The following is a 128,407-nucleotide window of genomic DNA, read 5'->3' as shown; positions in this document are numbered from 1 at the left end:
GGACCCAGAATGCCCCACACTCCCCCCCCCTTCCCACAAGCCACAGCGTCAGAATGGGAAGAGGTGCTCTGTGGGATAGCTGCCCATAATGCACTGCTCCCAGTGCCACTGCAAGTACCGCAAATGTGGCCAACCCAGTGCGCTTGTTCCTGTCAGTGTGCACAGACTGCAAGGCTTTCCCTACTGCGCTCTCCGAAGGCGGGTTTAACTCAAAGCGCTCTACATCTGCACGTGTAGCCAGGCCCCAAGTATAGTGACAGAAGAGGTTCTTCCATCACTGTAGTAAATCTGTCTCTCTGAGAGGCGGTAGCTAGGTCAACAGAAGAATCTACACTCGGGGTTATGTTGGGATAGCTATGTTACTCGGGGGGTATGGATTTTTCCACACCCCTGACTGACATTCCTATGTCAACCTAAATGTTCAAGTGTATAAGGACTTAACCTAATGGGCTAAGCTAAACAGGAACAAGGCACTCTTGTTCCAGAATAAGAGTGTCCATTCCTGGAATTGTTCAGGAAGAGCTATTGCATTTTAAATTCACACCCCATTAACATTAACAAGTGTAGACAAGCCCTCGGTGATTAAAGGAGTTTTGTGACTTCTCTGTGTCACAAAAAGCCCCTCAGAAGCATAGGCAGTGGGTGAAGCTTCCCCCGGGGAGGCTAGCTCCCTGTCCCGCTTCTTCCACCCGAGGCTCCACCCATGTTCCACCTCCACTCCGACCCAGGCCCTGCCCTCTCCCCACTTCAACCTCCCGCTGCCAATCACCGTGTTCCTCCTCACCCCTTCACTTGCCACGAGCCCCCCCCACCTGTTGCTCACTGCGTCCCTCCTCACTTCCCTGCCTGCTGCAAGACGCCACACCCACCGTGTCCCTCCTCATCCCCCGTTTGCCATGTCCCTCCTCACTTCCCTGCCAGACCCACCCCACCTGCTGCAAAACCCCCCTGCCCACCGTGTCCCTCCTCACCCCTCTGCCCACCACGACACCCTGACACCCACCACGTCCCTCCTCGCTCCCCTGCCAGACACCCCTCCCACCGCTCACGTCCTCTTCCCCCGCCTGCCGCGAGACACCCAGTCCCTCCCCACACCCGGTCCCTCCTCACACACACCCTAGTAGTGGAGAGAGGTTGAGGAGAGGAGGGATGTGGCAAGTGGCGGGGACCTCCCGCAAACGGGGGGGTGGAGTGGAGGAGAAGAGAAAGACTCACCAGGCAGCAGCAGGTGGTGGAGGCCTATGGGAAGGGGTGGAGCAGGGAGGGGAAAAGGCGAGGCCACCACGGCTCAGGTGTCCAGCAGTGGGTCAGCAGTGGCTGCACTAGAGGAGGCTTAGCCTCCCCTGGCCTATTATACCCACTGCCCATGCTTAGAAGTGCAAAGGAATTTCAATCTCTTAAATTCTCCAAGGAAAAATGCTAAAAAGCAAAAGAAAATATTGCAGGGGGAAATAATCATATCTTGTCACATAAATAATCACTCCTAGAGAAAACTATTGCATTTAGCTAGCATAAAGCTGATCATAGTGAGACAAAATAATGCCCCCGCATATATATTTAATCCTTTGCATTCAGGCTGCCAACCTAATAATTTTTTATAGTGATAAACAGATGACAAGAAAGCAAACTTCAGAAGGTTAAAATCTCCAGCCAATGGACCACAGACAGTCTGGGCCTTAGGTTTCTAAGTCCATTGCATGTGTCCATATGAGTGAGTACGCATGTGAAGAGATACCAAATGCTGAGCCCACACAAAATGGATGGCTATCCCACTTTCTCATTCTGGTTTACCGACCTTGAAATGCCAGAGGAAATCACACTTTCTATGATAAACGTGGGGACCCTTTACAGCAGATATGACCTAATAATAAACTTTCCTCACCAGCAGCCTCACCTCTCACTCCCTTCTGCACTCATTTAATTCAATCCTTTCCCCCTTTTCTCAACAAACAGTGATTTGCAATAGTCACGGTTTGCCAGTATGGAAATACGATCCCCCTGAGTGTTAACTGACAGCGTCTGTGAATTTGGGTATGTTTTTATTCATCCATTATATCTACATCCTGAATGAGGCTATCAAGCACATTTACCCTTTACAACTTAACTCAGTGCCAAATTAGTCTGAGTTTATGGTCTGTGTTTATGTTAGTATGCAGCATTTGCTGCGGGTTTTTAAATGTCTTTTCCTATGGTAACTGTTGATTTTAAATTGGGGAAATAAAAAGGTAATGAATAAGAGGGAGATAATCACTGTGGTACAAACACACTAAAGAGAATGTGATAGCTTCTGGGGGCCCAGTGACGGGTATTACTTTCAAGTGATATGGCCCTTTGTGAGTATTGTGGCTATGCCAAATTCCTCTTCATGAAACCTTTATACATCAGATATATCTCTATGTGCATATATATTGCACATGTATATAGATAGATCTATATCTAGTTAGCATACAGAGTGTGGATGTCTATCTATATATATGTTATACAAATATATATTCGCAGTACTGTATCCACTTGGGAAACCACCTTAAATCCAGAAAGCTCAAAGTAAACATAGCCTTGGCTGTTTACATTCAATATTTGCATTGTGGATGCAAAAATATGCCACACCTCAAAATGCTTCCAGGGATCGAAATAAGTTGCCAAAACAGATATTCCTGAAATCTGTACAAAGTCCAAGAGATTAACAACTAACAGCTTTGTTTTATCTTTGCTCTGTGGAGGTAGAGTCAGTGTTGTCAACACCATGAAAACAACCAGAGAAGCATTTCTCAAGAGAGATTAGGGGAGATAAATTAGAGAAAAATGCACCTGTTACACAGATTACCATGTCCAGATCCATGTTCGTTCTCTTGGTGTTTACTGCAAGCATTTGTAATTTGAAAATAATCCTTTTAAATAACTATTTTAATGGCTATCTTTGCAAAGATATTTAAAAGGACTATTATCAAATCACAAATGCTTGCCGCAAACTCCAAATCAATGAATGTGGATTTTACAGGGTAATATAGGTTAGAAAATACACGCCTCAAACATGTGTATAAGCCACAGCCATACGGAAAATTTAATGATCTACAATATTAAAGTGTTAGATCTTTTTGTTCTGATTAGAAATGGGCCTGAACTGGAGCCTTGGATCCAAACCCCTCACCCCAAGCTTCAGAGAAGCAGTTTCATATTTCAGAGGTCAACCCCAACTCTGATTCAAAGACATTCGGACCCAATCTTGATTCACCTAGGCAAATCTATTGCTCTTGGTGGAGACTCAATATACGTGAAGTATTCACAACAAAAAGTGAAACTCCCATTGACATTCATGGGACCAGGGTTGGGCTCTTAAATAGCCACAGTAAAAACAGTTAATAACTTTGATTAATTATGGCTTTCTTTTAATACAGCTGGCAGACAAGTTCTCAAGGAGATTTAAAAATATAGAAATTTGAAAGAGCACTAATATGCCATCTTTGATTAGCGAGAGAGAGAGAAAAATCATAAGACAAAAGTCAAAATGCAGGTCCAGGTAATTCAGTAATGACCTATAATTCAAATACCATTTGATAGCTTTTCTTCAGACTTTGCAGACACATTTCTTCTCTGATTCCAGAGTAAAAATGTCATTTTTCTGGCCAAACCAATTTTCCAAGCCAAAGTTATAGAAGGGGCTAAAGTAGGGCTTTATAATGACACCTGGTTCCAATCTTTACAGGGAGAGACTACTGCCTGTCCATATGTAACACTCCAAAGAGAGGTAAAATACAGGTGGGGACAATTCCAATTTCCTGATCTGAATTTACTCATATTCCAGCCTTAATCCAGAAGGATTAAGGAGAACAGTCTAGGTTCCATTTTTTTGTACAGAGGTTGTTTTTTTATAGAGCACAAACAAATAAATCACATGCCTTGAATTTTATTGACCTGGACAACCCAAAGGTACAGTCAAGCAAGGCTGGCGGGCACATTTTAAGTGCGACTGATTGTTTTTATCTCCCACTTCAGGAACTGGAAAACATTCTGACATTGGCACACACACGCACGGAAAGTCAATCACAATGATGGTAAAATTAAAATGCGGGGGAGTATCTAAGCCTCCAGTCTCCATGCAATAATAAAAATTCTGTAGCCTCCTGGTTATTTGCTGAGCAATAAGACATAAGAGGCAGTGCATGTCACCAGAATTATAGCAAACCAGAGCTGCATTGTGGGACAGAAGCCTGAGGACATGTGTCTTTAACAGACTCAGAAGTCCAATACTGCCCTCTACATAGGCACTGCATAGAATGCCTTACTATTAGCTTGGTTCATATGTATTTCCAGTCATTTTAATATGTGTTTCATTAAATCTATCATCCTGTTATGAAAAACAGATTGCAGCAAAGATGTAAGCGGAAAAGGAAAAGCAACCACATGAGATATTCTGCTGAAATTTATGGTTGCTTCTGGGCTGGAGGGAAGAAACTGTTGCCAAGCCACTATGGTGACAGGGGTACATTAGAAAAAAAATCTGTTTCCAGTTTGCTGATTGCTTCTGCCAAAATCATCTCCATCTCCCATTGATCTGATCATGTCATTCCATTAGTCAGATCCCTTCACCAGCTTCTCCTTTGCCTTTCACATTGAATTCAAGCTTCTAATCCTCACTTTCATGGCTCTTTAAAATCCTTCTGGCTGAACCTCAACCTCCTTTCCACTGCTTCCTTCTGCAGCTGCCGCCAAGCACACCAGTGTCTCTCTGACCCCACTTCGATCATTGTCCTGCCTTCTAGGCCACTCCTTAGACGGAGGGAGCTCCAAGCCAATGCACGTGCACCTTTTCATTGTTCAAATTCCTCCCGAAAGTGCAAAACTTCTCTTTGGAAGCCTATCCATAATTCTCCACCCACCTAAAACACTTCCAAGTATTTCAAAGAATGCCCTCTGCCCCCACCTCGATATTTAACTCTCATCTGACAGTGATGAAACAACACATAATATCAGTAATAAAATGAGCCTCAAAGTGGGGCTCTATGAAGAGAAATGACTATAAAAATGGCACAGCACATTTCTCTCTATGATTTTTCATATAAAATATGCTCAGTTTATAAGCAAAATTATATTTTTGTTCTAAGTGCCAGCTCTCTAAAGTCAGCCTTGACCCAGAGTGAAACTGGGCTCTTTCTATCTCTCACACCATCACCAACAGCAAAGGGTCTGCTGCCAACTTTGGTCCCCAGTTACCACTTTGCAACCATCTTTCAATAATGCTGTTACCATCTCTGGAAGCCCATTGCCTTCAATAGCACTGCACAGATATAAAAGACTGGAACTTAGTAAACAATCCTGCTGGAGATACCCAAGAAGGAAAAGAATCCAGCTCACTCCCTGAGTTTTGTAGGCTCTGAGCTGTGTAGGAGAAAAGGGCAGGAAAGGAACAGGAACAAATCTGTTGAGTAAGGAGGTGCCATTTTAACGAGGCTTAGTCTTCACATAGAAATTGCATGGACTTTATTATTATTATTTATTTGTATTAAAGTCATGAACCAGGACCCTATTCTCCTAGGTGCAGTACGAACAGAACAAAATCCGTTTTTAAATCAATCTAGTTAAAATAGGCGTAAGCCACTTGCATAGATGCTCTCAAATGGCCTTAATTTGGTTTGTTACAGTTTATCTACACAAGGAAGTTGTACTGATTTAACTTTAGGTGCATGGGTGGTGCCTCGCATAGGCTGTGTTTCCCCAGACAGCCCGGCATGGCCCCGCCCATGCTCCTCCCCGCCCTTCCCCTTTGACCCCAGCCCAAGCAGGCTGCTTCTCTCAGGGAAGCGTGCTGGGGCTGGGGCAGCTGGGACTTGGGGTGGCTGGGGCCGCCCAGCAAATTGGGAGCCCTGAGTGTAGGGGCCAGGGAGGAGGCCACGTGGCCAGCACTCTGGGGCAGGTGGCCACAGGGAGCTGGGGTTCCGGTGGGGGAAGGGGAGCAGGTCCTCAGGCAGGGAGGGTGGGGCCAGCTGGGGCCTAGCCTCCCCCAGACGGTGGTTCACCCACCGCCCATGTTTAGGTGTGATTTTAAACAGATGCAGAGCAGAAGGCTGTGTGGTGACACTGATTTTGGTTTAAGAGTGACTTATTGCAGCTTAGCAAGAGCTTTCTCCTAAACAGAAATAAGCCTGGCTTAAACCAGAATAGATCACCCTTAGGTAAAAATGGCATTTATTTATTTACTTATTTAAACAAAATCTCTAAGTGGGTCTCAAAAGAAAAAGGGCAAGAGAAAAGAGCGGGAGCCAGAGAGAAAAAATTGGATGGGAAAATGCGCCAGGCAGCCTTGTCATCTATTGCTATTTACCACATCACTGCTAAATGCTAAAATGAACTGTGAGTTGTGGTTAGCAACAAAGCTATTGTCCTGGAATTCAGAACGATTAGGCCAGCTAAAAAAGGCAAAAGCTGCAGTCAGGTCACAGCTCAAATGGAAGCCACACAACTTGCGGCAAAGGATTCTTAAAAAAAGGTAGGTCACCAACTCCCTAAAACGGGGCAAAATCCCAAAGAAACAGCTCCACCTGGAGGTCCTTATTGAGCGATGCCAGAGCTAACAGGCTCCGTGAGAGGTAGAGGCAGGGTTCTGCGCCTGACCTCACCTGTGTTGTTTTTGGTAACAACGTTTTAAACCATCACTTCCTTCTCTTTGCTTTATTTATCCCCCATCTTTATTTTCTATACTGTTTATGCTGAAACATGTCAGTGTGTAACTTTCCAGGCCATCCCATCCCGTTGGGTAAACTCACTATATGTGGGATGCCACGGAAGATTAAATCAACCATCGTTGATATTATTATGCTCAGGCTGCTGCCATCTCTGCAGTTTCTTGCTAAACTGGCTCTTTTAAAATTTACTATCTTTAGGCTTGGCGGGGTTAGGTTTTTATTGGCAAATATCTGTAAAAATCTGCAAATCTCAATTTCACCATTCACATAAACCAACGAAAAAATATTTCCATCAATAATAATTCAAATTTACAGATAAGCAAAATAAGAAAATTGGACTAATTAGCGTTTGATTTATATATTTGTATATTTGGATATGATATCGACAATTTCTATTTTAATGTTATAAAGGTTTAACTTTTTGAATCTCAACATCTACTGTCAATAAATAATAATTGCCTGACCTGCTCATTGTGTGATCCCTCAAATAATTTCCTGCAAGTATGAAAATATAAAATCAAAAGAAACAAACAAAAATGGTTAAAAATAAACATTAGTATTATCCATCAAAATTATAAAAAACTACAAATAGAATTCTGCCAAGCCTAATTATCTTTGATCTGTGCAAGAATGCAGAGATGAACAAAATGCTCTTATCACACCTAGTTATTGATGTTGATACAAGCATTAAACTCACTTTATGTGTCGTTGATTCACTAAAGGTCACAAACCTTACAGGTGAACTTGTGTCCAGCTTTGCTGGAACATGGGGCAAATCTTCAGCTTTGCATTGATATTATTTTATTAGACAGTCTTCAAGACATGGCTTTTACAAACTCAGTTTAATCCAGAGTGATTCTTTTGACTTCAGCAGAGTTACTCCAGATTTACCTGAGATCAGAATGTGGCCCTTAATCTTCATTATTGTCAAGAAAGTGCTTAGCCTGCTTTTGGTGCCATATAAATATATAATTCAATACAATAATACTACATCATGGAATTACTGTAGTGTCATGTAGTTTGTTAGTGAAACAAGGCTAAATGCGGAAATTACTTTTTCCTTTCAGCTGCATTAATTAAAACAAGGGTGTTATATTTTGCAACACAATGAGAAATAATACAAGTAATTACATTTAAAATACAAATACAAGTAATTACATTTATTTTATTATTTTATGGATTTTTAAAGCACCCATCACTGTAGCTTGTGGACTCTCACATACATGATTCTCATAGAAGGATTGCTCACACGCCTCTTTTTAGCCCTTCATTCACCTTCTTGTTCTCCTTTGTACTGCAGCAGCAAAGCTACTGTGTATGTGGACCACTAAAGCACCCACTACTGGACTGATCAGAACTACCCAGTTTTGTGTCATAAACCTTGTATTGTTAATAGATAATGGAGAGTCTCCTTTTGTTCAAGTGGTGTTTTGAAGCAGGAGGGTCTGGATTTTATCCCTGCTGCTGCTCTGATGTTCTGAGTAGCCCTGACATGCACCATAGCAACAAACAGGAAGCCCTAGGTGGCCACAGGTTTCTTGCAACATTAAATACAACAACCTTATCTAAGATGCGCTTTCATTATTTAGAGTGAACAGTGAAAAGAAAATCAAGCTTTGTAACAATGTATTCTGAGCTGGTGCCTCAAAGTGGGGAGCCTCTCCCTTCCTTTTGTGCCCTTTCATTTTTGAATATAGTTTCTATACCTAGGCAGCTAATTTAGCTATTTTGACTGACTTCCAAATCCTAATCTCAAAGCAAAATTCGAGGGAAGGTCTGAACCTGCACAGATCAAAACCACTCACATCAACTCGTGCAGCACGAAACTGCCAAGCCACTCACAGCTCTAGAGAGGTGGCCCCTTTTCATTATATGGCAGGAGAAGACAGGTGCCTGTCATAGCACAGGTTGACTCTCTGATGTTTAAACTCTCAGAGTCGACGCCTGGCCTCTTCACTCAGTTTTGGCTCAGTCTTTATTTGGGCGCAGAGATTAAATGGTTGGTTCAAAGTGACATGCACCAGCCACTGAACCCAAGCACCACCCAGGAACTGCGAGTTTGAGTCGTGCCCTTGCTAGCTTTCTAGAATGCCTCCAGTGGCCTGTTGGCCAGAGACACTAACTGCATCACCTCCACATGCTTCTGCTTCCCCAGGACCCTTCTAGGACTCTGTTTGCACACATGAGCTGCCCCAAATTTCAATACCAGGGCTGTGGGCCTACAGAGGCACTTCCCATATGCTGAAGCGATGCTCGTTGCTACCACCTCCCTGCCCAAAAACCAAGAATGAGGGAGAATAAAATCCAAAACCTTTAAAATCAATTTTAACTCAAACAAAATTGATCTCACGAGCTCCAGAAACCACAAACATAAATTTGGGTTTGGCTGGGGTCTGTGTTTTCCTTGGGCTCCTCCGCATCACGTATGAAGCCCATTTTAAAACGATTTCCTAGAGCGGTTCAGCATATTACAAGGGCTAACATGCACCAAACAGCTACCTAGGAGCAGTGGCTCTGCTCCTGCCGTCACCAGATGCCTTCATGAGAGATGGGAGGCAGTGATGGCCTCAAGCACAAGCAACTGCTTTGGCCCCCACACACATGCAAACTCCGTACGTCAGGGGAGGGGAGGCAGAGGGTAGAGAGAGGAAGGAAACAACACACGCTTCCTAGAAAAGGGAGTAGAAGAGGAGGTGATTCACAGCCTAGCTTCCCCGCTTTCACCAACATGGCCTCCTGCAAATGGCAAGACCGTCACTGAATGGATTTATGCAATCTCGGATCTCCTCAGGAAAGGGGCTGCTTCTGTAAATCTTAAGTCAACTCAGTTCTACATCTGAACAGAGTGAGAGTTACCTCCCCTTTACTTTGGCTGAGGGGGAACCTCCTCTTTCCATTAGCTCAGGGGGAACAGTAGAGATGGTCCCACATGGCAATGTTGGAATCCAAATCGGAGCGTCCCAGGATTTCAGAGGAGTTTGGATGTGGGGTTTTTCTTTGGTTCATGTTAGAGACAGGAGGCAGTTGCACAGTTCCGATGTGGATCCAAACGTCTCTAAAGTTCAGGGAAGGAAGGAATGCGAGGCTGGGTTTTGGTTCAGGCCCATCTGTAATTTAAAAAAAAAAAATTATATTTGAAGTTAAACCACACAATATTCTTGGGTCACAAGCACACAAAAGCATTAAGAAGGAAGAGGACCCCCGGTTTCCAGTATTTGTTTAAAAGTTGGGAGTTGTAGGGGGTATGGGGAACATGAAGGTATGTTCTAAATGGTTTCTTTAGAAAAGACAGAAAAATGACTCACTTTAGAAACATGTTATCTTGACCTCTTTCTCTTATATGCATAGGAGCCCTGTCAACAATACAGCCCAATAACTGGCTTAGGAGAAAAGAAAGGAAAAGGAAAAAGGAAAAGACAGCAATTTATTCTGTGTCCATTTTCCAAATGATCCTTCACTCCCCCCCCCTCCCCCCCCCCGCCCTCAACCTTTCCCTCCCTTAAGTCAATCCCCAGGGTTTTCTATCATTCCCTTGAAGAGGTAGCAGGCTATCACTTTACAGCGAGAGAGGAAGCAGCAGAAGAGGAAAGAAAGCAGACAAATTACTAAACGAGGAGGTGAATTAGACACTGTAAATGAATGCTGCGCTGTCTCCATGGGCTCCAGTTGCCTTGCATGTGTACTTTTGGGCTGAGGCACAACTTGGAATTACAGCGTTTCGGCTTGTGGCCATTTGTACAACACCAGAAAGAGGGTCATTTTTATGCAATGCTTCCCTAACATTTCTCCATTAAACTGCAACCCTCCAGGCCGAATTCCTTCCAAATCACAGGCCTTGGCCCACACATCTGTATTGCAAAATCACAAGAGATGTGCAAAGAACTGTCATCTAGCACAGTGGTTCTCAAACCAAGGCCGCCGCTTGTTCAGGGAAAGCCCCTGGTGGGCCGAGCCGGTTTGTTTACCTGCCGTGTCTGCAGGTTCAGCTGATCGCGGCTCCCACTGGCCGCGGTTCGCCGCTGCAGGCCAATGGGGGCTGCAAGAAGGGCGGCCGGCATATCCCTTGGCCCATGCTGCTTCCCGCAGCCCCCACTGGCCTGGAGCAGCGAACCGCGGCCAGTGGGAGCCGCAATTGGCCAAACCTGCAGACGCGGCAAGTAAACAAACCGGCCCGGCCCGCCAGGGGCTTTCCCTGAACAAGCAACGGCCCTAGTTTGAGAACCACTGATCTAGCAAAGCCTTTCTAGTTTCTGTTTAGAGAAGCTTTGGAGGTTATTTGCAGTCTCAAACTAATGAGCGGACAATGGAGAAGTGGAGGAGGACAGTTAGCAGCTACCGAGTAATGAAACTTTACACTTACAGATGCTTTACATCCATGGATCTCAAGGCACTTTACATGCGTGAGCAGGGTATTATTATCCCCATTTTATCTAATGGGAAACTGAGGCACGGCTTTGGTCTTATTTGTTTAGGTTAAGACATGTAAATACACAGAGGGCACTTAATAGTTAATCATTTATTAAGGGAGCTGCAGAATGAAATAAACATTATTGTTCTCTAGCAGCAAACTCTATTGTGGCAACAACCATGACAAAAGCAACTTGTTTCAAATGTGATTGCTCAAATGATCAAGAGGCTAATCATATTGTACTTTTTATGGACATTCCTATGGAATTTAATAGCAAATTATATCCCTGCAATGGAATTCTATAAGACTTTAAAAAACAACACCACACACACCTATGGAACAGTTATCATTCTCTATTAAATTCTGTAGGTTTTTAGAAGTCTATTCCATTTCTGCTGAAATTTACTGATATGCGACCTGATTGAAAGCCCCTTCTAGTCAGTGAGAGCCTTTCCATTAACGTCAGTGGGCCTTGGATCAGGCCCTTAACATCTATTAAGTCCTATAGGGACATTTAAAGAAATCTCATTTACTATCAGTTCCACTTCTGAAGCAATAGGATGATCCACAGGGAAAAAAAAGTGTTTCAGAGATGGCACTGTGAGCTCCAATATGTCAGAGAACAAGTTAATATACATGCATTTTCCTGAGATAAAACACGCACGCATTGAAGTCATCTTTGTATATAACATAAAATATGATTATATCAGTTTGAGTACAAACCTGATCTCTCCACATCCAAACACCCTTGTCCCTGTCATGCATTTGGTTGCAGATACAATCAGAGTAGAAATAAACATGGAATGAGTTGCCCTTTAATCACCTCAGTATAATATCAGGCTTGCTGCTGAAATGTGCATTAGAATGCACATCACCCGCAGCCAAAATCCCCCGTCCTAGATTATGCATCCAGGAGAGTATTATATTTCGATCTAGCAAGAAGGAGGAAATGTGACATCAGGCCATGGCTTTTCCCATTGTGTGGACTGTAGAATGAGAAAGCAAAATTCGATATCTTCCATTGTTGTATGCAGTGTTGTTGTAGCCATGGTGGTCCCAGGATATTAGAGGGACAATGTGGGTGAGAAACAGGTGCCGACTCCATGGGTGCTCTGGGGCTGGAGCATCTCCACCCTGCCCCACCTCGCCTCCTCCCCTGAGCACGCCGCGTCCCAGCTCCTCCACCTACCTCCCAGTGCTGCCAAACAGCTGTAGCAAGCTCCAGGAGGGATGGGAGAGGAGCTGGAACGTGGCACACTCAGGGGACGAGGCGGGGAAGAGGCTGGGCCAGGGCGGGGATTTGGGGAAGGAGTCGAATAGGGGCAGGGAAGGGGCGGAGTTGGGGCGGGGACCTTGGGGAAGGGGTTGGAATGGGGGCAGGGTAGGGGTGGAGCAATGGCGGGGCCGGGGGCGGAGGGGGGTCGAGCACTCACCAGCGCCATTAGAAGTCGGCACCTATGCCCACCTTGTCTCTGTAGCACCAGTGTCAGTTTGGCCCTGGTGGATCATGACAAACCCTCTATAGTGATGCTCGTTAGCTGCCTTCCTCTATGTTGCTCTCTAATAGGGAAAGGAGGACAGGTCTGGGGCCTTATGACTCTCTAATGCTCCCCAAAGCTCCTTCTTGCCACATAACCCTCCCACTGGACCCTGGTTTCCTCCTTCCCTGTGAGTAAAATTCTAATGCAGCACAGAACTTGCAACCCAGGGGGACAGGGAGGTAGGGCGGATTTTAACCTCCTTTACGATCTCCCAAACCTACACTGGTTTGGGTGCTGGAAGGCATCCCTCCCCCCGTCATAACTTAGATAGCCCTGAGAGCCTGTCTAAGTTTCAGACGCCTCCTGATAGGGTTGCCAACTTTGTAATATTTAAAAACTGGACACTCCAGCACGAGTGCTAGAACTTCCCCTTTCCCGTCCCTTCCCCCTGAGGACTTGCTCATGTACTGCCCCTTCCCCCCCAGGCCTCACCCCCTGCCCCGCCTCTTCCCCCAAAGCCCCACTCCTGTCCTGCCCCTTCCCCTGAGACCCTGCCCCCCCCATTTGCTCCTCTTCCCCCTCCCTCCCAGTTACTCACTGCTTTCCCCCTCTCCTCCCATCCCTGCGTGGGTCGGGAGGGACTCACCTGCAGAGCCAGGGTCGGGAGCTGCAGCCGCCTGATGCAGGTAGGAGTTGACCCTGGCTGAGTAGGGGCTGGCACAGGTGATGACTCGGCGCCTCCCCGCCTCCCCCACCACCAGTAAATCTGACCAGACACAGTCAGGTCCCCTTTTCAACCAGACTTTCCAGCTGAAAACAGGACACCTGGCCACCCTACCTCCTGGGGCTACCGTATGGGCTGCAACACTGCTTGCAATGGCCACATGAATACGTGCTGTTGTTCCACCCCGACAAACTCCTCCTGCCCAGGCCCCACCCCCCCTATGAAAGGGTTTGTGAGGGGATCATCTGAAGGCAGCCCTATGGCTGTCTTCTGCAGTGCATGAACCAGAGGAATCTTTGTCCTGCTGAAACTGAGGTTTTAGGACATCTTTATGTCATTCTGGCACTTTTATCTGGCATAAAGCAACTGAAGCAGGTGTAAGGAGTTTTTAATAAGCCTCCAGCCCAATTCCATTCTCAGAAACTACCGACAGGCCCCTAGGATCCCAGAAGCTCTCCAATATTCCTCTAGATCCCCATTAAAAGCTTACCTCCATCCCCAGTGTTTCCTCAGAATCTACCCATAGGCCTCCCCATCACCCAACTCCTTGTCTCTCCTCAAAAAACACTCTAGTTGCTCTTCTTTTTCCTTCACCATATATTAAACCTCCAACCCCACTTGCCACCTCTCATCCCTCCGGTAATCGTCCTGCTGCCTTTCCCTTCCCTGCAGAGATCCAATAATTTTTCCACTATTGAAAATGTTCTCAACTGTTTGACTGGATTTTATCCATCCCATTCTGTTACTGAGGCAAACAAACCTGGAACAGGATCTTACAGAATTCCACACCAGCCACGAAACATGCCTTGCACAAACACTTCTTCTCAGAATGAAAGACAAAACCAGTGCCTACAGAGCAGCATAGAGGTTTCTGCAGATTCTAACAATGTGGTTTCGGCTATGCTGACTTAACTTAAACAGAAGGGGAAATGAAGCATAAGGGAGCTCTCTCTGACAACTGTTAGAAAATTCCGAAGTCTGGAAGAAAAATAACCTCTTTAATGAAAGGTAGATTATAGTGCAAGTCGTGGCCTTAGTTAGCAAAGTTAGATACTTTTAGGAAATTGTGTATTGTTACTGCATTAAAACCCACTCTTTGTCGATCAAGACTGTGTGTGTCTGTCCAGATGTAATATGGACAGGTATAGTAATAACAATACTATACAAGATGAGTGTCATACACATATAGCTAAGGGTAGCAACTGGGTAGTTGTACTGAATCTTTACCTGTAAGGGGTAAGAAGCTCAAACAACCTAGTTGGCACCTGACCAAAAGGGCCAATGAGAAAAGAAGATACTTTCAAATCGGTGGGGGGGAAGGGGTGGAAGGGGGCGTGGTTTTGTTTATGCTCTCTTTGTTCCCTCTCTGGATGGAGAGAGAGACCAGGCTGGAAAAACATCTCCTGAAAACATACTTGAAATGAGCATCTAAGATTACAAAAATTGTAAGTAATAACAAGGAAATGCATTAGATTATCTTTTGTTTTAGCTTGTGAATTTTCCCTATGCTAAGAGTGAGTTTTATTCCTGTTTTTTTTGTAACTTTGAAGCTGAGCCTAGAGGGGAATCCTCTGTGTTTTAAATCTTTTTATTACCCTGTAAAAAGTACCTTCCATCCTAATTTTTGCAGGTGTGATTCTTTTACTTTTTTTTTTAAATAAAATTCTTCTTTTAAGAACCGGATTGATTTTCAGTGTCCTAAAAACCAAGGGATTTGGTCTGTGCTCACATTGTAACCAATTGATTAGGATATTATTCTCAAGCCTCCCCAGGAAAGTGGGTGAAGGGGCTTGGGGGAATATTCTGAGGAAACAGGGACTCCAAGTGGAACCTTTTCCTGAATTTTTGTCTAAATCACTTGGTGGTGGCAGCAAAACCATCCAAGGACAAAGAAAGGATTTGTGCCTTGGGGAATTTTTTAACCTAAGCTGGTAGAAATAAGTTTAGGGGGTCTTTCATGCGGGTCCCCACATCTGTACCCCAGAATTCAGAGTGGGGAGCGAACCCTGACAATGAGTATTATCAATCTTACTCATGTTACAGATGGAGAAACTAAGCACAGAGAGCATTTGCCCAAAGTGGAAGACTTAGGAACAGACCCAATGAGACAGTGGCAAAGTCAGGAGTAGAACCTAGGGTCTCTTGATCACCAGTCCCCTGCTCTCACCAACAGACTATAATATCCTTCATCTGAGATTCTCAAACAGCTATCCAACCCTCATAAATAAGCCCCAAAACACCCATATAAAGGAGATAAGTATTATTACACCCATTTTACACAAGTGCAAAATATTTAGTAGGAGTAATACCACTGTTATAAGAAAATTCGTGTATTCACCTGTGCTTCCCAGGGAAAAGTAACATTGTGTATGATATAATCGTACACATACAAGCCCGATAAAATGCAGTCACCTCTGGAGTGTAGGGCCAGGGCCAGGCAGACAACGAGCATGCACAGCGTATCATCGAAGGAGAGGAAATTCTGGCCAATGACATAAGGCAAACCCCTAGTCTTATGACAGATGCCCTGGGAGCTTTAACATCCACAAAGACCGAAGAGGACCTCAAATTTCTTGTCAAAAAAACCCAAACACATTGAAAGTCTCGTCCAACTACAATGGATCTACCTTGACAGCTTCAGTTGACCTGCTGGTATTTCCAACTCGTGGATAGAGCTGTGTGAATAACTGATCTTTTGGTATGCTGAAAATCCAAAAAAAAATCCAAAACCAAATTTCAGTTCAGGTTCAACTCAAAAATGGATTTCAAAATGTTCAGCAAATCAAAAGTCAGAAAAAATACCATTTAGGAGCAAATTAAATATTTTGTTCGATCCACAATGACACATTGTTTCGATTTCAAGTGATTTTAACATTTTTAATTTTTTTTAAATACAACTGAAGAATATTTCAAAATGAAAAGTCATTTTAAATGGAAACATTTCATTTAGAAAATTTCAAACCATTCCACCCCCTAAAATGAACAATTTGGGAAAATCAACACAAATTTGCTACGTGTTTGTTGCCATCAAATCTGCATTTTTTCTGAAAAAAAAGTTTTCCTGAAAAAATGTATCCAGCTCTGCTTGTGGATCCAGGGATTCTGGTATTTCAAACCCAACACTTCAGCAATTCTGATAATCCCCCAGTTTCAGAAAAAATATAGAGCTGAACAAAGAAATTACAGCTTCCAGTTACAGCCTTTGCAGCTAAAATGCAATCTTAAAACTCACTGTTACTTAACAGAAAACTAAAATTTGTATAAGTCATTTGTGAACAAAGGAAAGGATAATTAGAGGAATAAGGCTATAAAAAAATTCTTAACTCCAATATGAGAGGAAGGTGACAGGAATTATCTTTTATGTTTAAACCACTCATAATGCTGGTTTTAAGCTTGGGCATTGCCCCCTAAGCATCTATGTAAATAGAAACATATGTACATTTTATGTGCATGTACAAAGGTATTTATGTAGTAGGTCCAAACAATCTCATACTCAGAGGTTCGAAGCCTTGGTTTCATACTTTCCAAAATGTAAGGTGGCGGAGCAGCGGGGGCTAGAGATAGGCTAGAGATTTTGAATTCAGTTCGATCTGGATCTGAGGTTTGGGTTCACTGTTTGATTAGGATCAATTGCTACAGAACAACAATAATGCTACAGAGCCCTTATACTGCATTTTATATCTTGAAAGCACTATTCAAACATTACAAAACTCTTACAACACTACCCCAGTGAGGCAGGTAATTATGCATGTATGCACAGCGCTTATGCATGGTATACAGGCAAGTACTTCTTACTGAAGCTGTGAAGGGGTTCCACAATAAAATGGAAAGATTGAAATTGAAATGGAACCCACTGAACCCAGCCAGGGTTTCATGTAAAATTACATTAATAAAAGCCCAGCCTAAGCAAACTTGAAGGAGAAAATTTAAAATAGTCAGTATATATGCCATTACAAAAATCTCTCTCATTCTTTCTTCTGCATCTGTCACTACATGCTAATTAACCGCCACAGAACATTTTAATTTTCTTCAACCGGTAGGCCTGCTCTGGTACATACAGCACGGTACTGGTACATACACATACAGTAGCTAGGTAAAAGCAGGAAAGATATAATGTTTCTGGACATTACACTTTTTCAGATTAGGATTCTCCCTGCTTTTCTGGCTGAGGAGCCAGGGTTGTGAGTCAGATACTGTGATCTCACTGTCTCTATCGTTAAGACTTATATTTGTTCTTTCTTTGTTCTGTCTGTTGACTTTCCTTAATCTGAAATAAAAATCACTCAGGCCAAAAGCACATTTCACTCAGTGCGTGGGAACCAAAACAACTGTTCTTGGCAACCCAGTACTTTAGACTGTGGCCATGGCTGATGCACTCAGTCCAGCTGTCCAGCAAAGAAACTGGCAAAGCTGCACAATGTTATTTGGCCAAAGACCATGGGAGCTGCTTGGTTATTGAGGCTTCTCCCTTCCCCACCATGGAACATTCATTCTAATTCACCAGAGCCAAAAAATAACACTAATAGCGACACATTCACAGAAGCTAGACTTTTTTTTGCTGAAGTTAAGCCAGCTCTGAGCTGGTGTAGCAATGGCATATCCCCTTTAACAAGGCTTGGCAAACAAGGCAGGTAACCCAATTGTTGCAGAATTTGCACCCTTATGCACTTGAGTTCTGAAGGCTCTGGGGCCACCGCTACAGGATTTACATTAAGCTTGCTGCAGAAAATGCCAGGCCTTGCATACACAGAATACACAACTGTGTGGTGTGGTATAAAGGTATTATTTACACTTGTTTGCAATGACATGCATAATTCATCCTCGGCTTGAACTCTCATGAAGAAATAGGACCATTCCAAACTCGTGCCAACATTACCTTTATACCACATCACATCACATCTTCCACAAGTATATATTACTTTTAGAGAATATTTGATACAGTGGTGTGTAATAAAAGTTTAATTGGCATGAATTTGGGTTGGCCGCACTATATTTACTGGTGGTAAAAACCACGAGTATGTTATTCACAAATGAGGACCAATAAAACCTTAATACCACCCTAAAGCAAGATGTATTCTGTATCTGCCACATGTTATGGAGAAACTATTTTCAAAATGTTTAAGATAATTTTGTATCTTTCCACCTGTAAAGCCAAGCAGCTGTCCTTGGTTACCATGAGTTCAACTGCACAGAACACGTAAAGAGCCATAAATACCTCTAAAAATAAACCAATATAGCTCTTCTGTATACAAAGAGTCTGATATCTCAGGAATTTCCTGGGCTAGGAATGACTAGGTCCCATTAGGAAGTGTGTGTGATGATGAGGTATCTCCCATTTTCCAAAGGGACAAAGCTGCCATTTCTAGCCCTACAGGATCATGGCATATCAGACTTTAAAATCATGACACCCTTGAGAATAGAAAAAACATTTTTAGGTACAGGACTGAAAACTTGTTTCAACCAGGTAAAATGGGGGTTGGGGCGGGGTGTCATATTTTGGGGCCAAAAAAGGAAATATTTCTAATAGCAGCTGTTTGAAGGTCCTCAGGGATTTGGAAAATATTAGAAAGAGTCCCATGGGAGATGGATCAGTGGGAGGAGAGCAGGTGAAGAAGTCAAGGCTGCATGATTAATTCATTTATAATGTGGATATATGTGTGTGTATAAACACACACACACACATATATATAAATAAATATACACACACATATTAGGTGTGTCATCCACCTAGTCTTTTTAGACAGAAGTCTACCTGAGTCCTGTGGCACTTGGGGCTAGAGACTTCAGGCTTTCTCATCTACTGGGTCTCCTAAGTACCCACCCACAATCCTAAGCTCATGCTCTCATACTCTTCTGCATCCTTGGATGGAAAGACACATAGTGTAATGCAAATTCTCCATGTATGAAATATTACCTCTGCTCTCTCCAGAGCAACAACAGATGTACATGTTGGACTGTTATTCTGAGGAAGAGGGTCTGTTGGCCTTTCTGTACTCTTGGGCTCTGCTCTGGCTGCAGCTGTGGAGAAAGGAAGCATTTGACACTAATGTAATCGTGTTCTCATTGCAGCTTTACCTCATCCCTGGCATTGAAGCAGTGTGGGGAAGGTAGTAGTCTGTTAGAATCTGTGTTTTTTTCCCTTTAGGTCTTCATTTCCCTGACCTCTGTCTTCTTCCCTGACCCCAAAGCAAACAAATTTCAACACATTCAGAAAGGTGCTTGTGGTGGTTTGCCTCAGAGCACAGGTTCCTGTGTTACGACAGGGGGGCCCAAACTACTGGCGCAGTTATCAGGAGATAAAAGGGTGGCATCATGGACATAGTAAACTACACATTTTCTGGGACACCATGAACAGAACTTGCTTTAAGACCCCGGCAGAAATTGCACAATATCTCATGGCAAGTGCACAAGTTATGTCAGTCACCACAAAGTTATTGGTGCTAATAATTCTAAGTTATCATAAAGTAGGCGATGGGGACTTGGAGACTTTCTGGAGATCCCTCCGAGCTTGTGATTTTGAGTCTGTATTACAGCTTCCTAGATATGCTGCAGAGAAGTCAGGTTTTCAAACCATGGACTACTGTCTGAGAGAAAGTCACCCAAGCAAAATCCTGACTCCTTCGATGCCATACATTGCAGATCAACTTGGTCTTTGTCCTATTACATGTTCTCTGAGAAGGCCATCAGCCTGAACACCTGATGTATGCTGATCTTTTAAAGCAAGTGAAGAGAGGCACTATCTACTTCTAATGTACCAAGAGCAGGGATCTCTAGCGCAGGTCATAGAGAATACCAACATTCTTTATCACTTGCCACACCAGATTTTCTCAGAGGAGGTGAAGTTACATTTTTTCTTCCCATTGTTAAAAGGCTCATCAACTAAGTTTGGGGTTTGCCCCAAGAGGCTGCAGAAAAGTTGGCAGACATGGGTCATGTCTAGAGCTAACCAGAAACTTCAGAATTTTGGGTTTTATGGATTTTTTTATCAAAATTCAATTTGTCAAATTTTTTTGACCAGCACCAGAGCTACCTGATTTTTTTAATTGAAATTAAAAAAAAAAAAACCTAAATAATTTTGTTCATTAATTTTGAGAGATTTTTTTAAAAAATCTCTCTCTAGTCGTCTACCACAAACATTGTTTGTGAGATCAGAACATTTTATCACAGCCTGTGAAGTGAAGTAGCAGATGAAATGGAACAGAAGAAACAGGGTGCCTGGCAGTCAGAGCTGACCTTTCCTTATGTCATGTGTCTTAAAGACAAAACAGCAACACATATTCATGCCAATGACTGGAAATATCAGGCTTTTTCTACAATGCACAGTAGCAGCAGCTACCTGCTGCAAGTGGAAAATTAACTCTGAACTGATTAATGAAAACAGGATTTAGAAAAGCAAAAAGTAAAAGGTGAATTTGTTTTATTGTGGCTGGAGAACTGAAAAATCCATGAAGCAAAAAACACTCAAATACATAAAAATCATCTGACCCCAAACCGACTTCTAGCAATACCATTTCAACCCTCTATCCAGGGAACGAGAGAACCTAACAATGTAATTAAACTAACATACTGGACAGAAGGTTTATACAGTTTGCAAAATATTCACAATACAACTAAAATGCAAGTATTTTTGGAATTGGTTAAAAATTAAAAAATGGACGATTTCTGTGAAGAATTCCAAACGTATATGCAAATATTTCAAAGACAAAGGGACAAATTCTTGAAAACAGGCCAGTTTTTAAGCCAATATGATTTTTGTGTCAAAGCCATGAGAAAAATATTTTCAGTGTTAAAGTAGCCACTGAGCTAGAAATATTGCACAAAATGAATTTTTAGTACCATTTTTACAACAGTGCAAAATGAAACTATGTTTACTCTACAAAACTAAAATTATGAATTTCACACATCTCTGCTTTATGTAAATCTGCTACGATTCTGCAAATCCAATGCAGTTCCACTGACTTCAAGGGAGTCGCTCTAGATTTTCACAAGTGTAATTAAGATCACAGGCTGGCACCTAGGCTCTTTTCTAGTATTGGCAGAAACAATGCATGCTTTTTGTATGGTTAGGAATACTGCATCAATTTCTAGACTATCAATTATTCCATCAGCTACTAGAGATCCTTCCTGCACTGGCATTGAACCCATCAAAGTCCTACCTGAGCTCTGACACAGTTTCTTTAAAACTGTTTTAAAACCAAATGATCTTGTCTACACTGGCCAGACAAACGTTTGAAACCCCTTTATCAGAAAGGATGTTTTAAACAGATTCAACTCCATTTTCCAAAATGGTTCAAATTCTACTGTAAACGGGGCTTCTGCTCCCCAAGGCCCTGTCCTTGCCTCTGTCCTCAACAGCTGCCCTTGACCCCTACTCCTGCCCATAATCCCACTCCTGCTCCTGTCTCCCCACTCCACAGCTCCTGCCCTACCCCTCATCCCTGGCTCCTGCTGCTAAACCGTCCAAGGTTCCCACCTCCTTCCCCGATCTGCATTTGAGTCAGCTTGTTTCATGCTTTCCCTCCACGCTGCTTAGGTGTCAACAGGGGGAGCACTGGGAGCACAGCAGAGACCATCTCCCTGGTCTCAGCTCTAACGTGTGGCACCACAGCATCCCCATCACCTGAGAGGAGCAACTTTTGGGAAAGTCCTGCTCAGCCCCTGTAGACCTGGCCTGGAGAATGCTCAGCGAGGCTGGAATCTTCGGAGGTATCAGACTCTTAACAAGTCTCTGCTGAGCACAGGTGAACTGAGATTTTTTCAGAGGCTTGGCCAAATAGGGGTGAATTTTAACAGGGCTGGGAAAAGCAAATCCCTGGCGCTGGGGCAAGCCCTCCTGCCCAATTTCAAATCCCTGCTCCAAAGCATGGCGGAGCTACAGCTTCTCCATGAAATGGTTGTAACTCATTTTTTAAAAACATGGCTTCAGATTCCTCACAGCATTTTTGTTAAATTTCGGAAAAACGGCATCGGTTACTAAATTTACCGTGGCTGCTCCCTGATCCTTAACAAAACAAACACCCTTCTCCTTGTCCTGTGCAGGGGACCCTGACAACCCACACTAGCACCCTCCGGTCAGGCACTGCAATCCTAATCCCTCCTGGTGAGGAGGGGTGGCCGGTGGGCAGGTGGCTGTTGGAAAGCCCACCCTGCAGTCACCCCAGACAACCGTGGCTCCTACAGCTCCTGTCCCACAGGGCTGGGCAGGCGCTCTGCTCCAGGCACTGTGTCCTGGTAGGCAAGGTTGCAGTGCTGTCTATGCTTGGCTCACCTGCTCCTTTCTCGTAACAGAGGGGCGGGTAGGCCAAACCTGAGGGGCACTGCACAGGACACTGTGCACTCATTAAAGTTTGGCCCATCCACCCCTTCATCAAGATGGGGGTCAGTGGAGCCAAACCTGAGAGGTATTGTGACCCAGTGCATCAGGTTGCAATGCCTGGAGTGGGGAGCCAGGCCTGGCCACATGCACCACTGAAGGGCAGGTTCATCCTCTAGTCCCTCCTGCCCGTAGGCCTCCCCTCAACATTGAGCCAGGGCCAAGTGTCTAGGAAAATCATGGACAGGGGAAAAAGTCACGGACAAGGAGAAAAATCATGATATATGTGACTTCTTTCCCCCATGCCAAAACGGAAGCCCTAAACATTGGCAAACAATACATTTTTCCCTATTCTCGGTCTTACAAATTACTACCTGAAACTTCCCCCAAAAAAGTCAGCCTTAATGGAAACTTTCAGCCCAAATGATTCAAGTTTGATAAACTTATAAGCAACTGAAAACAAGGTCTTATAATGAAAAGTGTTAGGTGTCACTGCCTGTAGTACCTGTGATTTATTTTCCATGTTGACTTGTTTTGGCTCTTTTACAAGTCATTTTATGGGACCTATGGAAATTGCTTGTTGGTTAACATTCACAATATGCCATGGAACTTTCAGAACATACAGCCCTTAGAGTCAGGTATGTAATGAACAGAACACAGGAACCACCATACTGGGTCAGACCAATGGTCCATCTAGCCCAGTATCCTGTCTTCCGACAGTGGCCAGTGCCAGATGCTTCAAAGGGAAAGAACAGAACAGGGCAATTATTGAGTGATCCGTCCCCTGTCATCCACTCTCAGCTTCTTGGCTAATAGCAGCTGATGGACCTATCCTCCAAAAATTTATCCAATTATTTTTTTTAAGCCACTTATATTTTTGGCCATCAGAACATCCACTGACAACAAGTTCCACAGGTTGACTATGCGTTGGGTGAAGAAGTACTTCCTTATGTTTGTTTTAAATCTGCTGCCTATTAATTTCTTTGGGTGATCCGTGGTTCTTGTGTTATGTGAAGGGGTAAATAACACTTCCCTATTCACTTTCTTCACACCAGTCATGATTTTATAGACCTCTGTCTTATCCCGCCTTAGTGATCTCTTTTCCAAGCTGAAGAGCCCCAGTCTTTTTAATCTCTCCTCATATGGAAGTTGTTCCAAACCCCTAGTCAAGCACATGCTCTATGTCAGTGGTTCTCAAAGCCGGTCTGCCGCTTGTTCAGGGAAAGCCCCTGACGGGACGTCCCTTGGCCCGTGCCGCTTCCCGCAGCCCCCATTGGCCTGGAGCGGCGAACTGCGACCAGTGGGAGCCGCGATCGGCCAAACCTGCGGACGCGGCAGGTAAACAAACCGGTCCGGCGCGCCAGGGGCTTTCCCTGAACAAGCAGCAGACCGGCTTTGAGAATGACTGCTGTCTGTGGAGGGAAGGCGAAAGAGTGCAGGGATGGAAAACAGTAGTCAGCATGAAGTGGCAGGGCAGTGCTAGGGATGGGGGACAAACACCTGGACACAGTGAGAGCAGGTTCCCTCAAGGCAGGAGGGACAGGAGCCCACAGGGAGCCCCTGACTAAGACAGTAGGAGCCATCATAATACAGGGGCCCCTGAAGCAGCCATGTTGTTCAGCAACTGTCAGGAGTGACCTGGAAGAAGAGGCCAAAGAAAGCGCCAGTCAGTGGCAAGAATGGCTCTTGTGCGGGTGGGGGGTTTGGGAAGACAAAGGAAGCCCAAAACAGATGCAGTGGAGCAGCTAGGCAGAGCAAGTCAGAGGAAGCCCCAGGTGGGTGCAGGGGAACAACCTCAGAGGCTTTGGGGCCCTAGAAGCCGCCCCAGAGCAGGTTTTTATAAAGTCAGTGCAGCTCTGTTGGGGAGAGGGAAGAACTAGTAACAGGTCTTGATTAGGGCAGGAGCAGCCTCTAGTAAGAGCTAAAGACCTCAGTCACAGGCAGCCCCAGGAACATGAAGTAAGCCTGGAAATTTCAGTTAGAAAATTTCATCCTGGAATTAAGGCACAATATTTTAGCTGCAATGGCAATTGACCATTGGACCAACTTCCCAAGGAATGGGGTGGATTCTCTATCACCTGGCATCTTTAAATTGGGATTGGATTGGTCTTTCTACAAGATCCACTCCAGTTTCAGTACAAGTTTTTAGGCTAAATGCAGGAATCACTGGGTGAAATCTATGGCCTGTGTTCTGCAGGGGGCCAGACCAGATGATCACAATGGTCCCTTCTGGCTTCAAAATCTATCAGAGGCAACTGGCAGGTAGAACGATGGGAGGAAAAGGACACCGTCCTCTCCCCCTTTTCCCTCTTAGATATCTTCTACCGCTCTGGGCAGGGGGGAAGAGAGGGAATACCACAGTACTGGGGACTTGCAAACTCTCTGGGTCCACAAGTAAAAAGGCAGGCTCTACATGGCTTGCTCATGTTCACTCCTTATGTGCCATGTGGAGGAGTAAGGAACATAAGCAGAACTTGTGCTGTGCTTCCCCAGGAGATCTTTTCTATCCTCGGATTTCCTCTCAGACCAGCCCTGAAAGAGGTATGACTTCTGGACTCTAACCCAGTGTGTGCCTGCACAGACATGCTCTGTTTGGGAGCAGGGAACAGACTCTACTCATTCACATTACACCTATTAAAACAGCACAGGAAATTTCAGGGGCAAAGACAGTGGCCTGAATTTTTCCTGCTACCCTCAAAACAATGCACTTAAAGAGCCTACTAACCAGCCTATGGGAAGCAAATTGATGGTCTCAGTCCAGTTGTCCTGGATAGCCATGCACACCACAATTGGCATTAAATATTAGCAACTTGGTGGTAGCCTCAGAAGAAGCCAATTGTTGAGTAAGCAGGGCGACTAAGCTCCCAGCTCACACCTAGAGTATTCACCAGTCAGGGGAGAGGGCTTAAGGAACACCAGCAGAGCAGAGAAGGGGAAGCTTGCATTGCTTTTGTCCTATCCTGTCACTAAATAGAGGACTTCATTCTTCAGGGCTCTCGTTCTGGCATCTTTCACTGGCACTAGATTCACTTATAATTCAACTAGAAAGAAAAACAAAAAGATTTAGTGACCAGAAACATGAACGCTCGGAAATGAGTATTAACTCAAGGAAATCAAGAGCTGAATGAGTTACATCTAGCGTGGAAATGAGCTGGCTTATGGAGGCACGTTTGCTGCAGCTCAGAGATTGCAGTTCAAATCCTTCAATATCCTGCTGTTCTTTGGTAAGGACTAGAGCGTCTCACCCAAGCCACATCTTTATAAGGTGACAAATCTGAATTCAGAGGAACCTGGTGACAAGAAGAATAAAAAAAGAAAACAAGCAAAAATAGGGGCCTTGAGGGGAAATAGGTTTCCTTCCCACTCTGTCTAGCATGGATGAAAGCTTTTGTCTTGGAGAAACAAAGCAGATATTCCCAGTGCCAGCTACAGTCACTAGACCATATCATTATTTTTATTTATTTTTATTACAGTAGCTTCCAAAAGCCCCAATCAGGCATCGCACAGGGGGAGCTGCACAAGATATAGGGGGAAATTTTCAGAAGTACCTGACTGATGTGGGAGCCTAAGTGTCATTTCCAAAAGTGATATAGCCAGAGAGCTACCTTAGTTCCACTGACTTTTAATGGAAATTAGGAGCTTAAGTGCCAAAGTCACTTTTGAAAAAGGAATTTAGGTGCTTTTGAAAGTTTTGCCCATGGTCTCTGCCCCAGTACAGTATGGATTGTGAGGAAAAGAGGTCAAAGAAAGTGTCCTTGCTACATTTCAACTCACGTCTAGGTCCCATTCATTCAAACAGCCCAATTGTTTTAAATTGGACTACCTGGGAGTAAAAGTTTCTAAGATTAGACCCTTATTTTCCTGGACTGACCTGACAGTCTGAGTTAGTACCAGCACAAACACGTAGCAAAGGATCCAAATTGAGGTCCCAAGCTCAAATAGCTGTCAGACAGTGCTTTGATACTACAGAGATGGAAGCTCTACCTATACCTGTGAGAGCTATATAGTTAAAATATATTAGACAGACAGAACCAATCCCTGGAACTCATGGCAGTACTAAGTACCTTGATGTTGCTCTCTGATAGCCAATGTGAAGAGTGGCAGTGAGAGAGCTGGAAGAAAATATAATGTGGGGCCTTTAAGAGTGAGAGCACAAAAAGAGGGGAAAAAAGGAGGGGGAGAGGAGAGATCTCAGAGGATTATTCTCACATATTAGGAAAAAAAATAATTTTCCTTTATAAATATAATTTACGAAGGAATTTATACAAGATACTACCCCAAGAATCCCCAAGGCACTGTACAGAATTCCACCCCACCCCGATTGCTCTGTGAAGCAATTGATTTTTGTTTGTCCCTTGAGCGGTCACTTCAGACATGATTCACTGTACATTTTTATTGAATTCTGCAACACAAAGTGCTAGCACTAGAGCTCTGCAAAACTGTTGTCATAAAATGCATGAAGTGTGCCTGTTCTCAGATCCCCCGGCCAAGGCAGTCACCCTACAAAAGAAAGTCCTGCCAAATCCTTATGTCGTCTCTGGGTTCTGGAGACAGTAAAATGGAGAGATCTGGGGAAATGTTCCTCTGAAACCAGTTGGTTCTGCCACTTGGATTTTCTGTTAGAAAAGTTGCTGGTTTCTTAGCCAAGCTATCAAAATTCACCATTTTCACAGCAATCACATAAACCTCACTGGTTTTATTTGAGTTTTACAGAGAAACTTCAGTTTCACCCTAGAAATGGGTCAAACCAAACCTCAGGATCCGAATACCCCTAAGCTGCAAGGTGGCCAGGACCCAGATACTTATTCCACAGCCAGCCATGCTTTTTAAAATGATGTCTTTGCACTAGAAGTCTGGAGCCACATGCTCCAGATCCGTGTCTGAATCTACAGCTCCGAGCTATCTCGGATTCGTACGAACCTGACACTCAAGAATGAAACTAGATGCAGAACCATCAAAATGAGCAGAAAGGTTCACTGGAACCAGGAGAGTTATCCCAGCATGAGTAAGAATGGTTAGGACAGTACAAAAGTTTATCAAACTTACAGAAATATCCATTTCTCACATATAAAGGCATCATGGTAAGTAAAGTTTCAGAGTAGCAGCCATGTTAGTCTGTATTCGCAAAAAGAAAAGGAGGACTTGTGGCACCTTAGAGACTAACCAATTTATTTGAGCATAAGCTTTCGTGAGGTACAGCATGCTACAATATGCATCCGATGAAGTAAATGGGAAGTAAAGAGTCTAACCACCATTATTAAGAGCTAGATCTTGCAAAGTACTTAGCAATTCCCAGTCTCTGCTTCTGGCCCCCTGATCCCAAACTGCCTGGTCCTGGCACAAGCTGGAGCTGCAAGATACCAGCTCTAACATGCCACTACCAGGAACCTCACAGCAGTGGAGGATGAGATGTAATGCAACTTTATTCAACTGTGCACCCTCGCTATCCTCATCTGCTCTTGGCCTTACATCATTTTTCTCCTTGCCCCAGGGTGATACAGGAGATGGCAGATCCACCTCTTCCAGTTTTCTCCTACACAGAGAGAATATACACTTAGATCTCTCTCGATTTAAGCAGCAGCCCTCACATGTATCAAGATGGCGCATGTTATGGTGTGCACAGGGATTATTTCACCCATAATCTATATGCAGGCACCACTGGGATGGTTTGCTTTTGTTCCACAAACTTAGCAGACCAGAGAATCTGGCTCTTTAGAGTTTCCATGACCCTTTGTATTATCTTCACCCTGATCGCAGACACCCAGAAAGGAGGTCAAAATATCATGAAAAGTATCTATTCTTTAATGCTTATGGACTATCTTAAATGCCTTCGCTCAAGACAAGTTAAGTCTCTTTGGATATAGTACAATTACCTACATCTCAGGAAGAAAAATAACTTACCAGTTTTGTAGAATGTGAATGAAGAGAAAGAGATTATATTGAAAGTGCCTACTAGGACTAAAAATGATTTATGTCAACACTGTATTTCAGAGCATGAAATATAAATGCAAAATATATTGGTTAAGAAGGGTTATATTACCTTCTGCCCTAGATAAAATTAAATCTTATTCCACGTAAAACAGCAGAGCATTTATAGCATTAAAAAGATCTACAAATTATTATTACAAAAATTATGCAATTTAACTGATGAGATCTTAAACTGGTCACTAATGCAGTACTGAATATCGTCAGTCCTGTAACTCAGACTGTCAGAGAAGCCACTGGAGTGATTGGGTAATGATCCCCTGCCATGTGACAGGGATAGACCTTTTGTAACCCTGATCTATGCCAGCTGACTGGTGCCGGTAAATAAAGATTGGTTTCTTATCAGCACTCCCTTGTGTCATGTTTTCAGTGCATGCACTAGTGTAATTTGGGCTAAAAATTCTAAATATGGGGGAGGGGAAATGCACTCTGCCCCAGATCCATCTCCACTGGGTCTACTTCCAACTCCTGAGAAAACTAAGAGCCACCTTTAAAAAAAAAAAACGGTGCTAGAAAAATATTTGCTTCTTTCCCCATCAAATGTGAAATTTCCCACCAGGATTACACTGGTCGGAGGTGCAGGATGGGCAATTTTCAGTCCCATACCAATGCTAGGTAAAAGCTCCAGTTAATTGTGACCTAACAGGACTAGAAATGGGTGCAATATATCATTGGAAAGGAAAGATTCAGAGCTGGGATATACAGCAATTATTATTATTTCCAAAAATGTCTGAGATACTAGGGGTGAAATACTGGATGGTTCCATTGAAATCAATAGGATTTTTGCTGTTGATTTCAATGGGATCATGTTTTCACCCTAGGTTCTAAAATTGTGACATTGCTTATAAATTAGCTTTTCCATTTATCATTATTTGTGTAAACATGCAAATGCAACAGACATACTATCATTCGAGAAATATAAATTAAGGTTTGACATTTCATAGAAGCACAAGGGATGTAGGAACTCTGATGTCATTGAAACTGAATGTGAGTTCAGCATGTAACTCCCTTAGGATCACCGCACTGAAAATCCCAACATATATTAATATAGTCATACATCTACAAAACATTGCTTGGACAGATAGCTCCAGTAGGATCTAAAATATACTATTTGAGTGTACTTTACATACATACGTGGATACATATATTTGTTAGATTAATAAATACATGGTGAAAACAGAAAGGAATATATATCTGCCTGGATGAGCAAGCTGAATAATATCGCTGCGCCATTCATTTCCACAAGAAAAGAAAAAGCAAAGGCTTTACTCCTTTTGTTATTATTTTTTCATAGGCAAGTAAAGATGGAGAAAATGATCATTCTCATCAACACTATAATGACAGTCTCAGGTCTATAATCCTGCAAAGGAAACCTGCACTGCACAAAAATGAAGTCTATCGGGGGTCGTTGAAGCTTAGGTTCGCTAAAGAATTATTTTCAAGTTCCTCTCCATGAAGGATATTATGAGTAATAAGAGCAGCTGCAATTGTGGCTTTTTAGAGAGTGTTTTTACCAGCCAGTTCTAGAAAGGATAACTCAGGCTGTGTTACTGTGCTTGTGGTACGTGGCCTTGGCTAACTGCTATAGAGTAAGTGCATTTTTGTTGGCCCCTAGTTTAGACTATTCTAAATTTGTAAAAATTGAAAAATTCTTGGCAGAACTCCACAGCCTACGAAAAATGTTCCTCTTGAAAACTAGTTACGAGTTAATGATAATTCCACTTCGGGCAGGAAGGAAGGGTTTAGACTGGATGTCCCCGAGTGAATCGGCAGAATGTTCATCACAGCCCTGCTCGCCGTTACTCAAGTCCTATTAAAGAAAACAACACACTCTGCTTGTATTAGATACATTAATGATATTTTCACAGAAGCAAGTTAAATTTAAAAGCACTGAACAATCCTAAGTACACGAAAACTTTGCGACTAGCGTTTGATTCCAACACGCCCTATGATGCATTGCCTTAAAAGCAACTTAATATTTTAAGTTCAAAGACCTTTTAAAGAAGCTCCATGTAAAGTTGTAGACATTCTAAATGGTTCAGTGGGAACCCTTACACTGAGTTAAGATATAGTGAAACACCAGAGTTTCTGAAGTACAATTCAAGCCCTGATTTATTCCTGTGTATTGCCATGAGTGGACTGCAATTCTGGATACAGTGAACATTCTTTGTATTGACTTCAATGGGCTTTCGGTCAAGCCCATGTTAAAGTTCTTCTATGGAAAAAAGAAACTTCATTATTTGGAAGGGTCAGCTGTAGCTTTCACAAAAGAAATGCAAAGGCTGTTCACATGCACCAAAAATAACCAATATGCAAAGTCATAAAAGTATGTGGTCAGATACATGAGTTCTCCTCTCATGACTAAGAAAACAGCTGCTCTTATATTAATTTAGTTTAAATAAAAATATATATAGTTAGGATGGCTAATATAAATTATTACAGATGTGCGTGAAAATCGCTTTGTAAAAAGAGTAAGCTACAGAACCTGAATGCACCTCTCTATGACTTTTACAGAAAGACAGTCACTCACAACTGCCAACATTTGACCCCTACAAACAGGGGCATTTGGGGAGAAAATTTAGAGATACGTCTCATAACTCCCATTGAAATCCAGTGAAATAGGGCGTTGATCCTGAAAACATTACACATGTGCTTTACTCTAATCTTGCAGAATTGTCCCATTGTAGTCTATGGAACTGTTCCTGTACTCGGTGTTAAACACATGCCTAAGCATTTGCAGGATCGGGGTCTTGGGAGAGCATTTTGGATGAAAAGAATGAAAAAATGGTAAAAGGATGCTGCTAATGCAGTTTTTTAGCTATCAACAAACTCTACATAAAAATGGCACATGGCACACACAAAAGCAGCGGTTTCTCCCTACTCCTCAGCAAAGATTTAAGGGCAGAGATTTGTAGTGAGGTGTCATATTAACAGCTAAGGTTTCATCACTTTTTTGCAAATTACATTACCAATTAGCTATCAGTATTATAAATAGTTAACTGATCTATCCTTGCTGAATACAAGAACAAAGCCCATAAAGGTAGTGCAGAAACCTAGGTCTGTTTGTTTGTTTACTTGCTAATTGGCAACATTCAGCAGCGGGTCTTCCCATCATGTGCATGAATTGGCGAGGATCTGCTGGATTTTATTTTATAATAGATAAATACATACGTAGATGGGACTATTCCTCCTCAGTGGGGAAAGCAGGCCTGTAGGAAGAGACACAGCTATGGTCTAAGCAAAGAAAGCAAGACAACTTAAAAAGCTGAGGCACAACTGATATAAACTGCAAGCTTTAACCTAGCAGCCCAAAAGTACAATGGTCAAATATGCCTTTAAAAAAAAAAAATCCAATAAAATGGGCAGATGATTCTGAAGAAATGGAGAGTCAGTGACAAAGAAACAAGATATTAAAAAATGTAAATGAGAGGGAAATTATAAAAAAGCATAAAGCTCCTCTCCCTAAGGGAACAGCTGTGTATGCTAATCCCTCCTGGGCTGCTCCTTTTGGATCTCCCTTCCTTCCTTCCTCCGTCCTTCTCTAATAGCTCCCTTGTTCCTGCTGGACAAAACTAGCCCTTTGTGGCTGCTTTCAGAACAACATTAAAAACAGGAATAGGGAAATTGTAAACAGGAGGCTTCTGGCCTACAGGCCAAGGCACACACAGGCCTCTGAGGCCTACTTCATGCTAAGCAAAGAAACAGATCTTTGTTGCTAAAGGGATTAAGGCTGCGGGATTTCTGAGGCACTGCTAAGGCATTCAGCTGGCCTGAAGTAGGGGCTTTGTAAGGAGATACCTCCATTAGATATCTGCGAGCGGAAATCATTCATACTCTTTATACAATCTGGGTAATGTGATATTGTTGGACTGTTAAACAGCTCGAGTGAAGCAGGGCACTATCTACTTGAATGGTAAATTCTTCAGCAGCTAAATAGATGGTGGTATAATTACCTTCACTGACTTTAAAAAGAAGTGACTGATCTTTAATTCTTAACTGGTATAATAAAGAGCAATCACAATGAGATACCTGGAAGCTGCATTCAGAGGTTTGCTAAGAGATCGCATGAAAATAGGCTTCCAAACCTGACTCATCACCTGAATCACATTTATCCCCAACTCTCTGCTATCCAAAACAGGTTTATGTCCCACGATATCTATTTACTTGTATTGTCAGTGCCTTCTATTATCTGAAATTTTCATAATCCAAATTTATTCTGTGCCCTCCATGAGATTCAGGTAATCAAGGTTGCACCATATTTTAAAAAGTACCACAGCAATGGTCCACAACACTACAGTTTACAATAGAGCTATTGCATTGTCTGGAGTTACTGTCAACTACTGTATCTTTTTAAAAATAACTCCCTGTTTATCTACAGTACTCAGCATACATTCATTAAAGCTGCTTATTATGAATCATATACATCTCTCTCTCTCTCTATATATATATATAAATATATATAGTTAGAGATAATAACCATTGTTGGAGTGTTTCACAGTTGGCCTCTAATTAAATTATTCTGCTAATCACAGAGCCATGAAGACAATGCTGTGCACATAAACAGTACCCATATTATATTCCCTAAACTCCCTGTATTTCAAATGGAGAAGTTATTTGAAACTTCTCCTTTAAGAAATACTGAATAACACATCCGAGGTGGCTGTATTTTGACTGTAGGTCAAGTGATCTCTACGCACACGCCATGACATGCATTGTCTTGATACTTGCGAGGTATGCTGTATAAATCAAGAAATAGATACCTAAGTGTGTTAGATATGGACCCAATCTATACAGATCAGACTTGGATCCAAGTTTCTCCAGAGTCTGAGGGTGTTTGGGGAAGTTCTTATTTGGATTCCAATACAAATATTACGACTAGCTCCCAATCTCTCTACTGGCCAAACCAAACCCCCAGATCCAAGTCCTGGAGTGGTCAGACATATGATCCAGACCTAGGTCCTTGTCTCCTGTATATATATGTGTGTATATATAGTTATGAGCTGGGTGAAACCTTGTTATGGGTTGAGTTAAAAAAATCATTCAAACTGATGTGTGAATTCACCCTTCACTTAAGATAGTTGTAAAAAACAGTTAAGGGGCCACACCTAAAACAAAGCCTTAATACAGTCTGCCCAGAAACTAGCACCAGGTTTTTGGCTTGCTTTCTAGTCTGATAATAAATACATTTTGCATGTAATTGGATTTTTATTCCAGGCACTGTTTGCATCCCACCCTTCCACCTATTTAGGCATAGCTTCAAAGTCCCTTCCCAGGAAAACGTTTGCAAAAATAATTTTCTATAATTAGAAAACGTTTCATTGAAAATTCATTACTGGAAAGGTTTCCTGCAATTGCCGAGTTATGCAGGCTTCAAGACTTTTTACTCAGTTACATTTTCTGATGGACTAACAGTCAACGGATTCCTACATTTGTACTAGGGCTGAGTGGCAAGAGCCTACCCACCTTCTGAACAAACCAAGTATTAGGCCATGGCTACACTACCACTTATGTTGGCAAAACTTATGTCGCTCAAGGGTGTGGAAATACCCCCTCCCCCCCCCCCGGAGCGATGTAAGTTTCACTGGCATAAGTGGTAGTGTTCACAGTGCTATGTTGGGAGGAGAGCTTCTTCTGCCAACATAGCTACCGCCGCTCGTTGAGGTGGTTTTATTAGGACGACGGGAGAGCTCTCTCCCGTAGACACAGAGCAGTTACACGAGCGATATTCTAGTAGTGCAGTTGCATTTGTACAGCTGTGCTGCGATAAGCTTGCTAGTGTAGACACGGCCTTTCTTACTTAGATGATACTTTCTCTACTGGTTTCAGAGTAACAGCCGTGTTAGTCTGTATTCGCAAAAAGAAAAGGAGTACTTGTGGCACCTTAGAGACTAACCAATTTATTTGAGCATAAGCTTTCGTGAGCTACAGCTCACTTCATCGGATGCATCCGATGAAGTGAGCTGTAGCTCACGAAAGCTTATGCTCAAATAAATTGGTTAGTCTCTAAGGTGCCACAAGTGCTCCTTTTCTTTTTTCTCTACTGGGGAGACTACCTCCTGCATTTGGAAAGGTGTGACCTCACTGATCCTGTGTGTTTTATTATAAGTAAATATCAGAGTCTCTGCCCAGACGAGCTTATCAGCTAAAGATATGAATGGATAAAATTACAGTGTTGCCCCCCTCACAGTTTTCTTGCGAGTCTCACAATATTTGGTGTTTTCTCTTAAATCCTCCCTTCCTGGAGTCAAATGATGGTGTGAGGATCTCAGCTTTCATTTAACATCCTGTCCCCAAGTTTCTAGCATTCATGGTTGCAGAGAAAAGCTACAAATGTGACTCAAGTGTACCCTTAAGACTCAGAAACTAGATGGCAAATAACAGAACCCACCAAATATATTATTTTTGTATCAATATATCATGATTTTAAGCCAGGTTCATGATTTCTGGGGCCCTGGTTCATGGTTTTTAAGCATTCAGGGCTGGCAACCCTTCAAGTAATTATTATAGCCACTTCAAAGTGTCCAATCCTTGATAAAAGCTCTTTGCATTTATGCAATGACCGTCATCTCATCTACCCTGTGTAAGTGTTAGGAAATTAACAAGCTTCACCCTCCTCAGGAGGTAGGGGAGTATTATTACCCATAAAGAAACCAAGGCAGAGGGAATTTAGGTGACTTGCCCAAGTCTAAACAGGGAGTCTGTGAAAGGAAATCTGGGTTCCATTCCCAGCTCTAATTTGCAGACCCACACTTTCCCTCAAGACTCCTCTTCCTCCCTGCTATAATATGAAGTACTGCATGGCCAAACATTATACCCTAAAAGCTAAATGGAATAGACAGGTCTTTCAGAAGTTACTGAACGAGTAAAAAGATGTGGGGGAAGGAGGGCTTGGCATTCTTTTATTGCTCTTCAGGCTTGGAAGACACACACCCTTCTCTAAGTACTTTAATTCAATAAAGTGGTCACATGCATGATTTGGCCTCACCACCAATACAAGTTGGAAAACACTGTTGCTGTCATAGGTATTAGAAAAATTTGCAAACCAAGTTTCTGTGTCCTTGGGAATACAGATAAGCAATCACATGGCATATCACTCAGAGGACAAGGATGCTGGCCTCCAGAAAACAAGTAACTTCTGCTCCTTTATTTACAGCAGCCACTGACCACGGGCACTGCCTATGTGTCTGAGCTTCAGCCACATGGAAGTCAGGTTCCATGGCTTTTCCCTGAGGTGAAATGAAATCCAAAGTCTAATGTTCTCACTTTGTTAGGGAACTCTTAAAATTAAAAAGAGAAGACTATCTATTCTTCTCTCCAGCCACTTTTTGAGCATGTAGTTACATCTCCCTGGAGTCCCTGAAATGGATGTCCCACCTTCATATTCTTGTGGGTCCTGACCATCTGACTGAAGAGCCAGAACAGTATCAGAGCCTTGGGGCAGTCAGCTGTGCAGAACATTACTGTTTAGAGGAAAATATTTTTCGAGCTCCTTAGAGATAGCTCCAGAAGATGTTTCTAGGATTTAGGTTACAGAAGCCTTGTAAGTTGATCCGTTGGATAGGTCAGCAGGTAATGTGTGGGTGAACTGGTGGGTACACATTGGGTGTACTGATACACATCTCTACATCTCTGTGCTACACTGTGGTGTCTGGTTGTTAGAAAGGGAGAGTTTGTAATGGATTAGTGGAGAGTCAGTGTAATTAGAGAGCAGCAATTCCACCAGAGTAGATTTGTAAGAGAGACAGTATCTGAAACAATATTGGATTTCTTTACTGGGACACGGACGGACACACACACACACACACACAAAAACATATTTGTAATGATTTCCATACCTACCAGTATAAGTAAACAGAGCCCTGTTGGTACTATTCTTATAGTGCTAGAAAGCAACCTATAAAAATCTCTGTCTTCATTAACATTAGTCCAGCTGTATAGGATTGTTCAGATTAGATTGAGTGGGAAAATGGTTTTCCTGTCTCACAAAAATTTTCAAGATATTGAAAAAAGTTTTCCCATCTCGAATTGGAATGAAAAGTTTTGTGAAACAAAGATCTAGGGAGAATATCATTTTAGGTAAATCAAAACATTTTATGCTGAAAATCTTGATTGTTACAATTTTTTATTTAAAATAATTTTTACAAATTAGCTTACATTTTTAAACAAAGTCACGTTGAACCAGAAAACCAGAAAATTTTCATGACTATTTTTTCCAGAATGTATTCTAGTCAAAATAAATAAATAAATCAAAATCAACCCTTTCCTGTGAAAAGTTTCTGTTTTGATAAATTACCAATGTCTGAAGCAAAGGCCTGTGGTCAAAAAATCTCCAACCAACTCTACTTCAGATACACTTAGTGGATAATATTTAGAAACCCCCCAAAGTAGTTTTTTTCTCTACAAAATAAAGTAATGTTTTTAAAGCCTGACTCTCAAGATATTTCCAGGCTTGAACCCAATTTGGTGAATCCCAGGGAAAGCTGGGAATCTCACCTCTTTGGAAGTAAAAGCTAACCAGACAAACAAAAAACCTTTCCCCTTCTAGCTGTGCAAGCTCATGAGACTTAGATCAGTTATTGGAGCAGGAGCAAATTTCGCTACCACCGGGCCTCAGATGCGTGGAAGACAGATTGGCCCACTGACTAGGGTAAATGACCTAGAAGCTGGGAGACCTGGTTTCAGTTACCTGCTCTACCACAGGACTTTTATTGGACAGATCACTGTACCTCAGCTCTCCATCTCTAAAATTATATTCCCTACAAATACCTTAAAAGCTGTGTGTTGCTCAGCTATTTTGGTAATAACTATCATGTGTTGGTGGCGCTGTTGCCGGGTGAGCTAAGTGAGGGAGAATTCCATAGCAGGGGAAGAGAAGGAAATGGTTTCTCTGGCAGTTATTTAATTAAAAATAAAAGGGTTGTTTGAAACTACTCAGCAGTTTGGAAAGTTTGAAGCAGTCCTGACAGAGTGCAGGTAAAGTGGTCAATGGTGTGCGATAAATACAGTTTTTATCACATAGATACCACCACCACATATGACATCTATGGTTACATAGATATTTTAAAATGCACACAACTATAAATACAAAAAAATGGGGGATTCCCCCAGACTGTATGCAGTACATATATGGTAAAGAATGAGAGATGGTCTATCTGACTTGAGCTTGACTTGTCATTTATTCTGGACACTATTCAATTCTACTATAGAAAAGATGGAGGCATAAATTATGAGTGAGACTAACCCAAATAAGAACATTGGTCAGACCTCTAAAAAATACTCTCATCTATGCTAATGTACTCATTTGCCTGATATATTAAGAGACCCTTTTAAGACCAGCCAGACCACTCTATAATAACAGATTTCTATGTGTAGCTGAGCTGTGGATTTCCCAGAGACATCATTGTTACATTCAGGACCTTGCAGTGAAAAAGGCAAAATTAACAGCTGGGGTAAATTGCAGGACTTGTTTGAATTCTACAATCTGCAGTGCAGATCTCCAGTTCTTTACTAGTGGGGACACATGATACCATTTTAACTCATTCTAACTGTTGTCAGTAATCTTAATGTCAGTTTGTGGCTAATCGATGCCATGTAACTATAATATGTAAACTAGATTGCTTGCAGATGCCGACAATCTACCAGTATAACCACTGCTTTAAATCTTGGCATGTGGGAACCATCCCAAATTTATATTCTGTAACAGTATCAAACAAGTACTATTAGCCTAATTACATGTACATATGTCAAAGAGAAATGCCAGGAATTGTAAAATGCTATTTATAGCCACTAATTACTTTTTAAAAACCACATATACATCTGGAAGAATTAAAGAATCACACTAACCAACCGTGAGTAGGATCCTGTCTCATGGGGATGGGGAGAGAAAGAAGAGAAAAATCTTAGTTCTTTTAAAGTTGTCCCTCAGTTCAAAGAGGCTTCAGTGCAGTATTATAGCCAGAACTTCAAAAGGCACCAGTGAATGCTTTCCTCATTGGGGAGCAAGATTATGGATATATCCATATACTCAATAGTGCCATACACTTGAAATAGAAACATCGGGATTTTGGCATATTTGTATCTGATTGAGGTCCATCTTTTTCCACATCTGACTTGATAACATCAAAAGTGCCCTGAGACAACTTGTCCATCCTTCATCTTGTCCACCTCAAACAAAAGTTGAAATCTCCAGCCATCTCCTCTGGATCAAATCCGACTCTCACCCACTCTTTTGGCAACTCTGCTCTTAAGTCTCCAGCCAGTCATGCATGTTGCTTTCTCATAAGGCCGACTGTGTCATTTCTTACATATTTTTGGGGTGGATTAAAAGTAGAGTTAGGAAATAACATAATTGCCCTGCATGCGGCCTGTCTGCGTCCCCAATATTAACATGGTAACCAGCTTTCAATAGGAAAGCATATTGCTTGCCTTTTAACCATCCTACCCACTATTTCCAGAGACCCCTCCCAAAAGTTTAAAAGAATGGAAACAACAGCCAGATACAAAACTCCTAGTTCTGAGAGGTGCGGAGCCCCAACAATTCCCATTGACCTCTGAAGACATAGCCTCCAAATAACCTAAATCAATTAAAACAATAAGAACCAGTCTTTGTTTTGAAACATCATTTTTGTCTTCAGCCCTCAGCTCAGAATAAACCCAACATACACTAGTCATGGATGTGCAGGAAGAAGCACTTTGAGCAGAACTGTCAAAAACAGAAACAGGACCAAAATTCATACTTTGAACTAATCATTCGAACAGATGGGTCTTTCTGCTTTTATTATCCCTTCTGGTCTGGGACTTTTCAAACACAGTACAATAGACCAGACTGGAAGCTATTTGACAGTACCCCTCTGACCAATTACACATTAATTAAAAGACTGAGTGTGGGCTGTGTGTAGAAGCCTTTGCATATGGACTTTAAATATCGTGCTACAGGTTTTGCCAGAGAAACACAAAAGATGATCCAGCTCAGCGTTGAGGGTACATGTGGCTTGTGTAGGTGGAGAAAGTTATGAGTGTTACCTTGGGTAGGAAGTGGGATTTTCCCACTGCTCCCACCCCCTAATCTTGTGAAATTAACCCATTTTTAAGTCTGTAATTTACATTTCCCCACGCCCCCTCAAATATGGCCATAAAAGCCTCTCCAAACATTGTTATTCTCTAGTTTGTGAAACGTGATACATATTGACTTTGACTTATACTCACATTTCCAGAGTTCATTCAGCAACTGTTAGTTAAAAGAAACTATTGAGGAAAATACAGAATTGTATACGTATAGAAAAGAAAATAGAGGAACATTTAGGAATCTGCATAACCTTTTTCAATTTAAAGAGGAAGAAGGAAAGAGCCTAGAAATAACACCTCTAGAAAAGAGCGAAATTCCACATGAAACATAATGTGGGCCAGGTTCTATGCAACACGCACATACAGATCTGCCACTACACCTTGACCAGCAAAAACTTCTGCTGGCAGTCTTGGGTCCTCAAGTTGTGGGTTTGTGACAAGCATCCACCTGTGAGTAGGAAATGATGCCCCAATGCATTTTTACTAGTGGCAGTTTCTTCGCTTCCTATTTATACCAGTTTTACAGCTGTGTAATTCCAGCAACTTCAGTGGTGTTTGTTCTTAGTCGTACCAGCAGGAGATCAGAAAGAGTTCCCTACCAAGAGCCAAGACTGGAGCTCAGATCACCACAGGTGAAAAGTTAGTGCATATCAGTGTAAGTTGACAATGAATTCCCCGCCCCCCCAGTTCCTAGCCATGTGAAGACAGGTGTACTACACATGTGTTTTGTGTGGAGGCAGAAAGTGTCCCTAGGCCTTTTTCTAGGCCTGAAACCATACCCCTTGGGCTGCGATCTTGTCACATAAACCAAGAAGGCTGAGGTGTACCTCCATGGAAAAATCTAGAAATTGCAGAAAGTGGTGTTCAATAGGTGGCATTTTCCCCTCAAGGTTATTATTGAACCAATGCCCCGGCATGGTGTTTAGCAGAACTCTAGTGAAGGAGGTGCCATCTTTCAAATGAAATTTTAATCTGAGGGTCTAACCACATGTATTATTAAAGATCACAAGATCACCTGGCACTTTGGGGAAGTGGGAGACAGTACAGGTTTTAGCCCCAGTATCTAGGCCGAATTCCAATTCGAGGAATTATATTCTGCTTGCCCTAAATTCTCCCTATAGCTGCAAATAAATGAAGTTGCAAACTCTCCTACTGTTGCCGAGTGCTATTAAACACTTGCTGAATTCCACCCCAGAGGACCCATTTCAGTGGAAGTGGGTGGAGCAATTACTGAATAGTCTGTAAAATGAGTTGGAATCTTTCTGGGTGAAAGAAACTATACAAATGGAAGTCATTATAATTTTCCTTGCTCCAGTTCTCCTCTGAAATACCACCCACTACACTAGAGTTCAGATCCACCAGGAACTTTCAAATCCACAGTGAAAAATTAATTTGACTCCCATATAGTCATCCTTACCGATTATCCTCAGAAGGCTGCCTAAAGCAGGGAACAGAGCAAGATGCAAAATTAAAAAAAGAGGTAGAAGGAATTAAACAGGAAAGTGCCCAGCAAAGGTTTTCTAACCTGTTTGTTCTGAATACCAGCCTTTCAAAGCTGTCAATAAACAAATTTCAGTGATTTGTACCCATGTAAAATGAAGGATTTTAGAACATTAAGAGGAATGGCAAATAAGTGTTGGCCCCATAAATTCTTGAATAGCAATCAAATAAGGAAAGATCTTTTCCCTAATGAATCTAATGCACTTGATGCCTGATGGTGCAAGACTGGGTTGTAACAAAGAACAATCCATACATCTTCTATAGAGATTTATAGGGACACCAAGAAAATTGTTGCTATTTTCTTTGAGTTCCTTCCCTCCACAGATAGGTGCTACAGTTACCTTTTACTTTCCTCAGTTAGCTGATGCAGCTACCTTCCAACCTTTCCATCTCCACAATGGAACTATACGAACAAAGACTCCCAAACTGGTAACGTAAGATTGTTAGTAATGCATTTTCCAAGGTACATCCCTCCTATTTGGCTTCAGTCCTGCTCCCCTCACTCACTGAAGTGGTTCCAAATGACCTCAGTGAGGTCACACCCATTAATAAAGCAGATAGGAAGTGGCCCCAAGTCGTACAATAGCTTGGCTTCTTTCCAACTTCGTATATTTTGCTATTTTTCATATTGTTTAATAAGATGGACACAGCCAAGCAAAGGAACCTCTGTCTCTCTGACAAGCAGAAAAGCTATAAAACTAATGGTGCTGACTGAGCAGAACTGAACACTAAGAGCCATTCATTTAATTTATTAGGGCATCTTCACCGCTTTCCTATCTGTATTAGCGTTTAAAGCCTCCTGTGGCAAACCCGAATCCCCAGTACATTGTTTGGGGATATACTGCCTCTCTATCTTCTAGCACAGGGGCAAATCCTACAGTCTGTACTCAGGCAAGAAAATCCCTTTGCCTCAAAAGGGGTTGGAAATTGCCTTAACCCAGACCACAGAATCTGGCTCTGTGTTAGAAGATGCTATGAAGATGAGGGTTGTCTAAGTACCTACTGATAGATTTACATTAAATACAAACCTGATTTGTTAGAAAACTTGGAGGGGGTGGTAATCGGTAACCCAGTAGCTGAGTTCTATTAGAGCCAGGTGTGGGGAGCCTACACAGAAATAAGAAATCAGCTTATTGCATTATTATCATCAAGTCTCATTTTTGTCCCTCCCCTGGGACAAAGCAGTTCTTCAAAAGGCAGACCACACCCATGAGCTGGTAGATAGCAACAATTGCCAGTTGGGCCTAGGGGAATGGACTCAGAGCCCTCCCTGATCAGAGCTGAATTTCAAACAAGAAGGTGAATAAAATGTAATGCTTGGCACCTGTTACCGGTGAGCGCAGGTAAAAGCTGCATGGACCATGTTGAGCTACTTTGAAACCTCCACAACTAAACAAAAAACAAACAAACAATCTGCTTCCCTTGCATTAATTGTACATAAACAGAAAGCCCTCTGCTGGGAAAACTTTTGATTTCGGCATTGAAAGTGTTATGGAAAACATGCTATACAGTTCCTTGGAGGCTTTAATTTTCTCTACCATCTTCCTTTGATTTTGATCTCCTTCTTTCTTTATGTCCTTTGAACTTTTAAAAAGGCACTTTGAAGACATGTCATACAAAACAGTTTTTTGGGTTTTTTTTAATTCATTATCCTCTCTTTGATGATCTTGCTACTTTGTATGAACTGCAACCTCGGCAGGATGTGGAAGCCAGAAGATCTGAAAGTGATACTGACAAGAAAGAACGGAAAAGTAACAGCTTGGCCAGTTTGTTTGTCAATAACTCGCTTCAGAGAAAAACAACATCCCTTAGTCTTCACTCCCCAAAGCTACTTTTTTTTTTTTTCTTCTTACGAGGTGGGTTGAGAAATTAGGCTCAATCTGCTGCCGCTGCTGCTTTAAGGAAGCTCCAGGAGAGCAAACAACAGGGGCCAAAGCACAGCAGGACCAAGGAAGGATGCCAACCTGCTGAGAAGTCAATCCAGCAGACCCCTTCTCCATCCCCACCTCTCCTATACTCCTAAACAGAGATTATCTGGTTCCTCCAACATCTTCCACTATCTTTTGAGTGAGGGTTCCCTTTCATTTCCCCCTCCACAGTATTCAGGGTTTGGCTATTCCCCTTCTTTTGCCTCCCTCTTTCATTCAAAAGTTTCTGAACTCAAAGTTAACAGAAGCGGGGCAGGGGATGTGTACACATCCAAACTCCACCTTTAAAATACAATCATTTAAAAACAAATGGATGGAATCAATAGGTATAATTCTAGGGACAGTTTGCAAGAGGAGGCAATCTAGTCTATGGATTAGAAAAGAGGATGAGGGCGTCAGAATTGCCTAGGTTCTATTCCTGATCCTGTCAATTACTTACTTTTAGGTTTGGATAAGTCATTTAGGTGGGATTTTCAAAAGTATTCTGTGTTGACTTAACTCTGCTCCTATCAAAATCAGTGTCAGAACTCCCATTTCACTGGCAGCAGTTATTATAACATTAGGCTGACCTGGAAGGGTGGATTCTTTCCCAACCCCAAATCCAGCAATCCGTTTGACCCTGAGCATCTGAGCAAGACACACCAGCCAAGCATCAAGGAAAAAGAATTCTCTGTACCACTTCAGTGCACTGGTCCACCTTGTCAGGTGTCCTGTACCTAGGTGTGGCCAATCCCTGATGCTTCAGAGGAAGAAAGAAAGAAAGAAACAACCATCCAGAATACATAAGGCCAGTTGAGCATCAGAGAAAACAAAACAAAAACATCTTCCTGAACGCTGCAGGTGACTGGCTGAAACTCTGAAGTGCAGTTTCAAGCAAAACACAGCTTGCAACAGAAGTCAGAGTAATGGAGTCTTGCCATCCATCCAAGACTGAAACTATCATATCCATCAAACCCTCAGTCTGCTGGTCCAGAGAACATGGAGCCCCATGTGGTTGTGAAATTCTGGCAGTACTATCAGTTAAGATCTGACACAGGCTAAGAACTTTAATTCAGAAGTATTCTCCTGCCTAAAGCCCCAGTTGTACCATTTGGTAACAAGTCTCCTGGACTCGTCTCTTTATAGAGTGTACCGCCTGACACAGAGGCTAATTCACACTCCAGTAAAAGGAGACGTTTATTTAAATAAAATAACATGGCAATTGTCACTGCAGTCAAAAGAACTAAAGTTAGAAACATTCCTCTGATTACAGCACTTCCTGCCTCTCACAGAGACTTGGCCTGGTGCAGAGGAATGAAAACAAAAAACTGACTTGATAAATGGGAGGAATGCAAAGAAGCAAAAGAGGGGGGTTGATTTGTGACTTTCACCAAAGATATGAAGAGAGGAGGAGGTTGTTGTTTCAGGTGTCCTCTGTGTTACTGTTTTCTCAAGGACAGGAAAGGCCCAGTGATCTTCAAATGCTTTTGGATGTTAAAAGGTTCCTGCATCCTATCTCATCTTCATCCTACTATATTCACTGAAGTCGGTGCAAAACAAGTCAAGGCAGATCAAATTCTCTTCGGCATATGGAAAGGGGAGAAAGATCATCAGGTTTCATTGGTCAAATAAGATGCTGTATTGCCCCAGTCTGCTTGAATGAGCTTCTTTAACTGGTTTCAGAGTAGCAGCCGTGTTAGTCTGTATTCGCAAAAAGAAAAGGAGTACTTGTGGCACCTTAGAGACTAACCAATTTATTTGAGCAAATAAATTGATTAGTCGCTAAGGTGCCACAAGTACTCCTTTTCTTCTTTAACTGGCAGGTAATGGGATGCAGGCTACATCAAAATTGCCTTTGCTGTCAAATGGAAGCATTAATTCTTTCCCTTGCCAGTATTTGGAGTTAACTTCATCAATGTTATGGGAAACAGCACTGCACAAACTGTGCAGAGTTATGACCCCAAATTGGTTCAGAACTTCCATCTAACCCTGGGAGCTAACTCCCTGCTCACTTGGGATGTTTTAAACTAGACTGGATAAAACACTAAGAACAGTCCTGCAGGAGGGACGAGATGGGCTAATAAGGTCGGTTTTTCATGTCCCATTATCAGGATTCTAAGTTTCTGCATGAAGGGTGTGTGCAACATGTTACCAGGATCTGAAACTAGTTACTTTATTACAGAATAATGATGCCACTTTACAACACTGGAGTGAGAGGGAATGGAGGCAGGAAAAAGGGGAGTAATGATAAGGATTTTTACCATCTTAATCTTATTTAAGATTTCTTAGCAGAACCTTAAGGCCCCCGATCTTCTCACTTTTGCATCCAATTTTGCCCCCCACAAATAATTACAGGCACAACTTTGCAGTGCAGATAATCGCCAGCATATTTATAGCACTTAGCGCACTCAAGTGCTATAACCTCAAGTGCTGCATGAGAGCCAAAAGCTATTCATAGGTGCAAAATTGGAACAGACTTCTGAGAGTCAGGGGCAGAAGGTGTGGTTGTCCCTTACTTGCCTCTCCTTAAGTTCTGCTTTTGTCTGATATTAGAAAATCACAGCAAAATGAAGTAAACATTTACTATGCCCTTGACTTCAAAGCTCCTCGGTTGTGATGTAAGAATGCTGTTCTAGGCTTGTAGCATATAAATCCTCTATGTTTAAAGGGGCTGTTCACCTTACGTCATGAAACCTCGTTCTGGTACTAAACACAGGTTCCTAAAGCCCAGATTGCTGCCAGAATAAGGCATTAGATGTCAGCCAATGAGTTCCTGTGATCAGTTGCTGTGGGTTTAGTTACCATTCCCTCCCACCCCCACCTGCTACAATTATGATTTGCCCTGTTGCCAACATGGAACACTACAAGGCTTTATTAAATACCCGCAGAAAAAAAAATACAAGCCCCCCCACTCCCCAAAACTCAGTGCTTAGCCTTGAAGTCCAGCCAAGGAAAAGAATAAGGCTATACTTGATGGATGAAAGGGGGCGAAAAATACACAACACAACTTCTTTAGATCCAGTAGAATTGGTCTGTTCCAGTAATTTTCTTCACATTAAAGCTCCTTCCTTTCGAACTAAAAGACTTGAAGCTGAAACCCAAGCCTAGGTTGGCTGGTCCCCTTTTTTTCCCCCTTGTACTTAGTATATTTCCGAATTCGAGTCAGACATTTCCACTGCCGAGTTGTTTTTGTAGAACAGGCCTTCGTGGCATGAAGCTCATGGTCAGAACCTCTCAACTTGATTTAACCCTGGTGTAGGGAATTGCATTAAATCATTGCAAGAGAACCTCATAGTGATGGAGAAACAGATGTTCAGATGCACGATAAGCTGTAAATAAATCTTCAGTGTTTATTAGTAGTTGAGTGTTTTTTAAAATGCTGACCACTGGGAGGAATTTAGAGGCAATAACCCTGAAACCAACTTAAGGAATTTTTAAACAAAGTAAAAATATATATATTTTTAGTAATTCCTTTTTACTTGCAATGCTGCCTGGTTTCTTTTCATTGTGAAGTTTTGAGGTCCAGAAAGTGAAAGCAGATAGGACTAGAAGAGCCAGGAATTATGCAAACTTCCACCCCACAGCTTTGTCAATGCACTTCAAACTACACTCAGGGCGGTTTAGCTTTAAGGAAAAATGCCTCTATAGGAAAAGGCCTACACAATTCCATGGGGATTAAGCCAATAGGGCTCTATAGATTAAGTTACCCTAAAAACTATAGAAGTAGGAAAACACAAAACCCTTTCTGTGTTTTATTTATTTAAATCATCCTTATAAAAAAAAATTTCCCTGGATGGTCTAAAAAACTGAAAGAAGAGTTATTTTCTGCTGCTGCACTCTAAGCTATGCCAGACCAGGCCTCTGGAGGTGAAAGCTGACTATAACTGACAATAGATACACATTTTGCACTTATGTAGAGCCTGGCATCTGAGGTTCTCAAAGTGCTGTAAATGTATTCAGCTCACTGTATGCATCCTAGTACACATGGGTCAACTCTGGCCTTGTCTACACACAGACTTACACCATTTAAAGGTGTGTTTTTAAACAACTTTGGTAAACTCTGTGTAGACTCCCATTTCAGTTCAAGTGTGGCTTATATAGTTTTAGTTAGATTGATACTTTCCAGACTTTCCTGTATAAATTAAACCTAAGCAAGACTGTAGACTAAACAACTTTCTTGTGGAGACTAAGATACAGGGTGAGATCTTGGCCCCACTGAAATCAGTGGCAAAACTCCCACTGACTTCAATGGAGCCAGAATTTCACCCAGAAAACTTAAGTCATTCACTTAGTCTGGTGAAAAACTGGTTACGAATTCCAGGAGTCCTGAATAAAAGGATTTAAATAAAGTTCACTTCAGCAGAGAAAGTAAACTCATGCTTAACTTTAAGCACAGATAGATGAAGAAAAATAAAAGGAAGTCCCTCTTAGACAGTTCTTTTGGGCAGGACAGTCACTGTGAAATTGTTGGGAAATAATCTCTTACCACTGGATTTGAGTTGCTGATCTGGTCCAGTTGCTAGGAGGCAGGAAACCATAATCACAAAATACACCCCCCACCCACACACAGACAGTGGACACCTTTGTCATCAGTCTCAGAATAATGGCCAGAGTTTGAGGGCCAGACAGGGGTGAAAGAAGCTGGTACCGGCCCGTACGCAGTGACATTAAAGCGCTGCCAGGGCCACTGGTGGGGAGGAGGGGGCAGCTGCCCCGGGGCCAGCGATTTAAAAGGGCCCGGGGATCCAGGTCCTTTTAAATCACTGCCAGAGCCCCAGACGGCACAGACCAGGCAGTGCGAATGGGCTGGCTGGGAGAGGCTGACCCCCAGCCCCACCCCTTCTGCCTGAGGCCCTGTACCGGTAAGAATTTTATATCAGTTTCACACCTGGGGCCAGATCCTGTGAGGTGCTGAGCACTCAGCTCCTGCCTAGCTGTATCTTTCTCACACACTAGAGGTGGTTCCTCCCATTCAGAACGGAGACTGGGCCATACTGGAAAGCCTCACTCACTGCACGGCTGTCAGCCTGGTACCTCTCACAAGAAACCACATTTACAAGAGAAAGTTTTCAAAAACAGACGCATTTTTGTAAGGGGAGAGAAGCATGTTTTTGGAGAAATGTTGATTAGTAGCCTTATGCCAGATTTTAAAAAGGGGGCTAGGTGCCGAAAGATGCAGAGAGACACCCTAGGTAGTAACTTCTGGGGTGCCCAGATGCTTTTGAAAATCCCACTGGGCGACCGTCTAGATCTTTAGGCACCTAAAGATTTTTTTAAAATCTGGCTCCTAGCTCTTTATTATCCTTTGTTATTTTCTTTTATTATTCTTTGTTTCTTTGCTATGTCACTCTAGCTGTGTGGCTCTCCTATAGCTTATTATACCTATTCAGGCATTCTAGCTTCACAGAGGTGCATCCTGAGGGTAGTTACTAACAGAGTGACAGGAAAGGAGGAAGTTGACAAGTCATTAGGGGACATAAGACATGGTGGGGGGAAAAACAGAACCCTCAAACTTCTCTCTTAAAGGAAAACAGCATTGCACTGATCTTAATCCTTGAGGGTCTAGCTCTTACTGACTCTTGCATTAAATGATGCAAAACCAAAGAGAGTGTTACCTAAAGGTTAGAGAAAGGCACTGAGATTCACGACACCTGAGCCTGCTGACTTGCTGAGTCACCATGTGGCCTTGGGCAAGCCACATAATTTCACAAGGCCTCCATTAACATTTGTAAAGTGCTTTGAGATCCTCAGATGAAAAGTGCTATTTAAAGTACAGAGTATTTTCTCCTTCTCTCACTCAAAACTTGCCTCAGTTAGGTGGATTGGGGGTGGAAGGGCAGAGGTCAGTCCTGCATCTGACATTATTCAATATTTTCATTAATGACTTGGATAATGGAGTGGAGAGTATGCTTATAAAATTTGCAGGTGATACCAACACTGGCAAGATTGGCAACTGGGAGTGCCAGCACTTTGGAGGATGGGATTGGAATTCAAAACGATCTTGACAAATTGGAGATGAAATTCATTAAAGACAAGCACAAAGCACTACACTGAGGAAGGAAAAATCAAATGCACAACTACACAATGGGGAACAACTGGCTAGGCGGTAGTACTGATTAAAAAGCTCTGGGGATATAATGGATCGCAAATTGAATATAAGCCAACATTGTGATGCAGTTGCAAAAAAAAAAAAAAAAAAAAACCAAAAAACCCTAATATCATTCTGGGGTGTATTAACAGAAGCGTCTCAGTTGTGAGTTGTAATTGTCCCACTCTTCATTGGTGAGGCCTCAGCTGGAGAACTGTGTCCAATTCTGGGTGCCACATTTTAGGAAAGATGCAGATGCTGAACCTTGGGAAAACTTGAATTTGGATTAGAGCTTCACTGCGGCCCGTTAGGTCATAGTGGGCTGAAACAAAACCCTGGCGCCAAACAACCCAGCACTAGTTACACTGTTAAACGTGTATAAGGCCATGTCTTGCTGTTGCAACATGGTATGTCCACACACAAGTGTCCCAGGCAGTTTACAAGCATATTTTGAATCACCTGGTTGCAATCCCAGCTTCAAGCCAACTGAAACAGTGCTGTCTACCATTTTTTCCCCCCAGTGTGGACTAGCAGTGATTCAGCAAGTCCTCTTGACCTCTCACCACACCACAAGGCATCACATTTGGAATCTACCCAAAAGGTCTGCGGTGCAACACCTTTTTGCCGACTGTAACAGGACGTCACTATATGCAAAACCCTGAGGAATGTGGTAGACAGGAAGAGCTAGCAATACTATTTAAAGCCATTTAAACGCCTGCCTTTTCATTTGCAGGGTAGTTCACACAGCTGTTTCAGTCAACACCCTGCAAATTAGTCATTCTGGTCCACCTCCTCCCCTTCCCCCATTGCAACCTAACCAGGTGCAGTCCAACAGCTCTGGAGCCACTTGTCTGCACAAGTGCAGCCATATGTTTGAGCTGGATGCTGGGTCAGTCCCAACTGTTCAAAGGGCGTACAGAGAGGACATTAGGTCAAGTAAGAGTGGCAGAAACATCTGGGATTTCTGAGCAACGTGCCGCAAGTAGAAAAATATATATCCGTCAGCCTGAAACAACACTTTACTGCACTGCCGTCTCTGTGTACAAAACCTTGTAAAACCTCTGACAGAATGACTTCAGGGGTCACATATAATCAGCCATGTTTTCTTAGAGAAACCTAATTTCTTCTGAGGGGCAAAGGGAGCCCGCTGATCCATTTACCAAATCTGGCAAACAATTGACTGAACTAAGCAGAGAGCAGCTTTGAACTCAAATGGTTACTACTTACAGCAGATCCAGAAGACTTCAAGGCGTCACTAAACTGTTTCTGTTTTCATATAACTTTTTTCACCTGTGTGAATTTAGCGTCCTGAGAGGTGCTAGACGGACAGCTGTGAAGACTGAAGGCCTGGATTTCATTGACAGCTAAGATACAACACAGGTAGCAATAATGCAAACTTTCCCCGCTTTCCTCATCAGCATGCCTCAGTTCTCTTCCGGGGTGCCTACTCTCTGAGGCTGGGTCTACAATACACATTTTCCTTAAAAATCCCACCGCTGGGGGTGGCAACAACAATGGGAAATTTTAGGAGTGGGTAAAACATATTCCAGACAAAGGCTTAGAGGAAAATGGGGTGTTCAGTCTCCATAGCCTATTCAAGCCCTGCTCTCACTGTAGCTACTGCCAACAAGGATGCTAATTTGTTCTCGTTGTAGCGATAGCTTTCAAGATGTGGACACCTGTCCCTTGGGAATTGACTTTGACTGTTACACGTATTTCACACTGACCTCACACTTGGTAAAACAACCTCCATCCTTTCATGTATTTATACCTGCTCTTGTATTTTCACTCCATGCATCCGATCAAGTGCGTTATAACCCACGAAAGCTTATGCCCAAATAAATTTGTTAGTCTCTAAGGTGCCACAAGAACTCCTCGTTATTATTTCACAAAGATCACCAGAGAGGAAACAGCATCCACTTTAGTCTCTGCTGACCAGGGTTACATTTGAACTGGTGACTTAGAGGTGAAAAACTCGCTCTCTCTTACTACCATTCTCCGAACCCAGGGGTTCTTAAATGCTTCACATAGCATGAACTACATCTTAACACAGATGTTACCTCGTGGTCATTTCCCCTCCCACTAGTGATCGTACAGGCCCCACACCTCCTTTTCCCTTCATGATCACAAAGTCAGGTGGAAGCTACAGTAATGGCTTACATGAAAGTAGGGGAATCATTCATGTATGTTTAGCTGCCTTTTAATGAAATTCAGCAGCTGGAAGCAGGTGGAGTGCCAGTACCATGTGACCAGACAGTTCTCCACTGGACACATTTTGGGAACTTCTGCTCTAACGTATCCAGTGCTCCTTTATGCAAGTTCGTTGTTTAAAACTGAACTGTTCAATGGCTGGCTACTAATTAGCAGGGATGGAAGGGTGTGGGAAGGAATGCATTTGAAAAGCAGTTGTGCACCAGCCACCATATCCCAAATACCACAGAGATAAATCAGGTCATATGCTACGCTACCGAAAATATTGGCATTTATCTTCGTGCAATAGGGTGACTGACCCTGACACTCACCAGTGGCACGGCTACAAGTAGACGAGTGCCAGCTATAGAGAGCAGATATTTCTGGGTTTTATGTATGGTTATTGCATTCTTGATTTAAGCCCATCTCTAGTTTCCAAAGGAACATCAGGTGTTTTTTTAAAGGGTCCATTCAGCCAGGACCTTCTGACTGAGACAAAAAGGCAGTACCTCTTTAATATCTTGTAACTCCACTATATGGAGATTGTATCATTGCATGGTGGGGGTGGGGGGCAGGGATAGCTGAAACTGATCTTTTCCACCTCTTACTCCTGTGATCCTAGATTTCTCAAAGCACGTATGTCAGTTACTTATCCTTCTGCTGAAGTTATTCTCATCAGAACTGGGTAGAAATGTACATTCTGCATGAATATAAATATATGTCTGAGCGACGTACTTGTACAGTATATAGAGAGCACATACACACAGTGATATGTGCCTAGTACCAAAGACAACAGGAATGTAAATATGTTCTAAGCCTAATTATGGAAAGTACTTTGGCAGGAGGCAAACAGGGGCACAAAGAACTACTATTTAGATTCTTAAAGCTATGGCCTCCATTCAATACATAATCAACAATATTTAGACAGTACGGTGTAGTTCCTTCCTCCACAAGGTAACTTCCTCAGTCTGGCAGGCCTCAAGCATGCAATAAAGTGACCTTATGTTTAAGGACAGTGTCAAATTAAATAAGCAGTTAAAGTGCGATCTCTCTCTGGTTCCATGTGTCTGCAAAAGTTGTTTTACTGGTTCCCTTCTGCTTTGTCTGCAGGGTAGAGGCAGCTTTCCTCTGTTTGAACTGAAAAGTTACTGAAGCAAATCCTACAGTGCTGCCTTGGCAAGGCACCAAGTAGGCAGCAGTTGGAGAGCGTTCCCCAATCCAGCCAGGCTAAGCAACACACACATAAAACGCTGCACAGAACAGGCTGACAAGAGGTGCATGCACAACACACTGGAAATAAAGCTGTAAAATTGAAGACACTAATAAACTAGTGCATTTATATGTTTACACATAAATCAGGCAAGTGCACCTGAGTTTTTGTCCTCCCCTCCCCCATCACCCCCCCCCCCCTCAAAATCTTCCCCAGGAAAATGCTTTGCCATGAGATGACTCCATGTTTCCTGACATACTTGCATTTCAGCTGTTCCAGCTTAACTAGAGTGATTTTTTTTTTTTTTTGGCCATTCAAAGTGTTCCCTGTTCCGATCTGTTACCCATAACATTTGGTTCCAGACCACATGGCACACTGGCTTAGAAAACTCTGGCTCTAAAGCCAAATAAAAAGCTTTTCATTTACACTCAAGTTTATACGCAGCAATTCAAAAGCTTTATTTTCATTTCTTACAGAGCCCCCACCTGAATAAAATCGTTTTAAGTGCCACTTTTCCCTTTATGGATCATCAAATGTTGGGAGCTCTGACTGCCTCTGTTGCCTCAATAGAGGCTGCAGCCGGGTACCTAAAGGTAATATATTACACACAATGTGTATTTTTATACATAATAATAGTCATTATACAACACTGCAAAGCACTCAGCCAATCAGCCACTGACCCTCTAATTTTGAACGTGGGTGTTTTATACAGTGGAATCCTGGGCTTCATAACAATACACCCTTCTGTTGTGGACAGGTGGAAGGCGAGGAAAAAGGAAACTGGTAATTGATTACAATATTGTGGAATTCTACTAAGGTGACTTTGCCCTATGGAAAACAAATTACTATTATAAAAAAAATTTCATGTCCTCCCCTTTCTCTCCCCCCCACCCAAAAAAAATAAAAAAGCAGAACAACTCCATTATAAGCTGAGGTTGGCTCGTCCAAGAGCTGGAATTTGCACATTAAAATGCACTGCAATAGTGTGGGACTTCCACTCTACTTAACTTCATTATAAACAAGCAATGGGCCCAAGTCAAAAATCTGCAGTGAGATTTAATCCCTCCTCAATGCAAAGTTCAAGTTTCTGATTCAGGCCTTTCTCTGCTATAAAACAGAGTTCCGCTAGGGGACTGGACTAGATGACCTCTCAAGGTCCCTTCCAGTCCTATGATTCTGTTTCCCAGTGTAATATATATTATGAGGATGGGTAAGGACACACGGTGTACATATTTGTACAATATGCACACCAAGTACACAGATTTCAGAGTAGCAGCCGTGTTAGTCTGTATTCGCAAAAAGAAAAGGAGTACTTGTGGCACCTTAGAGACGAACCAATTTATTTGAGCATAAGCTTTCGTGAGCTACAGCTCACTTCATCGGATGCATTCAGTGGAAAATGCAGTGAGGAGATTTATATACACACAGAACATGAAAAAATGGGTGTTATCATACACATTGTCAGGAGAGTGATCACTTAAGATGCGCTATTACCAGCAGGAGAGCCGGGGGAGGGGGAGAGAAAACCTTTTGTAGTGATAATCAAGGTGGGCCATTGCCAGCAGTTAACAGGAATGTCTGAGGAGCAGTTGGGCGGGGGGGAAATAAACATGGGGAAATAGTTTTACTTTGTGTAATGACACATCCACTCCCAGTCTCTATTCAAGCCTAAGTTAATTGTATCCAGTTTGCAAATTAATTCCAATTCAGCAGTCTCTCTTTGGAGTCTGTTTTTGAAGTCTTTTTGTTGTAATATTGCGACCTTTAGGTCTGTAATCGAGTGACCAGAGAAATCGAAGTGTTCTCCGACTGGTTTATGAATGTTATAATTCTTGACATCTGATTTGTGTCTATTTATTCTTTTACGTAGAGACTGTCCAGTTTGACCAATGTACATGGCAGAGGGGCATTGTTGGCACATGATGGCATATATCACATTGGTAGATGTGCAGGTGAACGAGCCTCTGATAGTGTGGCTGATGTGATTAGGCCCTATGATGGTGTCCCCTGAATAGATATGTGGACACAGTTGGCAACGGGCTTTGTTGCAAGGATAGGTTCTGTTGTGTGGTGTGTGGTTGCTGGTGAGTATTTGCTTCAGGTTGGGGGGCTGTCTGTAGGCAAGGACTGGCCTGTCTCCCAAGATTTGTGAGAGTGATGGGTCGTCCTTCAGGATAGGTTGTAGATCCTTGATGATGCGTTGGAGAGGTTTTAGTTGGGGGCTGAAGGTGATGGCTAGTGGTGTTCTGTTATTACCTTTGTTGGGCCTCTCCTGTAGTAGGTGACTTCTGGATACTCTTCTGGCTCTATCAATTTGTTTCTTCACTTCAGCAGGTGGGTATTGTAGTTGTAAGAATGCCTGATAGAGGTCTTGTAGGTGTTTGTCTCTGTCTGAGGGGTTGGAGCAAATGCGGTTGTATCGTAGAGCTTGGCTGTAGACGATGGATCGTATGGTGTCGTTTGGGTGAAAGCTGGAGCATGTAGGTAGGAATAGCAGTCAGTAGGTTTCCGGTATAGGGTGGCGTTTATGTGACCATCACTTATTAGCACCGTAGTCTCCAGGAAGTGGATCTCTTGTGTGGACTGGTGCAGGCTGAGGTTGATGGTGGGATGGAAATTGTTGAAATCATGGTGGAATTCCTCAAGGGCTTCTTTTCCATGTGTCCCAGTACACAGTAAATCCGTTAACTAATCAGAGGAGATTGCTAACAAAATTAGCACATGCTTCCACTGCTATTCGTCCAGCACTGAAAACACTCAAACTTCCTGGCTTGTAATTCAACCAACATATGTATATTACAACAACAACAAACTATGTTAGAATAATTAGTTCAGCACAGTAAAACTGAGTGTCAGTCACTGCTACAAAGAATTTACAAACTAATAGCCAAAAAAGGAGAAGACAGGGACTACTGGATAAACCCAGAGATAGGAGTAATTTGGAGAAATATGACTGAATAGTTAGTTTTAAATGGTGGGTTTGGTTTACATCCCGTAGGCAATCACTGAATTTTTAGGGGGACCTTGACTGCACGGCGGGTGATAGTTTGGCAAACTGGAGTGGTGGAGGGTATCCCACATGTAGATTGGGTCATACAAAAAGGCACGTAAGGAGCGAGTAATGATACTGCAGACGCAGCTAGAGTATTGTGTCCAGTTCTGGACACTACACTTTAGCACAGACGTGGACAAATTGGAACATGTCCAAAGGAGAGCAACAAAAATATACAAGGTTAGAAAGCCTGACCTGGGAGGAAAAGTTAAAAAAAAACTGGGCTTATTTAGTCCTGAGAAAAGAAGACTATGGGAGGACCTGACAGTCTTCAAACATGTTAAGGGCTGTTCTGTAGAAGATGGAGAACAATTGTTCTCCATGTCCACTGAAGGTAGGACAAGAAGTAGTGGGTTCAATCTGCAGCAAAGGAGATTTAGATTAGATATTAGGAAAAAACTTTCTAACTAGAAGGTTAGTTAAGGTCTGGAATAGGCTTCCAAGGTAGGTTGTGGGGGTTTTAAAGAACAGGTTGGACAAACACCTGTCAGGGATGGCCTACTTTTACTGGGTCCTGCCTCAGCGTGGGGGGCTGGACTAGATGACCTTTTGAGGTCCCTTCCAGCCCTACATTTTTATGATTCTATGATACACCAAGTGTGGCACTGATGTTTGAGGGGGTGGGGGAAGACAGCAAAGAACAAGATCAGAGATGCAGGCCACAGCAGAATTGTATACAAAATGAGATGAGGACAAACAGTTTAAACTTTATGGTTTTAGGGCTCTGATTCAGCCACCCATGTCAGCATGGGCTTAAGTTCTACTAGAGTCCTATGAAGTCAAAGGAACTTAAACATATGCTTATCTGAATCTGGGCCGTAAGCCTGAGTCAGAGGGAGTTTAGAAAGTGGATCATCAATTATAGGATCAATTCATTTATCTGTGGCCATGTCAATACTGGGGAAATGTATTGTGTTATCTAATACGATGTTAAACATGATTTAGCACCTAACATGAAAAGGGATAAGTCATGTTTAAAAATCTGTGAGCTACTCATGATTAACCTTTTGGGTCCAAAAAAGCAGAGGTGCTATTCAAACCAATTCCTTTTCATTCTACTTATTGAAGGGGTACATGAGTCCATAGCGTGTCTTCCTGGTTAGAATGGAGAATGTCTAGGTTTAATCTGTTAAATTAAATTTAATTAAACGTGTGCATTTAGCAGAGATGGTTACTGAAAAAGAATTCCCACTTTTTCCACAGATCAGTGCTTTCACAGTAATGCAAGGACAGAGGCACTAGGTGGCAAAAAAGGCCAACAGGTCCCCATTAGTTACCCTCTGGAAATAGGTTGCAGAGTAACAGCCGTGTTAGTGTGTATTCACAAAAAGAAAAGGAGGACTTGTGGCACCTTAGAGACTAACCAATTTATTTGAGCATAAGCTTTCGTGAGCTACAGCTCACTTCATCTGGAAATAGGTTTCCAGTGGTAGCCGTGTTAGTCTGTATCAGCAAAAACAACGAGGAGTCCTTGTGGCACCTTAGTCTCTAAGGTGCCACAAGGACTCCTCGTTGTTTTTCCTCTGGAAATAAGCACTCACATTTCTAAATGGTATTGAAGTCTCTGAACTGGAAAGGGAAGAAAAAGGGTTAAAATACCAGTAATTGAATAACTATAACTATACTACAAATTTTCAACTCAGCTGCTTGGATTCTTGTGCACTTTTTTCTTGCTAGTAATTATTGTTTATTTTCATTCTTTGTTATCCTCCAATCAAAAAAGCAGACAAAATGGTCCATATTCCAGATGAGAAACATCTGGAGGGCTAGAGCAACAGCTCTTTTCTTTATTCCTTTCCTGGGCAATTATTAGGCAACATCACACTTTAATTGGTAAAATAACTCTGAGACTCTCATATCACTGCATAAATTAAGTCAATATTGAAAGGGGGTGGGAGGGGAAGGAAAATTGTTAGTTAACTACAAAAAAAAAACACATCAGATTTGTTATGATGCCTGCAGTTGTTAGTGATTGCTGTACAATCCTTCCTTTCTGGTTAAGCTTTCTCTAAACTGGATGCAAAAAACTGAAAACATTTTAGAATTTATAAAGACAGTTTTGGTTTTTCCAGTACTTAAATGGATATGAAAGAACAGGATGTAGGATTAGAATGGGTCTAGTCACCGTCTGATTTCATTACCAGATCTATCAGCAACAAAAAACAGGAAGTGGTCTCATTTGTTTTGGGAACTTTCACTGCCACAAAACTATTATCAGTTTGCCATAAATATTGATTAGCCAAATGGTTTATTTGAACTAACAAAGCATTAAATGAGCTGAAATTGTCATCTTTATTATTTTTAAGAAGACAAATAGAGCAAGCTACAAGAGTGCATCTGTTCCACGCTTCCTCATTCCTCACACAACATGTTGTGTCTGAAAAGCCAGAAACCATTCTTTGCTGTTTCAACATTTAAACAGCACCCCGCCTATGAAATATAGATTATTCGTTATATGGATTCATGTTAATTCTGCATGTAACTTATGTATTCCTATCCAAATTAAGTTAGACAGAGGGAATAGAAATAGATAATGCCCTAAAAATAAAGAGTTAACGAAATAAAGAGTTATGAATGTCTTCAAACAGCCTTGTGATCACCACCCAGATATTGGTAAGTCTGGGTTCAGGTTTTGTTATCAATGCAAAATTGAGCTCATGTGCCTTTTTATGAAGCTTAGGTGAAATACAAGTGAGCCTGGACCAACTCTTGGGTTGAGGTAGAGATGGGTCTAAATTGCAATGCTGGCATCCGAATCTAAACTTTCCCACAGTTTTGGGGCATTTGGCTCTGCCCATAAGAAAACAGGGGTCAGTTGCAAAGTTTGCTTTCAGATCCAAACTCACCCAAGTTTTGGAGGTATTCAGATCTGGGGTTTAATTTCAGGCCAGTCTCTAGTAATGGCCATGTTAGATGTTAATCCACTGAAATACAATAGGCTTCCATCCAAAACCAGTTTGTTTAGCAACCAAAAATATTAAGGGTGCTTCATAGCAAATTCCCATTTACAGAGAAGTAATGATGTGAGGAGCTTATGGATCCTATAGGGAGCAGCTGTAGCGGAGTCAAGAAGAAAAACATAAGGAAGAGTGGGAAAGAAGCTGCCCTATGACATCCAGACTATTGTTAAAGACAGATCAAGCCTTACACTGACACAGCACATCTGCATCCAGGGTCTGCAACGATATAACTCCATTGAGGTAGCCATTCCAGTGCAATTTCCTTGATGTAGACAAGGCCCCAGTCCCTTGACTCTGGTGAAACTGTAAAGCAGAAAGGACCTTGGTGACTTCAAGGTGACACAGAAATGTTGTGGGAGGGCCAGAAATAGAATCCAGAACTCCAGGCTCCTAGTACAGTACTTTTCTTTAGACACAAGGCCACGCTTACTCGCTTATTAATTTCAATAACTTTGTTTTTGTTGTTTTGCTTCAACTCTGGGACCTAGATCCTGCTAGGAGAAAAAGACCAAGTTACTGCTTATTTTGAGCGGAAAGTGTAAGAGAGATACAAACACAGAAGGTATCAAAATTCATATTGCAGGGAGAGGGGAAAAAAACAATGTGCGAATCACTGCAATAATTCTACTAGAGCAGCAGTTCCAGTCACAGACAAGAAACCATTTTCTTATTGCGTTTTTCTATCAAGCAAGTCTTAACTTTTTTTCGGTGGGTCATTATTGCAGTTAAATTAAAACAGCACTTCCTGGCAGGTGCTGAGCCCAATTTTCAGATCTACTGAGAGCCCCCAATTTCTGCTGATTTAAATTGCAGCTGTGGTGCGTAGTACCTGCACACAGCTCTCCTGGGTGAGAACTCAGCAAAAAGGAAACTAAAAAATGTCAACAGATAATCAACGTTTTATTTTAGCCAGTGGTCATATGGTTTGTTGGGTTTAAAAAAAAAAAAATGCAGCCCTGGTAAAGTTTCTACATAAAGGAAAAGCAAACAGCTGAAAAGTCCTCCTTGTCCTTTGATCCTCCCTGCGGAGAGTAAACCATGAAGCATTTGTTAAAATGCTAATCCGATTTAAAGCTGCTTTTGAATGGGTTAGAAGAGGAAGTGCCAGCTACTGATCTCCTGTCCAGCAGCGTTTTTAAAGCCATGTCACTCTGGTTTTCAAAGACAGGTATTCTATTCACGCATGGTCATTGCTTAGGCCAGAGAACAATCATCCCAGAGGGAAAGCTTGTTCAAAACAGACAGACAGTCAACACATTTTTTTCCAGGGTCCTTTTCCTGCTGAGGAAGGCATCCTTTTACCAAAGAGACAAACTGAACACCCTCAACTCCTGCTCTGAGCAAGAGGTTTGGCTTGACCCTGACAGCCTCCCTGATGATAAAGCTGTTGTGAACGGACTGACTCTTGGGTGCTGAAGCCCAACAACTTTGCTCATCTAACTGAACTCTCCACCTCATTGCATTTTATTTCTCTTAATTCAACAAAACTACTGACAAGGAAGTCATCCTAATCCCCCTATTGGGGGGAGTGGCAGAAGTTTATCAAATGGCTCCTGGGTAACACGTCCCCCGTCCCTCCCAGCATGCTCTTATTCTTTCCAGAACATTGCCAGGTGACGAAAGAAAGGCCAACAGCTCTTTAGATTGTAGAGCTGCCATATGTGGACATAAAATCAAGGCACATTCTCAGGAATCCCATTTCTTAATTCTTGCAGCCTTTTGCATTGCCAATATCTGGCCCATTAATATCATCACTGGTAAATTAGCTTGTAGATATCAGTTCCAGTCCCAAATACCAAATTTCTCATCTGCAATAAGCTAGTAAGGAAAGATTTAACAACAGGCAAGAAACGTAAAGGTTTTCAAAGTGAGGCAGCCAGCCAACAGACAGAAATGGACACTAATGTAAAACTGGCTAGGTGTATAAAATTCAGCTACTCCTTTACTACTGTCAACAAGTCTACCTTTATATGTGGATGCTTTGCGCATGAGCTTACATACACATGTGGACTGGGTGATAGGAATAATGGCATGGACAAGACTGAAATCTTTAAGGAATATATTTTACATATTAGCTATGGAAGATTATATCTAAAAATAAACACAAATATACCTTGCATAGAGAATATAACGCCTTATGTAAAAGAACTAAGAATATGCTCTAATTTTCTTTTTAAATTCAAGGTTATTTTTTTTCCCCCAAACATTTTGTGCTGTCCTCATTTAAGGAGCCCAGGTGTTAACAGAAGGGGGTGATGCTTCAAAGTAACACTTCATAGCAGGAAGGACTGAAATTAACCAATTCACACCTACTGTCCTAGAAGCTTTACTTCCCCAGGAGCCCACTGCTAGAAACAGCTGTGATCAAATTATAGTTTGTAGATCTTCTTTTCCTAGTTGGTGAAGGAAACAAATGTGATCTTAAGAAAACAAGATAGCACAGCCTATTCATTCACCCTAAATGGCAACTCTGAGTCTGCATTGTATCATTCCTAATGCATTCCTTAAAGGATGTTTGGAAACAGGACAACCCAGAATTCAACAGTTTCTACCCACTGTGCTCTTTTCAAATCAACAGGTGACTGCAGATTTTGAGGCACATGGAAAGGAAAACAAACAGAATTAATAACATCTATCACAGGAAAATAGCCCCAGGATGAATGTATCTTACCTAACATGCAGAGTTTTCTGCAGGGTTGGTAGTTCACCGCTGAAGACATTAACTTTTGATTTTAGAACTTCTGACTCATGGGACGATTTCGCTTTTCAGAGACAGCATAGTTCACTGGGTAGGGAATGCGAAGAAAAATCAAACACGGTACCTTCTATCCCTGGCTCTGGCACAGACCTAGGCAAAGTTGCAGAACCTCCCCGGGCCTCGCTTTCACCATCTGAAAACTGGTGCCCACAAAGTGACTGGATGGATTAGATCGGGCACGCTACAATTTTTCAGTCTCAGAATGATGCAGCTGTGTTCAGTTAGCGTTTGTATTGCAAAGTAATGAGATTATTGAATGAAAAGTGTCCTAGAGGCACAAGGCTCTGTACTGCTTGACAGAAGCGAACTCCTGTAACATAGGATTGCCAATTTTGGTTGGATGTATTCCTGGAGGTTTCGTCACAGGACATAATCTTTAATTAAAGATTAATCTTTAATTCCCGGAGACTCCAGGACAATCCTGGAGGGCTGGCAAACAAAACCAAAGCACATGTGAAGCATGTGCTTCCTGCCAGAACACTTGTACCATAACACTAACTAGTTTATTGTTCAAATGACAAAGTTGTACATCTATGTACAGTGTCTATAAAGTATAAATTATCAGTACATATAAGCATTACATTTAAAGAAGAAATGCAAGGTAAAGGCACCATTGTTAAAACAGGCCAAATTTGGGGCCAGAACAACTTTGTGTCCCTTTTAATTGTATATTTCATTTTGTTTCTTTTGAGAATTAAGTGAGAAGGAATGAGATCCCTGTGTACTTTAGATCATGCAACATGTGCGACACAATATATATTAGCATCTGAAATAGATTTGTTGCAGCAATGTATAATGTGTATACTGGAACTAAACTCATTATAAAGCTTTCTTTGATAGCCCCACCTAAAGCTTTTGGCATTTGGAACCCAAACCTCACATTAATCCCTCTCAATACAGCAGTTCTTTACAACCCTAACAATACTCTGCATCCTCAGGATGGGGGATGTTATATCAGAGCACCTAGGATAGGATACAATGCGCTAGTTCAATGAATAGCACCAGCAGCTGAACAATTCAGAATTTAGGAACGACCAGGAAGTTTTCCAGGCAGTCTCAAGGTGATCAAAGGCTAAAGACAATTTATCTAAATCGCCTGTCTTTTCTATATAATCCCCTGCTGTTTCTGTCAACTCAGTACTGCCATCTATATAATTCTGCCATGAGATTTAACAGTGTGGAGCTTTAGGATTAAATATGCACCACTTGAAAATGTCCACATTAATTTGTTACTGGAAGCTATTTTAAAAAACATGATAAAACTGGGTGTTTTGTTCTATAAACAAACACACACACAATACAAAAGTATCCAGATTACCAGAGTGTAATTTTAAAAAGTAACAGGAAACTTCAATGTCAAAGTGCATTACCTTATTTTTAAACCATATATTGTCTAAGCCCCTCAGTAGGCAAGTTACCGGATTTCTGTGCTGCCCACTGCGTAATTTATTTCAGTACCTCATTATTCTCTTTGGCTCAGAATCCCTGTTTTCGGATCAACCAGGAGTGTCAGCTACATGCATTTGTACAACTGGCTCTCTCTTGTTTCTGAGCAATTGTTTACAAATGCAATTTAACTAGTTGGTGTAGAAATGGCCCTAATTCAAAATTTTGGATTAATAAAATAATAATAAAAATGTGTATTATGATAGCATCGAGAGGCCCAAATTAAGGCTCAGACCTCCATTGTGCTAGGAGCTGTACATATATAAAGATGATCTTTGCCTCAAAGAGCTTACAAAGGAATCTGAACAACAAGAACTTACAGGTGTTCAGACCTGAACTTCACGTCTGACTCCTACCTCTGTAACAGGCCAAACCAAAATTCTGATTCAGACCCCTATGCACATTGGGCAAGTTTGGATTAGGAGCTGAGCTCAGAGACACATCTGTAGTCTTCAGAGTAGCAGCCGTGTTATTCTGTATCAGCAAAAAGAACAGGAGTACTTGTGGCACTTTAGAGACTAACAAATGTATAGACTTAACAAATCTTAAATCTTGTGTAATTGTTTCTCAGATATACACTTTATAAAAGGAGTCCTAGGAGTCATCATGAAAACCAAAAGCCCTGTGCACTGTGGGATCAAAAACATGCTAAGATTCTGGAACAGTGTTTTTGGCTAGAACGGATAAGCATTGCTTTTGTCTTAAATCTATGCTACAATCCCTGCTACCGAGTAGCTAAAAGTTTCAGAGTAGCAGCCGTGTTAGTCTGTATTCGCAAAAAGAAAAGGAGGACTTGTGGCACCTTAGAGACTAACAAATTTATTTGAGCATAAGCTTTCGTGAGCTACAGCTCACTTCATGATCTTGCAAACATAAAGTCAGCGTGACTACACATGAATAAATCTACCAAATGTTTACTGGACTTGGGGTGCTAGTTTCTAGCATAGTTTTGTGGAGAAGATTTTTCCTGATAGCATGGTTCTTTGGAAAAAAAAAAAGAAAGAAAAAAAAAGTCCTTGTTCACAATGACCACAGAAGCCATGGTGTGTTTAATCATGTAGCCATCATGTTACTGATCCTAGTGTGAACAAAGTCTAAAGGTCTGTCATAGCCTGAGAGCTAGTCACTTGCATTTTAAAGTAATAAATTCGGGGGAGGAAGTCGTGGGGACGAAACACTCTTTTCTAAGCGCAATTTGCTTTTTTTAAACAACAAAATGACCTTTTCTTCACTAGACTGTGCACATGTAAGACTGTCTTTTAAAAAAAAACAAAAAACAAAAAGCAATCCCTTTTCAAACAAAAATTACAACATACACGTGCACCTCTATGCAAGTCAAAAAATATCTGCTTTGCATCACGTACGGTGGTTTTAAATTAGATCTCCTTTTTCCAAGATGGAAAAATCACAGTCAGCATTTGTATATAAATATTATTACACAGCTTGAATTTACAAGCCAGAAAACAGAGCATGCTGCATGATGTGCTAAAAATTCCTTGCTGCAAATTTTTCTAAATTAAAAAAAAAAAAAAAATCACTGTTTATACAGTAATTCCAGTGTCACACACAATGTTCTGCTTACAGCAATTTGTGGTTCACGTAGCTACAGAATCAACATCTGATTCTAAAATTAAAGTGCAAAGGCACCGAAAGAAATCAGTTCTGTTGCAGCTGCTGGTTGCACTCTTCAATGTTACAAATGAACTTAAAGACAATTCTAATATTCGGTCCAGACCGCTGGGGTGGAGTGATTGTTTTTTTTCTTGTTGGTAGAGAATGCTCTGTGACTACCTGCACATCTGTGAATGGTAATGTTTTAATCAGGACTGTCAATCATTTCAGTGCGTCTTTCAAAAAGAAACAGATGAATAGTCCAAGTCTAGCTGCACTTGCTCTATACTAATCCATCTCAATAATAGAGGTACATCTTAATTAATCCACAACAAAGCCTAAGAAAACTGTGCAGATTCGATGCCCAGGACGACAGACCTGATCTTAACCTTTTACTAAGATCAAGTGTAGTATCAGCTTAATGTAGGATTGTCTGATCCTCCAAATACATATTACTGAGTAGAACTTACTACTAAAAGTAGTCAGTGGCACACAGTTGTAAGTGGTTGGGAGAATCAAATGCCAAGTTCTTTCCTGGGAGACTTTAACCTGCTCTTGTACGAAGATGGAGTCGATATTTTAATACTGTAAGTCTTTTCCTTCCCTAAACTACAATACAGCCTGAAGTTTCAAATTCCCATTCCCTACCCAAAAAGATAATAGAGCTAGAAAAGACTTCTTAATCCATCCAATTCTAACCCTCCTGTATCAGATAGTAAGGTTTCTGCAGTCCTACTAGAAATTTACCAACCAAATCCCCTTCCCCTGTCCTGATAGGCATCCATAGTTAATGGTTTGCTTTTAAAAGCTACATATTTTTACATGACCACAATTTGCTCTGTTTTATGTTAAAAACAAAACACTTTCTCTGGTAAAATTAATAATGTAACAGAAGATGTATCAAGTATAGTCATCCATCCGAGTCTCAGAAGTCATGAAAGCTTTCAACGGGGTAAAAGCAATTACACAAAATGCTTATGGTAAATATGCTAAGTACAGAATAATAAGTACTTTTGAGTGGATCACAACATTTACACAAAATACGTTCCACGCAAAGTTTGAAGGCACAAAAATACAGAATTGTGCAAAAACAGTTTTCTCTTGCCGTCTGTCATACCTTTATCAGCATAGTGAACAGGTGATTTGCTGCAGGAACCAATGCTTGAAAAAGGCTCAGGATACACAGCAAGCTCTGATATCACAGTATTAAGGGATCATGGAGTGCTCAGGAAATTGTAAAACAAAGGGGTTTGGTGCTTTTAAAACTGGAATAGTTTATCTAAGTACCTAACTGGGAAGACAACATTCAAGGAGGATTGTGGTTATTTCACAGACAGAGCTGCGAAGTCCATTGGAATCCTGTATAACAAAGGCAAAGGAGACATTACCACCTTTGGTGTGTTACATCGGGTTTGATAAAAGGATCTGAAACTAATAGAGACATGTGACGTTCACCCAAATCCCAGCAACGTTCTTTTAATTAAAAAATATATATATATCCAGGGGACTAAGACCCTGCTCCTGCTCCCATTGAAGTCAATGGCAAAAACTCCCATTGACTTCAGTGACAGGATTGGGGCTTGAATACCTTCTGTCTCTAGGTCACTAGCACAAATCAAGCCCCAGCTGGGTACTGACCAGACACTATTACACCTGACAGCAGTAAAGAGACCTGTGCCAAATGTGTTTGGTTGGTTGGGGGTGGTAGGGAAATTGTCAGTTCAGTTCATTGTAAGCACATGTCCCATTCACAAAAGACATTCGGAATGGGTCCCTTGCTGACATTCTCAGCAGTGAAGCCAATGACTGCACGGGATATGAGGAATGAATATCCACCTCAGCCCAGATCAATTTTTCAGGTATGCTGATAAGGCAGCATGGGGGAAGCTTATAATATGGGCAGCCCCAGAGCATCTTCTCATTGGAGAGGATGCTGTCTGCAAGGCCGTCAATACATTCACACTGGTTTTTTAAAAAATGTTTTTTCTTGAAGATTTTGAGGGTGGTTTACTGTATTGATACCAGTCTGACTTGGGCAGATTTAGAGAGCTCCATACTGCGAAGAAAACTATTCTCCAAAGAAGTTTAAAACAAGGTCTACTTTCACTGCCCTCTTGTTAATTTCTGCAGTAAACAATGTTCCTTAAAGCTGGTGTAAAATGCATCCTGTACTCTCTCCTCCAAAAGGGTGATGTTGCCTCTACTGTGACTGGGTTATATATTTGCTTATTATATATCATTCTTCATAAGACTTAGGGAGAAGGGGTGGAGATGTACTGTTGCCACACAGCATTAGAAACCATCAGCTAAAGATAAAAGAGAGAGCAAGCTGCAGAAGTGACCTTTTCTGCAATAATAAATGTTACTAAAAGGTTAGAAAATGTCTGCGTGAAAGGATTTCATCATGACAGGTTCCTCTACTTTCCCTCCGCCTTCCTCAGAAATCATTCCAGGAAGAGCAATGCCGATGCCTTCTCACTGATCATTCAGATCCCTGATCACAAACTCCCTTTACATTAATGGGCGATAGTCGCAATGCTTTGCGGCCAAACACATAACCCTCAGACACTGGAAGGACAAGATCACGGCCTCCAGCTTAGAGTCAATTTAATCAATGGCCTGTCTCTTCGTTTGAAGAGCCCATATTGTGATATTTAACCAGAGGCTCCAAACAGCAGCCGAGCTCCATTGCACGAGGCACTGTCCAACATACAGATGTTAGACAAATGAGATGCATTCTTAAAACTATATAACTCAAAAGAATGCAACACAACACAAGTCTAGAGAAGCCTTTCTCACAGAAATACAATGCCAGGAAGCTACAAATCTATACAGCTATATTGAGATGCAAGGTTTGCCTGGCAAAAATTCAACAAGGTGTCACACGAGTACCACTGTAAAAGCGTTGTCACAGAATGATGCATTCTGGAACACATTTAACAAACAAGAAAGCCCCTGCCCAATTCACAGAAGAGGAGAATGTGTTTCTGGGCTGACTGTCTGCCATAGCCAGGTTAGAGAATACTGCACCCAATTGCAAATGTGGGGAAAGCTCTAAGCAAACAGAATTTCATTATCCACAATGGAATTTAACCTGGATACAGAAGTTAGCAACAGCACACCCTACTTTTATGAAAAGAGCCATGAGATCTTTAACGAGCATGGACCACAGTTTTAAATTTCACCTGGAAAAATTGTTCCTCTAGCAACACTGTAAGCCCGCGTCTCTTTCCCATGTTTGTGCTGCACCCCAGCATAATAGAGCTCCAATCCCAGCTGGGGCCATTGGATGCTACCATAATAGAAATATTTACTACTCTTACTATACACAACCAACAGATTGATGGCCGAGAGAAATCAAAGTCAATGAAAAGATATACTCCAATCAGACAAACTTGCACAGAAGCCCTTCTTATAAGCCCAAATACCGATCAGCTTCCTTTCTGAGGAATGCTACTCTTAGTCCAGCAAGCTGAATATACTGCCTCCAAAACACACACACACACACACACACCCCTCATAACAAACTGAGTCAGATTTGCAAAGCTACATGGTGGGACAATGGGGGATGCATTACTGACCTACAAAGCCAAGCATGAAGCTTGATTGTCCTTATCTGATCTATAAATACAGAACGTTACTACTGTGTTATAAAGACATTCAGCCCTCACATTTGATTGCATAATCTCCTGCAGCCAGGAATTCCACAAATTAACTATACATAGGGCTCCATGTTTGTCACGGTGGTCGTGGAAGTCACGGATTCAACGACTTTCCGCGACCTCTGTGACTTCTGCAGCGGCCAGTGTGGCTGACCCCAGGGCTACCCACACAGCTGGTTCTGGGGCCAGCTGCTCAGGTGGCCCCGGAGACAGCCACACCAGCAGCTGCTCGAGCGGCCCTGGGCAGCTGGCCCTGGGAACCGCCAAAGTAGCGGTCCCGGGGGCGGCCAGAGCAGCCACTGTTCGGCAGCTCCCAGCAGCGGTCCCCGACAGCAGTCCCTGGGTGGCCAGAGAAGCTGCTGCTAAGTGGCCCCGCCTCCTCAGCCACCTGGGGCGCCCCCCACAGCAGCCCCCTCCTGGATCACCCATCCACCCGACCCGAGATTCAGTCAGAGATATGTAGTATAAGTCATGGACAGGTCACACGCCGTGAATTTTTGTTTATTGCCCATGACCTGTCCCTGACTTTTACTAAAAATACCTGTGACTAAATCATAGCCTTAACTATAAGGCTTTTCCCTGTGCTCTAATTTTGCCAGTCACTACTTTAATCAAGCAGCTCCTTTTTGTTGTATTGTAAGACAGAACGACAAGGAAGGGTTGACTGATTATACCCTGCACAAATTCTGAATACCTCCATTATCTACCCTTTAGCCCTTCTTTCCAACACACAACCATAGTCTCTGTCATTACATGTTATGTATAAATCCTTCCACACCTTAACCACCTTTATCGATCTTCTCTGTATCTTTTCCATTGCAGCCACTAATTTACTATAAGTAATCAAATCTGGTTATTTGTTTTCATTGTTAACGAGTACTGATTGAAACAAACAACCCTAAGAAGCAAGGAAAGTAGTGATTTTCTATATAGAATGGGGTTACGGGAGAGCAGTGAGGGCTCATGGAACTAGGGAGCTGGGCTATTAGATCTGGGAAATTAGGATCTTCAGCATGACTGGGGAGCTACAGGCAGTGGGAGCCATAAACTTTCTCCAGTGCTGCTTCCTAGTCCCACTGCCAACCTCTGTGCTTCACCCTCATTAACTAATGCCGAGCTCTTTTCATTCCATTTCTCTTTGCAACACTGTCCCTCCCCCCCAAAAAGCGCCGCACCCCACCCCAGCTGTCAAGCTCGGGTTGAGTAGCATTGGAGAATGGAAACATTTGGCCACATTTCTCATTTCCATCACTTTTCTACTCCAAAACTGGTTAAGAAAATCTCAAGCAGTAACTCCTACATTTTAATAGCTCGAGTTCTGATACTTAGCCTGTGTCCAAGAGACAGTAAAGATGAGTTACTGAGTGAAATTCGAAGCCTTTTGGAACATTTAAGTTTTTAAGCAAGAGGAAGCCAAAGAAACATGAGACAAACAGGCCGAACTTTTAAAAGGGAGCATTTCTAAATGTTTCCCCTTCTAAAATTTGCACATGCTTTTAGTTACATGAAAATTAAATCGTTCCAGGAAGAGTTACTGTGCCTAATGGAGAGACTGAATTCAACCTTTAAACTGGAAAAATGGGATTTTAGACCTGCTTTACCTAATCTCAGCATTACCTTTACTACAGAGTCTGCAGGATACGCCATTACAGTATTCTCTGTACTATTGTTTATTACTTTTATTCAGGGGCTGAGGAGCACCATTTAAATGGGGACATAAATTTCCCCTCCCACACACACACGCAAACCTGACCTTCTCTTCCCCTTTCAGGCACCCCCTCTGTCCACGAGCAGCCTGGCACTCCCCTACCCCCTGGCCCATGAGCCCCTACACCTGTTCCCTCCAGAAGTGAGACAGTGACATTGTTTTGTTTTTGTAGACATCATGGCCTATTCGTTCCTCTATTTTTTTTTAATTCACCCAAACATTCTCTTTTGTTTTTTTAACTGATTATGCAGTGTCAGCCCCTCTAACATGCAGCATTGACAGATACCTCCACTAAAGGTGTGCACAGTGACTTCAGAGTCTTTCCTTGGAGTAACCTGCTACCAGAGCCCACTAAATTTGAATGTAGACTATTTTTGTCGATGTGCATTACTCTGTATTTGTCCACATTGCATTTCATCTGCCATTAGGATGGCTAATCTCCTTCCCTGCCCACCCCAAGGGCATTTAAGTTGATCAGGAGTTTCTTGCAATCCTAAAAAAAATTAATCAACGTAAATAATGTAAAGTGCAAATTTCACCAGCTCACTCTGCACTTCTTCTTGCAAAGCATTAATATAGGAAATAAATACTGGACCAACAGTGGGACACTTCATCCCATTCTGATGAGCAGCTGCTCATCAAACTCTGTTTCCGGACATAAAACAAAAGAGGAATACGAACCAAAACACTAGCCACCAAATCCCTGAATTTTAGAGGAGGGTGTGGAATTCTGGATCCTAACATAGGGGTGTCAGCCAGTCCTTCCCAAACAATGTGTAGTGCAAAAGAAAATATTGTTATCTATTTTTCTTCTGAATTCTTTATGTCCACAGTTCAGCATGACACTTAAACACATGCTAATTTTAAGCACATAAGTAGTGCATTGAAGTCAATGGGACAGCTCACATGATTAAAATTCCTAGTAGAATCAGAACTTCCATGAGGGAGTTTATCAGAAGCTTTGTTTGAAAATTAACTGGGTCACATTCATTGTCTACTATTTCATTAACTTTCCATTAAAAAAAAAAAAAATCAATTTGGAGAGTCCCCACTTTCCTTGTAGAAGCCTCACTGGGTCTGCCCCAGCATATCTGGTTAATCCAGGGAGGGATTATTGTACCCTCAATTAGACTCTCAATCATTTTGAGAAAATAAGGCTTATGATGAGGAAAGTTTCAGGGAACTAGGCATGTTCTGTCTAGAGAACAGGAAATTGAGGAGAAGCAGGGCCAGCTACAAAGGGATAGTATCAACAGGACAGGACTCAACTATTCTCATCAGTCAGTGAGGACAGTACAGATAGTAATGAGTTTAAGCTGCAGCAGGGAAAATAGACTTTGAAGAGTCAGAAAAATCTTTATAAGCACAGATCTGCAATGAAGCCACTGCCAAGGGAAGTTGTGGAATCACCCACTCGTGCTGAGGACATTCAAGGCTAGCCTAGAAACCCATCCAGTAACGATGGTTTAGGAATAATTAAATCAGTCCTGCCACAATGAGAGGGATGAGCTTGATGGCCTCTAGAAATACAATTTCAGGCTTAATTAGGTTGGATGTATGTATATTTCATTGCTTCCCTTGCTTCGTTTACAGGGTGGTGGTTTCCCCTTATTCACATTTTCCTTTTAACCTTAATGTCAGTGTTGCAACCAATTATCCAGCAGTTTTAATTGGAGATGAGATGTTGACCTACATGTTTCCTATCCTCCAAATGGTACAGATTTGCATAATGATTTAACACCCATCTTACTAACTGGAATTCAGGTTTCTTTAAATACAAAGGTAGGAATTGACCTGTATCAAATTGCCAATAGGGTCTTATTCTTTGTGGTGGTAACCGAGCTTCATATTTTTCTGATCATTATTATGAGACAGCCGCAGTAGCAGATAATTTACAGCACAGCCCCTAGATCAGCTTTCTCAAACTACTATAAGGTTTTGTTTGTCAGTAACCAATACTTCCCCTTTAAAAATTTCACCATACCACTCACTACTAGACTGTACAAATGTGCCACCAAAACTTTAGATGCCCAGACTATCTTCCTATAGACTGCAGGTCACTAACATCAGTAAATTCCCCGAGTCAGTAAAAAAGGAAAACTACAAAGAAAACTAGCAGGTTTAGTAGAAGAGTGGTGCTTAGAGACCTCAACCAAGATCCTAGAGAGAGAAGGTAGGTGAAGTAATAGCTTTGAAGCTTACACACTCTTCTTTGGGTCTTCTACAGTAACAGCAACTAAGATCTTGTGAATTCAAAATCAATTTTTTACCAAAAAAAGTGTTGGTTAAAGGCAAAATAATTAAGAATTTACTTTTCTTCCTTATCCTGTTGTAACTTTCCACACTACTCCCCCACTCCTGTAAGCCTTACTCCAGCAAAACTCCTACTTAAGTCAATAGGAATGTTTCCACAGTAAAGCCTGCTGGATTGGGCCCATGAATACTTGACTTAAATACTGATATACAGCTGGCTTTAAATAAAAAAAGACGTAGATCCTGTTCACGTACCAGTTTCCTTTGAAATCATAAATGTTCCAACCTGTAAGGTTTCTGTTTTTTCTATGTATATAGTCTGGGTATTTGGAGGAGGGGATGGGAAGGAAATTAGTCAGCAAAATATTAAGGTGTTGAGACTTGGTAATTATATCAAACTAGGCAGTGCTGTAATAGTCCAGCGCTACTTTTAAGGAGGAAGGGCTGAGTTAAACATTTATTCCACTGCAGCATCCTGAATAGTAAACGAATTAGGATAAGCAAATACAGATAATGCAACTCATTCTGTGAAGAGAGACAGACACACAATCCATCAACACCCCTCACTCCCTTCTCCCTCTCTGCGTGCTGAACTGGCTTTGCAGGCTAGGTGTCAACTAGAAACCAGTCTCTCCTCCCACACCCACCCACACACAAAAGGTGTCAGTAATGTGCTAACTAAAAACAGATTAATTAAAGGGGGGGGGGCTGTAAAAGGAGGTGGGATCCATTTGCCCAGCAGAAATCCCCTTTGGAAATTGCAGGCAACAGCAGCTTCTCTACCGCGGGGCGGGGAGGCGGAAGGGAGGGAGGCAGGCAGACAGTGGGGATGTTTAGAGGAAATTTACAATCATTTCCTCTCTGTGGTTTGGTTACAAATCAACAACATCCTGTTCTTTTGTGAGGCTCAGGGGCGCCTGCCAGGCTGATCGCTGGAGTCCCTTAAAGCCACAGAGCAGCAGCAGCAGCCCCCCCCCTTCTCTGTGCGGTGCCCCCCCGGGGAAGGGGTGAAAAAGCGATCTGCAGGGACAGTAACGTTGCTCTCCTGTACGGTCACTTGTCGATGGAAATGTAACACTTTCCCAATGAAAAACCATCCCTAGCGCTCGAATGTGTTCAGTGCAAACTGCCCTCCACTGCCCAGCCCTTTAACCTCCAGCTGGGGGAGATCAGACTGCAGAGAGCCTTCTGAACAAAAAAATCCTGACTTCAGAGGGCTTGAATCAGTAAATGACAGCGTGCGGGAGGGAGGGAGAGGAGTTTTCACACAAGGTTACACACACAAACACACGCCCCTCCGGCTGTTTACTGGGGGGGGGCAGGGAAAGGAAGCAGGGCAATTGCCACCTCCGTGCGAGGAGGGGTTTGGGTTTATGGTGTTGTCTGACGCTTTCCATCACCAGGGTGTAATATTCCAACTCAAATTAAAATCACACAACCCTGGATAACCAGGCGGCGTGTAAACGCGCCTCGATCTGTTTGAATCTTCCCCCGTCGATGTTAATTCGGAACGTACTCCTTCCCCCAAGGAAATGAACTGTCTCGAGACTATTTTAGCCTTTTCTTTATAACCTCGGAAATAAACGAATCCTTCATCAATACATACGTCTTTTGCCATACATCTCTCTCTCTCTCTCTCTCTCTCTCTCACACACACACACACTTGTACATATTCACTGAAACAGTTAAATCCAGAAGAAAATACTTAAAGTCACATTATTACAGCCCACAGAGGAGATTGGGTTAAAACATGCAGCTATTCACAGCCAGCCCTCTGAGAATATCAAAGATCTAGCTCATAAAATGAATTTACAATTGAAAAAAAATCTGTAGTTTTACCTGAGTACAGCCCCTGGGCTAACTGCAAAGCATTAGTCCCACTAAAATGCTGGCATTTTAAACCTTAACCTCAGATATACAGTTAGCTGCCACCTAGCTGTTGTGTAACTAAATCTATACCCTTCTGTTCCAATTTGTACATTGCTCCATTGCCATAGATTAGGTCCTGAAATGCAACAGGAAAGGAATTCAAGGTGCTTTGGTAGTCAGCAAATGGTTGCGAGCTCAAATGATTTGCACATATGCATGAACAAAAAATGATTTAAAGCAACAGCCCTAACATCCTACCTAACAGCCCCAAGCTGATTTCCCACAGCAAAGTCTTTCTAAAGCAGGGAAACACAATTTTTAATGGGAGGGATTTAAAAAGGAAGCAGCAGAAAATAGGGTTTTGGTGATCGATTCTAAAGAAAAAAGTCTCAGATAAAGGAATTGACATTGAGTCACTTATATTTGAGTTTTATATTGTGCTATTACATTTACTGTAGATGTTGATCTATTTCTAATAAGATCACCTATACTTCAGGAGCTTAATCATGCTGTAACAAACATGTATTGTCCTCTGCTCTGATATCAGCATCCATTGCATAGAAAACTTTTGAGTTTTCTCTTATTATCCCTTGTCAGCCATGTAGTACCAAAATGTAATCTGATTAGAAGGGGATGGGTTCTACCTGACATTTTTTTTAAGTGTCTGCTTTACTGTTAACTAATTAGATCACTGCCAAACCAGCTTTATAGTGGAAACTTCTTTCACGTTTGGAAAAAATTAAGCCACTTCTGTTTAAAATTTAAAAGGTATTACTTGTAACGAGGGACGCACTATTTTTCCAGATTGCTATTGATAGTTTGTAGTTATCTTTATGAACTAATGCAGGGAGGGGTGAGAAAAGCAATCAGGATAGCACTTGTACTTTTCAGGAACACACAGGCCTGCAATTTATTTATTGCTGCAGTCATATGAACACCTAGAGGGTAGTAAAATGCTGCTTTATGCTTGCTCTGACATTTAATAATAATATTTTTACCCAAGGGTGCTGCTTTTGTCAGAGAAGAGGCTGTCTCCATCTGGAAATTCAGGGTGTATTCTTTCCTAAATCACAAATAGAATTATATACATTTAAGTAAGGGGTGATAGTGGACACCAGTTTACAGTATCATATTCTGCTTTTGCATTTTCTCTTTTTCATTGCATTTTTTAAAAAGGAAAATATAACTATCATAACAACTTCTTATGAACCCATAAAAAACAACCAATTTGTTCCAGATGTGACCAAGTTAAGCAGAAAATGAGCAATACAACCACACTATATATTTTGTTATGTAGAGTGTAAATTCTGGGATAGGAACTTATTTTTCCCCCATGTTTGTACAGCACCTAGCACAATGGGTCCGGGTCCATGACCAGGGATCCTATATGCTATGGTAACACAAAAACAAAACAAAACTATTTCCACCTCCCCATATCCATGTATTTGCATTTGTTCATTTAGTTGCTAGAAATGTCTAAGTCACATGGGGATGCCTGGGAATTCAGCCCACTAATTAAGTTTATAAGCAGAATTGTGTTTCTGGAGATTATTGTCTTGAGCAGCAAATAAATATTCAGAAAAAAATAAAATAAGGTAATTGAGATGATCTAATCAATTTGTGAAACAGAAATCTATTTCTCATAGGTCACTGGTGGTTCTATTGTGCAACAGCTGACATCTATAAATTGTCGAGTAATCAACATTCCCAACTATGGATGATGAGTGGGTTCAATTTCCAGTTTGGGCTGAATGGCTACAATGTCCATATCAGAAGGGAGACTCTGTTTGGGGACGGGATGGGTTATTCTGCCAACTTGTGAGCCAAAAAGACCCACAGCTCTTCTGTATGTCCAGCAGCCTCAGAAAAGAATCCCCTTGAATCATTACAACTGAGCCATGACTCTTCTCTACTACGTGGGGCACTACCTAAGTACAATACATGTACTTGTAACGGTATGTCTAAGGTCCTTATCTTGCTGGGTTCCAGTTGAAGAACTTCCATTGAACTCAATGGATTTTTGCCTTAAGTCAATGGCAAAGTATGTTGACAATATTTGCAGTCTAGCTCAGATTTTCATATTGAGACACAACCAGAACATAGCAGCTATATGTCAACTTGTTACCCTTGAAAAAAGGAGACAAATATTTCACAGGAGTGCTGAACCTCAGTTGTTATCCTCCTAATACTGGCAACATTCTGAAAAGCAAAAAAATCAGGAAATGAGCATGTGCAGCTAGAATTACTAGGCTTCCACACAAGTCAAATATTATATCTACTATTCATCTATAATTATACAGCCCAATCTCATAAACACTTACACATGAGTAAAATTTTTATTAAGATGATGTTTAAAAAAAGTGAACAGTACAGAGTTTAAACGCAGAAGTTTCTGTTTATCAGGGAATAACGTACAGATGATCAACGGGTGTGAAGTTCGGTTTAAGATTGGATGGCGTAAGGAATATATAATCTGCAATATCCCCGACTGGGGATAAAAGGTTAACGGGTCAAAGTACAGACATTGAGATATGAGGGTATGTTGTTCATATAATGGCTATGTTTAGGTGTGGAGTATAATGAGTGGCTACGATGATGAGGATGGATTGACCCTCATTTGGTGAGATTTAATGTTCAGTGAGTTTATGGTTCCAGTTCATATGGTCCAAAGGACAAAGTCTCTCGGTCTATTGTACACATGAAGAATCCTATTGGAGTCAATGGGACTCCTCACATATAGAAAATTACTCACATACTTAAGTGCCTGCAGAACCAGGTACACTGTGATTGCAAAAAGGAATAGCCCTGGCTTATAGCTCAAAGGCTTCATTTGGGGGGATATTAGCATGCCTGTAATAGGAATCACAGGGAACTAAGCAACTATAGCACATGCTTTGGAAAACAGTATTTCCAATTGATATAAGCACCTCTCATCTCAAAGGAGCCAAGCTTATTCAGAGCATATAAGTACACTACTCTGTAGAGTACCAGTTTGTGCCTGTAAAATGTAAGCCCTTTGAGGGAGGGAACATGTCATGTGCTTGGCACAGATTCCCAACTGCACAGCATTATGTACAACCGGGCTTGGTTTTGTTTAAAAAAAAAAAAATGAAGAAACTTGTGTAGTATCACACAACACAATAGCACCAATAGCCCGTTCTGTTCTAATGCATCATCCCATAGCCCTCGGTCTAGGGGCAGAAACGCCATGTTCTCCTTCTCCACCCCTGAAGTGATACCCAGGCAGCCAGACTCACATTCACTTTTTGATTAAGATTCAAGAATGAAACGGAGCATGTGCCTATAGTCAGGTAAGGCAACAGAACAAAACTGCAAGGGAAGGAAGGAAACAAAAGAGTTGGTGTTTATTCTGCAAAACAAGATGTGACTTATCGGATGTGAGTAATGCCAGGATACAAGCAACAGGTGCCCGATGAGCAAGAGGAAAACCCAGAGCTTTCATCTTCACAGCAGAGGTGGACAAATGTCATTTCTCCATTTGTAAAATGGGGGTACATAGGGCTGCAAGGCTTCAATGCAGAAATGTTTGCCAAGTCATTTGAGAGTCTTAGTTGGGAGAAAGATGGGCTAGCACTATTTGGTATTACCCTGACAATAAGTGCCTCTTACATTGATCCCAGACTCCTTATCAATTCGGTGCTGCATGCTGGGACATTTCAGACCCCCTAAAGTGGTAAGATAAGACTAGTGGAAGCTTTTGGGTCCTACTGTTGCAGAATTGAGAGGGCCAGCAACCTACCACCTCTAGAACCATACCCATAGGATGGTGCTCCTACCTACATCTCCTCGCTAAAGCGAGAGCGGGTGGAGGCTAACCTCACCGAACAGGGAGCCTGAGGAGGTTCGGTTCTAGATCATCAAGCTCTCTGATCTAAAGAGGACGGCACAAGATGCAGTAGAAAAGGGAAGTGGTATCTATTGTGACAAGGGGGGAGGCTAGATGAGGGGAGAGTGAGAGCCGTTAGCTGTCCCCGACCCTCTGGGACCCATGCAAAACTCATGAAATGTTTGTGTGAGCCTTTAAGAGTTTCATCCGGCTCTCATCTCTATGCAGCCAAGGCAGCAACGTGTCTACCACAGCTGGCCTTCTGACTGGCTTCCGTATGTTAGCCTAGATCTGGCTGTGGCTGAAGAGTGCAGATCTATACTTCTGCCAAACTGGGGGCCAGTGTTTCACCTGTATCTATTACATTGCCAATTCAAAACAGGGTTCCTGCTAATATATTTCCCAGCCATAACAGACCAATATACTAAATATTGTTAGCAAAACATAAAAGATAGACTAATAGAGTAGAACAATTTCTCCAACACACATCTGACCAATACATTTGATATTATACGCTGCAGATTAGCACCCCTAATTTCGCTCACCCCGTTTATTATTGGAATCACAAGATGCGCCCAGCACAGAAACATTATGGTTGAGGAACACAGACTGCAATATTTTGCAGGAGGGTTAAAGCTATTTCCAAGCATGTGGGATGGCTTCTCACTGACAGAGATCGGACGTTGCAGGCTAAAAGCCAGGATATGAGATGCCTCTAGGAGTCAAGCCATAAAACACTGCAACCTCTTTTCCTCACTCCCCGCGTTTTTAACAGGAGGTTTCCATTCTGCAGTTTCCCTTTAGGTATTGTGTTTGGAAATGGTTAGCAAATAATAAAAGAGAAAAATGTTCTCAGTATTATATCTGCCACAGATGGCAAAACTGCCTATATGGGCATTCTTTGCTTTCCAAAATGAAGACCAAATTTGAAGAAGCTCCTCTCATGCACAGTTGTTTGAGTTCACACTCACTGTGATTATGCATGTAAATAAGATACTGCATGTGCAATTTACTACTAACTGGCCATTCCTGCACACAAGTATCCCATATGCATGCTAAATCACCATAATGTCAGAAACCTGCCGGGAGGCGTCCCAAATCTTCATGGAGGACCGCAAAAGGCTAAATTCTGTATGTGTGTCTTGGAATTAGCTTAAAGATGGTAAAACTCAAGTAGCCAAAGATTCCCCTGTTGGCTACACATCTGAAATGTCTCAACAGCATAAATTATGCCGGGGGTAGTCAATTATTTTTTCTCAGGGTATAGTCAAGGTCCAGACTCCAGAGAAAATAATAATTACAAAAATAATAATAAGTAAATAAAAAGATTTCAGGGTCCATTCCAAAGCTTCTGACAGTCTGGATTTGGCTCAGGGTCCATCTATTGACTACCTCTGAATTATGCATTCCTCAGGGAGTTGCAATTTCACTTACTAAATTGTCTTCACGTTTGCCTAATTGACCTTTCCTCAGATGGTCAATTAGGAACCAGGCATTTCCTAGAACTGGCCACTATGGGTCTACATGCAAATACCCCTTTCTGGAGACCTGCCAGCCCACATTCTCAGAACATGCCCATCTGGAGACCCATGTCAGAAAATCAGCCGCTCCAAGGTGAACTGGGAAGGAGATTGCTATCTGCTCGTTAAACACGTCACTTAATCCAAGTTCTTGTGGCCCAGCCAGATCCCAGCTACAGAAGGGAGTGGGGAGGAAAGGAAAGACATTTGTCTGACCTCTGAATATTAACAAGCCCACAGCTTTGCTTCCTTTTATCCGTATCTGATACAATTTTTAATATTAGTTTTGTTCTTGTGTAAAGTGCAGGCTCAAATGCTCTCTCTATCCGCACACCAGGCAATGGCAGGACAAGAGTCCTCCCCTGGTCCAGTTCTATACAGAAGGTCAGACTAATTGACCACAGTGGTCTCTTCTGGCCTTTGAATATGTGTATCTGTGTAATTGTGAAGAAAGGCTACACTCTAATGATAGCTACTATAAGACATTGGGAAACCCAGTTCTCTGAAAATGCACTAGCTAGGGCCCCTTTTTTTTTGGAAATTTGGGCCTGTAACTAGGATTATTCTGCCTATGTCCATACAGCTAGGGGAGTGAATTCTGACCTTCCAATGGCTAAAGTGCTCAAATGTGCAACACACAGAAATGGTTTTGTCATGTGGGCATTTGAACTCGCACACGCTCCCTCACTCTGCTTGATGACATATACAGAATCAAATGTTAGTGCACTGGCACTTTCCGCTTGATAAGTGGCAAGGCTGTCAGAAATACACTCCCTCGTTGTCCCTCTGCCATTTAGTCCCAGTAAAACTTAGCACTCACCAGAGGATCTCAAAGTTTCCTTTACACACCATAACTAATCACTAATGGCCGAAAGTCTGTGCTGTCGCACAGGTGGAATTTGTAAAGTCATACATGTAAAAAAGCCAAAAGAGGCTGAGAATTTAAAAACTGGACAGTAAGAGACCGTGAATCCCAGTGATGGCTGAACCTGGGGATATTCTAAACAAAAAGAGCTTTCAGCCATGCTCGTCACTGTTTCCATCACTTGACACTACAGCCAACAGATATTGTAGGCTTCAGAGTGATGTTTGAGGTTATTGCATATGCTGGGTGTGTTGTTGGTGACTGTGTTATGCTGGAAGACTTGTGTGGATTTGCATGAGTGGCAAATGAAGGGTTGTGTTGCAGTGAGAGGCTGTGTGTGTTTGGGGTTTGTGTGCGCGCTGGTTGTATTGTTGCGTGTGGGTTGTGTTGTGCTGGGAGAGTTGTGTGGATGGCGAACAAGGGGTTTGAGTTGCGGTGAGAGGCTGAGGTGTGTTTGGGGTTAATGTATGCACTGGTAGTAATGTGAAAGTGGTTATGTTCATTTGTGCCTGGAGGAGTTGTGCTGGGAGAGTTGTGTGCATTTGCATGGGAGAGTTGTATGTGGGTTGTGTTCTACCGGGAGATTTGGTATGTGTGAGGAGCAGTTGGGCCAAGTAATGTACCATCTGTGCAGTCTCCCTCACATAACCAATTAAAATGTTGCATGCAAATTAGCTGTAGAGTAAAAGGATGGCGATTGGTTGAGTTACCTCAGCTATCACAATGGGCTAGGACTCTTGGCATGGCATAGATGCTTGCCTTACTGTAGCTGTACACTTCATGGATGTAATTCGGAAAGTCAAAATGGCTGAGAACTTAAAACTGGATGGTAACAGACCATGAAACCCACTGATGATTCAACCTGGTGATATTCAAATGAACAAAAAGAGCCCTCAGCCAAGCATATAGCTGTTTCCATCGTCTCACACTCACTCAACAGATATAATACACTACAGAGTGACATTCATGGAATATTATTAGATAGACCACTGGTAGCCGCATAAATAAAAGTGAATGGGAACTTAATGCAGAGCACAAAAGGTCCATTTAAAATGTCACTTGTATTCTATTGCTAAATTAATCCTATGCACAATACTAAAACCTGAAACTGTATGGTCATTTGAAGCACAAGCAGGAATAATCTGAGTACAGAATAAAGACAGTAGAGGAGGAAAAGGGTCATATGTCTGCCACTCATCAGGATTTCCTCTTTTACATCCTGAGCATCTGCTGAAGTCCATGGGAGATGCATGTCACAGCATCTCTCAGGGTTTGGCCCCAAATGACTGAATACAAATTTCTACCCTCTGCTTTTTAACATAAGGCCAGTTGGTTATGGATTAAAACGCCCACAAAGACCAAACCCCTTTTATATCTTTATTGGCCCATGCACTTTCGACCGTGGAACACCAGGTAGTGTATCTAACCATAAAAATGTCCAAACCCTGTGCAGTATTTTCTATCTTAATGAGACTGCATGGGTTGTGAGCACAGAGTTTTGCCCTGGATGTTTTGTAATTCTCTCTCTTTCTCTCTCACTTTAAGTATGATTTTGAAGTCACTTGCCCCAAATTCTAACCTTATTCACTCATTTTTATTCTCCAGGTGAGAAGGTTTTCCAAACTGAAAATAAGCAAGTTTATATCAAACTTCAAGTTCCATTCCTTCTACTACAGAGGAACCTTCTGAAACAAAGCTTCCTTCAGAAACATGTCCCACGCACCAAACCAGCACACGCAGCATGCAGAAGTACAAACATATCCAGAGCCAAACTTTCAATGCACCAAGAGGACGGAATGGCATAGAAGATGGATCAGATCAATATAGTGTTGTTAAAATATATGAGTGCCTCAGTTATAGGGCCTTCATTTGCAATTTGAGTCACGACTCAGAAGGTCTTCTCTGAGCTGTCATTTAATTAGAAGCTTCCTCCAGGACATATTCAGACTCAGGGAATGGTGAGCCTGTCAAACCAAAGACAGAAGTAGTGCGGGCTTGGGGAATGAGCTGCATTAGCGGTACAAACATTCATTATAAATAAAATTCCAATAAAGGAATTAACAACCTGGGGATTGGTAGGCTAGAAGCAGCACGATGCCTCACAAATGATCTGGTCTCCCTCAGAGCAGCAGAGCTGGTCTTACAATATTTCCAAGGGTATGCCAGAATAGTCAAAGGCATGCTAAGTTGTATGCAATGCACATATGGCAAAATTCACCCCACTGCAGGGACTCGAATGAGAATCTGGGCCCATTTAAGACGGGTGTTTAAAGGGATTAAATGATGCATTGAGTTTTATGTAAGCAATTAATTTATGGCATAAGAAAGGCATGCAATGAGGAGCTTTGTGCCACTAGTATTTCCAGTTCTTGCACGTTTATCACAAGCCTCATGATAGCTGGTGATTTTCTTAAAGCCTCAGCTCCTGCCATCATGTGATTAGGTGAGAAACTCAACTTTCATTTAAATAAAAACAGAGTATTAAGCTTCAGTTACTCATGGTTGCAGAGAAAAGTTGAAAAACCTAAAGGGTCAAAAAAGAGAGGACAAATAAAAAGAACCCAAATGTATTATTTTAATATCATTATTATTAGGTCAATCTCATTATCTTTCAGGGCCTGACTCCTGATTTGGGTGCTTGGGGTTTGCAATGCCAGGCCAGTATTGCTACCACAGAGGTTGATAGCATTGAGGAATCAGCATATTCAACCCTGGAGTGAATGGAGAACTTGATGTAGCTCTTGAGCAATCCCTTCTGGCCAAAGCTCAGAGCAAAGACAATGAGTTCCTAAGGAAGTCACCTTCCAGTCATTCACTCATCCAGGCATGAGTGGGATTTGGGGGAGGGAAGGGGAAACAAAGCAGGAAATCTTCTCATTTTCCCAAAAATATACTTAAAAAAAATATCTTATTCCTGATGCAAGTTGTATGGATTCCAACAATACTGTAAACCATTTCTACTGTCCTCTCCCTCGCACTTGGGGACTAATCTTTTGCTTCCTTTCTTAGGTGCAGTGAGTTATCCCTGCTGGGTTCCCCTCTTCTGTGTCCCATTGTTAGTGCCTATATCAAAGATTATAGGCTTTTGCTCCGCTGTGCCTATAGTTATACGGTTTAATTATGGCATCAGCCTTCTTTGATAAACATAGCAGTTTAGCAGTTGCCACATAGGCAGTTAGGGATTCATGGAGCAAAATGTATTGTGTGGTAGCAAAGGACTTCTGTTATGTTTGCTATACAGATGTGCTTGATCACATAACTCAGAACCTAGTTTTGAACACGTCTAATTTTGGGGAGGGGGTACATTTGGATCTCATGTTGATATAACGTTACAGAGAGACAAGGTGGGGGAGGTAACATCTTTTATTGTACCAACTTTGGTTGGTGAAAGAGACAGATCTGAAGGAGAGCACTGTGTAGGCTCGACAGCTTGTCTCTTTCACCGGCAGAAGTTGTTTCAATAAAAGATATTACCTCACCCATCTTGTCTTTCTAATATCCTGGGACCAGCACAGCTACAACACCACAGCAAACAACAGTATAAAGTTACAGCACATTTGCAAAATTCAGATCAAGGTTCAGAATTTGTGCCTGGGAGTGATCAGATCCAGAGTTCTTTGTTTGGGCATTTGAACCTCTCAACTTCTAGCTGGTCTTCAGCCATAAAAATAACAACAGGGTAGCCCTGCACATTTCCTTCTTCAGTTAAAGTTACCTTTACATTTTCTTCTTTTAGCCCAATATTTACTAATCTACTGAACAGGGAAATGCAGAGAAAATCCTTTGATTTTTCTGCCTTTTTAATATAACATTATCTTTAATTATATGCAAGCAATAACAGTAAATAAAACCCTTTTTGGCAACCATTTCCATTATTTTTAGGTAATTTTTAAAAAAGATGTCAATCTTGCATGTTTAAGATCTAGTAATAATATTTTATGTAACATCATTCAACCAAAAGATCTCACAGTATTTTACAAATGACTGAACCACAGCTGCAGCTACTTCTGGGGTGGAGGCTAACAGCCAGCTGGTGGTCCTGGAACTGCATAACATTACACAAACAGAATGCAATATTGATTGTACCCTACATACATTATTTTTGTTGTAGGACTTTGTTTTAGAGAAACTAGGTGTTGGGCCCAGGCTCAGGGGTATATTTGCTCCTCCATACACACATCACTGCTGTTAACATGAACACTGATAACACTGTTATGCAAGTGCAGGGATAATAGATCTTTCAATGCATACATTGGAAGGAAAAGGATACCTCAGGTCAGTTTTCTCTTATATGCCCCTGATTTTCAAATGTGTTATTATTAAGCATTTTCATGAGAACATAAATGACTTGCTCATTTCGGTTTCTCTCTCCCCTCCCCCAGCCCTTTTCATTTGCAGACAGTCCAATAACAACATCCGTACATAACTGGAAAGGTTCCCTGTCCTCAGAAACCTACAAATATGACTGAATACCAATTGCAATCTACCGGGTTTACCTTCTTTGAGAGGAAGAATTGTATTTATGTGGCATATTTAATCTAATGTACAACACTGCATTCATCCTTAGCAATAGATGAATAATAAATAATATTACATTTTCAAAGTGCTGTGCAAGGTCCTAATGATACGTTCCACTGACTGTAGTGGGAAATGTAAAAAAAAAAAAATCTGCTCAGCACTTCGTAAGTGTCCACTTCAACGGCCATCATGCATTAAACAACAAATTGTTATTTCTAATATTTTCTACTTTCCTAGCACTGTCTGTGCAAGGATTCTGAAGACTGTTGCAATCAGTTATATATTGGTAGCCCCTCGGCAAGGCAGGAAAATGTCTCTGGTTACAGATGGGAACTGGAAGCACAGAAGGAGTTTTTAATTTCCGAATGCTCAGCATCCACAGTTAGGACAAGATTTTCAAGGGAGCTCAGCACCCAGAAGCAGAACAATAGTAACTGCTCGGTGTTAAGCACTTCCTGAGCCTAAGGGCCTGTCTCCCATTGACTTCAATGGGCTTTGAATGATTGGATCAGAGCTTACATGACTTGCACAAAGCCACACAGGAAGCCAACAACAGAGTTGAGAATAGAACCCAAATCTAAATTCTCACTCACTGTCCTAGTTTTAGCCACAAGACCATCCTTCTCCTCTGGATGGTTTCATTAAAATCTGGGGCGGGGAATAAATCAGTGAAGAAGGTGACCCTGGTGAATTACACTGAAGTTAATCAAAATCTAAATATGTTGCATATCAGCGATATTGTCCCCTACAGACTTTACTTGCAAACTAACAGTAAACATCAGCCGTGATGTATTATTGGGATGACACTGTTGTATAGCTATGCTATGCTGCACTAAAATGATTGAACTGAAAGTCTAACTACTGGTAAACGATGTACAATACAAAGCAAGCTATTTTTCGCCATGACTTATTTCACATTATATTTCACACTCTCTCGCCCACACAAAATGCTGGATTCTGGTCGCTAACATCAGCTCCAGACTATTTCTCCTCTTTCTCCCATCTAGTCACATTCATGTACCTATACACGGTATAAACAAGCAAGTACCCCAGGCCTGCCTGCCAAAATAAATGATCAGATTTCCTCGTAAATAAAGGCTTCCCTGAGAAAGGGTTCACCCCTGTACCCTGTTTCTCCTTCTCCCTCTCCACAGCATGATGCGAGTTCTCATTGTCCGTCAGTAAGACAGGGAGCTCCTTTTCTCTTGTCTGGGAAGTGCCATGCACTCCAATGGGGTTAAACCAATAATGAATAAATAAAGGCGTAATATAAAGATTCCCCATTGTTTCGAAAATCCAGTCCTGGCTGAGATTCCCAGATGCTTAAAAGATCAAACTGCAGATTTTAATTGAAAAGGGCAAAATAGAATTAATGGTAGTACATCGTGTGAATTCCGTTTTCCTTATACAGATCCCTATTTTGCTTGGGAGGGGAGAAAGGGGATGGAGAATAAAATAATCACAGGAGAAATAACTGACTCATGGTGGCCCAACGCTTCCCTGCGCTTAGCGTGTTTTGCTGTGCAGAAGGTCACAACAATTGCCCGCTGCAGATCAGCAGCACCCCCCTTGTCGCGCTGGAATTGCCAGAGACAGGGCAGCAGTAGCCCGGGGATTGTCCTGCCGGGAGGAGAGCTGCCTGGGGACGGAAGGGGAACTTGCATGCTGTCATTACAGCCCCTGGAGCTGGGGTGAGGAGAAACGGGGACCTCCGCAGTTTTACATCTGAGCAGCAGCAATCAGGAGCAACGGCCAGACATGTAGCAAGAACAACGCTCCCAGCCTCTGCCATGCTCCACCACGCGCCTTGAACATTGAAGGGACACACCAAGGCTCATCCCCTCTTCCAACCCCCCAAATAAGCCCATCTCCCCCCCCCCTTATTTCTCCTCCTTGCACATGCACGCCGCGTTTGCTGCAGTTTGCTTTACCTTCAGCCTAAGACTGGGGGGTGTAGTGCATGCGCAGCTGCTGCCTGCCCTCCATTCATAAAAAAAAAAAACCCAACCCACATCTAGCCTTCGCAACTTGCAACAAGTTCCCTTCCGGCCCCCCATTCATAAAAGAGAGCAGAGCATGCGCCTGGGGGCTTCAGTGCCCACCCATTCATAGAGTTGGGAGGACAGGCATGCGCAGAGGGAGTCCCTTTCCTCCCATTCATAAAATAGCCATTTTCCCAGGCAGCAGTTGTTGCAACATCGAGGCGAAGCAGGGGGAAGCTACTGCTGCTGACAGCACAGCACTTGCAGGTCCTTCTCTGAGATCCATGGTGTTCCGTGCCAGGGATTTGCAGGTCCAGCCCCTTGATCTGTCTCGGATTTAGGATTAACTTGCCTGTTGAGAGATGGTCTTGTCTGAACTCTTTAAAGTAAGTGGGAGATTCATATTTGTGGAGATATATATAGATATAGATATATATAAAATAGAAAAATAAATCCCATTCCTCCTCCCCCCCCCCCGAAAATGTTTGCTGTCCTTCTCGGTGCATTTATCTGTTCCCTTTGCATGACACTAGACACAAACAAATGTGTATGTTATGATTTTTCTAAAAGTAAAACATATTATACATATTTATATATACACCTATGCTTTATATATAGCTGTCTGGTGTCTCCTGACCTAAAGGGAAATTTTCATTCTTGCAAGAAAAGAAATATCCTGGTTCCTGGACAATTCGCATGTGTACCCATGATTCGTATTGAAACTCCTTTTCCTGCTCTCCCATTAACATCTGCATTTGGTGTATGGACACGGCAGGCGTCTTTTACCAGATTTGGGTTGGGATTATTATTAATTATTATTATTATTTTATTTAGAGTCGCATTAGGCTTTTCTTCTGTTGATGGAGATTCCTTTCCTTCGTCCCCACCCCTTCCCCTAACGGGCATCCATGCAGGATCCCCTAGATTTACAAATAAAACCTGTACCTGGTCTTTCCGTGGAGTATGAAACCTGATTTTATGTCTTTCTTCTCTCCAAGCCCTCTATCTCGTTAGTACCAAGTGGCTCCGGAGCTGTCTCCATAATAGGACACTTTAGCGCTCAGCCACTGGAGTGTCAGATCTTTACTGGATGACCTTTGCTCTTTTAGCATTTTATTTCATGCAACTGTCCTGCAATTCCGTTTTCCTTTATTTCTTACTCCATCTTTGCTCTATTCCCCACAATCTTCTCTGTATCGCTATGCGGTTTTGTTGCTACAGTTATAACTTTGGATGGGGCTGCGTGGTTACATGTTTTAAATTGTAGATAGTTAACGAAGATTTATGCATATAGTCATTTATATTTGCACATATATTTTCTCCATATATAATTATGGAGAAAAATGTCTTGAATGCTCTTCTCCACCAATTGCGTAGCAGACAGAGACAAGGTAGGGTTTTATTTTCTGGTACCAGTCCTGACATCACAGTGGAAAGACAAGACTAGAAACGATATAGTCTGAAAATCCATTATCAGAAAGGAAATGGAAAAAACAGAGGGACATATGTAAGCCACAGAAGTCCAAGAGGAGAGTGGGATTGGAAATGCAGACCTTGGAAATGAGAGTGCAAACAGGAATCAGCATTAATCACAAGGGGAATGGACTTCATTTTTTCTTTCTCCTCAAGTGATCAGAAGTAATTTATTACAGGGGATGACTTTTCTGCAGTATAATCTTTCCAAAAGGGTCTGATTTCTCAATTTAAAAATATCATATTGCCACACTTTTCTTTTCAATTTTAAGAAGCGTAGAGGGGGAAACACGATGGAATTATCCAGAGTAGAAAATAGTCTTTTATTCTTTAAAACTTCTTGAACTTCCCTTGTTCCAAATCATCCTATGGGCATGGTATGCTAACAGTCAGTTTACAGAAATCTCAGTTCAGTTTAAAAAACAAACACACTGAAACCCTGCATGTTCAATATTAAGTCAGCCATCTCTGATTTTGGGGGTTAAAAAATAAAGCTGTAATTTGTGCACTGAATCACAATTATCTTCATAACTCGCTCCCCCTCTCAATATATAGAAATGAATGACAGAGGAAGGAGTGGTTGCTCTCAGTTATTGGAACCCTACTGGGAATGTCTCCTTGATAAATGTGCCATATTCCACAGGCTATTTTGTTCTGTTGATAGAAGGGACTCTATTGCTATTGCACAATTAAGGAAACATTTTGAAATCCCTGCAGTCCTTTTGAAATCACCTGTGAGATATGGAAAGATTTGTTCATCTCCTAAAAGAGCAAAATAAAACTTGTTTTATCCTTCCCAAACCATGGTGGGAAAATGGTCATCCGTTTTCAATAAAATGGCCCTAACAACCCTTTTCTAGCACTGCAGCAATGTATAGTTCATAATATCTACAGTTTTCCCCACCTTAACATAAAAAAGGCAGAAAACTAATCAAACATGTTGACTATACAACTTTGCAAGTTCATCTCTGGTGTCTAAAATTGTCTTTCTTTTTAGGTAAATAACTGGCCAAATACTGTGGCGGGAGGTTATTTTTTGTTTTTTGTTTTTCTTAAATTTAAGATCTAATGCAGTATAATTCCCTTCATTTACTAGAAAGCCCTCTGGTAGCATTCATCATTTAGTATCGTTAACTTTTAAAACTCTAATTGTGTTCTTTTAAATTCTGTGACTTTTGTACATCAAAATTTGTTTTATTTAAACAATAAAAATAAGAGAATCTATTGCAGATAAACTGTAATCCTCAGAGATCTGAAAATTCTCAGTCCAAATCCTCACTCACGCTGCAAGAAAGAGACTTGGAAAGTTTACAAGTCTATTTTCTTCAGCTTCTCTATTTCAGAGCCATTGGCAGGGATTTAATGCCTCATCTTAAAAAGTCAGATTTCCCTCACTAAGCTTTTTGATTTTCCCCCCATCCCTCCCTCCCCTTATTCTTCTCAGTGGAAAAACTGTAACGATCTTCATACAGGTAAGGCCATTAGGCCGGAAAGGGAATTCAACTCTTATTCATTTGTATATGTACTATAGAAAAAATAAGGCACAATTTTTCTTTGCTAAAGAGCTTAGAGTTTAAATTAAATCAAATCAGACTTAATGAAGTTTGAAGCTACAGACATTCCACTCAGACCCACATATCTTATCTTTCTCTCTCTCTCTCACACATACTTTCTACAACACTTTTTGGTAGGGAATGTCTCCTTTGACTTAGTGTCTAGATTTCTATGACACTAAGCTTTATCCTTGTAAAGGATGTTCTACAGCAAGAAGCCAATTTTTCTCTTCCACCTATAACCCCCTCCATCTCCTTTCCTTCCAACTAAATCTTCAGAAGACTTCATAGGATCTTTAGATTCCTGCTGGTAAAGCACATCAACTACTGTTGGTGTCTCCGGTTAAGAGGTTCTAACTAAAGGCAAGGTGAGAATTTCTTCAGATATCATTCAGCTGTTTATCTCTGTGATTCAGAATGAGTTAGGTTTTTTATGGTCCAGTCTTGCCTATTACATAGTCTTACTTTGGCGTCCTTGCAATTACACAGCAAGCCTGATTCACCATTCTGAATCTTTCCTGTGCTGTCAAATATGACTGAAAGTATCAACAAAGCTTTGCCATTCCTGTCTACCTTGGGCTGCTCTTTGCATGTCCTCCACGTTGTTAAGTCCATAAGTTTTCCTTCTCCGAGCACTGTGCTATTTCAGTTAGCCCCTTTGATGTGTTCCTCCAGCTGCCCAATGGCATGCCTGTCATGGCAGATGTCCTGGCTTCATTCTTGACACATGTCCCCAGCTATTGCTACCTTCTTTTCTGGATAATTTTGGATATAAGGAAGTTACTTAGACTTGTCTTGAGTTCAGCGTTGCCCTGCCTAAATCAGAATTCACTTTGCATGGGTGGAAATTCTGCAAGTATTTCTTACTGGGGTTCTTTCTAGCATGATTTAGTGGTTAGATAATAGGATTGTGAGTCAAAAGATCTGGATTCTATTCCAAGCTCTTTCAATGACCCACTGTATGATTTTAGCAAAATCACTTAAAGTGAAATCCTGGCCCCACTGAAGTCAATGGCAAAACTCCCATTAACTTCAATAGGTTCAGGATTTTGCCCTTCACCTCTGTGTGCCAGTTTCCACAAACCTTCCTTACAGGGGTTTATGATGCTTTATTAATACTTGTGAAACACTATGAAATCTTTGGATGGATGATACTATAGCAAATCAAAAATTAGTATTTGTTATGTTAGAAATATTTGTATAGGTTATGCTCCGAGGTTAAGGGAGGAACCTTGGGTTGCATTGTTTCCCACCCCATCCTGTTAACTTCATGCCGTGAAACCTCAGGGCCAAGTATCTGAACCAGAGCAAAGTTCAACAGGGTCTGATTTTTTTTTTTTTTTTTTTGCTAGTTCAAAAGGAACCCTCTAATGCAGTTCAAAGAAAAGGAGTACTTGTGGCAGTGTTGTGGAATTTAGTTCCAGGTATTTGATAGAAACAGCACACAGTACTTCAGCTGGCAGTGAGGGGTGGAGTAAACCATGAGAGCACCACATTCTAGTGCTACAGAACAGCCCTGGTTTTATGAGAAATAATCAGTTTGCCTGAGAGACACCACAGAGCTCTCCATGTGACCAGGTACAGAGCTCTCCATGTGACCAGGTGAGTACCAAGACACGCTGAAAGGCATGAGGCTGAAGGCCAACCGCTGTCCCTGAAAAATTGCCTTTATGAAGCATAATCTTAATTAAAAGGGGTAATGTGACCCACGGATCAATACTTGATGTTAACAAGCGTAGAGCTTTAACTCTAGCTCTATATTGCATTACTCCTCTGATCCAGCTAGTGATATATTTATTACTGAATAAGCTCCGAGCAATGTTTTGGAGGCTTTTCTTTTGGCATTTATTTAAGCATAAGCTCTGATTGCGTTTTAATTGCACCTTGCAAAAGCTGCTTGGGCCAAACAAGGATATCTTGGACCTAGTCCTAGGTGGGTGAGGGGTGAGTACAGAGCATCTGCAAATTCTATTGACTTTAATGGGAATTGCATCTTTCAGAATCAAGACACGTATGTCTCTCAAATACATCGGATGCCACTTTAAGGCCTGATCTTGCAGCCCTTCCTCAGGTGATATCAGTGGAACTGCTCTCCCCCCGTAAGTGGTGCAGAATCAGGCCCTTTGTTAATCCCTCATTTTCAGTATCCTGCTATTACTACATAGTTATAGGGCATTGAATAGATTGGAAAAATATAAATATTAAACGGTTAGGGATTTAACTAATTGTATGAAGATGCATACCTCTATACTAAGTTAAATAAGTTATTCAAAGTCTGTTCTGTTTTTCAGTAACTAGAAGTTGTCCAGCCCTTATGAAAATCCAAAATAATTTAATAGATAAACCAGTGGGATTCTAAAGAAATTATTTTAAAACCTACAAAATTTAATAGAGAATGAGCTTTTCTGTAGGTTTATATAAACCATTCCACAGAGTTCTATAGTAAGTGTATAATTTTCTATTAAATTCTGTAGGATCGTCCAAAAACTTTTAAAAAAATACTTTTCCATTAAATTCTGTAAGATTTTTTTTCCCCATAAAGTGAATCCTACAAAACTTCCAAGTTTGAAATGGTACCACAACAACCATTTGTATGTTTTAAAAAATTATTTGCTAACCCTAAAGTTTTAGAAAATTATTATGCAGCAAAATAGTAGTTTAGGTATTGAAAAGAGGAAGTGGCAAAAAGGGATAACAGCAACTGCAGTCGATTGAGCGGAATTACCCACAGAGTTAATTCCTATAAAGGTTGTATATTCTTTTTATATCAAATGTTGCAGACCTGTGATATGGTCACTCCTAGTTCTTGAATGGGGGAAAAAAAGACATCTTCTCTAAATGGATGTTTATTCTTGACTTCTCAGTTTCAAAAGAGTTTCAGTTGACTTACTGGAATTAACTTTAAAATTAAACATAAAACCAATTTTGAGAACATCTGTGAGATTTCCCTTCTATTGTCTGGTTTCAGAAAACTGCCTGTATAGCCAAACCTGGTGAATTTGTGCCTGGTTTACCAATAGCAAGTCTGAATTTACTAATGATTTAAGTGTTACCCACAACTTGCACATACAATAGTTATAGGTTTCAGAGTAACAGCCGTGTTAGTCTGTATTCGCAAAAAGAAAAGGAGTACTTGTGGCACCTTAGAGACTAACCAATTTATTTGAGCTCACGAAAGCTCATGCTCAAATAAATTGGTTAGTCTCTAAGGTGCCACAAGTACTCCTTTTCTTTATACAATAGTTATGTTATTCTTTAATCGAAATGAAAACAAAATTTGCATACAAAATCATATCAGTGCTTTAAGAGATGTGGACTACAACAGGATTACTGATGTGCTTAAAGGTATGCATATGCTTAAATACCTTGCATAAATCAGGGCTGAAAGGCAGGACAATTAACTTTAAAAAGAAAGTCAGTAGGACCTTTAAGGTACCATGCTGTCTGGGAGCTGACTATACAGTAGGTAGACTATATAGTGAATTAAGTTTTACTTGGTACTGTAAAGTTTTGATTAAATTATTTGACTGCTAGTTGATAAGTGGCTCGTCACCAAGCATCTTGATGTTTAATGAGCCTTACCTCACAGTTCTTAAATTGAAGTTTGTAACTTTTGGTGGATTTTATTTTCTGGTTTACTTATTTATTTAAAGAGTTGAAAGAAAACTGGTTTCTAAAATCTATGCCCTTTCTGTTTTTGTACTAATTCTTTTACGCAAACCAATAAACTTGATTATTCATTCTTGCCTGAATATTGGTTTGAATGTTATCTGCGAGGGACCCATGAAAGCTGCAAGTCGTTTCATCCTTCTAAACAACTAAAAGCAGAGGGAGATTCCTCCCTCTCCTTTTTATGATCTCATTAGTCCCTTCCTTGCGGATGAAATGCAGGGCACCTATTAAACTGCAGTGGCTCTTCAAACAACACATCATGTTAGAATGCATTTGTATGAACAGAATGAAGGAATTTAAGTGAATTCGGTATTTGGGATATTTCTGAGTGATGCCCACACAACAACCCTGGAAACTGAAATCTCTGTTCAAAATCCAGTGGTAGCACAAACATCTGTCAGTTCCTTTCCACTGTGCTTCAACTGGTCAACCCTAACCAACAGAAGAGTTCCCTTTCTCCTCAAAAGATCATTTTCCAGCTGATTCGAGCAACTCTTATTTCCCACCTTTCTTTAACCAGGATGGCTTTGGGAGCCAGAACCAGACACCTCAGTTCAGAAAAGCACATGCTGAGCTGTCCAACTCAGCCCCTTCCTCTGTCCAGAGCTGCTTTAAATACAGTGACCAGTTTCATGCCGAGTAAAATCCTGTATCTGAGCTTGGGCTCACAACCCAATGCTGATTTGCTGTGCTAAGGCATTGCTGCTACCTTACAGGTACAGTAACTCCTCACTTAACAGGTAGTTAGTAGTTCTGTTCCTGAAAAATACGACTTTAAGTGAAACAATGTTAAGCAAATCCAATTTCCCCACAAGAATTAATTTAAATGGGGGGGCGTGGGGGTTAACTTCCAGGGAAATTTTTTTCACCAGACAAAAAACACACACACACACACACTATAAGTTTTAAACAAACAATTTAATACTGTACACAGCAATGATGATTGTGAAGCTTGGTTGAGCTGGTGAAGTTAGAGGGTGAAAGAGGGTGGGATATTTCCCGGGGAATGCCTTACTGCTAAATGATGAACTAGCACTCGGCTGAGCCCTCAAGGGTTAACACGCTGTTGTTAATGTAGCCTCACACTCTGCAAGGCAGCTCGAAGGGAGGGAGGGGAGACAGCATGGCAGACAGAGACACACACCCTGTGTGTGGGAGGGAGAGAGAGAGATGTGCATTGCCCCTTTAAGTACGCTGACCCCACTCTAAGTACACTGCCTTTAAAAAGATCAGGAAGTTGAGGCAGCAGCTGTGGCCAGCAAGCTCCCTCCATCCTGAGCCCTGTCCTGTCCCCACCCTGCCCTATATGAAGAAGGGGTAAGCGGAGGGTAGGAGTAGGGGGGAGGGAGACACCCTGACATTAGCCATTCTCTTCCCTCCTCCCCTGCACAGCAAGCAGGAGGCTCCCGGGAGCAGCTCCAAGGCAGAGGGCAAGAGCAACACACGGCAGTCGGGGGAGGGACAGCTGAACTGCCAGCAATTGGTAGCCTGCTGGGTGGCTGCTGCACAGAGAACTTAGGAGAGCGGGGAGCTGATCGGAGGGCTGCCGGTCCACCCTGGTTCCAAGCCCCCACCAGCTCGCTGCAATGGGCTACTCTTCCTGCAAGCAGTGGACAGAGCTGGCGGCTGCCAAACAACCTTATAAGGGAGCACTGCACAACTTTAAACGAGCATGTTCTCTAATTGATCAGCAACATAACAACGTTAACTGGAACGACTTTAAGTAAGGAGTTACTGTAGTTTGGATGAAATATTCATGTAAAATCCTTCTACCCCTCTCCTGTGGCTGTCAGAATCCACTCACTAAATATGTAATAGAACTTGAGTGTCCAGTACATCTACCCTTCTTCTAAACATTCAGCCTGCAAGAAGCTTGTCATCAGCGGTGACCATTCTGAGGTCTGTTTCTATCCATGGACCCAAATACTAAACATAAAAGGGGTGAAGCTCGTGGGAGAATGTCAGTTCCCAGCACTCAGCCCAGTTGCTCAGGGTGTATCCTGGAGAAAGGCTGAGTGAGCAATCACAAAAAGACAAGTTGTTGCATCATACAATGTACTTATGCTTCAGGCTATTTCTGTAAGAGTAATAAAGTCTTAGCCAAACCAGGGTCTTGTATTGCTACTAAACCTTGGTGCAGAATAGGGAAAGGAAATTTAATCCAAACAGCAAAAATGGTAGTATGTGGATGTATATCATTTTAAAGGATTCTCTAAAGAGAATGTGTCTAAAGCACTGTATTAGGAGTTGGGAAATCTGGGCTTTTCACTTAACTTCTCCATGTCTCAGTTTCCCCATCTCTAAAATGGGAGTAATGATACTTCCCTACCTTTGGCCAAGTGATTGAGATAATTTAGTGAAAAGTGCTAAATTTGATTTTCAACCTTAACTGTCTTAAAGTCCATTTGGGTGGGGGTTTTGTTTAAGTCCAGGAAATAAAGCTGGTGTTCTGACCAGCATTAATTATCCCAATTAAAACCACCTGCTAATGTCTGTCTGCATATGAACTATCCCAGAGAGTATAACAGTTGCCGGACATGGCGACAGTCTCTGTATGATCTGTGTCTAACTCAGTGGAATAGGTTGAATATGCAAGGTATTCCTACTAGTTCCATGCAGCTAACTCCGTATTTGCTTGGCCCTTCAGATAAATAAAAAGATGTAGTACAGTCTCAATTTCCCTTGCAAACATTGGTGTTTGCCTGCAGCTGCCTTTTACCACAGTGATGGCTGCTGTTCATTGATGCAGTATGCGCACACATGCATTGAATACCGTGGTGCAGGAGCTGGCCTGTAATTTGTAAAGTTAAACGAAATGCTGTTAGCCTAGGCAATTACATTAGACACTACCCTATAGGACAGAACACTTGTCCATCATATATATTGGTACACAATTCACCTTAAATGAGGATTTTTTCAACCTAGTTTAGACCTGTTCTGAATAAGCATAACTCCACTGATTTCATTAGACTACAGCTGGGGTTCAATTAGACCCCAACTGATATTTGGAAGCTACGGCTGCATATGCTCTATTTTAATTTTTTAAAAAAAATCTGTAATGAAAAAGCAGTTGGTACAGAGATAAAGGGCAAACGGCAGGACTGGTTTAATATGGTGCAGTATTCCACCATTTTGTACAGTTCCAGCTACATCCATACCAACATTAGTCACGTTGAGCGCGCACCTTTCCAGCTGAAATAGCTGCATCTCTATCCTCTAAGCTTTCAAAAACTAGGTTCTTGTGAAATACAACGGTGTTCCTTTAAATGCAGAATCTCGGGCTGACAAATTCAGTGGTTTACACTTTGTATAATACGGAACTCTGAGCTTAAGCAAGTACTTTCTATACTATGACACTGAACTCTAGGTAGATGAAATATACATTCCCCCACCCCCCTTATAAGCCCTGCTTATTGGAAATCATTGCCTAATTTTTTTTCAAAGACAATATTTCGTCAAAGCATCTCATGCAGTAAGGAAATAAGTGCTTCCAAAATCTTTCTGCTTGTAGTTCCAAAATATGATTGCTGAGAGCAGTGAATAGTTCTGATTTTTTAAGGAACAAATTCTCAATTGATTTCTAATCGTAGGGGGTTTGTTTTGTTTGGTTTGGTTGGGTTTTTTTGGTGAATGACTGACTGAGGAGAAAGAATAACTAGAGAACCATTAAATGGCAAAGGACGCTAGCTTAAAGACTAAGCCACCATAAGTAGCTTCATTATTCCCTCTAGATAAAGCATTTGTCCCATTTCTTGTCTTGTGTGGCAGACTCTCTCAAGCACAGCAACCCGTACTATGCTAATGCAGCAGAAAAGGCATATACTGTACTGACCACAGATTGATATTCCAGAGTCCAGTTTCACTGCATGAGCCCTATCCTGCAAGACGCTGAGCACCTTTTGTGAGATGCTGAGCTACTTCACCTCCTATTGATTTTACTACGAGTTGAGGGTGTTCAGCACCTCTCAGGATCAGATCCCAAGTGCTCAATCAAGCGAATAAGTTATTCTAATAATGGGCTCTAGTCATCATTTTAAAGCAGATATTCCCCCCCCCCCGAAAAAAAACCTAACAACAACAACACTTAGTTGATGCAGGGGGGTGGCACGGTTATTTTGGGGTTTTTGGTACAGTATTTTTCATCCAATTAATTAAACTAGTGGAAAATGATTTAACAGCCAAGCTATATAGGATAACGTGTATGTTACATATATACACACACAAAGTTCTAGGGCAGGAGTTTGGATGGCTCTTCCAGTTTAATGCACTCTTTCCAAACTTACAACTTTTATGGATAAATCAGTCCCCACTGCCGGACCTTTTGTTGTAAAATCCAAATCTTTTCACACATTTCTAAAACTTAAAAAATAAAGATCTTGAACAGCTCACTACTTCCTTTTGGATTCCAAAAGGCCCCTTCTCCCTTAGCTTACTCTGAAGTTTTACTTACTGCTGCTTTTAAACTGATCCCGAACATAATTCATAAATATAAAGGTCACTCAGCAAGGAAATGGCCCATCAACTAGAAAACAATGTGCATTTTCCAAATTTGAACCAAGTAGTTTCCGTTCTTTGATTTAAGTTTAGTTACTTCCTGTGGTTTCATGTCCTACACTGCAGTTGAATCTTTGGATTGGCTCCAGTATAAATTGCACTCTTTCAATGAAATTAGAAACTGTAGCAATAGCTGGTTGAGCTGATCTAGCTAGTAAACAGCATTTAGGCAAAATATTATTCTGCTTCGTGTTTGATGGAGATAACCGAATTAGTGGGGTGATGTGATCTCTGATCAGATTTTCAGTAGGCTCATTGAAGTGAGCTTTACCTGTAATTTGCACCTATCCCTTTGTTGTTGGTATCTTAGATGGCTGTGCTGCTAGGGAAAGGCTATATATCCTCCTTATGTATATTTCCCACAATGGGGATGAAAGTAGTAGAAAACCGTTCTTTTTAGGCCAATATCTGCCTGATGGAGGGCAGTTTGTTGAGACAGAAATTGGGGACCTTTGCAAAGGATACCCAGGTTGCAGAACATAAGTGTATGGGTCTCACCTTTTCCCACTCCCCTGCTCCAAACTCCTCCGCCATTCTAGTTTCTCAAGGGAGCAGGGGAGGAAGATAGATTATTATGTTCAGAACAGCTGCTGAGGGTGTTTGAGATGTCCTGGATATGTCCTGTTAAACTGGAGAGTTGGTGAGGAATTGTAAGATGCCCCAACCAGGGCCAAGATAAAGGTGGGGGAGGGGGGATAATTTGAACCCTCTAGGGCAGTGCTACTCACCTGCTCCGCGAGCCATCCACTGCCAGTCGGCGCGCACATTGGGGGGAAAAAATTGCCGGTCCCCCACATCAGACAGCTTGAGAAGCGCTGATCTAGGACATCGGCTTCTCTGGGAGGGCTTTCAAGCAAGAAGCAGCAGCTCATACTCCAAGCCATGCAGCACAGGAACATGAGCAATAAAGAGCACTCTGGCATTTCATCTTGCATTTACTGGGGTCCCCAGGGCCTGCACCATATCCCAGTGTCTACCAGTTTAGCAGGCTTGTCGGAACTGGCTGTAGCATTATCCTTCAAGTCTGCGTAAGGCCTGCAAAGTCAACTCTGCACGGTTGGACTTCCTTGGGTTTGAGGTGCAGTGGGATAGGGGAGAGACGTTCAGTGGCATTATCCCCTAGAAACCCACAGCGACTCTCCGTGAGAAGATTGTCTATCACTGTTAACTTGAATGAACGTCTGCTCTGCACAGGGGAGGGAAGAGGGATTAGACCAGGCATGGGCAGAGGAAGGTAGGGGTGTACCAAGCAGGATCTGGGATGGTGTGTGGATGCCTCAGCTCTCCCAGGATGTCATGAGTGAGGAGAGATGGGGTAGATCTGTGGATTAGGATGACAGCCCCCTCCCCCCCTCCCCACCATAACAACTCCCCTGATGGTCAAATGCTACCCCTCTGAGCGCGTGGGGAGACAAACTCTACGCTATCTCACGTAAGCCATCCACACAGGGGCTTAATTCGGGCCTGAGACTTTGTGCTACTTGGGGTGAATATACTAAACCAGTACTTCCCAAACCTGTTGAACCAACATTTTGCTAGGCTGAGCTCCCAGCTGTCCCAGCCGTGGCTCATGGTCATGTCTGCTGGAGACCAGGGAGGTGACAAGGTAGCATTCCGAGCAGCCAAAGAATATTTTAACACGGGCTGATAACTCTAAGGCAGCAAGCTCAACTTCCTTCCTTCCTCCTGCATTGCCTCCCCAGCCCTACCCCAGCAGCCACTGAGAGAGAAGGGGCTACTAAAGCCTAAGATATTGTTACATGTAGCAATGACTGGTAGCGCTAGGCTTGCCTAGGTTAGTGAGAGCAAAACCGTGCCAGTACAAATCCGGGCTTTACACGAGAGCAGATACTTTATCTCCGCTTGAGGTGCGCTTGGCTCATAATGACTTCAGTGCAATAGCTGCTAGAGCAATGAGCCCTCCTTGGACTGGGAATAGTGACAATGTGAGTTAATCTGGGAACCGTTCCCTTTTTCCCTTCTCTTTTTCAGGACACTTAAAGCCGTTTTTACCCCCCAGTGGTGAAGGACGCTCTGACCAATGGAACCCCGGATTCCCCACAACATAACTGTGGCCCCGAACTCTGTCATGGTACAGCCATTACTGGACAGTCGGATCCCCTATGGGAGGCTGCAGCATCCGCTCCCCATCCTGCCTATTGACCAGATGAAGACTACTCACGTGGAGAATGACTACACCGACAATCCCAGCCTGGCCACCCAGAAGCGCCCCAGAGGCCACCAGGAACCCGCGCTGACCAGCCAGCACCTGCAGCGATGTGAGCAGGACGTCACCCACCCCTGGATCTCCTTCAGCGGGCGGCCCAGCTCCATCAGTAGCAGCAGCAGCACGGCTTCCGACCAGCGGCTCCTGGACCACATGGCGCCGGCCCCCGTGGCGGAGCAGCCCTCCCCGAGAGCGGTTCGGATACAGCCCAAGGTGATGAATTGCAAACCCATGGATCTGAAGGGACCCATGTCTCAGGAGCTTGACAAGCACTTTTTACTGTGTGAAGCCTGTGGGAAATGCAAGTGCAAGGAGTGTGCCATGCCGCGGGCTTTGCCTTCTTGCTGGGTGTGCAACCAGGAGTGTCTCTGCTCCGCGCAGAACTTGGTCAATTACTCCACGTGCATGTGTCTGGTGAAGGGAGTCTTCTACCACTGCACTAACGAGGATGACGAGGGCTCCTGTGCAGACCACCCCTGCTCCTGCTCCCATTCGAACTGCTGTGCCCGCTGGTCTTTCATGGGTGCCCTCTCTCTGGTCCTGCCTTGCTTGCTGTGCTACCTGCCAGCCACCGGCTGCGTGAAACTATCCCAGAGATGCTATGACCAAGTGAGCCGGCCCGGATGTAGATGTAAAAACACAAACAGTGTCATCTGCAAGGTGGCGCTGGATGGCAAAGCGAGCAGGCCAGAAAAGCCTTTCTGACCATTGCAGGGGGCGGGGGGATATGAGAAGGTGGAAGAGACACCAAAGGGGAGGTTATAACCTGTGTTCTGAGGATAACATATGTTAGCCTTTTGCCATCAACAAAGAAAGCCGAAGTAACTATTTCCATAAACTGAAGCACTTTGGGTTATTCAGGGTTTTGGAATTGATTATCTAAAGTTAAACAGAGGGGGGCCAATGGAGGAGGATTCTTAATACTTTACAGAGCCCAGGCCAAAAACCAACACAGATCACAGAGTACCGCTGCTTAAAAAGTCTTTTCACCATCTGGTTCATAGTGCTGGCTGCTCACTGTGCCTACGTCCAGCAAGAATAATTAACTATTAGCTTGACAGGCACATCAGCAGAAGCAATATTCATTTTCATTCACAAAAGAATAGTGGATTCAGAGTAGGGTGGGTTTTCTTCCTTTTTCAACTCTGATATGTTACCAGCAGCCTGTTGAAAGTAAAGGGTTAAACTTTTTCTCTCCACTTGACTATTAAAAGGGCCAGTTGAGTACAAAGTAAATGTTTCCCCAAAGTTTTTTCCTTCACCCTTCCAGAACAGATTTTGAAGCAGAAATAACTTTTTTCAAATCACTTTCTACAACTGTCATTGCCATTTAGGTATATTTCTATTCCTACCCCACCCGTCACGTTCCCCTTTTGATGCCGATTTTGTTTTCTGACAGAGGTAGTGATATGGAATCTCTCTCCCCCCTCACCTTGCCCCAATAAGAGGACTATGGGCATAATGTGTTCCCCCCCCCCCCATGTCAATTTCTTTTGAAATTTTACATTGTCATTTTGCTAGTGAGCTTAAGTGTGTAGCCTCAGATGTCACATTTAGTAGATTTTAAAAATATATTATGACATCAATAGTAAAACTTTTTCCAGGGGGCTTTGAATGAATTCGACTTCTGTCGTGTGATTTCGTGCTCAGCAAATGCTGATGCAGAAGTCCCACTAAGCTGAGAAATTTGATTTTTGTTCCCCCCCTTCTCAAACGGTAGTGGCAAGGTCAAGAAAAACTGAGCACAATACACATGTACATATTTTTTAAATAGATATCAATCCAATACCTGTTCTTCTGGAACAAGCTCTTCAGATCTACTTTGCTGATAATATTAAGGACACTTTTTTGGGGGGCAGAATGACATTTGCTTGAAGTATTTTTTTCCCCCTTCATTTCTATTGCTGCTGCTCAACTTTTGCCTTTTCTGTAGAATAGTGTGTCTTTGTAAAGTGTAAATAGAGAAATTAACAAGTGTCTATTTTAGTGTTAATGAGTACTGGGGGACGTCAAGGGTGCGTATTTATGGAACCTTGCCCTTGGTTTTCAGTAGCTGACGATCATAGGCTTTGTCTATGCACGCGTACAAGGGCCAGCTCTGCACTCCCTTATGCTGCAGTAACCCCTTTCTTTTGATAACTGCAAGGTGCTAAACAAAAAAACTTTGTCCTAACATGCAACAAATCAAATAGCTAGGTACTTGTTGCATGCTGAAAGCTGATCTAATCCGTGTGTGTGTGTGTGTGTGTGTGTGTATTATTTTTTTTTTAATTAGAGGAAATGTACTCCGTAAATACACAGCAATGACAGAGAAATGTCATCTTTAATTAGATAAGCAATAGGCAAAGCTTATGTAGCATTTTCCAGAAATCACATTTGCTTGGTTGTGATACAATTGCTGTTTTGTTTTTTCAAAATGTACTGATTGGAGCTTTTTTAAAAATTATTTTATTTTTTACTTAAGAATTCATTTATGAGCGGGTGACTTTTTTTTTTGTTAAGTTTAATTGTAGATATTTATTAAGCGGGGAATTGTTTTTTAAAAAAACTTCCTTTTTATATTTATAGCATTAGCTGGCTTGTTTATGGTAAATCATAGAAAAAGGGATACTGCATCTATGTTACCAGATCTTGATTCCTGTAGCTTACCCTCACCAGGAAGATACTGTGTGTGCAGTGAAGGGGTTTGTATGTTCAATCTTTCACAGATCAGAGGGAACCTTGCAAAGAAAAAAGAAAAGAGCCCCAAACTGGCTGAACTGCTGGTTGAATGTATAAGGCATTGCTATTTAATGGAATGATATATAATTTTCTTAAAGTACAAATGGGCTAAAAAAACGCAGCAACAAGCACAGAGATCTATATCAGCTATCTTCCACCTTGAACATATGCAACATCCAAATGGCAGCCATCTATACATTTTCTGTTTACCCCAGGCCCTAGCTTAGTGCAGCAGGGTATCCTAAGTGCAAATTTGCAGTAGAAATTGTTGGCTGGCTGCATGTTACTGCAAGCAAACATAACATTTGAATGGTCTCCACTGTGCCAGTCCGCAGTTGTGTGCACATGTAAACACACACAGAGCAAGTCCATGTTCTTACATTCTTCTTCTAACGAAGAGGACCTCCAGCAACTTTTGCTTTCATTGTACATAGTTGTAAACACCTATTTCTTTGTTGGTTTCTTTTAATATATAACTTCTGCTATAATGTAAGCTGATCCCATGCTGGAAGACTGTAAAGCATTAGTGGATGTGTTAGTGCAGTGGTAAATGTAGCAGAATGAAGCTCCTTGTATTCTTCAAGTCCCTTTGGTGTAGCAATCAGTCGGCATGTTTCACCAGCTCTTTGCCCGAGGCATAGCAACAAAGTTGTTGAGCTTCTTGCATAGCATTCAAAAGATTCTGGGTTAGACGAGGCGAGAGGAGCCTTGACAATATGACACTATTCCTTTAGATGCCTTTGGCTGCTGTGCTGATGGAAGGTATTTTTCCAGCCAACAACTAAGTTTCCCCTTTTTTCCTCCGATTCCCCCACCTTCACTTTTAAGGGACATGCTCCCGCTTTGACCTCCTGCTACTCCTGAGACATAAAGCATACAGGGACAGTGTAATATGCCATCTAAATTTGGTCTAGGCTCGAGCCACGCCTAGTTTGCATAAAATAAGCTGCCTTCCTCTCATGCAGAGACAACCGATCGTGACATGCAACATGGTCTGTCATCCCTGCAAGCTACCCCTCTCTCATAGGCCATGTCTATGCTACAGGGACTCCAGCAGCATAGCTATTGCACCAGTGCTATGCCAGCATAACCCCCTAGTGTAGATGCAGCCTATAGTGATGGAAGGGATTTTTCCCATTGGTTTAGGAACATCAAGTGATGGTAGCTAGGTTGAGAGACACATTCTTCTATCCACCCTACCTGTGTCTACTTAGGGGGATTAGGTCAGCATAGTTACGGCACTCAGGCATGGCTGTTTTACACACCCTTGAGCACCATAGCTATATCAACCTAAGTATAGACCAGGAGAGTGAGTGCTGGCTAGGCCATATAAGTATGAACTCTATTTAATAATCTCTCGGGCTACTCTCTAGTCATGTTGGCACAGTGCAGGGGGAGCTGGCTCCTATCCTCATGAACACAAGTGGAAGTAAGACACCTGCTGAGAGGACTTACCCATTTTGTCCATCCTAGAAGAGTTTTTAATTTGCATCTTCTATGTACCCACTGCCTGGGAAGCAAAAGTATTCCCTCAGAGGCATGCTATGGTGTTGAACAGAACAGTGCTGTAAAAGGAGGAAGGGGACAGGATTTGGCACCACACTTAAGTTTTACTGTCTTTTGGAAGTGGTTTCTCATTGCTTTTAGTAAACTAAAATCTCTATTTCCTCAGTTTCTGTCTCTTTTGCAGTACTGGGAATTTTTTTTCTTTCATGGTATGAAAAGCTGTTCAAGAATTCCCTTCCCTACCAACCAATCACCTCCATACACACACACACACCCCCAAAAGTTACAACAGAAGGTTTCCTTTGTATAGAATATTTATTTTGAAGCTCTATTTTAATAGTATTTATTTTAGAAAGTCTACTATTGTAAGAGTTCTTCTGTTTGTGAAGAAAAACAAGTTAAAACTGAATGTACTGATTTAGAAATATATATATAAAATATATATTGTTAAATATACAAGTGACTGTTTGTGGTTTCTTTAAAAAAGGGTTTTCTTTAGCATTTATTCTAGAAATATGAGCACGGATGGGCTAAGCCCAGCAGTTTGATACCATGTAGGACTGGAATGTGCAAGTACTTCTATAACCTGAATTGCATCAATCATAACAGCTTACATCTCCCTCATGGGCACCAGTTCATGGACTCGGCAAGGTCTGTAGGAGGTAAGCAGCAGATTGAACATTTAGATCAGAATCTACTACAGTTAATTATCTTGCTTTCTGGCTGGGAGCCTGAAACTGTGACAGTGCAAAGCTCAAGTAGAATCCTGATCTGACAGTATCCAGAGGCTAAAATAAAGTGAAAGCTGCCAAGTCTTCCCCCCCCACAACCCCTCCCTGCAAAAAAAACAAACCCAGCCACATGAACGAACACACAACACACTCCTATATTTGATCATTCTGTCAACGCAAAGATCTCAGAAGAGAATTCTCAAAGCTTAAAACAGTTATGAGTGAGAGCGAGTGGACAATCCAAAACTTTTTCGATTTGACTTCCTCTGGTCTCCCATTTTGTTTATTTAGCTTAGCTGATGACTTGTTCAACCCTGGCTCACTTTTACACACAAATGAAGCTGAGGCAATGTTCTACAATGATAAGACAATCCTCTGTCAGACTACCGTTTAGAATTGAAATTGCTTTCTATGTCTAAGTTGAGCAGACAAGTGAGTAAGTTGTGATCAATTTATGCCTCCTCATCCTTCTAGAGCTTTTTAAAAAAGTTTTAGGGAACATCGTACATGCCCATTCCCTAATCTTCCTTAATTAAAGGAAGCATTTAGCTCACCTTTAAACAGTGAGGTGGCAAAATTTGCAGATGATACTAAACTACTCAAGATAATTAAATCCCAGGCAGACTACAAAGAGCTACAAAAGGATCTCTCAAAAGTGGTGACTGGGCAACAAAACGACAAATGAAATTCAATGTTGATAAATGCAAAGTAATGCACATTTAACACATAATCCCAACTAGACATCTAAAATGATGGGGTCTAAATTAGCTGTTACCACTCAAGAAAGTTCTTGGCGTCATTGTGGATAGTTCTCTGAAAACATCCACTCAATGTGAAGCGGCAGTCAAAAACGTGAACAATGTTGGGAATCATTAAGAAAGGGATAGATAATAAGAAAGAAAATATCATATTGTCTCTATATAAATCCATGGTACGCCCACATCTTGAATACTGTGTGCAGATGTGGTTGCCCCATCTCAAAAAAGATAAATTGGAATTGGAAAAGGTTGAGAAAAGGGCAACAAAAAATAATCAGGGGTATGGAACAGCTGCCATATGAGGAGAGATTAATAAGATTGGAACTTTTCAGTTTGGAAAAAAGATGACTAAGGGGGAATATGATAAGAGGTCTATAAAATCATGACTGGTATGGAAAAAGGTTTCAGAGTAACAGCCATGTTAGTCTGTATTCGCAAAAAGAAAAGGAGTACTTGTGGCACCTTAGAGACTAACCAATTTACTAGTACTCCTAGTACTCCTTTTCTTTTTGCGGTATGGAAAAAGTAAGTAAGGAAGTGTTTACTCCTTCACATAACACAAGAACAAGGAGTCACCCAATGAAATTAATAAGCAGCAGGTTTAAAACAAACAAAAGGAAGTATTTCTTCACACAATGCACAGTCAACCTGTGGAACTCCTTGCCAGAGGATGTTGTGAAGGCCAAGACTATAACAGGGTTAAAAAAAGAACTAGATAAATTCATGGAGGATAGGTCCATCAATGGCTATTAGCCAGGATGGGCAGGAATGGTTTCTCTAGCCTCCAATGCAAGAAGGAGGGAATGGGTGATAAGCACTTGATAATTACCTGTTCTGTTCATTCCCTCTGGGGCACCGGGCATTGGCCATTGTTGGAAGACAGGATACTGGGCTAGATGGACCTTTAGTCTGACCCAGTATGCCAGTTCTTATGTTCTTATTAGAATGATACTTTACATGACCATCCAACATCTTGACAGAGTAAAGGAGACACGACAAGGTCAGTCCATCAGTGGTGCTTAGCAACAGTATGGAAAAAGAGCCTGATGCACGAGTGGCAAATCTTTCCTGGGGCTACAGGTCCATTTGCCAGATGGAAGTGGAAGCATACTGTTTTCTGGCTCGCCTGCAGGCCTCAGCCTGGGTTCTCTGGTGGCTAACACCTAAGCACCAATTCAAGGGCAAATAGGAATCCTACTCCATGTTTCCTCTGTTGCCCATGCACATCATTAGATGCAAAACCATATCCCATCTTCAACACTACCCCACTGTGGCTTTGGCAGACCATGTACCCTAACTCCTGTTAATGGAAAGGATTACATGGGGTACATGGAATGGGATGTCATGAGAGGAATAAAATACCACAGGGATTCTCCAGTGATTAGACCCTGCTGTCCATCCCCAAGAGCTCTGCTCTCTGGGGACAGACAGCAAGAACAGTCCAGTTGCACAGCACTACCCCCATGAGACACAGGAAGCCTCAAAGGCTCTAGCAGCATTGATGCGTTTTAACCTCTGATGTTTATTTCAGTGAAGTTACAGATACGCTGAGCACATCAGAAGGGGCATTTGGGGGACACACGTGGTGCAGCCAGCTGAGGTTATGGCCCTTTGGTTTAGTTAATTCCCGCTCAGGTGTGCATTTAAAAATTTGATTTAGGATATTTACAGTGAGGAGACAGCAAATTCATAGGTGCTGGGGTGTGTCCTGCTCTGTCAGCAGGAAAAAGCTTTTGGACAGGAAGGATTCATTTTCTTCTCTAAAAAGGTTAGGAACAAATAAAAATCAAGCTTTTTTAACATGGCTACAGCTGGGTCTTTAGTATAATGAAGCTGAATGCAGGCTTTAATCACCTCAGCTGCAGAGAAACAAGGGCTCCTCTTAACATCCAGCCCTCCTCCCCCATTCCAGTACACTGTTTTCATTTCACAGAGTGTAGCTGTGCTTTTGCACCAAACAATTGCAATGTAAGTTGACTTTAAATGTACAGTCATGACTAACTGGATTAACATAAGCAGACAACTGTGTGACAGAAGGATGGAGGCTGGAGGAAAAGCCAGCAAGACTCCCCCCACCAGTTTTAAAGTTTATTCAGCCAAACTTTAATACAACAATATGTCCGTGGCCTGAGGCAGGTGTAATTTTCATAATTTATGGGTCTCTGAGACAGGAAGAAAGCTCCAGGTTTTATTGTGTTTTGCACGATAAATGGCATTCCAATTGTCTGCATGTTATTCTTTCAGGCTGCGCTGTCTGGCAGGAACACAAGTCCTTTCGGAACCCACCTGTGCCTGCCACCCTCAGGCACAGGATAATTATGAATACATCTGTATGTGTTAAGCAGGAGATGATTGAAAAACTCTCCTCATTTCCCCATGTCATTAGAAGACACTTCCTGTATTGACATGTATATTAACACTCAACAACTACAGGCTTGAAATAGACTCCCCCTCCCCCCCTTTAAAACTCTTCCCTTTTTATACTTTCCCCTCCCTCTCTGCACAGATGCTTTTCATGTGGATACATGTATGCTTGTTGCAGCAAGGCATTGACTGCAGAAACAGAAGAATGGCCGTCCCTTGCTATTTTAACATACCTAGGCACACAACCCGTGGGGCCAGGGACAGAGCATCCTAGTCTGAAAAACACCTGTAAGCAGCCTGGCCTGTCTGGCATGTGGCCAGCCAGGCAAAAGTAGTGGTCAGAGGCAGTTGGCACTAGAGTGGGTTGGTGTCTGCAGATGAGCTCTGCAGAAGACGCACTGCACCCTGACCTATTTTGCAGCCAGTCTGTCCCTGTCTCTAGTAGGTTGCAGGTGTTTAGGCATTTGGCTTTTGAATCTAATTTGTCTAGCTTCCAAGCGTTAGGGGAGATCTCTGCACCACGAACAAAGGACAGTGAGAATCAGTTTTCTGGGGGAAAAGCTGAGCACAGGAGACTGTTGTGTTTTAATTTATTATTATTGCATTAGTGTCATAACATCAGGTTAACCTGGCACAAATAGGGCAGATACTACACAAGTTTCCCACACATTGATAGGGCAATGGCATCCAGACTAATGCTGTGACACTCATTTGGCCACACAAGTAAAGGTTTCCTCTCATGTTATGGATTTTGTGCTGTGGACAAAGGTCAGTTTGGACTAAGAACAATTCACCAAACTGTTACAGGATTCAAACCCAGATCTTCATAGGTGAAACGGCTCAGTCAGTCAGTGTGTCTCTGAGCCCAAGAAGACCCTGCATGTTGAACCTTCCTGGGCACTTAGAAGCCCCCAGGGGGGACTGTGCTACTCTTTCGAAAACAGTTGTAAAGACCTTACAGTGTAGGTCGGAATGCAGTAGCCTAAAAGGAACATATAGTGCCAAACATAACATGTTGGTGATCACAGAAGCAGTGTTACTAGTTCATACCATTGTCTCCAAAAAGTGGTGCATTGTTTCCTACGATTTTATTTATTAATTTTTTTCAAAGAAAAAATGTAAAGGAGCACAAATTCCTCTGCTAAGTGCAAACATAAAAACTGCTAGGTGAAATAACCAGGTTTTCATAACAGGGTTTCCTCTAATGACATTTTAGTGGTAGAAAATGACTAACCAGCTGCAATATAAATATCAGAGGAGGGAGTGTGGTCTCTAGAAGCTAGAGCATGGAGATGAGTGGGAGCAAGTGTAGAATCATAGAATATCAGGGTTGGAAGGGACCTCAGGAGGTCATCTAGTCCAACCCCCTGCTCAAAGCAGGACCAGTCCCCAATCAAATCATCCCAGCCAGGGCTTTGTCAAGCCTGACCTTAAAAACTTCTAAGGAAGGAGATTCTACCACCTCCCTAGGTAACGCATTCCAGTGTTTCACCACCCTCCTAATGAAAAAGTTTTTCCTAATATCCAAACTAAACCTCCCCCACTGCAACTTGAGACCATTACTCCTTGTCCTGTCCTCTTCTACCACTGAGAATAGTCTAGAACCATCCTCTCTGGAACCACCTCTCAGGTAGTTGAAAGCAGCTATCAAATCCCCCTCATTCTTCTCTTCTGCAGACTAAACAATCCCAGTTCCCTCAGCCTCTCCTCATAAGTCATGTGTTCCAGACCCCTAATCATTTTTGTTGCCCTTCGCTGGACTCTCTCCAATTTATCCACATCCTTCTTGTAGTGTGGGGCCCAAAACTGGACACAGTACTCCAGATGAGGCCTCACCAATGTTGAATAGAGGGGAACGATCACGTCCCTCGATCTGCTCGCTATGCCCCTACTTATACATTCCAAAATGCCATTGGCCTTCTTGGCAACAAGGGCACACTGCTGACTCATATCCAGCTTCTCATCCACTGTAACCCCTAGGTCCTTTTCCGCAGAACTGCTGCCTAGCCATTCGGTCCCTAGTCTGTAGCTGTGCATTGGGTTCTTCCGTCCTAAGTGCAGGACGCTGCACTTATCCTTATTGAACCTCATCAGATTTCTTTTGGCCCAATCCTCCAATTTGTCTAGGTCCCTTTGTATCCTATCCCTGCCCTCCAGCGTATCTACCACTCCTCCCAATTTAGTATCATCCGCAAATTTGCTGAGAGTGCAATCCACACCATCCTCCAGATCATTTATGAAGATATTGAACAAAACCGGCCCCAGGACCGACCCCTGGGGCACTCCACTTGACACCGACTGCCAACTAGACATGGAGACATGTAACCCACACACCTCCTGGCTGTGGTGTTCTGTCCTATCTAGTGGCACCAAAACCACTTAGAGTTAAATGAGCCTGCTTGACAGCTTTAGTTAAAAGCCAGTTGACTTTTAGCTTGCTTACTAAGCTCCAGGGGCCCCAGGTTCGATCCCGCCTGCCAACAACCAGGGTCTGTCGGTATTACACAAGGAATCCTAGATTCCAGTCTTGCCTCTATCACTGACTCTCTGTTTGTCTCTCTTTCCACCTGAGGATCCCCACATATAAAATAGGAACAAAAACTGATTTCCATTTCAGGGGTACCATGTTTGTAATGCACTGTGAAACCAGATGAGAAGTGCTAAGTGTTGCTATATTATTGTTTAACCACCAGAGAGACAACCAGGCTCACTGCAGCTGTTCTCTGTGTAATAAACCCCATCCAGATCTGCAACAGATTCAGCCCAGTCATACAGGTGATTATGGTCACATAGAGAAGGGGAATAAATCAGTGAAGAACCTCCTTCCATTGCTACTGATCTATTAGCTGCAGCTGCATCCCTGCCCCTATCAGTGCCTCATTTCTGGAAGCAGCATCTACCTCCCACTGACTTTGGAGCGCCAGTTAGCTCAGTAGTCGGGATAAGCTGCTCCTCAAAGGCAGGAAGCACCCAGGATGGCAAGACAGTCAATCCTGATCTACCTTCCGGCTTACTACTTAGTTGAATGGTGTGGGGAGTGTTCCACAGGCATTGGACAGTGAAACCTCAATCGCTCAAGGGTCCAATCACATGTAAGAATATAGACTAATGAGAACATAAGACAGTGGCAGTAATGTATAATGGTTAAAGAGATTATGCCAAGAGTTGGGACATGAGTTGTATAAGTTTACTTTCTTTAATTCAAGTTATCCCAGTGCTTGTAGAGGGGTGAAGGACTTGACCTTTAAATCATATGAAACTGGACCAAAACTAGAGGAGATTCTTTGGTCGAGGACATGAGAACACTTTACAAATACAAGTAATGCTGAGAAGAAACACACTGAACTTTTCTTGAAAGTTATCAGCCTGGCAGGAACATATAAATCTGAACCCTGTTAGAGTTTGGCGTATTGATGTCTTGTTCACAGGGCTTTTTAAATGTTAATTGAACATTTACATTTCCCTGGCTGGAAGTTGGCCAAAGGAATCTTGCTGATTTTATGGGGGAGATGTTAGGGTGATAATGTTTCAATCCAAATTAGTATCTGTTTTTAAAACATTTTCAGTAACTGAGCAACCCCCTTGTGCCTCCCCATCTCCAAAACCATCAGTACAGGGTGACTATAAAACAAGAGGACATATACACAACAATGCTATAACTTTCTAATATAAAGCTACTATGGCTTGAAAAAAACCTGTGGGATTTTTATTTAATAGGAAGAGATGGGAATATTTACAGTTGAAAATGAGAGGCAAGTGCCCAGAAAGACAGAATGGAAGAGTCAGGGTAAAGAACAAGAACCAGAATAAAGGTATAAACACGATTCATGATCAGATATGATCATCCAGGCTGGGTACAATAAGCCTAGCACAAAGTCACAAAGATATAATGCAGCAGGCCCATCAAAATCTAACGTCACATTTGGCCCAATTCTGCAAAATGCTGAGCACTCTCAATAGGTGTTGAGTATCTTATAGGCTCAGACTCAGCATACAAATGTTTCCAGATTTGGTCCTATAAACATGGATTTTATTTAGCGTTGCCAACCCTCAGGATTGCCCTGGAGTCTCCAGGAATTAAAGGTTAATCTTTAATAAAAGATTATGGCATCTGATGAAACCTCCAGGAATATGTCCAACCAAAGTTGGCAATCCTAATTTTACTGGATCTAGCAAAACCAGCCCTTTCAAATTTAGCTCATTCCAGCATACGGTTAATCTATTGCTCTTTGTAAACAGGATACAAATATTCTCTCCCCCATATATAGACACATACACATTACACTATACATATGTAATTAGGCACACACATTCGTTTTGTGTAAGGAGGCATAACTTGCTGCTAGTCCACTTAGTGAACAGTTTCTACTCTGTTTATATTGAAACCTGATAAGAAATTCAAGGCCTGGTCCTCCTATGCCTTGGGAAAGTTATTTTTACAGGCTGCAAATTGACATTCATAATGTACTGCTGATACTGAGAACTTTCGCTCAAGTTGCCAGGTCCCAAATACTCGAAAGAAGGCCACGAGCCTAACTGCAGCACAGGAAACTTCAAATTAGTTTGGCTTTAGTTCCATAACAGACATACCAGTTTCTATAACTTTAGTTTCCTGAGTCAGCCTTTCCCTTGTAAATAATTCCTAACAGAGCCAGCAGATGCCAAAGTGGTGTGGGATGGAGGTAAATCTGGGGTAAGGAGAGGGGGAAGTCCCATGTAATGATGAGAGTTTGGCTCCACTCAGATAATTCGAAGGCCAATATACATCACACATATAAACAGCCTGGCTTTTTGTGAGAGTCAGACAAATGGTTTAGATAAAGATAAATTGCCTTTGCATTTTGTTTTACTTCCTAATGATAACAACTCCTGTGTGACACAGTGAATCACTAGACTCTTCCCTTGAGAGCCATAAAACTTTACAGATCTCCATCAAAGAGTTGAGAGCAACAGCTACCGTTCAGGAGGCACCTATGTCTGCATACAAAGCAAATGCTTCCTATTCAGAAAATAAATGAAAAGGTCAAGGCAAAGTATTTCAAAAGTGGAAACTCTGTTTTAAAGATTTGTTTTCTGTAGCTACGATTTCCATGCAAGGTCTGGGGAAAGTGATCCTGGGAAAGTTAAATACTCTGTGGTTTAGTGAATAGAAGAGCAAAATTCCCCCCTGAGGTAGTACCATGAACACTTCAAAATGGCATCAGAGCAGAAAGCAGGATTATAAAAAAAAAAAAAAAAAAAAATCTATCTTTTTATTTTGCTAAAGAAAATATTCTGAATAGATTTTAGGGCCCAATTTTTCCAAAACTGGAGACTGAGTTTTGATTGCCTCGCTTTCTGGGTGTCCAATCAAAAATAGCTTGGGCCTGATCTGTGACATGTGCTGAGCAGCTGCTGCTTTTACTAAATTCAACTGGAGGTGCGTGTGCTCCACACTTCTGAAAAAATCAAGCCTTCGGGGTCTCCCGTGGGGCGCACTTGAGCTGAGGCACCCAAAGCTGGAAGCCACTTTTGAAAGATTTTGGCTTTAATATCTTAGATTTAAGAAATCAGAAAATTGAAAAGTATTCAGTGTTCCAAAAAAGCGGGGAGGGAAGATGTTCACTACAATACTGACTGATTTTTTTTAAAAGCATTTTCACGGGATTGGATGTGAATTTAGGCTGGTGAAAGGTGCTGGGTTGACTGAATCAGGGTGCTCTTGTGAAGTGAGCTCAATAATCCCACCAATGTCTAAATCAGATTGCCCCACCTGGGCTGTACACTCAAACAAAGTAAATCAAAAAGCTCCCTCAGTGACCTAAATACAAACTGTGGTCAGCAATAGGTCCTGCCCAGGCCTGGCTTCTTGGGGAGGAGTGACTAACTAGTCCTTCCACCTACTACCCACCCACATTCTGGTTTCACCCAAGAACTGCCATTTGAAAAGGGCTGGTTGCTTTTGTCATTTGGCCTGCTGGTCCCTGACTGGCTGCTCCCAACACTTCTAGCTCCAGGAGGACCAAGCCTTGCTCGTTCCATCAGCACTTGACCCAGGGGGCCTTTCTAGGCAAACCGGAAGGTCCAAAACTCCTGCTCTTCTCCTCTTAAAGGGCCACTTCCTGGGGTGCGGTGCATCAAGGCAGCAGAATTTCTGGCAGAGGGCAACGAATGCCTGGTACCAGTGGCAGATTTAGAATTAGTGGGGCCCTGTGCGCAGCTTCATTTTTGGGGGAGGCCCCCCTGGGGACCCAGCCAAGAAAAAGAACATTCTCTCTTATCTCTCCCCACCCCCCGTTTTTCATTCTTTTTTTCTTCATCCTCCTCCTATAAGTAATGGGAAGTACATGAAAACAAAGTGAGGTATCTTGATTGGGGCAGGGGGTTGGGGTGCAAGTTGGGGTCCAGGCTCTGGGAGGAAGTTTGGGTGCAGGCTCTGGGCTGGGGCAGGGGGTTGGGGTGTGGGAGGACGGGTGAAGGCTCTGGGAGGAAGTTGGGGTGCAGGGTGAGGGCTCTGGACTGGGGCAGAGGGTTGGGGTGCGGGAGTGAGGCGGGGGGCAGCACTTACCTCAGGTGGCATGGCTCCCAAAGCAACTGGCACACACACCCCTCCGGCAGCAGCTCCTAGGTGGCGGGGGAGGGAAGGGGCGGAGGGTCTCCATGTGCCGCTGCCTGCAGGTACCTCCCCGCAGCTCCCATGGGCCGCAGTTCCCAGCCAATAGGAGCTGCGGGGTCTGCGCTCAGGGCAGGGGCAGCACACAGAGCCACCCCCCAGCCCCACCCGCCAGGGGCGCGCAGAGACATGCCAGCAGCCAGCCGCTTCCGGGACCAGCGTGGGGCCACCGGCCGGGACTCAGGGGCAGGTTGTCAGATATTTGTCCTGCATTCTGGGGGCTCCCCTGTTGTTGAGGGCCCCATGCCACCGCTGGTTTGTTTCATGGTAAATCTGCTCCTGCCTGGTACACCCCATCACGCAGCCCTAAAGGCTGGAGTCCTTTTCTCACAGAGTTAGTACAGCGGCACGTGTTCCCAACCCGGACATGCACGGATCCCCCCGCTATGTGCTCAGAGGGGAGTTCACTCTCTATAACCCATGTAGTCCCAGCTGAACCTGCCATGTAGAAAAACAAGGGTGATTTTTGTGATATAGATGCTCAGGGCCTAATCTATTGACTTCCGTGGTCTTTGAATCAGGTCTTTGGTCTAGTTACCCCTTTAAATTCATTTCATACAGGCCACTGAACAGGTAGTAATAACTTTCAGTCTGACCTGGGCATCTACTCATGAAAGGCTCCGTAATCCTAACTCTTCCCCTGAGCCAGCCAGCCCCTATAGTAGGGATCAGCAAACTACAGCCTGCGGGCCACAGCCAGCCCGTGGGACTGTCCGGCCTGGCCTTGAGCTCCCGGCCGGGGAGGCTAGTCCCCATCCCCTCCCCCGCTGCCCCCACTCCCCCGCAGCTACGCCGCTGCGTGGGCAGCACGACTTGCACCCGCCGACCTCCCAAGCTTTCCAATAAGCCTGTCTTGCCGCTCTGAGCAGCATGGTAAGGGTAAGGGGACTGGGGGGGGGGGGGGGGGAGTTGGATAAGGGGCAGGAGGTGCCAGGGGGCAGTCAGGGGACAGTTGAATGGGGCAGAGGTTCGGGGGGAGGGGGGTGGTCCAGAGACAAGGAGCGGGGGGGGGGAGGGGGTTGGATAGGGGGTGGGGTCCTGGGGGGGGCAGTTAGGGACGGGGGTCCTGGAAGGGGGCGGTCAGGGGACAAGGAGTGGAGAAGGGATGAATGGATGGGTCGGGGGTTCTGAGGGGGGCAGTCAGGGGGTGGGAAGTGGGAGGGGGCGGACAGGGGGCAGGGGCCAGGCTGTTTGGGGAGGCACAGCCTTCCCTACCTGGCCCTACATACCATTTCGCACCCAATGTGGTCCTCGGGCCAAAAAGTTTGCCCACCCCTGCCCTATAGCATGTCCAGATTCTCACCAGCAGGGGACAGACTAAAGCCTCATTGGATTCTCTCCTTTAGAGGACCTTCTTAAGACACTGCCCAACCACCTGTCTGCAGCTTCATTTTAAGGCAGTTTTTAAAGTCCCTTTTATTGACAGTGGTTGCATTACACCTCTGCTACCTTTGGGGTCATATAGGGACCCCTAGCTCCAGAGACCCAGGCAAATTCAGCCCCAGGCAAACATCCAGTGGAGAATATTTCAGCCCAAATGGTTTGAGTTTGACAAAGTTATAAGCAACTGAAAACTGGTTGAGAACACTAGCCTAGAATACTCAAAGGAGCTCACGCAGAGTATGAGCTCTTCTGAAAACACCCACCCATTATTCATATTGTATTAGAGAGATGGAAAAGTTAATATTTCTTTGGTTTTGCTTGTTCTTAAATATTGCAGTTTTCACTGACTTGTTTCTTTCTTACAGAGAATGAACAGAAATTTGTGTGAGACGAAACACCAAATAAACCATAAAACCAAGTTCCACTCAGCTCTAGGTATGTTTGTGACTATGTTACACTGTTATGTAATTGCTTTTTCCTAATCAGAAACATCTATTCTTCTCAGAGCATGAAACTCAGACGTTCTGCATCACGTCCCTCCGTTTTAGTCGTCCCACTTGCGTGGATGATTATGTTTAGAAAAACAATATTCTCAAGTGCTCTAGTCTAGTCGAAGGTACACTTGGACTTACTCAGTGCTATAAAGCAAATGGTTAATTTAATCTTTACAAGAGAGTCCTCTTCTTCAGACAGGTGATTAAAAACATCCACTATTTTTGTTATTGTATTTTATTATTTTTTCCTTAAAGAGGTTGCAGTAATATTACCACTGATCTTACACTTCAGGTTATAGGAGCCTGATCCAAACCCCACTGAAGTCAACAGAAGCCATTTCATTGACTTGGGTGAACTCTGTATCAGGCTTATGAGTGGGAATTTAAAAAGTGCCTAGTGTTGCCCTAACTCTGCTCCAATTAAAGTGAATGATAAAACTCCCCTTAACTCCAAAAGGTGCATAGTTAGGTCAACACTAATTGCTTTTGAAAATTCCACCCCACATTATATTGTTCCTGAGAAGGAGAAGCTGTACTAGAAGATGGAGAATTCACTCGATATGCTTTTATGAAATCTGATAGAGGTTCCCAGGTTTGAGTAAGAGCAACTATGGTTCTGTTTTACCTATTTTTTTGATAGCTATGCACTATTCTAAAGTGACAATTTGTCATTAATATTTCCAATCTGCCTGATGCTTCTCGGAAGAGCGTCCGTATCATGGGCTGGGTGGCTGGCTGGCCCTTTGAGGCAAGCTGGGCTCAGGCTTGGCCATGACTTAGCAGTTCTCCGTCAACCTGAATGAGTAGCTGGCAACATTAGAGTTAATTCGTGATCCTAGTTGGGTGTAATGGGGCTTCCTGAGGAAGACTGACCCCAGCTGTGGTAGTGAAGCTGTGGTAGTGAAATGTGGGAGGGCACTACTTAAATATAGCTGGGAGCTGATTAGAGAATGAAGACCCTGGAGGGAGAAACAAGGTGCATTCCCCTCCAGGAAGAGCCCGAGGAAGTTAGGATGAGGCACCCACAGGGAGCTGGGTACGTTTGTGGAGGGAGTTCTGAGTTAGGGTCTGTAACAGGAGAAAGAGACCCAAAGAAAGCTGAGTAGGTTCCTGCGTGGGAGTCCTGAGCAAGGCCTAAGAGGATAAGGGAATAGAAGGAAAGCCCAGGAGGGGTAGATGATCAATTTATGTGGTATGTGGACTTCCAGCAGGGAAAACTCTGGGGAGTCAGCTCTCTAACAAGAATGATTAAAAACTGAGAGAAGCCTAGGAGGGGCAGAGGACCCGTTGTGTACGTCAGCTGAGACTCTGAGTACCCCAGAAGGGGAGTGAACTGTGTGATCTGACTGGAGGGCCAAGCCACAGAAAACCCACAGAGGGAGTCAGGAGAAGACATCAGCTAGGACTGGTCTTCATGGCCAAGGAAGTGGCCACTTGGGTGCAGGGCCCAATGGCATAAAATGTGAAGTCCCCTGTAGTGCTGTGTCCAGCTGTGGTAGCCCAGAGGTGAGGATGCACCCTTGTAGTCGGTTATAAAGAGGTCTACAGATGTCTTTACCTGTAGGTAAAACAGTGGATTTTAGAATTACTAGATGATAGAGGAGCAGTGATAAAATCTTGGACGATTCCAAATCATGAAACGTGTAACAGACAAAATTTCCAAACTTTGTGCTCAATAGCCAGAGCTCCTGACTTCCCACAGCTCCCATTAATCAGGGTACTTTTATTTAGGTGCCTATTTTACCTAAATCCAGCCTGTACTTATAAAGAGTAGTTTGGTAAAGAATGGTATTTGACACCTATAACAAGGAGGCTTCCCCCAGTCAGTAGCCAATATGGAAACTCTTCAGTCAGACAAGCTCTTGTCCTGGCCTCTTCCATGTTACATTGATTATGGCTTAGTTCATAGACCTGCCCTGTCAAAGAGTTGTAGGTTCAGTTGTTGCACCAGGAAGATTTTTAAATATATGGACTGTAGGGCTGGCTTGGCTTAAGGATATGGAACTAGCACTGAAGTCTTGTGTGTTTTGACCCCCAAATGTCAGCAATACACTGTCTCCACCCACAGCTGCTGTTTTGATAGGCTAGAGTTATTACCCCACAGTCATGCTCTCTTGATAAATTGAACTTCACCTTTTACTAGTATTTTACCCTCTGACCAATAGAAGAATGTCCCTAAAAAACGGTATCCAACCCACCCAAAGTTAGGGGGAAGGTTCATTGATATGTGACCTTTGAATGAAAGAGATGGGGGAGTAAAACAAAGATACAGAAGAATCTCCATTTCTTACTCCTTATCCCCCAAAGAACGGGGAAAAAAAAGAAAGAAAGAAACACCCCACGCAGCTGGGAAATGATGGAACTTTACTTCATGTCCCAATGAAGTGAGCACAAAATGCTGGTTAAGATTCCAGCAAGGCAGGAATGTAGTTTAACAATCCCCTGGCCACCTCCTTTTCAGAATTAGCTTGGCTGGATGTTATAAACTGCAAAAGGAAGCCCAGAGTCACAAACAATTGCAGGAACCTGACAACACCAAGTTCCTGTGGATTCCATGGGAAGTTCAGTTTTAACCACTCCAACCTGTCTGTCTGAGGGGAAGTGGGCAATAAATAGCAGCCTAGTTGTTATCAAGAGGATGTGAGCTATTTATAAAAATTCTTGGGGTTTTTGAACTCTGTTTAAAGAGGTAATATCCTTCTTAGGTAATTGGGGACTAAAATTCTAAAGCAAACAGAATTGCTCAACAACCTTTGGGAAAGTTTTAAGATTCATGTGGTTACAGTGAGAGACAGACAAATACTAATGCGTCTTGTTTGAAACAGCTGCTATATGTTGTCCTTATGTCTACAGACAGGGAACAAAAGGTCTTTCAATATGTAATTCTGTATAGCAAGTATGTTCTTGGACAACTGACAACTCGTAACATGCAAGTATTTGCCAGCTGCAGGTCGACAGTCCACATGGTTGGCATGGGGTTGTTTAGTGAAACAATGTTTTACCTGTATAATGCACTTTACATCCTGTAAGTGCTTTCTATACACTATACTTCCAGCACAATTAAATTGTAGCCATCTTTGGGGTAGAGGGTGGACATCAGCAGGTGCACAGTTCTTTAGTGGGGAGAATTTTTGGCTGGAGGTACAACTGAAGAGTTCATAGGCTTACAGAAAGTGTCATCGTGTCTCTGATGGTCCATACAGAAACAACAGGATCTCCTTGCTTACAGTCTCTCTTATCCCATCTACCCAGAAGTGGCATAAAAGATATATAATTCCATCTTTTAAAGGAACACTCTCCTCCATTCTCATGGGGAGAATAGTTAATAGAGAAGACTTCGGCATCAGGTAGAAACACCATCCAAGTCTTGGCCTACACTGAAAAGTTATGTAGCTCTGCTGATATCAGTCAGGTTTGTGAAAAAAACACACCTCTGACTGATGTAGTTATGCCAACAAAACCCCTAGTGTAGATGCAGCTATGTCAGCTGAAGAGGACTTCTGTCAACATAGCTAACTTTGTTTGGGGAGGTGGTATTCCTACACCAATAGAAAAGCTCCATATTGTACACATGTCCCAAGTCTTTCGCAGCTTGGGCACTGGGAAACAACTGGGATATAGAAGAGCATTCAGGAGGAAGAATGGACCTGTGGAAAAGCATGGAGCAAGAAATAGGAAATTTAGATACTTTGACATCCTGTGTGACCGTGGTTAGGTCACAATCTTTCAGTCCCTTGGTTACCCCATCTCTAAAATGGGGATAACTAACTCATAGGGGTCCCAAAGATAAATTCACTGATACTTGTGAATCACTCTGAAATCCTTGGATGGAAAGGACTATGGGCTAGATGTGGACATAAATCAGAATAATACCACTGATTTCAATGGAGCTACTCGATTGACACCAGCCGAGGAGCCGGTCCTATAGGTGCAAGTAACAGAACGACTATCCCGTATCCTGAAAGCGTTTCTCTTGCTCCTGCTCATTATCCCGTAATCAGCGTGTCCCGAATGTGGTGCAATTCGGAAACCTACATCAGCTGCTTTTTTTGTATTTCTGAGTGCACAAGGAACAGCCATAAGGCAGTCAACAACATTTCTCTTCTGTGGGAACCACACACAAAGTTGTCCTCACAAAATGATGGCATGGTCTAAAATACACAAACATGCTCAAAAGAAGGAAAACCATGAAAATAAGGACAACAAACAACAAAGAGGAACACATTCACAGAATCTGTTAGTGTTTATGAGTCACCAAGACCTTCCTGCCTTGTCTTATAAATTGTGGGAATCTGCAGTGGTATGTCCTCCCCTTAAAGAACTGTGGCGCTATTTTCCTCACATACCAAGCGACTGGGTTGAGGGGTGGGGGACAGAGCCCTTTGCAAAAATGAAAGATTTTTTTTTTTTTGGTCAAACCAAATCGGAGGAGCAAATGCTTCAAAGCATGTAAACAAAGGCAAATGCACAAGCCATCTTAATGGAATCATTAACTGTTCTGGCCCAGTGCTCTTTTCCAGCAACAAAGGACTTAACATCGGAATGGATATGAAATGCCAGGACAACTTAGAGCTTGGGACATTAAATCCTTATTATAAACAAATTATTCCTCCTCTTCCTCCCCTCCTCCCCCACCACTGATAAATATTTTGTTTCATTAGTGGATATTTTACTCCAAAACCCCAAACTAGAATTCTTAACAGATCACAATAAAATTGTTCTGTTCTATTCAGGTTCTTATGTCATGCCTATCACCAGAATGTTGGGAAGCTGACCCCTGGATCCGGACAACCAGGGTGACATCCTGGCCCCACTGAAGTCAATTGATGAATATGAAAATTGAAAGGTGGATAGGGAATTGGTTAACAGGGAGACTACAGCGGGTCATACTGAAAGGTGAGCTGTCAGGCTGAAGGGAGGTTACCAGTGGAGTTCCTCAGGGATCAGTTTTGGGACCAATCTTATTTAACCTTTTTATTACTGACCTCGGCACAAAAAGTGGGAGTGTGCTAATAAAGTTTGCGGATGATACAAAGCTGGGAGGTATTGCCAATTTAGAGAAAGACCGGGATATCATACAGGAAGATCTGGATGACCTTGTAAACTGGAGTAATAGTAATAGGATGACAGGTTTCAGAGTAACAGCCATGTTAGTCTGTATTCGCAAAAAGAAAAGGAGTACTTGTGGCACCTTAGAGACTAACCAATTTATTTGAGCATAAGCTTTTGTGAGCTACAGCTCACTTCATCAAGTGAGCTGTAGCTCACGAAAGCTTATGCTCAAATAAATTGGTTAGTCTCTAAGGTGCCACGAGTAATAGGATGAAATTTAATAGTGAGAAGTGTAAGGTCATGCATTTAGGGATTAATAACAAGAATTTTAGTTATAAACTGGGGACGCATCAATTAGAAGTAACAGAGGAGCAGAAGGACCTTGGAGTATTGGTTGATCACAGGATGACTATGAGCCGCCAATGTGATATGGCCATGAAAAAAGCTAATGCGGTCTTGGGATGCATCAGGCGAGGTATTTCCAGTAGAGATAAGGAGGTTTTAGTACCGTTTATACAAGGCACTGTTGAGACCTCACCTGGAATACTGTGTGCAGTTCTGGTCTCCCATGTTTAAGAAGGATGAATTCAAACGGGAACAGGTACAGAGAATGGCTACTAGGATGATCCGAGGAATGGAAAACTTGTCTTATGAAAGGAGACTCAAGGAGCTTGGCTTGTTTAGTCTAACCAAAAGAAGGTTGAGGGGAGAGATGATTGCTCTCTATAAATATATCAGAGGGATAAATACCGGAGAGGGAGAGGAATTATTTACGTTCAGTACCAATGTGGACACAAGAACAAATGGATATAAACTGGTTTTTGTTTAGACTTGAAAGTTTAGACTTGAAATTAGACGAAGGTTTCTAACCATCAGAGGAGTGAAGTTTTGGAACAGCCTTCCAAGGGAAGCAGCGGGGGCAAAACACCTATCTGGCTTTAAGATTAAACTCGATAAGTTTATGGAGGAGATGGTATGATGGGATAACATGATTTTGGCAATTAATTGATCTTTAAATATTCATGGTAAATAGGCCCAATGGCCTGTGATGGGATGTTAGATGGGGTGGGATCTGAGTTACTACAAAGAATTCTTTCCTGGGTATCTGACTGGTGAATCTTGCCCATATGCTCAGGGTTTAGCGCATCGCTATATTTGGGGTCAGGAAGGAATTTTCCTCCAGGGCAGATTGGCAGAGGCCCTGGAGGATTTTCACCTTCCTCTGTAGCATGGGGCACGGGTCACTTGCTGGAGGATTCTCTGCACCTTGAAGTCTTTAAACCATGATTTGAGGACTTCAATAGCTCGGACATAGGTGAGAGGTTTATCGCAGGAGTGGGTGGGTGAGATTCTGTGGCCTGCATTGTGCAGGAGGTCAGACTAGATGATCATAATGGTCCCTTCTGACCTTAATATCTATGAATTGGATTTTATCCACCGACTTCTAGTACCAGGATTTTGCCCCCAAGCTTTTGGCGAGGTGTTCAGAACCTCTACAATACTATCATGATGGGTACTGTCTGAGCACCCATGTGTGATTGTAGAGCAGAGAGAGTACTGAATGGTTTGTTTCTAGGAGTCTTGTGCAAATAATTTCTTTAGTTTTGATCCATGTGGATTCCCAACCCCTTCCTTCCCAGATACAAACTGAAAACTCCCCGCAAAATGTGTCTGAACAAATTCAAAAACACAAAGTGGAACTAGATAAAAACCAGTAACATTCACCCACTTCAGTGGCAAAGCTTCATAAGACAGAATTTCAGGTGGTTTCAAGGGAAACATCGTACATCACCCTAGTTAGCTCAAAGCCAGGCCCAGTTTTGAGAGGAGTTTTCAAAAGTCTAATTTGTGCTATATTCTTTCCTTTTTAATCCTACACCTCAATATTTCCATATTTTTCAAGGGAGTTGGCAAGAAAGATGCCACAGGACTTAATGGCAGGTAAGGCACAAAAGATTTGTAGTTTGGGTAAGCATCCAAATCTGAACATTACTCCTGGATGAATTCTGCAAAACTGTGCATGTGCAGAATTTATGTCCCCTGCAGATTTCTTTGCTTCCCCACATAAAAATGACTTTCTGAATGGGAAGCAAAGGGAAGCCACAAGAGCAGTCATGTGACCCTCCACAGCAGTATGTTTCAGGTGCCCAGGGTAGCTGTCAGAGAGGTAAATCACTGTGGGGCATGGGGCAAGGGGCAGAACCGGGGGAGACCTGGATGTTGACTTCTACCTTATGCCGGGATCAGCTTCTAGTCTCAGCTCAGATGGGGAGGACGGGACTTCCTCTTCCCCTGCATGGCATCCGGGGCTGGGTCAGACCCACCCCCAGATTTCTCCCCCAGCTGCAGGAAGTTCTGAAAACTCCCCCCCACACATTCACTTCCTGCACCCATCACTCCTCAGCTGCAGGGGGAGGGATCCCTATACATGGAGCTGCTCCCCCATCCATACAACCCCCGTGCATCCAGATCCCCTCATACCTCACCAAGCCTCACCTATCCCGATGAGCCCCACTCCTCCTGCACCTGGACCACCCTAATAAGCCACCTGCACTCAGATCCCCACCCCACTGAGCCCCAACCAGTTGCACCAGGTTCCCCACCCCACTGATCCCCACTCCCTCAGCATCTGGACCCCAACTGACTCCCACACATCCAGACCCCACTGCCGAGCTCTATCCCCCCCACACCCAGACCCCTCCCCCCCCCACTGAGCCCCAACCACCTTCACCTGGACCTCCCTGCAGAGTCCCATTACCATTGCACCCAGAACCTTCCAACAAGCCCCTGTGAAGCCAGTTCTCCCCCGCACCCGGATCCCCCACTAAACTGCCTACACCCAGATTGCCCCACACAGAACCCTTTCAACCCACACCTGGATCCCCTCACACTGAGCCCCTCCCTGAACACTTGGATCCTGTCTTGCTGAGCCTGCCTGCCCACACCTGGTATGGAGGGCCAGGGCCATGGGGTGTTTCTGGGGCAGACATGGTCCTTGCATGCATCAGGGTTGGGTGCAGCCTCCCTGCTGAGTCTGTGTCCCAGGGGAGTGGGGTGGGCGACTGCACCGTGATCTCCTACCTCTGTGCAGCCAGTGGCCTATGCTCCCCAATGCCATACCGGGGCCTCCATATTTAACAAATAACATTTGCCGAATTTTAAAATATTGTGCGCTGAATTTTAATTTTTTGGCACAGAATTCCCTCAGGAGTAGGGCATTTTCTGCAGGTAGCCTAAATGAGAATGCAAAAGGCAGCAGGACACAAGCACCTACTTAAACACACTGATTCATTCTGTGTAACTATCAGTCTGTTCAGGGACTTACGTGGCTCCCATCGCTGTACGTAGTATCTGAGCACAATTATCAAAACTGGCAGTATAAACTGAGTCCTTATACTTAAGCAACATATTTGCATGCTACTGCCAAAGTACCTCATCTTCTATTTCCACTGTCAGATTCCCCAGCTGAATTTTTCTGGGAAAACGCCAACATCCATGGGCCAGTTAGGTAACTTCTATGGATTGCCTGTCTTTCCATTAAAACCCCACAGGATGTGCTGCTTTTTCAATCTGAAGGAGATAGTGTGATTCAAGGGCAATCAATACTGGCTCTGTTCAACAACGCACCTCTGTTTTACATTCCCATTCATCTAGCATGACTCATTCTGTCAGTTCAGAAAATAGTTTTCTGCTTCCTCCAGGTTTCTTGGTTTTCATGCCACAAGTGCTGGAAACAAAAAATGCTATAATAATGACAATACCAAAAAACGGCTACCCCAAAAATTACATATTTTGGTGGAAACAAGGGAGCTGAAAAACCTGAAATGTCAACCAGAAGTGAGATAATTTTATGTTTGCACTAACGAAAGGACACGCGTCAGCAGCAACTTTCAACACCAATAACATCTCACTCACTTTCCATGTGTGGAACAGCTATCAATGCAGGAAGCCCAGCCCAGAGCTCTGAGGTGGATGGCTAAATGAGAGATGACAGGTTGTAATAATTGCAGGGACCTTTTTACTGACTGGGATTCACCCAGCAGCTAAAAATACTGAGAAGAAAAAGACTTTTGAGTTTTAGTGCAGGATTTTTTTTCCAGGTTCCTTAAAAAGTGTATGAAGATTAATGAGCCTCTAAATATGTGGGGTATTGCCCAGCTGCAGGGAGGGTGGTTCTGCTTTTTTCTTTTGCTCTTCATCCCACTAGTTGCTAGGGCAAAGCAAATTCCTGGTCCCTACTGGGCCGAGCAGCGCTTCCAGCCACTCCTTAGATGTGGTGTTGTCAGAAACAGCAATTCACTAGCAGGTAAGCCTAGGTTTAGGGGTAGCAGGAAAACTGGGGTCTCACTCTCCAGTGCCTGTTGCCATCATTTAAGCCTGGACAGAGTGTGAAAGAACTATAATTCTGTGCTTGATAAAGTTCTGCAAGTGGAATGGCAACACCAGGTGCAAGGCACTGGAGAATCAGGCCATGGGCATTTTTCTCACTTCTCTCCCTCGCCCCAATCAGTGCTGCAACTGACTTCCTGTATGATCTTTGGCAAGTCACTTGACCTCTCTGTTTCCATTTCCTTTTGTATCTACCACCCTCCAGCAGGTGTTTGGAGTAGTTCAATTTGTAAACCTCTTTGGAAGTACAGTTCTATATGAGAGCTAAGTATTAATACTTTTTCATTTCATTAATGTCTTTCAATAACTACCGTTAGTCTTAAAAGCTGATTAAAAATAAATCTGGGTAGACTTTAATATCCATGACAAGTTAAAGGCCAATTGTGTGTGTGTATGCCGTGTGCACAGTGCTACACAAAACCCATAGAACTAAAGGCAGACCTCATAGAGGGATCCTTAGGGGTCGACGCCATACTTGGGGCCTCCCTGATTTCAAGTGGGACTCTGCAGCCAGAAGGAGCCACACATGCAGATCCAAATGCAAGAGTGGGGCATAAGAAACTTGCTACCCAATGTAGTGCGTACTACCATGAGTAATCTCACTGAATTCAATCAGTAGTAAGCCATGCTCAGTAGCGTTTGCAGGACTGGACCCAAAGAGATCAGAAGTCCTGTCTAGAACCAGGTATGAGCTAGACTGTCTGTCCCAATCAAAATACTACACAAAACATGCTAATAGACACTAGGATTAAACTGGGTTCTTTATTGTTTAATTTAAGGCCAGGTGCACACCAGGCATGCTTTGCCATCATAGCGATAGCAGTGTCCTATCCTGGCCGCCTGCTTCTAGTGTAAATGCAGCTTGCACAAGCAAAATTGTACTTTTGCCATTATAGCTTGATCCAATTCCCCCACGCAAAATAAACTATAGCTGCAAAAGCCCAGCTTTTCTGGTCTAACTGGCTACACTAGGGCCTTTTGTTGGCATATCTGCGTTGCTCTGAGATTGCACTTCAGCGCACCCCTGACCAACATAGCTATGCCGGCAGAAGTTTGTAGCGTAGCAAATTGTAACACATTTTCCTCCTTTCTCACTTTGCCTGGGCTCCCATGAGCACCATGAGGCACGTACTTCACACCCTCCCTCCTGCTCAATTCATAGTCCTTACAATACTACGCAAGCTTCCCTCATACAGATCTGTCCGTATGTAGACAACTGCACCATGACAATTGCAAAACCCAGGCCTTTCCTGAAACGAGCCAGCCAGCTTGGTAGTGTCCCATGACGTGGAGGACAAATGCTCACTGGGCATATTTGAACTCAAGCCTCCACACAACACACTCATTCAAGTGTCTCTTTTGGAATGAGACACATTAACCATGTTATTCAAGCATGGTCTTCAGCAGACAGACTCCAAATGCTCTGTGGAAAGAGAGCCTCGCTTACGTGCAGCTCTGGTGACTGTTGAGTTTATGTTTTTCCTTATACACTTATGGATGAGCGAGCAAACCTGTCTCTTTTGTGGGTTTTGTTGTTTCGATGAAGCACATTGAAGACTGTTTGAATAGCGCTGTTCAGTGCAGTTTACAAGGTCAACAATATTTTGTAATTGACAATTTCTGGGCACGAACAGAGTTAGGACATTGTGTCCCATTAAAGCTAATATGTGCAATAGTATTTGACGGAAGCAAATAGAGGCATCTTTAAAGCGTAAGGAGAAAGACCGGTGGGCATTGATATCCAAAATAACTTGTCATCCCTGTTTGTACCTACTACCCATCATAGTCTAGATTTTCATTCTCCCCCTTCATTTCCACTTATCAGTATAAACTTTTACTCTGTATTAATGCAGGGGCTTAGTACAAAATGTGTTAATCTTAGTCACTAATGTCTTAGTGTTCCAATCAAAATACAGGGCCAGATTCTCAGCTAGTCCAAACTGTTATGGCTCCATTTAACTGAATGGAGCTAGTTGTGAATCTGGCCCACATTTTCATATATTACTACTCCATCTGTACATGAGTCTTTCTGATTTTCAATCTTTTTATTCTCGTCTCACATGATACTCTTCCTTCCTCCATCTTTGAAATAGTTGTTTTAAATATTTTTAAACTTTCAGTTTTCTCATAGCCTGTCAGACAGCTGGAATTGCTCACACTTTCCCTCTTCCCTTCTTCTTTGAGTGCAATGCGGAACAAGAATCAACCGGTCAAGGATATATCCCTAAGCAAGACATTCCATATACTATTTCAGTTCACATTTCATTCTCCATGTGC

General features: G+C 42.5%; 1 protein-coding gene and 1 long non-coding RNA gene across 4 annotated transcripts; one reads left to right on the top strand and one right to left on the bottom strand.

Annotated features, from left to right (window-relative positions):
* Positions 1 to 7,022: 7,022 nt before the first annotated feature.
* Positions 7,023 to 86,692, bottom strand: LOC122466824. Of its 2 annotated transcripts, XR_006292684.1 has the most exons (3): positions 28,508 to 29,314; positions 19,208 to 19,311; positions 7,023 to 9,787 (listed from the first exon to the last, which is right to left on the bottom strand). It is a non-coding gene; the product is annotated as an uncharacterized LOC122466824 (long non-coding RNA). The 2 variants fall into 2 exon arrangements; XR_006292685.1 differs by lacking the exons at positions 19,208 to 19,311; positions 28,508 to 29,314 and adding an exon at positions 86,551 to 86,692.
* Positions 86,693 to 86,759: 67 nt separating this feature from the next.
* Positions 86,760 to 102,905, top strand: SPRY4 (sprouty RTK signaling antagonist 4). Of its 2 annotated transcripts, none has more exons than XM_007072686.4 (2): positions 86,760 to 86,987; positions 99,846 to 102,905. In XM_007072686.4, the coding sequence occupies exon 2, from the start codon at positions 99,895 to 99,897 to the stop codon at positions 100,783 to 100,785; it is 891 nt and encodes a 296-aa protein (XP_007072748.2). In that variant the 5' UTR covers positions 86,760 to 86,987; positions 99,846 to 99,894; the 3' UTR covers positions 100,786 to 102,905. The 2 variants fall into 2 exon arrangements, with proteins under 2 accessions (XP_007072748.2, XP_043408784.1); XM_043552849.1 differs by lacking the exon at positions 86,760 to 86,987 and adding an exon at positions 90,358 to 91,229.
* Positions 102,906 to 128,407: the final 25,502 nt, after the last annotated feature.

Source organism: Chelonia mydas, chromosome 8 (genome assembly GCF_015237465.2).
Source record: "Chelonia mydas isolate rCheMyd1 chromosome 8, rCheMyd1.pri.v2, whole genome shotgun sequence".
Lineage (NCBI taxonomy): Eukaryota > Metazoa > Chordata > Testudines > Cheloniidae > Chelonia > Chelonia mydas.
This window is presented reverse-complemented; position numbering and strand designations above follow the sequence as displayed.

Excerpts from the sequence above, each read along its gene's own strand:
- SPRY4 (XM_007072686.4), top strand. The coding sequence starts at position 99,895 with ATGGAACCCCGGATTCCCCACAACATAACTGTGGCCCCGAACTCTGTC.